The 117,487-nt window shown below is 42.2% G+C and overlaps 2 protein-coding genes across 11 annotated transcripts; both read right to left on the bottom strand.

Moving 5' to 3' along the window:
- Positions 1-1,226: 1,226 nt before the first annotated feature.
- On the bottom strand, positions 1,227-39,890 carry LOC145359193 (ataxin-7-like protein 3). Of its 5 annotated transcripts, none has more exons than XM_080213655.1 (14): positions 37,500-37,607; positions 35,825-36,701; positions 35,441-35,639; positions 33,723-33,855; positions 31,730-31,901; positions 29,185-29,282; positions 28,903-28,925; positions 28,741-28,786; positions 24,249-24,280; positions 17,004-17,072; positions 16,704-16,747; positions 13,011-13,082; positions 11,949-12,082; positions 1,227-5,960 (listed from the first exon to the last, which is right to left on the bottom strand). In XM_080213655.1, the coding sequence occupies exons 3-14, from the start codon at positions 35,579-35,581 to the stop codon at positions 5,815-5,817; spliced, it is 1,110 nt and encodes a 369-aa protein (XP_080069781.1). In that variant the 5' UTR covers positions 35,582-35,639; positions 35,825-36,701; positions 37,500-37,607; the 3' UTR covers positions 1,227-5,814. The 5 variants fall into 5 exon arrangements, 4 of the variants coding, with proteins under 4 accessions (XP_080069781.1, XP_080069782.1, XP_080069783.1 ...); XM_080213656.1 differs by having other exon boundaries at positions 35,825-36,251; positions 37,500-37,516; XR_013889556.1 differs by lacking the exon at positions 35,825-36,701 and adding an exon at positions 6,933-7,026 and having other exon boundaries at positions 5,873-5,960; positions 37,500-37,613.
- Positions 39,891-46,691: 6,801 nt separating this feature from the next.
- On the bottom strand, positions 46,692-112,553 carry LOC145359228 (nucleolar transcription factor 1-like). 6 transcript variants are annotated; one of them, XM_080213717.1, is made up of 21 exons: positions 111,479-112,553; positions 109,212-109,306; positions 99,416-99,588; positions 97,622-97,705; positions 89,609-89,764; positions 89,386-89,450; positions 85,629-85,749; positions 82,678-82,792; positions 81,259-81,388; positions 76,125-76,266; positions 75,751-75,792; positions 75,451-75,582; positions 70,502-70,657; positions 66,980-67,153; positions 64,063-64,173; positions 61,270-61,352; positions 60,441-60,630; positions 57,410-57,457; positions 56,820-56,894; positions 54,020-54,163; positions 46,692-49,130 (listed from the first exon to the last, which is right to left on the bottom strand). In XM_080213717.1, the coding sequence occupies exons 2-21, from the start codon at positions 109,264-109,266 to the stop codon at positions 49,026-49,028; spliced, it is 2,301 nt and encodes a 766-aa protein (XP_080069843.1). In that variant the 5' UTR covers positions 109,267-109,306; positions 111,479-112,553; the 3' UTR covers positions 46,692-49,025. The 6 variants fall into 6 exon arrangements, with proteins under 6 accessions (XP_080069843.1, XP_080069842.1, XP_080069845.1 ...); XM_080213716.1 differs by lacking the exon at positions 111,479-112,553 and adding an exon at positions 110,589-110,959; XM_080213719.1 differs by lacking the exons at positions 54,020-54,163; positions 111,479-112,553 and adding an exon at positions 110,589-110,963.
- Between the last annotated feature and the right edge of the window lie 4,934 nt (positions 112,554-117,487).

Genomic DNA, 117,487 nt, shown 5'->3' with positions numbered 1-117,487 from the left:
CAGACATTTAGAAATATTTAACATTCCAATAGCAATAGCTGGACTAAATTTGGTGGAACATGCTCTTAACTCATAGCCTGTGTACACCACTGGGCTCTGCAAATATGGATGTTATCAGGCAGATTGTAATCAAATTCAGTACAAAGTGTCAGCAGGATGTTCAAAGTGCAACACTGCTGCCACTGAATTTGCTCCACATCTTATTGGAAGTATAAATCTTCAACATGCACAGTGGCTAAAGTTTTTGCCTGCCCTAAATAATTTCTTAGATTAGCTTTTATCCCACTGCTACTAGATACCCCTTTGAGAATGGGAGGTTTTTTTTAAGAAAGGTGATGTGACAAGTGACCATTCCAGCACAGCAGAATCTTCTCACTTTAAAGATATTATCCCTTACTTCCCAATGACAAACCTGTTGCCTGTACAGAACTAGTAATGTGACTGATAGAAAGAATGAGGAAAGGCAGTGTAAGGGATACAGTTCTCAAAGGGGGCTGGAGGTATCAGTGTACATATCATTGTGACAAGTCGAGAGAGCAGTTGTTATGCAAGATTCTGGGTTTTATAAATGCAGGCATATAACACAGAACATTGATAAACCTGTCTACAACACTTATGGCACCATTGGGATTGTAGTATTCAGTTCTGCACACCACACTTTAGATGATACAAAGTTAATGGGGGTGCAGAAAAGGTTCTTCAAAATGGTTCTAGAATTGAGCAGCTGTGATGACATGGATAGACTGGGGAAACTGGAGTTTTTTCTTTGGAGATGAGATTTGATAGAATATTCAGTAGACAAACCAAACACATCAATTGAAGATTGGCAAAATAAGTGAGTGGTTATGATCTGGAACACACTGCCTGTGTGAGAGATGGAGGCAGATTCAACTGAAGTCTTCAAAACAGAACTGCACACATCAGGCCCTCCCATTTGCTCATCTTTGGACTATGGAAGGAAACTGGAGCACCGGGAGAAAATCCACAGACAGGGAGAACCTACAAACTCAGGACAATTATTTGAACAGAAAAAATTTGCAGGAGGGAGTAGGACTAGGTGAATTGGCTCTTGCAGAGCCACACAACAGATCTAATGGCAGCCTCCTATGTGGTAAACATTTTATAATTATGTGGAATAGTGATGAGAATAAATTGAAATTCATTTGGCAGGTCATAAACTAACTGCTATTGAGAACCAGATAGACAGCAAATCAAAATATTCAGAGTTCAACTGTACACCTTTATTTACACTGAAGCAGCATGTAGTCACTATGGGTTACAGAAATATACAGTGAACCAGCATTCTGTTTGGGGATATGTATGACAAATTAAAACTTACAGGACCCTAAATTTATTAACAGATATAACTGCATGCATATTTCAATGTCACTGCACAAGTCACAAAAAAAACTGTGAGCCAAATGTTATATACACAGCTTGTTTCTCTCTTCAACCCCCCCCCCCATCCCAAAAACTTGTGATTATACACATTATCTTGCTCAAACCTGCATCCAAATAATAAATAAAACTTGCGTTTCCAGTTTCACAGCCAAAGACAAAAATAACCAATTGGCGTCATGAGGCTTTCAGTGCTATACAGTCGACCAGAGCGATCTCTGCTTCCAATGTAATGCTGATACTAAGGGTGCTTATTTTCACAAAGGAATTTTAAAGTTGCATTGAACACAGAGGGGATTTTTAGCTGTCTGTGGAAATTACAGGTGTACTTGTTCACATTCAGTAAGTCTTGTTTAGATTCTCTATCCCACACAGCAAAGTATGCATAGCTAACTGTAATCCTCACCTATAAATAGCAAGTTTACAAGATTACTCTGTGCCTCTAAGCTCTCACTCATTGGGTCTGCAGGGTCACTGCCTCCTGCCCACACACACAATGCAAGAATTCAGGTTTCACTCCATCTACAGAAGCACGGTTGACTTTAATAATGAAACTTGCCAAATTCACACAGTATTCACTAAAATAAAAACGAGCAACAGGTATGTCTGTCAGTGCCCAGTATAAACATATCTACCAATTTAATGCAAATGTAGACATACCATTGCTGTTACAGGAAATTAGACAAACCAGCTGTACTGAGACATGCCTGGCAGTGTCACTATATTCAACAGTACCAAAAATACAGTAAAGCCAGTGCCAATACCTTAAAATATTGATTGAGCATTCCAACATCACCAGCTCCATTAGTAAGCCTTTAGTACCAATAGGAACTTTATCACTGCAACTAAAATATGCTGCAAGACAGTAGGGTTGCTGGCATAATGAATACTACTCTAGTGCCAAATGTCTGCACTTTTCCATAAGTGAGCTTGTGTTCAAGTGGAAGATTTGCATGAGGTTCCCACCTCAGCATGGTGACAGAGGGGGTCACTATATGTTTAAAAACAATCACAAGGATGCATGAATGTTTTTACTTATCTAGGCACAGTATAGCTTTTCTAACATCAAAAATAAGAAGCCAGACGACTTATCAAATATTATTAAAAGGAGAACATTTTATGTTGAGGTAACAATTCCATTTTCAAGCACAGTATGTTTACAGGTGTGGATATATACAACCCTATGAACTGCATCAGCCATATGACTCCTTTCGGAAGTAAATATAGACTCTGACATCAAGACACAAGTCTGTTAGTAAAAATATTTTAAACAACCAACTGTTGTGAATGTTGCAGTAGTACCCTCGTTAAGTGGATTCTGAGAGAAACCATTCCATCCAAGATGTTTAATCACACTCAGCAACCCATTATCTACCCTGACCAGCTATCTATCCAGCCCCTCTGTGCAGGCAGAAAATTGGCTTGGGTCACAGACTTCATCCTGATGCTTAAAGACTGCTTTTTCCTCTGAAGATAAATAGCTTGCATTCAAGGCTGAGCACTCTCTTATCATTTCAATTTCTACCTGGAAATTGATCAGGCTCGCTGGCAACAGACCCGCCACTGCAACACATAACACTTCTGATCAATGTCTAATTATTGCACTAGAAAGGCACAACAATCACCTGGTGCATAAACTATTGAACTATTAAGTGGAAAACAGGAGCAAATATTTTTGTTATGAACTAGCACACACAAGGTATACAGCTATAACCCCAACTGACAATACAATGGATGGCTACTGACCTCTCTGACCAGCAGGTGGTACTCCAGCCCTAACTCACAATACAAATACACAGAAAAGACAAATTATTACTTATAGAACTAAAAGGGATCTTAATCCTGGTCTGATGAGCATTCGCTTCCTATAGGAAGACCAGGTTACCCAAGAACTAAAGAGTTATTTCTTGCACCCTAAATCCACCCTTCTGACTGGTTCGAGCACCCTGATTTCCCAAGCCTGAGAAGGGGATACAAGGGAGTTGCAAATTGCATTAGAAATCAAAGGGAAAAATATATGGATTCAGTAATAAAAGCATCAAACATTATCCGGTTAATTGAAATACATTTAAAATTTCTGCTTTAAAACAAAAGTTGCTAATATGAAAAGCAGTAACCACAGCTCTCATATTTGGCGGCTACAGTATTACTGAACATACCTCGTCTTACTCACACAGCACACAATTTTAAAGAAGCAAAACAATATGGCCAATATATTTTGTGGTCATTAAAGCCTGATCAAAGGCCATTTTTTTCCATGCTCTGCAAGGGCCCAGAATGGATTATATTTGTCCACCAAAAATAGACTGCAGCATCTCTGCATAGCAAGGATTCATTCCATTGCCATTATTCCTTGATTTATATAGTTTATAGTCAAGATGCAACAAAACTGGAAGCACAAGTTTTAGTTCATGTTACATAATAATTCAAAAAGGACATGCTCAATGTGTTACGCAGGTCAGCTGGCTACAACATAAAATACAAATGCAAGGCATTTGCTAAATTCATTCATGATTTTCTTTTTTTTGTTTTCTGTTCTTCAAAATCTTGTGACAAATCATTCAGTTTCATCTGCAAAGCATTTCACAACAGTTGTGTTGGTTCTTTTTTTTTCAGGGCCCTGAGAAAGGGCCATATCAAGTCCAGAAGAACCTTCTGAATCCAGCACACACACAATCAGACGTAAAGTGCAATGGTTTTTTTTTAGTGTTGGGCAACATCAAGCTGCCTGGCAGGAAGCAACACAGACCACTTCTCCCAACGATTATAATGTCAAGAAGCAATCGAGACCCACCCATCTTAGGTTTGCTAATATATATACTTTGGAAAAAAAAACTAAATTTCCAGCTTCTCAGATGTAAACACAATGAAACGTCTACTCCAATTTGGTCCCACACACAAAAAGACACGTGTTTTGAAGTGGTGACAATGTCTCTTTCGCCAAGTACCCCTCATTCAAAACCTGGCTACCCATCTTGGGACGAACAGTGTTGTGATATCTTTACAAATGGGGAGAAAGGCAGTTTCACAAGAATTTGCCGACAAAGGCTTTCCAGTGTGAGGGGCACACATGTGCAGTGAACATAATCCATCCATTAGCAAATATATTCCAGACCATGGTGTCAAGCTCTGTCACGGTGATCACTACATTAACAAACAGGCTGCAATGAGTTGCTGTCATGACCACTTGGAAGTATCTGGTGTTAAGCAAAAGGGACTTCAAGGTTTGCTGCCGTCCATCCATCTGCTTTGCTGCTTTACTCCAAACTGACAAAAGACAGCAGCCCACAGGCCTCAATTCCAACTGATGGCTGCTGAAAGAAACTGACACTGGTGCTGCCAGACTGCATTTCAAACCCACAACTGATCACAATCAGTACAAAGGCCTCCAAGATGTTGGGCTTCATTAAGAAATCAATCTCTGTCCTTCAGGTCCACATCATTATTATATTTGCTCATCTGCCATTATTCACATAGTGAAATGCTGGGCCACGGCTCAGAGTGGTCAATCCTTGCAAATCATGAACAATAGACATCCTGGGAGTTGTTGCAAGATCAGAAATACCCTGCAGTATTTACACGCACATTTCAATTAATCCTGTGGAAAGTTTGGAGTAGGCTGGAGCTTCAAAGAAAAACAAAGGTGCATTGGACAAACTGAGATATTTCTGAAATACAGTCCAGATAAACCAGCAAGAAGTTCCTGTTTCCGATGCTAACATTTGTTTACTGGAATGGTCAGATCAAATTCATCTATGAGAAAGTGATTTTTTTTTTCAAAACTTACTCAACTTCTGAATTCTATATGCTGCACTTATCCTGACTGCTGCCCTGCTCACCACAGCTTTTATGAAGAACATTACAATCAGAAACCCTAACCTCCGATAAATACACAGTAACTCCACAAAGTTACACAGTGAATACCTGTCCCTGCTGAAAAGGCAAAGCTCCCACGCTTGGTACAACAAATATTAATACCAGCACTGTGAGGCATCACAAAATGTTGCACTCTGCACAATGAAAAATAAAATCGTTGTAAACTTATGGCCAGATTTGGCAAACAAGGGATACGGGTTGATCTGAACGAAAGTCTGAAATGAGTGGCAGCTTCAGGCATGAATATTCATCATGGAGACCCAGATGCAATTAATGCAATCCAATAGCAATATTTCATCAGCTTTGTACACCCAGCAAAATCCCTCATTCTTTGAATAATAAATAGGAAAAGACAATGTCAACCATCATGGAATGAAGCCTTCAGCACAACAGGCATCCGAGGGTCAGGTACAATCTCGAAGCCAATCCACTCTTCTTCGCAAGTGGGTGGTTCAATGTCCATCTCTTCACAGTAACCGCCAATGTGAAACTTGTTGAGACAGAACAGGAGCGAAAAAAAGAAAAGTAGCACCACTTCTTTCAATTGATGTCATCGTATAGGCTAGGGGTGGGCGGAGCTGGCGCTTTCAGTTTCTTCTTTTTACTGGAGCTCATGCCAGGAGCACTGGGGAGGCCGAGGTGAGGCTTCTTCTTTTTGCTCTTCTTTGAGTCAGAATTGTTGGTACCTTCACATGGAACAAAAAAAAAACTCTGTTAACAACAGGTTCCACCATACCAAAGGACATTTTGCACATTTCCAGAGATCAAACATGCAAACGATTTTCTGTGCTTCAGGGTATAGTCAGCTGGGCATCAACTGCGACAGCAGGCAAAGGAAACCTAATGCCAACCACGCTAAGGGTTCGCCGCTAGAAATTCTTTCTTACTGACTTTAGTTGTTAGCTAGCCAGGATAACATAAATATTCCAGGCATCCTAATCACACCATGAAACTATCACTGGTTTTCAATAGTGATGTCAGATTGCATGAAAAGTCCATCAGTTGTCATCAGAAGTATCAAACTTCTGTAGTACTTGCTAATTTTTGGTAATACACAAGCCCTTTCAATTTTTTTTGCACAGCTGGGCACATATGGTAACTTAAAGGGACCAACTTGTGCACGCACCCAATCAGGAAGTTCTGGGTTGCTGTGCAGCTTAGGGGAAGTGGGGGAATACTGTTCCACTGCCAAGATACGAGGCACACAGAAGACAAGCATGCACTTTCAATGGAAGCATTCTTTCAAAGTTTGAAATGCAAATATGGGCAGGATAAGGCTCAAATGTCAAGGGGCAGCACGGTAGCACAGTGGTTCGCACTGCTGCTTCATAGCTCCAGGGACCCGGGTTCGATTCCCGCCTTGGGTCACTGTCTGTGTGGAGTTTGCACATTCTCCTCATGTCTGCGTGGGTTTCCTTCGGGTACTCCAGTTTCCTCCCACAGTCCAAAGAGTGCGGATTGGGTTGATTGGCCATGCTAAAATTGCCCTCAGTGTCCTGAGATTCGCAGGTTAGAGGGATTAGTGGGTAAATATGTAGGGATTTGGGGGTAGGACCTTGGGTGGGATTGTGGTCAGTGCAAACTCAACGGGCCAAATGGCCTCTTTCCATACTGTAGGGTTTCTATTCTATTATATTCTATGTGCTACCAACACTCACTGTTCAGGTTCTCAGGTCAAAAATGAACATTTAAGCAAGATACCAGAGGGGCAGTCAGCATATGAACTCATATCCAACAGCGTGGATCAGAATCCTAGTGTAATGGGAGAAAACGGGGGAAAAAAATGTTAATTTATCTTCCCTCAAAGCAGCAAGACTACAAATCAAAGTGGCACTGCTAATATCCAATATACTAAAGCAAACACCAATAAAGCATATTTCAGTAAAGTTAAAATGGAAGTATAACTGTTTCCCAGTCTGGTTGGCTCTTGTTTCATTTAGGGAAGGCGATGGATGGTAATGCCATTGAACTAGTCATCCAGTTCCCTAAGCTAATGCTCTGGGGACGTAGATTCAAATTCCACAATGGCAGGTGGTGGAATTTAAAATTTATTTACAGATCTGGAACTGAAATGGTGCTCTCAATAGTGCCCATGAAATCATTGTTGATTTGTCATTAAAATTCATCTGGTTCACTAATGCCCTTTAGGGAAGAAAATCTGCTGTCCTTATTTCATCTGGCCTACACATGAATCCTGACCCATTCACATGCCACTCTATTGTATCACTCCGTTACAGCAGATCACCAGCATTGCCCCAGACACCAGAAACAACAATGGCAAACACAGCACTGTCAGTCCTGAAAAGTCCTAAGTGGAGACCTGGGAGCTTGTCCCAAAACTGGGAGACCTCTCCCACAGACAGCTGGTTAAACTACAGCCCGATATGGTTATACCTTCTAGACAATATCCCAAACAGCACTATCACCATTCGCAGAGGAGTTGTCAAGGTGATACATATTCAGGAGGGAATTGGCTTGGGAGCTCTCAACATCAACTCCGGACCCAACCAAAATTCATGGCATCAGACCAACAGGGACAAGGAAACCTCCTGGTGATTAGCATGTACTGTCCACCCACATCCCTACCACCCTGCCAACTCCTCTCTTCCCCACCCACTAACCCTTCCCCCGCCTTCGCTGATGAATCATTGAAGCATTCGCAACTCTCTTCACCCAGAAGTGTCAAGTGGATGATCCTCCAGCATCACAGATGCCAGTCTTCAGACGATGCAATTCACTCCACATCAAGAAACAGCTGAAGGCACTGGATACTGCAAAGACAAGAAACTCAAAGCCATCCAGAACAAAAGCAGCCCGTTTGGTTGCTACCCTTCCACAAACATTCAATCCCTCCACTACCAATGAGTATTGGTAGTCATGTGAATCAAGATGCAATGCAAGAACTCATCAAGGTTGCTTAGGCAGCTACTTCCAAACCCAAGACTACTACCATCTACAAGGACAAGGGTAGCAGATAGCTGGAGGTCTCCCTAAACTTCTTGACTTGGAAATGTTGCCATTCCTTCACCGTCACTGGGTCAAAATCACAAAATTCCCTCCCTAACAGCACTGTAGTGATACCTAACCTCAGAAACTGCAGCAGTTCTCAAGGCAATTAGGGATGGGCAATAAATAAATTCAGGCCTAGCAGGGATGCCCAACTCCTGCAAATGAATTTAAAAAAGCAGTAATAGAATCACAGAATCCCTAAAATGCTGAACGAAACCATTCAGCCTACTGAGTCTGCACTGACTCTTGCCAGAGCATCTTTCCCAGAACCACCCCTGTTCCCTTAAAATCACATGCATTTGCCCCGCTAATCTCACTAACCTGCACATCTTGGAACACTAAGAGGCAATTTAGCACGACCAATCCACCTAAGCTGTACATCTATGGACTGTGGTAGGAAACCGGAGCACCTGGGAAAACCCATGCAGACACTAGGAGAACATGCAAACTCCACACTGTTACCCAAGGCTGGAACTGAACCAGGGCCTCTGGCACTCTGAGGCAGCAGTGCTAACTATATGCCAGTAATGCTCCACGTCGAACACCTTGAGAGTGTCAAGGGCATAGGATGTACTCTTGGTAGGAGACTTCAATCACTTTCACCAAGAGTGGCTTGGCAGCACCCTATGGCCTGAACTGGCTAAGTCCTGAAGACAGTAAAAAGTCTGACAACACCAGGTTTTAGTCCAACCTATTTATTTGATAATATTCTCACAAGCTTTCGAGGGGACAGCCTCTTCGTCAGGTGAATGGAGAGTTCTGGCCTCAGACAGAGCATATAAAGCACAGACAGTTTAGAGATTACTGATTAAAATGCGAATCCTTACACCTAACCTGCTGTTCAAGACCTGAAGTGGCTGACAATGTCCTGAAGGACATAACTGCAAGACCAAGTATACAGCAGGTGGTGAGAGAACCAACAAGGGGCAAAAATCTACTTGACCATGACCTCACCAATCTACCTGTTGCAGACTAATCTGATGCTAGATACAGATCTAGCAACTCAAAAACAGGTACTGCTGTGTGCCATCAGTAGCCACAGAATTGTACTCAACTACAATCTATAATGGCCCAACTTAACCCCGCTCTACCATTACCAACAAACAGGGGTTTAAACTTGGCTCATTGAAAAGTGCAAGACGGCATGTCAGGAGCAGCATCAGCCATAACTAAAAAATTGGGTGTCAACTTGGTAAAGCTACACCACAGGGGTACTTGCATGCCAAGCAGCGAAAGCAGCATGCGACAGATAAAAGCTAAGCAATATCACAAACAAAGGATCAGGTCTATGCTCTGCAGTCCTGAATAATGATGGATAATTAAACTAACAGGAAGACAAGGCTCCACAAATATCCAAACCCTTAGTGGGGGAGCCCTGCACATCAATGCAGAAGATGACACTCAAGTATTTGTAATAATCTTCAGCCAGAAGGGCTAAGTGGAAGATCCATCTCGGTCTCCTCCTGAGATCCTCAGCATCACAGAAACTAGTCTTCTGACAATTTGATTCATTCCACATGATATCAAGAAACAACTAAAGGCACTAGATACTGTAAAGGCTGTGGAGCCTGACAATATTCCAGCAATAGCACTGAAGACACGTTCCAGGACGAGCTAAGCCCTTATCCAAGTTGCTCCAGTACAATGACAAGAGTGATATTTACCAGGCAATATGAAAAATCACCCAGGTACCTCTTGGACACTAGAAAAACAAATCCAACCCACCCCGTCAGTCTGTTCTTGATCAGCAAGATTGAAGGGGCTGACGGCAGTGCTGTTAAGTGGCACTTAAGAACATAAGAAATAGGAGCAGGAGTAGGCCAATTAGCCCTTCGAGCCTGCCCCGCCATTCAATAAGATCATGGCTGATCTGTCGTGGCTCAGTTCCACATTCCCGCCCTCTCCCCATAACCCTTAATCCCCTCTCTCATCAAAAACCCATCAACCCGCGTCTTAAAAATATTTAGCGAGGTAGCCTCCACCACTTCAACGGGCAGAGAATTCCAGAGATTCACCACCCTTTGAGTGAAGAAGTTCCTCCTCAACTCCGTTCTAAACCGCCCCCCCTTTATCTTGAGGCTATGCCCCCTAGTCCTACTATCCTTTCTGAGCGGGAAGAGTCTCTCCACCTCTATCCTATCCATCCCATTCATCATCTTATACGTCTCAATGAGATCTCCCCTCATTCTTCTAAACTCTAACGAGTACAAGCCTAATCTATTCAGCCTCTCCTCATAGGTCAAACCCCTCAACTCTGGCATCAGCCTAGTAAACCTCCTCTACACTCCCTCCAAAGCTAAAATATCCTTGCGTAAGTACGGCGCCCAAAACTGCACACAGTACTCCAGCTGCGGCCTCACCAATGCCCTATACAGCCGCAGCAAGACCTCCCTACTTTTGTCAGAAATAACCTGCTCACTGATGTTCAAGTTGGGTTCACTGGGGCCACTCAGCTGCAAAACTCATTACAGCCTTAGACTAAACATGGAAAAAAGAGCTCAACGTCAAAGGTGAGAGGAGAATGAACCTTTGCAAAACTGGAGTCAATGGAATGGAAATCAGGGGGAAAGCTCTCTCTCTGGTTGAAATCATACCTAGCAGAAAGGAAGAGGATTGTGATTGCTGGGAGGTCAATCATCTCATTCCTAGGACATTGCTGCAGGAGTTCCTCAGGTGTGTATCCGAAGCCCAACCATCTTCAGCTGTTGCATTAATGACCTTCCCTCCAGTGGGGATGCTCGCTGATGATTGAACAATGGTCTGCACCATATCCAAACAACATTCAGGCTTGGGCTGATAAGTGGCAAGTAATATATGTTACATAAGTGCCAGGCATCTCCAACAAGAGAGAATCCAATCCCATGACATTCAATGGCATTACTATCACTGAACCCACTTACTATTGACCAGAAACCAAACTGGTTTAGCCACATAAATACTGTGGCTACATCATCCAGAACAAAGCAGCCTACTTTACAGGCACAACATAGAATCTCTACAGTGGAGAATAGGCCATTCAGCCCATCACGTGCGCACCTATTCTCTGAAAGAGCTCTACCTAGACCCAATACCTTGCACTAACCCCACGCATTGATCATGGCCAATTCACCAAATCCAGCTCATCTTTGGACTGTGGGAGGAAACTGGAGCACCCAGAGAAAATCTACACAGACATGGTCAGAATGTGAAAATTCCACGCTGATACACCCACCACCTTTAACATACACTCCCATCTCCACCATCGCACAATGGCAACAGTATGTGCCATCTACAAGATGCACTGCAGAAACTCACCAAACCTCCTTTTACAAAATCTCTTAAACCTGCAACCTGTACTACCTAGAAGGACAAGGGTAACAGATACATGGAAACACCACCGCTGCAAGAAATTCCCTCCAAGCCACATACCATCCCAACTTAGAACTATACTTCACAGTTCCTTCACGGTTGTTGGGTCAAAACCCTATAACTCCCCCATCCCTAACAGCACAGTGAGCGTATCTACACCACATGGACTTCAGCGGTTCAAGATGGCTCATGACTGTCTTCACAAGGCAATTAGGGATGGCAGTAAAAATGATGGCCCGGCCAGCACCACCCATGAAGATTTTTAAAAAATAAGATTAGTCCAGAATCATCAACCATTAAGACAAAAAGGCACTCACTTGCTTTGGAAGATGCTGAGTCAGAAGGCGAAATGTCTGATGTGCCATCCCATTGCAATCGGCTCATAAAACCCTGGCTCTCTGAGGGATCATAACTCTCATTTTCCACACTGACTTCAGATTCTGGAAGGGATCTGAAATGATTCAAAAGGCAGCCTGAGCAACCTCAGCATTCTGTAATCATATTGCAATCATTATCTTACCCCTTAGGTTAATTCATAAGTGGTGATGGAGAAGAGATTAAAGCAGAAAGGGATGAGACAGATGGCTGCAATGAATTTAATTTTCTTTGAACTGCAGGGCTGATGGGATTAACTTGCTTTGCTTCCTTCCGTGCTGATGTTTAGAGGTCAGGGCATTTTAACTTTTTGATCTTGGGCAAGGCTGGAAGCCACGGTAAACAAATATGCTAATGAATAAAAAACCCACCAAGGCCAGTCTATCCTTTTAATACATGCATTCCATTCCATCAAATCCCTCAATCTCCTCTCGCTCTCCCGGAATAAATACGCCTTTCAAAGTCATTTTTATTGTCTGCCTCAATGGCTTTTCAATTTGAATAGCAACATATTTCACAAACCCATTATGCTGATTTACTGTTTTAAATTCCAGTGCTCTTATTCACTTCAAAGGACATGGTTCAGACAGAAAGAGAAAACTACTTAGTGTTACAGGACAATTTTTATAAATTGTCCATGTGTACAAACATGTTGGATAGTTCAACATAACGGTCAATATTTCACAGCAGGTTTATGACAGTGATGAACTATATACGGACAACCAACTTTAACTTTGTTTTTACTAGTTTCATGTGTGGGTAGGAGAAGAAAGATGATATTATGCGCTAATTTAGGACACTGTAATGATAGATCTGAGGAGCAAGTGGATGTTAGGTTTGATGCACATTAAACAGTTCAGAGTAGGACAACAACACTTGTGCTGAAAATGCAGTTTTAATTCCAGCCATTAAAATATCTCTGCATGTGATTCTACACATTCAAAGAAAGAGCCCCTTTGCAAACTTGCTGGATCAAATTAACTTCCTCACTTAATGGAACTTACACTGAAGATCCTAGGAGATAGACCCGTACAGATCGCCGCTGATCATCTGTGTGTTGAGGGCACCGCAATGATCTGAAAGACAAGTTGTGGTTAAACAGAAACATACCACCTAGTGCTACATACAGTGTAGGGTTTGCCTGCATTTAGAATGAGAGTTAGTACTGTGAGTAACAGCTGCCTTGGCTGGTACCACTCCTTTTTCCAATCAGACTATACAGTACAGAAACAGCCCAACATGCCCACGCTGCTATTTATACTCCACACAAACAAATTCTACTGTAATTGAGCTACAAGCTCTAATAATCCTCCTGTGGCTTTTAAAATGCCTTATTGGGTTTTCCTACATGCGTGGCTATCAACATTGTGCCGGGAGTAATTTTCATAAATCACCTTGCCCCACCAGCTGCTGTTTATTACGCAAAGTTTCAAATAAGACTTCCAACCCCCAGTCTCAAATATTTTCAAATACATAATCGATCTGACTACACTACCCAACACTCATATTTACAGTATTGCACCTGCCCTGAGGTGGGTGAAAGTGGTGATTTCTTGGGGGTCTCATAATAGTTCCACTAATGAAAAAAAACCCACAATGATACAGCATTGGGTGCATTATGCCTATTCTTTCCCCCACCGCCCAGCATCTTTCCCGATATCCCTGTAATATCTTTTCCCTGCATTTATCCATTTCGCTTTGGAAACTTACTAATTAATCTGCTTCAACCATCTTTTGAGATAGAGCATTCCTGATCACAACAATTCATTACTAATTTTTTCCATTTCTGATAAATCCAAACGCACAACAAGTGGTCTAATCACATTAACACTCTATTACTTCATCAAATAACTCAATCAAATTAGTTAAACATGATTTGCTTTCAACAAATTTGTGCAGACTTTCATTTATAAGTGCACACTTTTCCAAGTGTCAATTAATTTTCTGCTGGAGTATTCTCTAAGTTTCTCCACTATCAATATTAGGCTGACTGGCACATAATTACCAGATTTATTCCTTTCCCCTTTTTAAAAGGGATGTAGCATTTGCAATCCTCGAGTCCTTGGGTATATCCAAGGAAGAATGGAAGGTTGCGGCCTGAGGTTCAACATTTTCCACCCTTATTTCTTTTGGTAATTTTGGATGCATTATATTCAGACTAGGTGACTTATCTCCTTTTAAATAACGCCAACCTTTTAAGTGCCTCCTCTTTGTGTTATGTAATATCACTACTACCTCCTCCTTTGCTGTGACAGTGGAAGCTTTCTTTTCTAATGAAAATAGTTGCAAAGAATAATCTAGCTTCTGCTTCCAAAAGACCTCTATTTTGACTCTAAATTGATTTCACCTTTCCAGTGACACATCCTTCTGCTATTTGTTAGCTTATAAAAGATTTTGGGTTCCGTTTTATGTTAGATGCTAACTGATTCACATACTCTGCCCCTTTTTTAAAGATTTCCCCTGTACTTTCGGCATTCAACTTAGTTCTCTATCACATTAAAATCTGTCACAAGCCTCTTTTCCTATTTCATTTTGGTTCCAAGGGGAACACTTTCATTCACATTTAGTTAACTTAGTCTAATGAAGAACACAATGGGCCACACAGGTGACTGTCCCCAGGAAGTCTGCATATCACTGCTCAATCTAACGTTCTCTCCCAAAATCCAAGTCATCTAACGCTAGCTTCTTTCCTCCCTCTTGTGAAAGTGTCTACTCTGTACCCACACCATTTCTTCTTTGAAGGACTCTCTTTGTTTACTTACCATTTTGCCAACCAACTTTTAATCCTAATCCACCTGCACCAGATCTCTTTTATACTCACCAAGGTTAGGCATTCTGATACTTGATTGTTCCTTGTTGCTGGAACGACTCAATTCAATATTACGGTCATTGATCTTAAAATGCTCTGGCCATCCCCACAGATCCTGTCTGCCTGGTCCTGTTACCACACAGCCAACTTACCCACTCTCCGGAGGTGGCCCCCCCCACCGGTGACATAGCCTTAGTAATGGTTGAATAGCAGCCATCTCACTGGCCACCACCAGCAAAAAGCCTTCCCTGGTACTGCTGCCAGCAAAGGCGGTGGCAGTGGTCACCTCCTACTTTGGCTCTAGCATGGATACTTCCGCTTTCTGCACAAAATGTAACCCATTATTTTTACACAGCGAGTGGTTCAAATTTGGAATGAATCACCTCCTAGGTCATGAATACATGTTCAATGGTACCCTACTGAAGGAAACTGGATAAATAAATGGGACCAAATTGCAAAAATATGGGGAAAGAGCAGGGAAGTGGGCCTAACTGGATTGCTTCTCATAAAAGCCATCACAGACTCAATGGCTTGAATAGTCTCCTCCAGATTTATACTATCCTATGAACATACTCAATGAAAGGCTTGAAGGAGCAAATGAATGGTTGACACAGCTTTTATCATCTTACATAATCTCTTTTCAGTACTATTATAGTTTATTTGATTGTTACTGTCCCCTCTCTTATCTTAACCTTCCCTATCTTTCCTGAATAACATGCAGCCAGGAATATTAAGTTTTGAATCTCTCTCTTCTTTAAACCAGGTCTCTGCTATTGCCATTGTACCCTAATCGCAACGTAGCGACTTGTACTGCAGCCCACTAACTTTATGCACCATGCTCCGTGCATTTAGCTACACGCACTCCAAAATCCATTTAATTCCGTTTCATACAATCCCCTGCATAATCCCTTCTATTTCTGAATCATCCTTTGCTATTTTCTCTCATATCCTTTGTGCAACTTGTTTCTGGTTCTCTGGACAAAGTGGCCCATCCCTATATACATCATTATCAATTCAGCACATTGTCGCTGATTCAAGCTTTATTGAAAGTAGGCCATTCGGCCCTTCAAACCTGCTCCACCATTCATTTTGATCATGGCTAATTATCAAATTCAATTTCCTGACTCCCGTTCCTCTCCATACCCACCGATCTTTTTAGCCAAGAGCAAATTAGCAAATGCTAATTTGTTTTTGACATCAGACAACGTTTTGGCTTCAACAACATTCTGTGGTGGTGAATTCCACACATTCACCACCCTCTTGGTGAAGAAATTTCTCCTCACCTCAGTTCCAAAAGGTTTACCCTTTATCCCCAAACTACGACCCCTAGTTTTGGACACCCCCACCATTAGGAACATTCTTTCTGAATCTACCCTGTCTAACCCTGTTAGGATGTTATAAGTTTCTATGTGATCCCTTCTCACTCTTCTAAACTCCAGTGAATATAATCTTAACTGATTTAGTATCTCCTCAAATGACAGACTGGTAAACTTTTGCTGTGCTCCCTCTATAGCAAGGACATCCTTCCTCAGATAAGGACACCAAAACTGCACACTATACCCCAGGTGTGACCTCACCAACATCCTATTCAACTGCAGCAAAACCTTCCTATACTCAAATCCTCTTGCCATGAAGGCCAATGTACCATTTGCCTTTTTTACTGCCTGCTGTACCTGTGCGCCCATTTTCAGCGACTGATGTACGAGGGCACCAAGGTCTTGCTGAGTATCCACTTCTCTTGGCTTACATCCATGAATTTAACAACCTCTCTTAAGGGATTTACTCAAGAGACAGGTTAAAATACATTATAGGCAGTGGTTACTGTATCACTGTAGAAACTCCACTGGACTGCCTTGTCTCTTGGCCCAGGTATTTGTTGGGTCCTTACCTTGTGCACATTTTCTTGGTATGTTCTGAGATGACTCCACATTGCTGAAAAAGAGGAGGCAGATTTATTGAGAACATCCCATGGAATCTGGGCTTGACTATTCACATAAAACTGAACATGAAGCATGGGGGAACTGGTAGGGAGGAATGAGGAGAATCAACTTAAGGAACATTTACACAAGTGAACGGATGCGACAATTCACAAGGTAAGTGCAGACATTGGAATTGTCTTCACTGTACTTCAAAGCTATCCACTTTTCCAAGATCATTTGTGCCTACCACAATCTGGATTAACACTCACCGTTGTAAGCAATGAACGCAACTCTTCAGGACCCAGGCTTTCATAGTTGATGCCAGAATTATTATTGTACTGCATCAGAAGAACATAAACAAATATTACTATCGAGTCCAAAATGTATTTCAGCCTTTTCCTGGACTAATTGCCAATTTTACTGTCCAATGCAACTAGGAAATGCTCTGCTCCTCAGCTGAGTCTGTGTCTCATTGTATTGTCCATGAATTTCTGCTGGGGGCTGGTGATAGAAGAGAGGATTGTTTGCATTTCTTGCTGTTGCAAGCTAAGGGCAGGCTGCCAGAGAAGTGGTAAAAGACACCACTGGTCCTTCTGCCACATTGTCCATCCCAAAACCAAAAGGGCGTTCACTTTGAGAGGATTGCTAGAAGCTGGCCTTAGAAAGGGGTCCAGTGAAGGCCCTCACAGGAATGGAAAGACCAGAAGACCAAAAACAGTCAAATCCCTATTCTACAGTTACAGGCCAGGGATCAGCAAGTAGAGGCTGACTTTGTGAAGTTGCAGCAAAAGAAAACCTCATAGCCCATGGCCATTATCATTGCTGCAGGTTTCTCAGAACTGTGACAATAGTTTCATTTCAATTCTATTTTCAATTTGTGCAGGTCAGGTGAAGCACACTTTCTAAGTCTCACCAATTAGTGTCCAGGGACAGGGTAGGTGACACAGTGGTGCAAAGGCAGGAAAACAACGATGCTAGTCAGGAGCCTGACATTCTGGACAACAATTTGCTGCGACCAGATATTTTGTGTTCTATAGTAAAAACATCTTCGAATTCAGATTTTACTAATTTCCAGGTAAATTTGGAAACAGTAAATCATTCCCGATAATAGATTATCTGTGGCATTGCATCTGGGGTCAGGACCTTAGCTATTCACTTGCCTATCCCTTTAAAGTCACTGTTCTATATGTGCAGCCACAGTGCTTAAGAACAGAACTGCTGAGGGCAGAGGTCAGTTGTCTACCGATTTTTTTTTAAAGATTCCTCTGCGCCAGTTTTGAAAGGTGACATTTTGACTGGTAGGAGCCGTTTTCTTCAGGTGTTTCTCACAGCCAGAGATAGCATTGTTGCACAGAAAAGTGGATACACATCTCCAATGACAGAACCTAGAAAATAACTTGTAAGAGTCTTACGGACAGTGTGAGGCAAGTTTTGTTTTGATAAAGAGTTTTTTTGTTTGTGCTTTCTCTACCTGGTACAGTTATGTAACTACCACAGTTACATAAGTCTTTATAGGTATAATTCTTTTGAAATTTTCAGTATTAAAAGATAGACAAGGAATTACCCTCCTCTGTCTCAGATAATATTTTTTTCTAAAGCAAAGGGGTTCATGTACACACTGCACATTCAATCACCACCCTCCTGTTAGGGTGCCAGATCAGAAACCTCAAGGTATGTTAGGAAGCCAGACTAGACTGCAACAAACGTTTTTGTTTTGACATAAATGCGAGGAAAGGATGCTTCGCTTCAGGAGTGACTCCACAGACAAATTAGGTATCTTTCTTTTATCAAACCAAGCTTTATTCAAATAAAATGAAACAGTTTAACTCTTGACCGTTGAACAATCTTTAAACATGAAAAGAAACAAACTCTTATTTAACTTATTACAATTCAGTTCCAATTAGCAATATTTTTCTTGCAGATCATAGAACGCTACAGTGCGGAAAGAGGCCCAGCAAGTCTGCACTGAACACAATCCCATCCAGATCCTACCCCCATATTCCTACATATTATACCCACTAATCCCTCTAACCTACACATCCCTGGATACTAAGGGGCAATTTCTTAGCATGATCAATCAACCTAACCCGCACACCTTTGGACTTGAACGCCACTTTCAAAAATAGTTAGCCAACACAGATATACTTGCTCTGACATGGGTAACAGCCCTGGAGCTGTCAGAAAGCTTTTAGAGAGACAGCCTTTTTGTTTTAAACGAGCTCCAGGCAGAAACTGCTCTTTTTTAAAAATGAAAAAAAAACTTCTTTTCTGCTGTAAGCATAGCTCCTCCCATTTCTAATATCACATAACTCTGTATATCTAACTCACCTTATTACTTCAATCAAAAAAACACTCCATTAAGCCCTCTGCTAAATAAACACTTACATAGTTAAATCGAGCAATCATCCTGCTTTCTCAGCATCTGCTGCATTCCTACCAGACAAACCGATTGTTTGTGGCAAAACACTGCCTCTGAAAATAGTCTCCCCTTTTATATGGAATACAAAATAGCACACTATCATCACACAACCCCCACCAAACAGACATCCTCTTCTAAATCTACTCATACATTGATCCAAATTTGTAGGCTTAGTCACTGATAACAATAAACAAATGATTCTGTTCTTACTGGACAATTAGAGAAATCTAGGTCACTGACCACCACTCATGCCCCCTAATGAATTTTTCACCAAGAGTGCTCAAAGCAGTCACTTCAACAATAATTTCTATATATGTAACTTAACATAATTAATGGTCTCAAGTCTATTTTTTCCTTTAATTTAGCAACTGACTAAAAATTACTGAGAAGTTTATTCCAGCATTAGACAGGAGTATGCAAGCTCACTGATAGAAGCTGCAGCTAGTTAATTAGGTAGCTTGCTTGAACTGACTCGTGTTTTTCAGGAAATATAAAAACAGAGGTTCCTCGCTGTTACTTTGAGTATTGAGTGTGTCAAGCTAGGAGTTTGCAGAAGAAGGGAACTATAATTAGTTAAGATATAAAAAACACAGTTAACACAGATATGTGTCTTGGCTGGGGCATGAGAGCTCTGAATGCCACTGTAATCCATAGCAACCATGTCTCCAGCGTCTGCAGTTTGAGCAGCCTTGGCTCAGAGCTAAAGAACTGGAGGCTAAGATGCAGTCATTGCAGCTCATCAGGCAGAGTGCAAGTTACCTGGACATTTTGTTCCAGAAGGCAGTCACAAGCCTTAGGGTGGCCTCATTTGATTAGGTCAGTGGTCAGGAACAGCAGGATTTGACTGTGAAACAGGCAGGTAAGGGGCTCGAGAAGCTCTGAGCACACGAGCCTCAGTCCTTCCAAAGTAAAATACAAAGGAGAAGATCCATCATCTATGGTTAACTAAGAATTTTAAATTTATTGTCAAACTTAAAGAAAGGCCATATAATTGCACAAGATGGGTGGTAGGACAGACAATTAGAACTGCAAAGAATTACAAAAAAATGAGGAGGGAAAAATTAGAGTACAGGTAAAAGCTAGTTAGAAATATAAAAACAGGTAGTCAGAGTTTCTACGTTATTTGAAAAAAGAAAAGTTAGCAAACTGAGTCTTGGTCCTAGAGAGAGTAAGTCTGGGGAATTAATAATGGAAAATAAGGAAATGGCAGATGAATTCAATGGGTATTTTGCAAGGGTCTTCATTAATACAGAGGATACAAGTAACACCTCAGTAATTGCTGTAAGTCAGGAAATGGAAGGGCGGGGAGGAACTCAATAAAACTACCATCACTAGGGAATTGATACTGAAAAAATTGTTGGAACAGGAGGCTGACAAGTTCCCAGGTTCTGATGGACTTCATCCTCAGGTCTTTAAAAAGTGGCAAATCAGATAGTTGATGCATTGGTTTGAATTTTCCAAAGTTCCCTAGGTTCAGCAAAGGTTCCATAGCAAATGTAAGGGAGAAAGGCAGCAGGTAACTATAGTCCAATTAGCTTAACAGCTGTCGTAGAGGAAATGCTAGAAGCCATTATTCAAAATGTCATGGCAGGACACAAAAAAATTAAAGAGAATCAAGCAGGGCTAACATGATTTTGTGAAAATGAAAATTTAGCACGGCCAATGCACCTAACTAGCAAGTCTTTCGGATTGTGGGAGAAACCGGAGCACCTGAGGGAAACCCAAGCACCTGAAGGAAACCCACGCAGACACAGAGAGAACATGCAGACTTTACACAGACAGTGGCCCAAACTGGGAATCAAACCCTAATCAATCTATTGGGGTTTTTTTAAGGAAGTAAAGGGAAAGTTAAGTATTAATAAAGGGAACATAGTGGATAAATAAAGGGAAAATAGTGGATGCCCTGTAGACATTTGGTGCCACATCAAAAGGTTATCACGGAATAAAAACTCATTTAGGGGACAACATATTGGCATGGATAGATCGGTTCGACAACAGGAAACATTAGTAGGCATAAATGAACATAGAAAAGCTACAGCATAACCAGGCCCTTCGGCCCACAAGTTGTGCTGATCATATCCCTACCAACTAGGCTTACCTATAACCCTCAATCCTACTGACTCCCATGTACTCATCCAGAAGTCGCTTAAAAGACTCTATCGCATTTGCCTCCACCACCACTGACGGCAGCCGATTCCACTCAACCACCACCTTCAGTGAAAAACTTACCCCTGACATCTCGTCTGTACCTAATCCCCAGCACCTTAAACCTGCGTCCTCTCGTGGCAACCATTTCAGCCCTGGGAAAAAACCTCTGAGAATCCACCCGATCTAAATGGTTTGTTTTCTGTTTGGCATGATGTAACAAATGGTGTGCCTTAGGAATCAGTGCTAGGGAATCAACATTTTACAAATTTATATATCATGTCTTCTGGAAATGTAAGTACAGGACATCCACTGTTTTCCCTTTATCCACAGCACATGTTACTTCCTCAAAGAACTCCCAACAGATTGGTTAAACATAATTTCACTTTCACAAAATCATGCTAACTCTGCCTTATGTTGGATGAAAAGACTGAAGGAGTGTTCGCTAAAGTTGCTGATGGCACAAAGATAGATAAGAAAATAAGTTGTGAAGAGGATATAAGGAGGCTACAAAAGAGATATAGATGGGTTAAGCGAGTGGGCAAAATCTGACAAATGGAGTATACTGTGGAAAATGTGAAATTGTCTATTTTGGCAGGAGGAATAAAAAGTAGCATTTTATCTAAATTGTGAGAAATTGCAGAGCTCAGATGCAGATGGATCTGGTTGTCCTCGTGCATGAACTGCAGAAGGTCAATATGCAGGTACAGCAAATAATTAGGAAAAGTTAATAAAATATTATTGTTTATTGCAAGCAGAAATGAATATGGGCAGGTTATGTCTCCGTTATACAGGACATTGGTAAGGCTGCATCTGGAGTACTGTACTCAAGGATGAATGAGTGGGCGGGTTTGTCTTACAAGGAAGGTTGGACAACCTAGGCTTATAATCATTGGAGTTGAGAAGGGTAAGAGGCAACTGGATTGAAACCTTTAAGATTTCTCAAAAGGCAGTGGAAGCAGAGTCTGAATATTTTTGAGGCAAACGTAGATAGATTTTTGATAAGAGGGTGAAAGGGTAATTAGGTTAGGCAGGAAGATGGAGTTGACATCACAGCCAGATCAGCATTATCCTATTAAATACCAGAGCAGGCTTGAGGGGTGGAGAGGCTTAACCATACTCCCAATTCGTATGTTTGAGCCAATGCAAGTCAATCGGAAGGGGACTGGTTGCGGTAACAGGACTTACCATGAGTAAAAATACAGGCTGCAGTGTTTGCAATGGCCTGAAGTTTACCGTGGTCAGTGAAAAGTGTGCTGAAATAGTCAAATCTAGAGGTCATAACAGCACTAACAAGAAGATGAGCTGAGGCAGAAGCAGAATTGAGCAATATTATGAAGGTACAAAAATGCAGGTTTAAAAAGGCTGCTCTTCGTGATAGTTCAAACAGTCAGAAACTCATTCTGAAGTTGCGAACATTCTGGATTAGCCTCACGTAGAAAAAGGTGTTTGTAGCTCAAAAGGTAGAAAGTTAGAAAAAGGAGTCTGAAGCCCAACAGAATTAAAACTGATCTAGAAAATTCCAATTCCTCATCTTAGTAGAACATAGAAAATGGTTTGCAGCATAAGTCTCCTAGGAACAGATCTAGATAGCAATTACACATCTGAAAGCTCTTACAACGAGCTAGCCCAGGCACAATAGGATGCATGGCCTCCTATGACTACGACTGAATTCCTCCCTGCTGTAGAATTCAATACTTCAATCTCATTCTTGGACTTTCCAACTCTTAATATGCCATACCCTCAGTTACTGAGGGCATCTTATATACCCTATATCCCCATCTTAAGTTAGACAAAAACATGTCACTGCAAAAGATCATGATTTCATTTCTGGTACAAGCCAACACTGTGGCAAGTACCAGCGCATAACTACAGCCGAACTATGAAGAAAATAATGTTTTATGAACTACAAACAGAATTTCCCAGCTTCATTTAGGACAATGGAGATTTGGCCAATTGTCAGGCTTGAGAGTGAGCCTCTACAAACACATTCATTTCATGAGCTAAGTTGCAAAATTCTTTCTGAATTGAAACAATTTTGGATTGAGTAAGCATATCAAAAGTTTCATGGATTTCTAATTACCACCTCGATGTGGACTATGATGAAAGAAAACATTCAGAAAAAAATATTTTAAACAGTCTTGGTAGCATCCTGTATCATGCAGGCTTTTAAAGAATTTCTCTCCGCATGACAAACTCCGCACTTGCTGCTTGTCTTCTTAGCTGTAGGTAAATACGGAAAAGTTCCCATTCAGGATCAAATTCCAGTTCCTTCAAAGTCACTTCCATGAAGCCATGGAAAAAGAAACTTCAAAAACAGATGGCCCTTAATAGGCACAAAAGGTACACACAGATTGGAACTGGTCTAGCAACTCAAGGATTTGTTACTTAAACAGACTTGCCAATAATATTGATAAGCGGAGACTTACCAAAGATAATCAATATCACTGCTAAACAGAGATCCTTCAGCAACAACTTATATTTAACTAGCACCTTTAAACATAATAAAATCGCTACAAAAGCACCTCATAGGAGAATTATAAAACAAAGTGTGACACTGAGCCACATGAGATATTATGGTCAGATGACCAAAAGCTTGGTTAAGGAAGTAGGTTTTTAAGGAGTATCATGAAAGAAGAAAGTGAGATAATGAAGCGAAGAGGTGTAGAGAGGCAAAAATCAGGTGTTTCAAGAGGACAGAATTAGAAGAACAGCACCCATGACCTACTCAAACACTTAAGTTTTATACAAACTAAAACGAAGGACTGCATAAATATTTTGATGATACAGAAACCAAAATCAGTGACAAATTCTAAACCAGAGAATACAGCATTTCTGTTAGGTTAGCTTATGGGGCATTTCCCAGAATAATGCCTCATTTTTAAATCAAATAATTACAGTGAAACGTGAGTCATATCCAAATAAACAAAGCAGAAGTGAGAATTATTACCTTATATGGATCAGAGTTTCCACTGAGTTCACCTGCAAAAAGATGACAAATAATTTGATAAAAGCTCATTCATCTACTTCAAGGTCTTACTTAAAAGATCAAGGAATGTTTCGTTCTGATTGGAACATGATGGCCTAGTGGTATTATTGCTAGACTATAAATCCAGAAACTCAGCTAATGTTCTGGGGATCCAGGTTCGAATCCAGCCACGGCAGATGGTGGAATTTGAATTCAAAAATATCTGGAATTAAGAATCTACTGATGACCATGAAACCATTGCTGATTGTCAGAAAAACCCATCTGGTTCACTAATGTCCTTTAGGGAAGGAAATCTGCCATTCTTACTTAGTCTGACCGACCTACACATGACTCCAAAGCCACAGCAATGTGGTTGACACTCAACTGTCCTCAGACAACAAGAGATGGGCAATAAATGTTCATCAGCCTGCAAGACCCATGTCCCACAGATGAATTTAAAAAGTTTCACAAGGCATTTCAAAACATGAGTCTTTCACATCTTTCTCCTCTCCCTCACAATTTCTACAAGTGTTAGGAGCTGTACGGTGCATTTCCTGTGTAGCCACTCATCATGGATGAACCTACAGGGCGAATGAGAAGAGCATCTATACGTGTGGCATAAATAGATCTTGCTATCCTCCCCAATATCCATACACAGGCACATCCACCAGGGAGAATCTCAAAATGGCAGTCAGGAACAGAAGTCATGGCTAAGTTCTGGCATCTAGCCCACTGACACGTAACCCCCACCAGTCACTCTATTGAGATCAAGCAAGTCAATATCAAACATAAAGCCTATGACTTCATGCCATGCTCCGGTAAATTTGCTTAACCCTTGATTCCTTTACCAATTAAAAATCTGGCTACCTCAACCTTGAACATAATTAACCCAGCCACTACAGTGCTCTGCGGTAAAGAATGTCACAGATTCACTGCTCAGAGCAGAAATTCCTCCTCATCCATCTTAAATGGATGACCACATAATCTGAGATCATTCTGTCTGGTCTTAGGCATTCCCCCAAGGTGAAACAACCCTCAGAGAATCCTATATGTGTCAAGAAGGTCAGCTCTCTGTCTAAGCTGCAATGAGAACAGACTAACATAGTCAACCTCTCCTCATAAGGAAGTCCCTCCATGCCCAGGATTAACTTAGCGAGTCTTCTCTGGACTGTCTCCAATGACAGGATATCTTTCCTTAGATAAGTAGGCCAAACTGTTCACAGTATTCCACATGTGGCCTTGTATAGTTTTAATAAGACTTTCCTATTTTTATATCAATTCCATTTGGCTTCCCAATTATCTGTTGAACTTGCAAGGTAGCATTTTAAGATTTATGCATGAGGATCTTCAAATCCCTCTGTTTTGCAGCTTTCTGCATAATTTTTCCATTTAAATATTATTTAGGTTCTTTATTCTTCCTCAAAGTGCACAACTTCGCATTTTCTTACATTATATTCCATCTGCCAAGTTTTGACACTTAACCTGTCTTTATCCCTCTGCAGATTCATTATGCTGTCCTCACCACTTGCCTTCCCACCTATTCTGCTACCATTTCCAAACTTGACAATCGTACATTCAGTTCCCTTGTTCCCCACCCAATGCTGACACTATAGTTACCAACTGCTCTACTTTCTCAGAAGACTAAGAAATTTGGCATGTCAACTACGCCTCTCACCAACTTTTACAGATGCACCAGAGAAAGCATTCTATCTGGTTGTATCATAGCTTGGTATGGCTCCTGCTCTGACCAAGGCCACAAGGAACTACAAAAGATTGTGAATGTAACTCAATCCATCATGCGATCCAGCCTCCCATCCATTGACTTTGTCTATACTTCCTGCTGTCTCGGCAACGCAGCCAGCATAATTAAGGACTCCACGCACCCCGGACATTCTCCCTTCAGGAAAAAGATACAAAAGTCTGAGGTCGTGTACCAACCAACTCAAGAACAGCTTCTTCCCTGCTACTGTCAGACTTTTGAATGGACTTATCTTGCATTAAGTTGATCTTTCTCTACACCCTAGCTATGACTAACACTACATTCTGCACTCTCTCGTTTTCTTCTCTATGAACAGTACGTTTTGTCAGTATAGTGCGCAAGAAACAATACTTGTTAAACAATGTTAATATATGGGACAATAATAAAATCATAAAATGATCTTTCTGTTGGTTTTTAGAACTTTCCAATCCTCTGGCTTATCTTTAATTTATCAGATTATACGTTTTTTATTTAAGTTTAACACCATCCTTAACTTCCTTGGGTAACTATGGTTCCTTTATCCCCTTCCTAGAACCCTCTTCCACACTAGGATATACCTGTTGAGTCATGAACTATTTTCATAAACATCTGCCATTGCTGATCAATTATCTTTTCTGTTTAAAAAAAACTCCTTTCCCACACCAATCAACTCTGCCTCATTCCTTTGTAACTAACTTTATTTAAGTTTACCAAAGTTCTTTCCGACCCAAGTTCTTCATTCTCAGAATAAATGTTAAATTCTGTGCTATGGTCACCACCCGAGTATCCTTTTACTCAGATTGTTTATTAAACCTGCCTAATTACACATTATCAGATCCAAAAAGCCTGATCAGATCCACAACATATTGGTCTAGGAAACTGTCCTAAATACACTCCATAAATTCTTCTTCATGGCTACCTCTGCCAATCTGATTTTCCCAACCTAGACGAAGATGAAAATCACCCATGATTAATGTGCCTTTTTTACATGCTCTAATAATCTCCTGACTTATTTTCCATTCTAAAGTATCGCAACTATTCGGCTTCTATAGACTACTCCCACCAGTGTCTTCCCTTGTTATTTCTTAACTAAACCTTATATCTTCTTGATATTACTACCAAACTTTTTCCATCTTTTACTGACAAAGCTAACCCATCAACCTTTCCTCCTGTCTGTCCTTCCAAAGTCGCATGCCCTTGAATATTTAGTTCCTAGTCTCGATCTCCTCGCAACCACGCCTCTAAGGTGATTTCCATTTACCTGAATTTGTGCCATTAATTCAATTTTATGCTAAATATTCTGTGCATTTAAGTAAAAAAACTATTAATTTTGCCTTTTTGCCAATTCTTCCCCCCATTGATCTTACTTGCTGCTTTTCAAAAAAATGTTTGTACTGTCTCTTCCTGTCATATTCTGGGTATCATCACAGAATAGCTGCCTTATGCTTTTGCTTTGTAAGCCTAATGATCCCCTCTCCTGAAACACCACCCCCCCAACCACTACCACCATTTAGTTTGAAGCCTTCTGTAGGCCATAAGACAAACGAGCAGAATTAGGCCACTCGGCCATCAAGTCTGTTCCACCATTCAATCATGGGTGATATTTTTCTCATCCCCATTCTCCTACCTTTTCCCCATAACACCTGATTAATCAAGAACTTATCTCTGTCTTAAAGACACTCAACGATCTGGAATCCACAGCCTTCTGCTTCTACTTCCCTACTTATGCAGCTTGCAAGAACACTAGTCGCAACACGGTTCAGATACAAGCCGCCCCAACGGCACAGCCACTACTTTTCCTAATACAGATACCAGTGTCTGACAAACCAAGACCCACTTATCCCACATCAGTCTTTGAACCACATATTTATCTTATGCCAATTTGCACATGGCTCTGGCAATAATCCAGCGATTAATAATCCAGAGATCCTATCCTAAGGGATGTTACCGCCTCCTGAAACAAAGCGTCCCGTAATACTCCGTCCCTGATATGCCGCTGTGTCCACAGCTCAATGACTCTAAGCTGAAGTTCCTAAAGCCGTAAACACTTACGGCAGCTGTCTGTGTCCTAGATCACAATGTTATCCAGAAGCTTCTACATGCTGCAATCTTGACACATCATGTTTGACAGCATTTAACTGCTTCTGCTGACTAGTTTTTAAAATGTGTGTTCATTGTTAAACTTTGAGCTCAGCAAGTAGGATTGGCTGCCCTGTGAAGTGATATACTATTTCAACTGTTGCATCCTGCGACAAAAATTGAAAGCATGCCCAGTTATCACTTGCATTAATTAAACCTAAAATGACAAAACTTCAAGGAGAAACACAGTTTATAAAATGGGTGTTTGAACAATGCTCACCTGAAAGGGTGTTCTTCACAAAGTTTGCACAGGAGGAAAAGAGTGCTTTGATGAATGGTTTGCATTTTCCTGCTAATGTATGTGGATAAGGTTTTGTGCTCTATTGTTCCTGATTCTAGTGTTTCATTATTTAGACAGTAAATAAATATGAAGTAACCTTAATTGCTTTTCTTTCTTTCTCATCCAACTACTTGACAAAATTAGAAATAAAACAAGGAATATTCCCAACCCAAACGTGCTTGGTGCACTATCTTAAGCTGCTGATTCACTGGGAGAGTTACATCTAACCAAGGGCTGTAAAGTGCAAAATAAAAGGTACCAGGTTTGCGATTGTGTATTTGTTAAAAAACAGAAACAGTTCTGTAAAACAAGCTCACCATTTTTATGTTTGAGAGATTTGGATCTCCGCGGCGAATTGGGATTCTGAAAGACAGAAGCAGCTCTTTAAGCAGCAGCAGCAGTGGTTGTTCGGACCACCGGGGCCACAAATAGGAGCCTTCTCTCTCCTGAAATGCAAATAACTCAAGGCAAGTACGTACCTTATCAGATTTTCTTTTCTTTGCTGGGTGAAGCAAAAGAAAAAGGAAATGTTAGCTGACGCAGATCTCAAAAGTAATGATCTGAAGAGAGTATGAATGATCATGCTTTTGGCAACTAAGAACCTACTTCTAGGTACACTGAGTGAGACATTAGCAATAGCATACAAACTAGCAGATATAAACTGAAAAAGGCCAACCAGGAAACTTAAAGCAACAGACAGCATATATTCAATGACATATTTGGAACTAAAACCCAAGGCTAATAAGTAGCAATAAATATACCTTTTTTCTCAGATCCATATGACCAGTCATTATCATTGATGTCATCATTATCCTCTTGGTCGCTTTCAGATTTGCTGAGGTTGTTGCTACTGGCTATTCTACAATGTAAAACAAAACACAAATCACCAAAGGCGTTATTAATGTCAAAGGCTGTTGCATCATTATGTCCATTAACAAGTTTTGTTCAATATCTAATAAAATGATAAATTTACAGAAGAAATTGATAAACAAACAATTCCACGCATTTCTTGGAGCAATGACACTTAGCAACCATTACCAAAGATGACGTAATCAGAAAATTTGAGATAGCTGCATTTGTTGCCAGAGTCTTGCATATGCATGAAGTTCTAGTGCTTTAACGCCACTGCGAGCAGAGTAGGATAGTCAGAATATGTTTAGTATACACGAATCCAGAAATTATTGTAATACATGGACCACTCCCTGCATTTCTTCTTTACTTTTGCAACATTCATTATCACTTTCTTTGTAACCACACAATTATAACCTAAAGGGTTTGAATCATCTTTATAAAACCATTTTATTTGTCAGACACTTGGTGATGAAACTGCTTTAGAATTCAGCCCCATCAGGAGTCAGGGAGAAAAAGTACAGTACCTTTATTAATAATATCAGCTTAATTATGGTTTGGTACAAGACTTGGAGTAGTCCCCACTCAGCCCCAATCCTAATCCCCAGCAAAGGAAAATGGATTTTTATCAGATAATATCAGTGCAGACCACATCACCTGTTCCATAACATGTAACATTCTACAGCCTAATCTGGCTAAAAAGGTAAAAGGGAAAGTCATTGTTTGATAAACAGAATGCAGATCATAAGCCAATCACTTACAGAGAGACACCCATTACTTCAGCTGCTGCATCCTAACTCAAAGTCACTTAATTCAAGATAACAACAATTCAAAATGCTGGCTTCAATTTACATTGCTGAATTCACATTACCCAAGCATTCACATTTTAGCACAAATGGTTATAGCTTTGGCAGGTTGGGCGTAGTAGAGCAATGTCATTGGGGTTCAGTGGAAATGGGTATCACTGATCAGCCTGCATAGCCATTTTACATTGGCAGGAGACACAGTGGTTTGAGAAAGCATTTACTAAATGCTTCCACGTATTGGATTCCATTGAAATTGTTAATTATATTCAAGTGGCCGACATTAACTGGTGATTCATTGATGTTCCTAATATATGAGGAGACTGCAGCAGTGGTTGTCGGGTTTGGGGCTGCACGCTTGTAACCCATGTCCCTATAAATAAAAGCTTTGAAGTGTTTAGAGGTCAGGCTTGCATTCTACCCTGCACCAACTAGCTATCTGGAGTAGAACAGAGATCACTGAAAAGATTAAAGAAAAGTCTGGAAGTCCAAATACTTGCAAGTATCCTGTATCACATACTTTTGCATTGGTTCAGCATGAGCTGAAATCCAAAGATACTTTGTTGTTTAGTAAGTCAGGCAACTGGAAATGATTGTATTCCTACATCACCAACCGCAATCTACTGTAGGACTCAGATGTACTGTTTGTAGGTCAGACCCCTAATATCACTTATCCCAACCATAACTTGAGAATCACCACACAGTTTACAGTGTGACCAGATGGGTGTTTTTGGGGTTTTATAGCAGTGGAAAATAATTTATCACCATCTATACTAAAGTGATGATAACAAGATTAAAGTAATAAAAACTTACGTGTTAGAAAAAAAATTGTATTTTTCCAAAAACCCCACTACAAATATTTGTTAAAGCAAAGCTCAATGTATTTTTAAAAGAAAATCAAGTAAACGATTGAAAAAGAGAAATAGTATGGGGTATGGAAAATAAACCGGAAGTTGGGACTAGATTATACCCAGCGGTTTAAAATGGCCCATTTCTATTTTGTATCAAAGTGGATTAAGCAAGTTAGCCAAAACGTGACAAATCAAGGAGACCGAAGAAATTAGCCCACAAAAATGTACAAACTTCTTCAATTTCACACTGTACACGTTAATCATACAGGCCAGAACTACACTGGATGGTAGGCTTCAGCACAGATCAAATTAAACATGATTCGAAAAGCTAAACTAAACACTGGAACTAGTTCAGACAATGAACTTCGAGAGATTCAAATTAGTCGGAGTCCTGCAAAGCACGAGGATAAGTTAAGAACCAGAACAGAAAATACATTGTTCTGAGAGCAGCACAGTGGCTAACACTGCTGCCACACAGTGCTAGGGACCCGGTTCCAATCACTCTGTGGGGAGTCTGCATGTTCTCCCCATGTTGGTGTGGGTTTCCTATGGGTGTTCCGGTTTCTTCCCACGGTCCGAAAGACGTGCTGGTTAGGTGCATTGGCCATGCTAAATTCTCCCTCGAGGTGGAGTGTGGCGACTAGGGGATTTTCACAGTAACTTCACTGCAGTGTTAATGTAAGCCTACTTATAAAACTAATAACTAAACTTATAAGCTTAGCAAGTTTATATTTTAGATTGCAGTTGTCTTTTAGATTCACCGCTCAAACCCAAGATAATCTTAGTTCAAGCAGTTAGCTAACCTCCTGTTTGCAATCCGACTGCTATTGCGACCCATTCCCAAACACTTTTCCAGGTGAGGAGCAAAGCGGGAGGCAGCAATACTACGACTACAATTTGGACATTCACATTCCTTGTTCTTCCACTGGTTGTAGACTTGACCAAAAATGTCCACACCCGGCTGGTCCACAATTTCTGAAACACATAAGCAAACATCACCAACTAGTGGATTGAAAGATATAGCCAACCCTCTCTCTACTGCAGTTCGCAACAAGCTCAAAACCTGTGTTGTATTCTTGTGTCAACAGTAAATCTTCAGCTGCAATCCCAACAACAATCAAGTCCCAACATGCAAGAGCTCTCTCTCAGTCCCCCAATCCCTACCTTCAAATCCTTGGAAACGTTTGGTTCCTTTACTCTCAAAGACAATTTCTAACCGTCCTATCCAGTCTGCTAAGTCTCCAGACACTAATTGAGGCCAAAGGAGATCTGTGCCATTTACCTTTCAGGTAGGCTTCACATTCCCCATACGTGATGCATTGACTGTGATTTCTTAAGCATTTCTATAGCAACAAAAAGATTTTAAAATCTATACAATCCACTATCAAATAAATGGTAGATGGATTAAATACAGTCTCCCCTGGGATAGACAAAATGAATCTTGGATTTTGTCCAAGAATCGTCAAGCACATAGATATGTTTTCTCCTCTTATGAGATGATATGCTGGAACAGCTCTGGCTCAAAAAGGGAGCCTAGGGAAAATCTCTTGGGTTTCTGAGGTATCCTTGACATGCCTTCATATAGTATTATACCTAGAATTCATCTGGAAATTACTGAAAGGCTGTATCACAGTTCCAGATAACCTGTGAATGGAATGCATTCTTCGTTCAAGGAAGCCCTGAAATTCCAAAAAAGTTCCACCCACTAATTTTCACCTACTCTTCTGAAAACACCAAATCATGCTCATAGTCCCAGGGGCACTCAACTATGAGATCCTCATCAAGGCAGAATCGGTGACAATTCCAGCAAGAGGGTTTCATTCTGTATGCAATGCGTAAGAAAAACAAACTTATGAAGTAGTGCTCAGAGGAAGCAAGGATTTTCTGACCAAACTGTTATATCTATGGACTAGTGGGCAACTTTTTGCAACATTGCAGATCAGAGGCTGCACCTTAGATTATGATCTTGGTTGGATGCAGAGACAGACCACCAACCCTTTCATAGGCCCCTAAACAAAATTAACATTATAATTTTTACAAATGAAACTATGATGATGAAATATACAGTTCAAGGAGGAGCAGGCACACTTGATAGGGCCAGAGTTCTTGCAAATCTCTCCTTATTGATAATATATGATTAACATATTGCATAAGGAGAATAATTGAATAAAGGACATAAAATTATCTTGATTTAAGACACTGCAGCTATTGAGAAAAATTGTAAGATAATACCTGTACTGAATGCTGGATTAAACATCAATTATTGCTCAGTTAAAACAGCAAACATTATAAGGAACCGCAGAACAAGATGAGCAGAACGTAGTCTTTGCTCAATGATTCTCTGAAATACTTTGAACAATTCCACCTGCCAAGTTTGCTCCCTTCTTCTGAAAGTAACCACTGGCGAGCTCTCAGCCACCTTTTATGTGTAGGTTTTGTTAGAGTGGTAGCCTACCATTGGATTTTAGCTCAACACCTAAATAATTTCTTCTGGCATGTGGGAATTTTTGTTCATTTTCCTTCCTCGTACTCTCAGAGCTCTGCAGTCAATTATGCTATCCCATCTGCCACCTAGAGCAAGATGAACTAACTCAGCATTGAGCAAGACTTGAACCTGGGATGCTCTTTTCTTGAATTGCTCAGCACCACAGCATATAGTTTCTTTGTTCACTAAACCCATCTATAAACGATTCTACATCCCTGCTCCCAATTCTTGTCAGAGAACTGTGAACACAAAATAATTCCTCGTTAATTATTCAAGGCAAGCATCCATTCAGTCATACCAAACACACTTACCAAAATCCTTCATGCTGTCTGGGTCCGTTTCATCCAAAAAGAAATAACCACACTTTACAGCTCGGTGCACCTCAAAACAAAGTCCCAGACACGCATCATCTACGAGATCAGAATAGATCTCATGAGCTACGGCCTGAAACACAAAGCTCACAGGTAAATGGAAAGAGATTCACAAGGAAAACACTTATTAGGGAGGCTAACATATGCTGCCTCAAACAGGCCAAAAGAAGCCTACCAGCCTCTCTTCACATGTTTCCTTACTGAGGAAGCTGGTTCCTAATCAGTTCCTAAATTTTTATCAATAGTCATCACAAAACGAGAAGCAACTTTCAGAAACATAACAAGTTGTTTAAAATCAAAAGATTTCTAGTTTTCAGTCCTTGTGTAATAGTCTCCAGTGAAGCACTGGAATGCTGATTTCCTACCAGTAGAGTACACCACACCAACAGCCTTTAGTGGGGTACTCCTGGACATTTAATCACTTGCACATTGTGCTTAGCTTTTAATCCCAAAATAAATTGGTCCAACCGTCACACTACTGGCATCTACTGGATCCAGCACCAAGTTGCAGCATGTTCCAATGAGTCTTCTGCAGAAAAGAGCAGGAAACCACAAGCTGGACACAGAAATATTGCCATAATGTCACACAAGCATACACAATGAGCTGAAAGTTGATGGCACACAGGAAATACAGGTTTACCATTTTTCTATTGAAGTTGCTACTATGTCAGCATAACAATGGATGACAGTCAGGCTACTTGCTTGCACAACTAAAGGGCTCAAACAATCTGCCAGTCATCCTTCTGTTTAAACTCTATAGATCATGATTACACCATTTTGAAGCCCTGTCAATAGCATCTCAACACTCCAGCTCATGCTTTTAAATGCCTGGATGACATCAGCCACTTCTTACCCACCACCTTTCCCATTTCAACGATAAAGTCAAGTAAATGGGGAAACAGAACAGAGTAACTTTCTGTGAAACAAACTGTGGTTTATTTCTCATTATTCAGCAGAACAATTTTAAGACCGCATGGAAATGCCACAAGCAGAGGCAATGCACAATAAACACAGGCAATGCCCGTGCAGGACACATGGTGAGTATCAAGTTCACAACATCTGGAAGATAGTAGCCACAACTGCGAAGGAAAAATATATGAAATAGGAGAGGGCTATATGTCCCTCGAGCCTGCACCACCTTGACGAAACCATGGCTGGACTTCTACATCAAGTCCACTTTTGTGGCATATCCCCATATCCCTTGATTCCCTTAATGCCCTAGAAGCTATCGATCTCAGTCTGGAATAGACTCAATGACTGAGGATCCACAGCCATCTAGAGTGGAGAATTCAAAAGATTCGCAGCCAACTAAGTGAAGAAATTTCACCCTATTTCAGTCCTAAAAGGCCGACGCCTTAACCTGAGACTATGTCCCCCAGTAACAATGGTGGCCATGCCTCTAAGAGGGACTAGTCTTGTCTTGTGGCAGTCTCTCAGTGAATAATCAGGAATTATTGTTTAAAATAAAACTGCAAAAGATGAAGCAACAGAATACACAGATATCCAATGTTGAAGACAGAACCTTTATTCATTCAATGAACCAAAAGTGCATCCTCAACATAAAGAAGCGTGTGATAAACATCAAAAGAATTCAATGCTGGAACAATGAGCAATGAAATGCACGGATAGAGAACAGAAGAGGGTGTTGTGGTACTGGCCTGCTCTGCAGAACTTTCAGGGGTAGCGTCAAACTCCATGGCCTGGTCACTGTGCTCTCTGCTCATCTGCCTCTGATCTCGTTTCAGCTGCCGCCAGTATTTCTGCTTCTTCTCCGAAGATACCCGCTTCAGCTTGGGCATGGCTGCAGAGTTCGCACACAAGGACCTTCTTAAGAACTGACTTCTCGCGTCATCTGTTCTGTTAGGTTAGAGAACAGAAATTTAGGCCAAGCTAAGTTATGCCAAGAAGCTGAGCAAAATTATTCCAAGCTTAGTCAGTGCGGATGGTCAACCCGGGCAGATTCAATTCCCAGTGACTGGCACACACTTTAGAAAGACTGACTAAAAGTAAAAGTAAGAGATGTAATCAGTTAGCGTACTCACCAGCCAATCTGGAGCCACTCTATTCATTTTCCATATCTGAGGAGCAGTCAGGTCTCCGGATCTTTGTGGCAAAAGAAAAATCTCCTTCAAAGTTCAAGATTTGCTCAAAGTTTTCTTTCCTCTGACCCCAGAATGCTCTAAAATGTAAAAGAAGGCGCTGTCCCATTGATCATCCGCCAGGGGATTGTCAGAGCGACAAGGTGACTTTGAAATTATCCATCATCATTGGAGACCATATTCAACTCGCAGATCAAGAATCTGTACACTCAGTTACAGAGAACAGCAGACATCTGTGAACGAGCTTCACAGCAGAATACCAAATGCCTGGGACTGAACAAAGATGACTGGCCAGGTAAGGGAGTTCAATGTATCCCCTCAATTAATTGCAGGAAATGGCATCATTGCACGATTAAGTCTTTGGTCAAATCTGTGGTTGAGTTTTCATGCATAGAACGTTACTAGTAAATCGGAAAAATGAATTCGCATTGCATCTCGCAGACCAAATCCAAACCGGTATCCTTGCCTGTATCTCAGAATACCAAAGCTTAAAAGGTGAGTAAAAAGGGCTCCATAAACAAGGTAAGTGGACACCCTGCTGGTTTCTATTCCACATCATGGCAGTCACAGTATCAATGCAAGTCTTACTTTTGGCAGTATGGGTCAGAAGTGAAAAGCAACAGGCAAAGACCATAGCAAATAAAGGATCTCCCACATGAAGAAGCTAGTGTCAAGATTGGGGAATAAGAAGAAACTCAAGAGGAATATCCAAGAGCTGGTCTGTCACGAGGATGAATATGAACGAAGTGCATTCCCGCTGTATGTTCCACATCAGGTACCAGAATTACAGCGTTAACATATTCAGAGATTAAAATTGATTCTGTAGTAGGAGAAAATAGTTATTTCATTGTAGTAGTTGACCAACAGCAAGAACACCAAGTTTATAGGTGCCAGCGGAACCTGTAAAATTGGTGCCCTGGTGAAGCTCAGCTTCCCAGCAGATAGTTCAGCTACATCTGCCTGTACCATTTCATCTATTGCCTCAAACACAAAACCAGTACCTTAAACAAATCCTTTTAGAACGTGGTCCAGGTAAAGGAAGGTCATCTATGAGTGCAGGACAAGCACAGGGAGAAAATGGGGTCAGAGTGGCAGACCGACTCACACCGAGAAAAATATAGACAGACGGGAAGAAGAGATGGCTGGAAGTGTGTTCAGACTGTAATGAAACTAAGGGATATTGAAGAGGTCATCAACGACAAGAAGTTGGGAGAAGTTTACAGTCATAAGAAAAGCTTGAAACACACCCCAAACCACAACAGGAATAAAACACATCCACACACACATGGAAACTGGTAAACTATCAAACTCAATTCCATAGGTGATGCAAACCCATGGTTATGGCTTAAGGGATCCTGAAGTAACTCACACATTCAGTGTTTTGAATTTAGTACTGTTTGACCACACACAAACACACATCACATCTTTCCCCACATGAAGCAAACTTGTGCACCCTTTCATAGCATCCAACCCAAGCAAATGCAAATTCCTTCATTCAACACAGGCGTCACCATTCTCTGCATATAAACGTCCAAGTATTCATTAAAGCAAGCATGCGCAATAATGTAACAACATATTCACTGAGATAAGGCCAACTCCCAAGTCTTCTGCTCCTTACCTCAGATTTGCTGTTCTCCGGACCAGATATCGACATTTCCTCCATTTTCATTGGCACTTGGTACTCTGTACTATTTTCTTTCTACATAGTAACAGGGTGGTCACGGAGAATACTAGAAAAGGGAAAGATAATCTGTTAAAAACGAACAAAGACATTTGAAAGCTACACTAAAACCACTTGGGGTGGGGTTTATGTTCCACTCTACATAGTGTACCACAGTAAAATAGCAAATGCAGGAAGTCAACATATTTGCTGCCCTCAAAGACATTGTTATTAACCTCATTGGCCCTCTGTTGTTATTACTTATATCTACACAATACATTGTTGCAGCGTGTTCACAACGTAACAGAGGCTGACAAAATTTGTCTCTAAGTATATTGAAACGTCTGCAATCTATAAAGGAACAAATCATGACTGGGCCAATCTGGGACATCTGTAAGTCTTAACTTGGCAGACTTTCCATTAGATGAGTGTTCTGTACGTTGCATTGATCTGCAAGATGTGCTTGTGATGACACATTAATCACGAGAGAACTGAATTACAATTAAGCATAATACCTAGCAATATTGCTTTGTGGGGGAAAAAAAAATGACAAACCTCTGTTGTAAATCTGGACAACAATCAGGCCATTTGTTTACAATGTAAAGAAACAAAAAGAGCCTTCTTGTCCAGGACATTCCTCCAATCATTTATATCGTACCATTCATAAAAAAATTCTTTAAGAAGGATCAGTCATGCCTTGCTTACTGTGCTTAGGTGGAGATGCCTTTTCATTGATTCAGAGATTTTCGCTCAGGATTGATGGTTTCTCCTCCCACTCAATAACTACAACATGCCCCTTCCCAAGCAGAAGCTATTCCACAATCTGCAGCCTCCTTCCTTTAAGCAGGGCAAGCAGATTCATTTTCCAAACTTATCCTGCTTTCCCAGATTCCAGACACAGCGTTCCTCAGGCCATGTACGTTCAAAGATGTCTCCTCAAACAGTAGTCCTCCAGATATTCTCCTGCAGCAGACTAGGGCTGTACCAGTGGTTCTGTTAGCCCAGGCTCGGCCTGGCAGTCATTCCCCCCCCCAAAGCGTCCATCTGAACGTTTCCCACCTCACACCACCCAACAGGCTTGTCTGGAGGATGTTCTCCCCTTACCCAGGGGGAGTGTCTGGAGCATTCCCCTCCCCTTACCCAGGGGCAGTGTCTAGAGGGTCCTTACCTTACCCAGGGGCTGTGTTTGGAGGGTGTCCCCCCACCACTCCCTACCCAGAAGCTGTATCTGGAACGTTCCCCCCTTTAACCAAAGGGCTGCGGCTGGAGGGCTTCTTGCCCCCCCCCCCCCCTAACCCAGGGGCAGTATCTGGAGAGCTTCCCCCCCCTTACCCAGGGGGCAGTGTCTGGAGGGCTTCCCCCCCCCCTTACCCAGGGGGCAGTGTCTGGAGGGCTTCCCCCCCCCTTACCCAGGGGGCAGTGTCTGGAGGGCTCCCCTGCCACCCTTACCCAGGGGCACTGTCTGGAGGGCTCCCCTGCCACCCTTACCCAGGGGCACTGTCTGGAGGGCTCCCCTGCCACCCTTACCCAGGGGCACTGTCTGGAAGACTCCTCCCCTACCCTTACCCAGGGGCACTGTCTGGAAGACTCCTCCCCTACCCTTACCCAGGGGCACTGTCTGGAGGGCTCCCCTGCCACCCTTACCCAGGGGCACTGTCTGGAAGACTCCTCCCCTACCCTTACCCAGGGGCACTTTCTGGAGGGCTCCCCCCCTACCCTTACCCAGGGGCAGGGGCAGTGTCTGGAGGGTCCGCCTATCTAGGGACTATGACTGGAGGAACTATTCCCCCTCCCCCATCCCGTTCCAGGTTGTGTCTGGAAATCCCCTCCTCGCTGCCTGGCTCAGTCAGGGGGTCCCTCTGCGCCTCTCTCTCTTTGGTCCAAAACCCCCCACTCCCTCTCGGTGCCAGGCCTCCCCTCGGAGCTCTTACCTGCGGATGGCCTCTCTAGCGCCGCTCCTTCCGGACCGTTCAGCCGCGGAGGGTGCAGCTCTGCAGGCCGGCAGCGCCCCCGAGCCCAGGGCCGTGCTGCATCTCGCTCCGTGCCCGCACTGAGTGGCTCCCGGCGCGGCTCCCTCAGTACCTCCGGCCGCAATGGCACCTCAGAACCCGGCTGCCATTTTGCAGAGCGGCGGCGGCGACGGCGGCTCCCCTTCCCCCACACCGAGCCCTCACGGTGCTGGAGGCGTCGCGATGGCGGCAGCCGCTCGGGTTCTGGTTCGTCTTCCCCTCGGCCTTCCGTCCCTCTCACCCTCTTTCTCCTGCCCCGGGCCGAGTCTAGCCAGGGGCCGCTCTCTCTCTCTCTCTCTCCCTCTCTTGCCGCCGATGCCGCTTCTCTTGCTCGGCCCCAGGCCGCGTGCAGCCAAACCTGAAAGCGGAAGTACGTCACTGTCCCCGCCTCCACTCTCTGATTGACAGCGATGTTCACCAATAGCGGGCCGTCTCTCTGTCCGGTCAGCCAATCAGCTGGAGAAAGAGCGGTGCACCGGTGCAGGGCCAAGAGAGCTCAGTTCAAGTTTGGATGCAGAGCGCCAGGTTGGGAAACCACTACCACCCCCACCCGGCGGGGGAAAGGGGGCAAATCCCACTGCACCCCCACCCAGGGGAAAGGGGGCAAATCCCACTGCACCCCCACCCGGCGGGGGAAAGGGGGCAAATCCCACTGCACCCCCACCCAGGGGAAAGGGGGCAAATTCCACTGCACCCCCACCCAGGGGAAAGGGGGCAAATCCCACTGCACCCCCACCTAGGAGAAAGGGGGCAAATCCCAATGCTCCACCCAGGCAGGGGAATAGGGGCAAACCCCACTGATCCCCTTCCCCCCCTACGGAACAGGGGCAAACCCCACTGTTCCCCTCCCCCCCAGGGAACAGGGGCAAACCCCACTGTTTCTCCCCCCCAGGGATAGGGGCAAACCTCCCTGTTTGCCCCCCCCAGCAGAAAGGGGGCAAACCCGCTGCCCCCACCAGGTAGGGGAATGGGGGCAAACCCTACTGCCCCTCCCCTGCACAGGAAAGGGGAAAAATCCTACTACTTCCGCAGGAGAATGAGGGTAAACCCCACTGCCCCCCCCCCCCACGGGAATGGGGGCAAATCCCACTATCTTCCCCAGGCAGGGAAATGGGGGCAAATCCCACTGACGCCCAGGCAGGAGAATTAGGGCAAATCCCACTGTCCCCACAGGGGTATGGGGGTAAATCCCACTGTCCCCAGGCAGGGGAGTGGGGACAAATCCCACTAGCCGCCCCCCCCCCGAGATTGAGTAGCAAATCCAACTGCCTCCCCGAGGGTAGTAGAAGAAATTCCTACTGCTTATAACCCCCGGCTATCCCAGAGATCTGAATCCAAGCATTCCCTGGGCTCCATCAGGCTCTATAAACCCTCACTAAATTCTTTTGAGCCACAAGATTGGATTAGCGTCCAAATCCCAGAGTCAGACCCACTGCACCATCCTGATCGCTGAGTTGTTTCAACTAAATAGCCTCTCACTCAAATGGGACTACCTCTCATTTGGTGCACAGCGACCTCCCTGGCCAGACAGGAACAGAAGGGAAAGAGGTCGTAATAAGTTTATTTAGCATCTGAACACAGGGGAAGAGAACAGAACCATCAGTGCCGGAAGGGAAGTGAAATATTCTGGTCGTGTGATTCAATATGCAACTCTTGGCATTTATGACAGTGACTGCTGTACAACGTAACTTCGCTCTTTGCATTTAAACTTACTGGTGCAAGTAAAATGCATTTTTTAAATCCAAAAATGATGATCGTACAAAACATTTTATTCAGCTCTCCCAAATGTAAAATTGTACATAAGTATGTCAAATGAACCTGGAATCTGAAGCTGGATTTCTTGCTGAAGGAATGCCAGAAAGTACGGCACAAATAATCCCTTAGTTAAATTTAGCAGAGAAATTTTTTAAAAAGCGTCAAGAACAGTGATTACTGCGCAGGACAGTTGGATACAAAGTCGGAAATCCCTGCACATTTGGAAAAAACAAAATATCACGCCTGATCTTTTAAGGGAGATTTCATCAGTTATCAGCAACTGACCCTTACTGTATGGAAACGCAGTGAAACAGACCAAAATAAAAACAAATTACTGCGGATGCCGGAATCTGAATTATCAGAAACTGATGGGAAATCTCGATAGGTCTGACAGTATCTGTGGAGAGAGGGTAGAGCCAACATTTCGAGTCAGGCTGACCCTTAGTCAGCATTTTGTTTGTATGTCGCGTATGAGATAGGGCACATTCTGTGTGGAGATTAGTCGAAAGCGAGCGTGGTGTAGGGATGCCCGCGTTAGACTGGGGTGAGCACAGTAAGAAGTTTCACAGGTTAAAGTCCAACAGAGGAGCTTGTGGAAAGATACCGAGAGCAAAGTTTGTAACTGCACACCTGTTGAAAAATCCAAGATCCTGTGAATTGGTGCTAAGAGAAGTTTATTCAGATGATCCCTCACTAAGAGCTGAGAAACGTGACGTGATGATTCAATATGCCATATCTTATGGCCTGCACAATGGTTATGATTCTATTCCAGTACGGTTATAGAGCAAAAAAATCTAGTGGGGTTCTAGCCGTCACAAATGCAATTTTTATTGTATCTGCGTAAGGAGTTACTCATTCACCAATGCCCAGTGCAGGAGGCCCATCGAGTCTTCAAGAAAACCTAAATGCAGAAGGAGGCGATTTGGCTCATCGAGTTTGAATGGACAACAACCCCACCCAGGCCCCATCCCCGTAATCTCACAGTTACCTTGCTAATCCCACTAACCTATGCATCCCAAGACATCAAGGGGCAACTTTTCATGGACAATTCACCTAACCTGCACATCTTTGGACTGTGGGAGGAAACTGGAGCACTTGGCGGAAACCCATGCAGACATAGGGAGAATGTGCAAACTCCACACAGTGACCCAAGCCTGGAGTTGAACCCAGGTCCCTTGAGCTGTGAGGCATCAGTCTTAACTAATGTGCCACCAACTCTGCATCAAATCTCCTGACAGCATTTCACCCAGGCCCCCTCCCCCCACCCTATCCCTGTAAACTGTGCATCTACCATAGCTAATCCACATAACCTGCATGTTGGACAGTGGGAGAAAATTGGAGCATCCAGAGGAATCCTACATAGACAAGGGAAGAATGTGCAAACTCCATGCAGTCACCCAAGGAACTGAACCCAGGTCCCTGGCACTTTGAGGCAACAATGCTAACCACTATGCCAAACTATCCATTCATTTGCTGACGTGCAACTTGAACCAGATATAAACCAATAAAGTCAAATTTAGAGGACCCCATTGCTTAAATCACAAAACTATTTACATACTCGTCAGATTGAGACTGGATTCATATCTTGTGCATCAATCACTTGCTAAAAATATTTTCAATAACCGTTTTAATGCACATCATTGTTAGATTTTTCTTTTTGATGTCATTGCCCTCCATAGGATGGTTGCCTCAACTGAAAGATGATGAGGACGGCACAGTAGCAGTGGTTAACACTGCTGCTTCACAGCTTCAGGGACCTGGGTTTGATTGCCGGCTTGGGTCACTGTCTGTGTAGTCTGCACATTCTTCTTGTGTCTGTGTGGGTTTCCTGCAGATGCTCTGGTTTCCTCCCACAATCCAAAGATGCGTGGGTTAGATTGATTGGCCATGGTAAAATTGCCCCTTAGTGTTCTGAGATGTATAGGTTAGAAGGATTATTGGATAAGTATGTAGGGATATGGGGGTAGGGAATGGGTGGGATTGTGATTGGCACAGACTGGATGGACCAAATGGCCTCCTTCTGCATTGTAGGGTTTCTATGACTTCCTATGTTGCCTGATTATCTCAGGTGTAAAGAAAGCCAAATCAAAAATCAATGTTAAGGCATGATAATCATGTGCAGAAAGCTCATTGCTTGGATCCAGATTATGCTATAATAAAAGGGAATGTGGCTAGAAAAATGGGAAGCATTTAGCAAAATCATTTTTAAAAGGAAAAATAATTATATTCATCTTGCATTAGATCATTCAAATGTCTCAAAAACATTTGAGATTGTGTTGAGTTTACTGACTGCTTTAACATATTGCTTTACGATCTGGTCCACTGGTCTAATATTGTGGACTACTTGGCAAGTTGCAGAAAACATCCAGCTCTGCCTCCCTCAACAAGTACAATCTGGTTAAAGGAACTGGAGCAATACTAACCTACCCCACCATTCAATTAAATAGTGGATAATACATCTCCAGTTCATAAACCCACTTCCCCTTCATAATTCTATCAAAATTATCCAATTAAAGTCTCAGTTTTGAAAGCTCTGATTGTTGTAACATCCTCAAGCTTATTTTTGAGAAGAGGATCCAGGTTTCTACTATCCTTTATGTATGCAAGCCTACTTGTGATTTCCCTTCTAAATACCATGGCTTTATTGTCCCCTCATTATTGATTCTCCCTTCCAGAGCAAAGTTTCTCTTTCAACTAGTGCAAATTACATTGCCCCTTTAAATGATTTTATACTCAAGGTGACAAGCCAAGTTTATCAACACATCCTCAACTTAATCCTCTGGCCCATTGTGGAACATTTAAACTGAATAACAACCTCCTCTAAGCTGCAGTCAAACTTATGGAATATTACAGATGTGATCCAAGCGTCAAACTCTGATAGTGAAAGATCAACTCTTTATTGCTTCAGATTCCACATGTGTATGATGACATACAGTATGGTAGATAAATCCAAATTGGGAGTAATATTTCCACCTCCAGCGTTGTTATGGGTTTGCAACCCACTGCAAAATCTCTGAGCGTTGTGTACACTGGCCTCCAAATATTGGGGTGACAGGAAAAAGGGTACTTACTTGCATCTGATAAGCGTGATGGGGTTTAAGTGGTGACAAACCTCCATCATGTGTAGTCTAGTCATCCCAGTGGGAAGTTCAAAAACAAGCTAATGCTCTGCTCATTATAATTCACAACACAATCTGCTAGATACAATAAAGACAGGGGGTTTCATGACAAGGAAAGCCACATGGCTGCTGCAAATCTATGCACAGCAATCAAATTACAATCAGAAAAACAATAGGGGTGGCATAATGATTAGAATCTAGGTAAGACACTCTTTTGGAGAGTTTGTGCAACCTCAATGGGCCGCATAGCTGCCTTCTACACTGTAGGGATTCTATGGAATAGGGAGGCTGGAGGAAATAGTCCAATAAATTATTACAGCACAGTAATAATGCTCATTTGAAGTTGGGGCAAGATAATTTTGCTTTACATCAAATTATGTTGTGCTAGGGTGTCAGTTTAATGTTGATAACTGTTTCACTTCTATTAACTATTCTTCACATTGCTATGCACAAAATATTAAGATAATTGCCTGATTTTCTAAATTGCTTGTGGTGACACAATCTCTGATTCTGCAACCAGATCCAAAAGGAGGCCAAAACACATGTTGAAGCTTCTAACTTAAGAATACAGCTCAAGATTGCTGATTTCCAGCTTTCTGAATTAGGGGGAAATTTCCTATGCTGTCTTTTAGGGTGGCACAGTGGTTAGCACTGCTGCCTCACAGTGCCAAGGACCCAGGTTTGATTCTGGGTGACTGTGTAGTTTGCACATTCTCCCCCCAGTCTACATGGGTTTCGTCTGGATGCCTCCCACAGTCCAAAGATGTGCGTATTGGTGGGTTGACCATAAGAACATAAGAAATAGGAAATAATAAAATAATAAAAATAAAAAAAAAATAAGAAATGCTTAATTGCCCCTTCACGTCCAAAAATGTGTAGGTTAGGATTAGCTATAGTGAATGCACCGGGTTGTGGGCCTGGGTAAGATGCTGTTTGAAATTTCGATGCAGGCCTGATGGGCCAAATGGCCTCTTTCTCATTGTAGGGGTTCTATTTCTCAATTCTTCTAGAGTGCATAATTGTACACCTATCATGCTCTTCTATGACCAGGTTTCATTCTCTCCCTCTTTGTCTCACCTCCAATGGTAATTACAGATTCACCATGACTCGAATTCCAATCGTAGATCCATTCACTCTGCAGTGCAACTGGCATTGATATAGATTTCTTTCTGGGAGAAAAACAGGTTTGACATACTTAGATCCTTGATGTTCTTTCTTTGCTGTCTGAATTATTAATAAGGATGGAGTCCCTGCTTTCTCACAGCAGGTTGTAAAGAGGTCAGCATATTCTAATTTAAACAACAGCAGCACAGTGGATAGCACTTTAATATATAATGAACAACCAGATGGCAGCCCCAGCACTTAAGTAGCATTCTCATCTCAGAGTCAGAGGTCAGGATTGAAGTTCCACTCAACGTTGGATTATTCAGGCTTTACTGACACTCGTCTTTCAAATGAGATGTTAAGGTTTCAATTGCTCTCTTGGCCAGACAACTTAAAGAGCAGGGGAGTTCAATTTCCTAACCAATATCTGTGTCTCAGCATTGTGTTTAAAAGCGATCTGATTATTTACCTCACTTTGTGGGACCTTGCTTTATACAAAGTAGCTGCCATATTTTCTTACATATGAAATGTAGTCACCATTGCGAAGTAATTCTTTGGCTGCACGTGGTTTTGAGATGTTCTGAGATCAGGAGAAGTGCTATACAAATGCAGTTTCCTTTGATGAACGACAATCATCCTTCAAGATGCTAGTGTTTAGCCATACTGCATGCTTTGCAAGATGCAGCAGCAGCATTGTCTCAGAAACAAAATTGTGGATGTACACTTAGCATTTACAAGATGTCTGATCCAGCCTTCATAAAAAGTACATATTCCAAATACCAATCCCCTAACAGTGGATTTAGGTTTTGTATTCTTAAAAATACTCAGCAAGGAGAACGATACAACATTTTGAGAGAATTGGAACACGGGCTTCCATTTGTGTGGTCTTACTCCCAGAGTGAATAACGAGGCGGCTCGAAATTAAGCATTTGTTTGCATTTTACCACTGTAATCTACTACCATGATCCCAATCACTAATCCATCTGCATAGCAGCTGCCACCAATGCACGTTTTTCTCCACGTGAAGAATGATTTGACATATTTAGATCATATTTTGATGTTTGTTCTTTGCTGTCTGAATTATTAACAAGGATAGACTTCCTTCTTGATCAAATATCCTGTGTAACCAGGGTCATCTTAAATAATTGCATTCACCCTGCAACCACAATTTTTGTTTTTTTTTAATGGTTGCTTATAACCACTTGAACAAAAGGAACGCTTTCCCTATAAAATGTTTCAGAAGTTCCAACATCAAATTACAAGAATCAGCAAATACAAATTCAGTGAGGCATTCTCTCTACAAAACAATCTTTAAATATTAGAAAAATTCCCAGAAGATCACAGAAGCTAAAAGTAACATGGTACGTATGGGTTACTAGCACAGTTTCACGTTGAGTGCAAAAATGCACTCATTTCACCTCTTACAGTACACACGCTCAGTGCTCCTGACCTTACTGTAAGAACCAGAAAATAAAAATGGAAAGTAAAGCTGCAAAATACAAACGACATTATATACAGATACCATACATCCTCATTCAAACCCAACACAAGTACAACAAAGTGCCTCTTTCAGTACCCTTTAAAAAGACATCCACCCTGCTCTGAAACTGGGCACAAGCTGATAAGGTATTCAATCATGATCCGGAGTTTAAGCAAAGCTGCAGTCAGAAAAAGGCTCAGTTGCAAAGGGTTTCCCTCCCTCCCCCCGCCATTTTTACACTGATCTCTCACAGGTTAACAATGATGAAGAAATAAAGGAGAGCATGGTTTGGCTGTAGAGACTTTAAAAAAAATCTGATTCTGCCTCTCTCTTATTAGAACTGGGACTTGGACATTAATTCACGTTGCTTCCTGTTCGAGGAAGAGATAGATTCCTTTTCAATCCCTGAATGTGTAATTACTCCTTAATTCTGGTGTGCAAAGAAACTACAAACGGAACACAGACTCGTTACAAGTTATGCAAAGGAAAGTGCTGGACTTGTATGTGAGTGAGAGAATGAGAGAGAGACAGAGAGAGAGAGAGAGATACTGCAGTACTGTAGTGTTCCAAACTCAAGGTGGCTATGTACAGGACTCAACCTCAGCAGCTCCAGGCAGTCTCTTTTTTTAAAAAAAGGACTCCAGCAGTACAACCTTTAAACTCCACAGTTCAAAGGCTGAACCTGTCCATTAAAACCTTCTCACAATATGCTTTTCATTTGGTATGACAACCAGAGAGCTAATGTACATTCCATTCAGAAGTGACAAAACAGAATTTGAAAGTACAAAAAAGCTATTTGCAGTCTCTGCCGCGAGCGTTAAACTGCATCTAGAACATCAAGATCAACTCCCACCAATATAGTAACTCTTCAATCAAATTCAATTGACAGACTAAAATAATACAAAATACTCAGGCCTCTCTGCAGTAATGCAGTCACATCCTCCATTCGTAAACACAGTAAGGAAAGACCACACATGCAGAAAAAGTAAAGTTTTAAGTAACCAGAAAGAAGTGGGTTGTAAAGACAGATTCCTTTGCAATCTTGGAAGGGCCCTGGGCAACAGGAGCTTATTTCTTCTGCCATTAAAATGAACAAGCACTTGCTTTGGTGCAGACCTCTCAATGATTTTGTTCACATTACTAAGGAGAGATTTAATTCACGAAATACTGAATCCGAAACCTCTCTCAGAAACATCCCTTAGTATTTACAAGCTTCAATGTCACAAAATACTCTTTATTGAATCAGACCAGACACAGGCACTGGTCTTTCCCAGAGTCAAGGCCAAACCTTTGCCCATAGAAAGCTCCTCCAAGTAAAAGACCAGGACACCCCGCTTATGGGAATACTAAAGAATGGATGGCTTCAATACTTGCTATCTAACCACCTTGATCTTTCGATTCTGCTTAAACATGAAACAAATTGGACATAGGACCAGAACGAGGCAGGATCCAACTTCAGAGACCATATTTTTGTTAAAAAAATTAAAAATTCAAAGCTTTGCAATGCAAGTATGAATGACCTGATAACCCCAAACACCACCTTTAAATATGGCGAGTGACTTCACACTCAACGCGCGCGCACGCACACACACACACACACAAATAATTGAATCGTGTGCGCCTGTCCTTCTGATTACGTAAGATGTACTCCAAGCCATAAGAGAATTTGTACGTCAGGTTTTTTGAAAACTTGAGCCCTGAAAGTCACTCATTAGCACATGGAGGGAGTGTAATTTCAGATTGATTGTAACTGGGATTGTTCTACAGAAAAAAACCGCCTACAAATTATCCATTTGGTCCATTCTTACTTGCATCACTAGTGGTTTTCAGTGAGCTGAAAGCAACTCAGGAAAGCCCAGTTAATTTGTTCCATGGAACCGACTGGAGAATGATGGCTGGATCAAGTCAGATTTTAAGTGTGTCTGCTTCTGCCAATTGTCTCAAACAGTTCTGGTAGTGGGCATAAGGGCTCTTTAGAATGATAGTTTCAGTACTGCCTGGAAGATCTCGGAGCACTTCAGTCAGAGTCTGAGTCAGAAGACTCTTCTGATGAAGAACTACTGCTGCTATCAGATTGATTTTCATCTTCCTCTTCGCCATCGTCATCATCATCTTCTGCATTCTGGGAAGAAAAACAACAGCAATCATCATACAGCGCCACATTTGGTTCATTTTTAATAAAAGGGAGAAATCTGCCTGCAAGATAAAGGGGTCCAGAAGGTCATAAGATATGGAGCAGGATTAGCACATTTTTGGCCCATCAGGCCTACTCCACCATTCAATAATGGCTAATAAGCTTCAAAACCCCACTTTCCTGCTTTTTCCCTACAATCCTTGATCCCTTTACCAATCAAGAACCTATCAATCTCAGTCTAAAATGCACTCAATGACCTGGACTCTACAGCCATCTGTGGCAATGAATTCCACAGATTCACCACCCTCCGGCTGAAGAAATTCCTCATCTCAGTTCTAAAGGGTCATCCCTTTACTTTGAGGCTGTATCCTCCTACTAATGGAAATACCTTCCTCACGTCCACTCTGTCCAGACCTTACATTATTCTGCAAGTTTTGGTGAGATTCCACACCCCATCCCCCGCATCGTTTTATATTCCATCGAGTACAGGCCCAGAGTCCTCAGACGCTCCTCAAACATCAGGCTTTTCATTCACAGGATCATTCTCATGAACCTTCTCTGGACTCTCTCCGAGGCCAACACATTCTTCTTTAGATATGGGGCCCAAAATTGCTTGCAGTATTCTAAATGTGGTCTCACCAGAGCTTTATAAAAGGTTCAAACTGGAAACAGGTTACTGCAGTTATAAGTAAAATCTAGATCAAACAAAGCTTTTGTGTATTTAAGACAGTGATCAATAGGTTCTTGAATGGTAAAGGGATCAAAGATTATGGGGAAAAGTTTGGGAGCTTTTTAATTATCCCAGGCAGAAATTCCTACGTAAAAAAAGTCAAGATGGCAAATTATATAAGCCAGATCAAGGTTTGTTTGTAAGTTAGAATTGAATCAAGACATTAACTGAGAATGTATCGATCACAATCTGAAATGTAACAGCCAACTTTTTTATTTATTTGTTCAAGGGATGTTTATTGTCAATTGCTAATTGCCCTCGAAAAAGACGGCAGTGAGCTGCTGATAGGGAGGGAGCTCCAGGATTCTGAGCCTGCAGCAGTGAAAGAATGGTGATACATTTCCAAATCTTCCAAGGCTTGGAAGGGAAATCATAGGTGATGGTGTTCCCATGTATCTGTTGCCCCAGTCCTTCGAGGCGGCAGAGGTTGCTTGTTTGGAAGGTCCAGGTGAATGAGTTTTGGTGAGTTACTGCAGTGTATTTTGTGAATGGTATACACACGGCTGCCACTGTGCCTGGGTGATGGAGGAAGTGCATGTTTAAGATTGTGGATGGAGTTCCAATCAAGCAGGCTACTTTGTCCTAGATGGCGTCGAGCTTTTTGAGTGCTGCTGAAACTGCACTCAATCGAGTAAGTGCAAAGTATTCCATCACACTCCTGACTTGTAGATGGTGGACAGGCTCTGAGGAGTTACTCTCTGCAGAATTCCCAGCCTCTAACCTGCTCTTACAGCTGCACTATTTATACCAAAGGGTAGAGACAAGACAGGAGAGCAAAATAAGAAATGAGGGCCACAGAATGGCAGGAAGGGACAGAGACAAAAAAAGCTATGAATTCACGAACAATCAAGATTATTTGCGGCAAAGATAACAATAAAAAACTAAAGACTCTGTACTGGAACGTGCATAGTATTCATAAAATAAATGAACTGATAACGCACATTGAAGTAAATAAATGATTTGATAGCCATTACAGAGATGTGGTTGCCAGTATTTAAGAGGGGATGGAGGCAGTAAATGAGAAACTATAGACCAGTTAGCTTGACATTTGTTGCAGGGAAGCTATTACAATCAATCGTTAAAGAAGCTATTAGCGGAGCACTTAAAAAATACAGTAATCTGGAAGAGTAAGAATAGTTTTGTGAAAAGAAAATTTATGTGTAACGAATTTATTAGGAGTCCTTTGAAAGAGCAATATTGCTGTGGGTACAAGAGATGTACTGTACTTGGATTTCCAGAATGTATTTAAGATGCCACATCAAAGGCTATTGTAGAAAATAAAAGCTGTGTGTGTGTGTATACGCGCACGCGTACATGTGGGGTGTGGGGGCAGAACACACAAAATGGGTGTTTGTCTGATTGGCAGGATGTGCCAAGTGGAGTCCCACAGGGGCCCCCACATTGGGGCTTCAATTCAATTGTTTACAATTTACATGAATGACTTTGGTTTAGTTTAAAGTTTATACATTGTCACTTTAATCTAAAACGCAACCCTGTTAAGCTTATTTATTTGTGTCACGAGTAGGCTTACATTAACACTGCAATGAAGTTACTGCGAAAATTAGTCGCCACACTCCGCTGCCTCTTCAGCTACACGGGGCGAAAATTTAGCATGGCCAATGTATCTTACCAACATGTCTTCTGGACTGAGAGAGGAAACCTACAGAGATATGGGAAGAACATGCAGATTCTGCACAGACAGTGACCCTGGCTGCAGTAGTATTTTGTGGATGGTACACTGTACCACACACACTGTACTATCATGCCGCCCTAAGTGAGCATAGCAAAGAAAAGCATGGTAGCTAAATTTGCAGATGACACAAAGATAGGTAGGCAAGTATGCTGTGAAGATGATACAAGGAGTTTGCAGATAGAAGTTGAGTGAGTGGGCAAAAGATCAGGCAGATGGAGTATAGTATGGGAAAACCACAAGTTGTTCACTTTGGCAGGAAAAAGTTTGGAACTTGCTGTCTCAGAAGGTGGTGCAAGTGGGGTCATCCAATATTTTTAAGGCAGAGGCAGAAACATTCTTGTTCAGTGAGGGAATCAAAAAATCATTGGGGTAGATGGGAATGTGGAACTCAATAACAAACAGATCAGCCATGATCTTATTGAATTGCAGAGCAGGTTCGAGTGGACAAATGGCCTGCTCCTGTTTTGCATGTTTATATGATACAAAGCAAGGCGGGAATGCAAGATGCGAGGAGGACACAAAGAGGCTGCAAAAAGGTACAGACAGGTTATGGGAGTGGGCAACAAGATGGTTAAAGGAGCACACTGTGGGGCAGTCAGTTTGGTGGAAAGGACATAAAGCAGCACCCCAGCTTGGGGATACAGCCTCATGGTAAAGGTACAATCATTTCTGAAGTTTGAGTGAAGAGATTTCTCCTAATGAGGGCTGTGAATTTGGAATTCTCTGCTCAAGGGTTTGTGGATGCTCCATCACTGAATATACTTAAAGCTGAGAGAGATAGGTTTTGGGTGTCACAAAGAATCAAGGGATACAGTGAGCAAGTGGATTTGAAGCTAAAGATCAGCCGCCATTGTATTAAGTAGTTGGTCAGGCTAGAAAGGCTGCGTGGTCTATTCCAGCTCTTACTTCTTATATTGATTATTCCATAATTAGCAAATCACTAGTGAAAGAACATAAGAACATAAGAAATAGGAGCAGGAGTAGGCCATTTAGCCCTTCAAGCCTGCCCCGCCATTCAATAAGATCATGGCTGATCTGTCGTGGCTCAGTTCCACATTCCCGCCCTCTCCCCATAACCCTTAATCCCCAGTCTTATCAAAAACCCATCAACCCGCGCCTTGAAAATATTTGGCGAGGTAGCCTCCACCACTGCAACGGGCAGAGAATTCCAGAGATTCACCACCCTTTGAGTGAAGAAGTTCCTCCTCAACTCCGTTCTAAATCGCCCCCCCCCCCCCCCCCCCCTATCTTGAGGCTGTGCCCCCTAGTCCTATTGTCCTTTCTGAGCGGGAAGAGTCTCTCCACCTCTATCCTATCCATCCCATTCATCATCTTATATGTCTCAATGAGATCTCCCCTCATTCTTCTAAACTCTAACTAGTACAAGCCTAGTTTATTCAGCCTCTCCTCATAGCTCAACCCCCTCAACTCCGGTATCAGCCTAGTAAACCTCCTCTGCACTCCCTCCAAGGCCAAAATATCCTTGCGTAAGTACGGCGCCCAAAACTGCACACAGTACTTCAGCTGCGGCCTCACCAATGCCCTGTACAGCCGCAGGGACTGTTTTATTTAGGTTGAGATATTAGACAAAGCAGTGTAGTGCTGCACACAGTTTTGTGCTCATCTATGGACAGCACATTGGCTAGGACTCACAGCTCCAGGAACCTGGGTTCAACTCCCAGCTTGGATCACTGTGTGTCTGGAGTTTGCACATTCTCCCAGTGTCTGTGTGGGTTTCCTCTGGGTGCTGCAGTTTCCTCCCACAATCCAAAGATTTGCAGGTTAGGTGGATTGGCCATGCTCAGTTGCCCCTTAAGTGTCCCGGAATGCATAGGTTAGATGGATTAGATGGGTAAAAAACGTGGGATTGTTGTTGGTGCTGACTCAATAGGCTGAATGGCCTCTTTCAGCACTGTAGGGTTTTTATGACTAATTCAACTTGAAAATTCTTGATGTCACTTTTGGGTCAAAATAGCTTCAAATGAAACCATCCTCCACATTTTACAGAGGCCACAAATTGGTGAATAAGCACAATGTTACATATTCAAGAAGTTTTGAATTGTGACTGTGTGTTGCCAGGGTAATTCTCCTATTCGTTCTATGTGAAAAAAGTGGCTCCGCTTGATACAAGATGAAAATCAAACCATCATTTAACATACCATTAACTGTAATCTTTGGGAAAGAGTCTAAGGGAAGGAAGCATTATTAGCCAACCTCTTGTTTCAGAGTTCAGTAACTATTTTATGCTGATTTCTGGACATTATTTTTATTCTCTAGGAACCGGGTTTAGATTTCATGCAAGATGACCCATAAAGCCACGAAAGGGAAGTTTCATACTGTTGAAGGCTGGATTCAAAAACAAGTTCATGAGATGGAGGGAGCAGTGAGGCAGAAGACTAGCATTCTTGAAACTACTCGATTCTCTCAACACTTCATGTCAAAAGAAAATTTTACCTCATCTGCATCATCCTCTTCCTCACTTTCTTCATCACTGTCCGAACCTGAGGAATCGTCAGAATCTGAGGAATTGGCCTTTTCTTCATCATCGTCATCATCGTCGTCATCATCATCATCGTCTTCATCCGACTCCTCAGATTCCTGCAGCATTCAGTAAGAACTCTGAATACTTGAAGCCCTAACTAATTTCTCCTTTAACAACATTCGGTGCATAAAACCCCATTTGAAGATTAAAGAACAGACATTTGAATATGAAATAATGTTAATTTAATGATTTCCCTATTGTTCAGACCATCACAGTTTTTGTTTCAACTCCAAAGAATTCCATTCTCAGAAAGGATCACTCCATTAGAGACAACTACAAGCACAAAATCATTGCTGCTGACTCTGAACTGGAATAAATCAACTTAACTAAATCATAAATCTGGACGGCACAGTGGTTTGATTCCCAGCTCGGATCACTGCGTAGAGTTTGCACACACTCACTGTGTCTGTGTGGGTTTCCTTTGGTTGCTCCGGTTTCCTCCCACAGTCCAAAGACTGTGGGGGTTAGATCGTTTGGACATACTAAATTGACCCTAGTTTTTTTGGGGGGGGGGGAAAATCAGCAGGATAAATATGTGGGGTTACAGGGATAGGGTGGGATTGTTGTCAGTGAAGCTTGATGGGCTGAATGACATCGTTCTGTACTGTGGGGATTCTACAATTCTGTCAACAGGTTAACAGCCACTGGTCCAACTTAGGAGGCAGGTACGGATAGACAGGTGGAGTTGAGGCCAAGATGAGATCATGATCGTATTAAGCAGCAGAGCAGGCTCAAGAGGCTGCATTGCCTGCTCCTGCTCCCAGTTCTTACGAAACCAAATTATCGGCATGGTCAATTTTGCTTTAGCAGATAGTACTGAAGAATGGGGATGCTGGCAGATTTTTACGATCTATGGCCCAGTCCAATGATGCTATAGGGCCCTTTCTGCTATTTCAATTAATTACTTGGTGACAAACAACTAAATGCGAGACTTTTCTTGTCCAATTCATACACTCCCATTGTAGCTGGGGCATTTAACCGTCGAGGCAAGGAGCACAATTGTTGAATTTTGTCAAAATTTCCTACAGTCAGTTTTACGGAGCAGGATCAATATAGACCTAGGGACGTGGAGAAAGTTTAAAGCATACAACAGCTACTCTGCACTGGGATGAATCTCCCCAGTGTCACTCAGTAACTGCCAGAATGTGATTCATGGCGTTCCCCAGGGATCTCGACCAGCGGCTCAACTTTGCAACATACATATCAATGACTTAGATACTGAAGTTTTAGTCTCCCCAAGTTTACAGCTAACACTAAATTAGGATGCACGCAAGTTATAAAAAAAGGATTAAAATGAATGAATGAATGGGGCGGCACAGTGGTTAGCACTGCTGCCTCAGAGCTACAGGGACCTGGATTCGATTCTCAGCTTGGGTCACTGTATGTGGAGTTTGCACATTCTCCCTATGTCTGCATGGGTTTCCGGCAAGTGCTCTGGTTTCCACCCACAGTCCAAAGATGTGCAGATTAGGTCAACTGGCCATATAAAATTGTTCCTTAGTGTCCCAGGATGTGTAGATTAGAGGGATTAGAGGAGTAAATGTGCAATGTTGTGGGGATTAGGGCCTTGGGCAGGATTATTGTCGATGCAGACTTGATGGGCTGAATGGCCTCCTTCTGCACTGCAAGGTTTCTATGACCAAAATTCTAACAGTTGGAGTTCAATGTGGGGAGTGTGAAGTCATTCACTTTAGATGCAAGAAAGGTAAATCAGAGACTGGAAACGGAGAAGGAAGAAAGGATTGAAGTGTGCAGGTGCTATCCCAGATTCTGGGAGAACTCCAGATGAACCTCATGTGGTGTCGCTTGTTCAAACTGCTGCTTGCGTTTTGGCAATGGCATTGTGGTATTATCACTAGACTATTAAATCCAGAAACTCGGCTAATGCTCTGGGGACCCAAGTTCGAATCCTGTCACAGCAGATGGTGGAACTTGAATTCAATTTTTAGAAAAAAACCTGGAATTAAGAATCTACTGACGACTGTGAAACCATTGTCGACTGTCGGAAAAACCCATCTGGTTCACTAATGTCACTGGTTCACTTAGGGAAGAAAATCTGACATTCTTATTTGGTCTGGCCGATATGTGACTCCGTAGGCACAGCAATGTAGTTGACTCTCAACTGCCCTCAAGCAAGTAAGAATGGGCAATAAACATTGGCCAGCCAACGACACCCATGTCTCACAAACGAATAAAAAAAGAGTAGCATAGCACCTATTCCACATTGTGTCATTTGTAACACCTACAGTAGCTGACTGAAGCTAGTGCACCCGAGCGTGGCTGGCAACATTCTAACTATCAAGGATAATACATGCTGATGGGAACAGGAGTGTGCAGCAATGCAAGTAAGCCTTCAGCAGGTACAGCTATAATGACCTCTTCACATAGTAATCCTCATCAAGTTTCTATCAACAGTAAACTCAAATCAAGTTGAACGCTGATGAACAGGCAGACAGATACAAGGAAAATTACAACATGCTCAATGCCTTTTGTTCAAGATGATAAACCCCCTCCCCAATAGTCACGGCCAACTCTGCTGCACAAAGTGAACCTTTTTGTCAGCAGAACATTGTGCACACCCACTGCGCAACCTCCCCCAATTTACAACTTGTTGCTCCAACCAATCAGTTCAGCCTTAAGAAGATTTGCAGGGTCTTTTTCAGACATAAAGCTGGAGCAAAGCAAGAGACTTAGAACTCTAGAGATACTTACACTTGCACTCTTTGTTGGTAATGTAATCTTCATTTTGGGATTTGGGCTGGCTGCCTTTGCAGTAGTCTTGCGTTTCTGTCAATGACATTATAGCAAGTTCAGATTATCAAAATGAAAAAAGTCTGCAATTATCATCATTAGTGTTCACCCACCAATTAAACTTCAAGAATACACATTTCCATATTCCCCCAAGGTTGCCCCTGTCTCTCCCCACTCCCCAACCTCCAAATTTATTAATAGAAACAGACTTTGGGCCAAGTATTTAATGTCAACAATTTAACCAAGATTCAAACGAGGTGATAGTTCGCAAGCCAGAAGGCGGTGTGCTTAATAGCCAGTCAACAAAAAACAATAATTCAGTAGGCACCCAGTCTAAGGGTGGGATTTTCCAGCCACCCTCGCCCCAAGACCAGAAAACCCCACCTGACATCAATGGACCTTCGCGTGGTTTCCCATCCCCACCCCACCTGCCTGTGACGATTCCAAGGGTAGACAAACGTAAAAATTCTGCCCAAGATATCACCAGCTCACAAAACTAAATTACTAAGTTTTGAACACAAAATTTGTCAAAATATGGCCAGTTGACTTACATTTGAAGTGTATTCTTTGTACAAGTTTCTCTCTTGGGGAGACAAGCTCTAAGGAAACAGAAGTAACACTTATGAATATAGCATTTTACCCAACTCAAAAATAATGACTCCAAAACTATTACAATCACAAGGCTGTGAATAATTAGGACTCTACAGTTACTATTGACACACTGTCCCTGTTAAGCAACATGCTTAGTACTAATACTAGATAATGATCAGCAAGTCCACTCAGAGGCGACTGGACTTTCAAGTGAAGTTAAAAGGGAACCAGCAGAACTACTCCGCTTCCACTTGCCAGTCTGTGAAAGTAAAAGAACTAGAACAAAACACTTGCATTCTGGAGAGGCAAGTTCCATATGAAAGACTAGCTAAAAACCCACAAGAATCAGGGTAGAATTGGAGAAGTGGATTGAACAACAGGACACTTGAAAGCTCAGAGATACTGGGTTTAAATTTAAATATCAGTGTCACAAGTAGGCTTACATTAATACTGCAATGAAGTGACTGTGAAAATCCCCTCGTTGTCAAACTGTGGCACCTGTTTGGGTACACTGAGGGACTATTTAGCATGGCCACTGGACCTAACCAACATGTGTTTCGGTCTGTGGGAGGAAACTGGAGCACCTAGAGGAAACCTAAACCGACACGGGGAGAATGTATAGACTCTGCACAGGCAGTGACCCAAGCCAGGAATCAAACTTGGGTCCCTGGCGCTATGAGGCAGCAGTGCCACTGTGCTACTTGGCAGAGTGCTGAGTAGGTCATCACAGGGGATCCGTGATTAAATTCTTATTTATAAAAAGAAATGTACACCATTGTTGAGATTTTGCAGAAAGATTCAGATTTCATGATTATCTATCCAATTGCATAACCAGAGGTCAGCGGTGAGAAATGTAAAATACTGCATAGTGAAAGAACGAACATGGTACAGATCTGAAAATTAATGAAGGTGATGGGATTTGTTACTTTTCAATGTGGAGAGAGTACAAAGAAGCAATTAAAAGCAAACATCTGGATATTTAATAAAACAGTAGAACATCAAACTTGATGACACACTGGTCACCCCATGGGAATATGGTCAAATATTGGTCCCTGAGCCGCAGATCTGTGTGAATGCTTTGGAAGAGGCAACACACTGACAGTAATGTCATGGGACAAAGACATTGCAGTATATTTATTTTTTGATATGTAGATATCCTCGTGGTTAATTTCTAAAATTTAAAAACCTGAACAAAGACCTTTTAAACTGGCTGAATGTCTGTGTCACCCTCTGAACAAAAGGACCTACCATAGGAGTATGGTAGAGAACTGAATGTATTATTTTCGAATCTGCAGATGACACAAAGTTGGCTGGGAAGGTGAGCTGCGAGGAGGATGCAGAGATGCTTCGGCATGATTTGGGATGGCTGAGTTTGTGGACATCTGCATGGTAGATGCGGTATAACGTAGATACATGTAAGGTTATCCACTTTGGTAGCAATAATAGGAAGACAGATTACTACTTGAATGGGTGTAAACTGAAAGATGGATACTCAGTGAGACCTTGGAGCCCTCGTGCATCAGTCTTTGAAAATAAACACGCAGGTACAACAGGCTGTGAGGCCACAGCTGAGTATCATGTGCAGTTTTGGTGTCCTTTGGTGTAGGAAGGATGTTGTTGCTATATAGAGGAAGTACAGCAAAGGTTTTTACCAAGTTGATTCCTGGTAAAGGCTGATTCCTGGAAAGAGGGATCAGGATACTGAATTCGATGATCAGCCCTGAAGGGCCAAATGGCCTGCTCCTGCTTCTAGTCGATATTGCAGATATTGAACCTCTATCTCTGAAGAGACTCTTACACCCCCTGTGGTCTGCAGAGACCAAATTCCTTTCAGATCTTAAGAACATTTAAACAAGTCAAGAACACACTTGGAACACACATGTCCTTTGTTAAAGGCACAGTGAGCAGGTAAGAATCACATGACATTAAATCCTTTAGTTTTTGTAATCAAATCTTAAACCTGCCGTTTTGCCATCCACAAGCAGCAGCACCGTAAAGGGGCTCTGTCCAGATTGAGTACCTGGCCCCATCTACACTGCTTCTACCGGAACTTCTGTGCCATAATCTTCAATACAGATTCATCTCTGCATGCCCATCACCTCATATGATGTCAACTGCACTGGGATGAATTATACAGTACCAGTTTTCAGTTTGCGGATTCTGAGAAGTAGCACCTTATTGGACTTAAGATTTTGGACAAATGTGAAACATTAATTCTTTTCTGTGGTCTTTATCCTGTCAGTCTTTTACCTAACCCTTTCACATTTCTAGTTATGGATGAGCAGAGGGACAAAATTGGGGCTGTTTAAATTATCTCTTTTCTATAACTGGAAGGATTGCTCAAGTGAGAAAAAGACAAAAAGGAGCACAGGGAGAAGTTGGTTGAGGGGTAACGTTACTGGGTTAATAAGGCCTGTGGAAGAGGAAGACAACTGGAGCCAAATGGCAATGACCATCACTGCCTGAGATCATGGTGGAGGCAAGTTCAATCCAAGCATTCAAAAGGGTACGAGACTGCTACCCGAAAAGGAAGAATGTGCAGTGTTACAGGGAGAAGATAGAAGCGAACAGCCCCTGCTAACAACTGGTGCAGACATATTGGGCTGAATCACCTCCCTCTGGTCTGTAATAATGTGTTTCTGTGAATAACTCGAGCTATGTCTATGAAGACTGTCAAGTGAGGGACCAGTTGAATGTATTGTTATTCTTCTGAAAATGGAAACTACCACCATCCTTTCCCTCCCTAGTGGCCATATACCCTCAACTCCATGAGGCTAAATGTACCGTCATTGCTCCTCCCCATCATCCAACCCAAGAATCACTTTATTTAAAGATCACAGTAAGTGATTAAGTGTAGCAGCCATTTGAACTCAGTTAGAGGCCCATTCATCGAGTGGGGGAAAGAAACACCCTCAACTGGTAGCGCAAAATGTATCCAGACTAGCCAACTACAATGCTCTCCTGCTCGCAATTACTGTGCAGACTCTCTACCTTAAGCCAGGCTTCTAGATTGATTTTGTATTGGCTTTGCTGTTCTTCTGCCATCTTCTTGTAACGGTCCTTCTGAGCCTGGGTGACTTTTCGCCATCTTTTCCCAATCTCCACCATCCGGTCCTTCAGATTCAGATGGTTCAGCTCACCACCTGTGAGAAGCTCCTGGGAAAATTTCTGGTAACCATTCCTGAAAAGGCAGTCATCATAAACATTCGTCAGCTCAACGGGCCAGTAAATATATATACATATAAATAAATTGCCATTAGGATGAAAATTTTAGGTTAATTTTAGAACTGTGTAACACTGTATAAACTCCTCCTGAATATTTGTTCCTTCAAACAACGATAAACCAGCAACATTGTACAGCTTATTAGAGTTATCACATACACAACAGCCTCTTTACAGCACGTTTTGTGTGTTTTTTTTTCCCTGAGACTTTATTCAACACTTAGAACAGGACTGGCAGAAATGGCCAATGAATTTTTACAGCAGAAAGGACTCCCAAGTTAATGATGGAAATGAAAAATACCAAATCACACTATCCACCAATAAATCTCTGCAGTAATGCCCTTGCTCTCTGCTCCCTCTAATTTTGACCTTCATAACAAAGCACAACCATCCCAAGTCACTTTTTCCCGTCTTTACCTTTCCATTCTCTCCATAACTGCCAAATCTCCAACACAATCAGTAATTATGAAAAAATAATCCAACACAAAATTTATAATGTGTCACGGTAGTCGAGATAATTACAGGAATCTACCATAAAGGCCATCAATTATTTGAGGGTCAAATCCGGTGCTTATTTTGATAAATTAGAAGTACGTACATTGGTGGCTTTTTCGGTTCCCCTTCAAATTTCATTTTTTTGTTTGTGTTGGTTGCTGGTGCTCGGATTTCACTTAATTCTTTCTGAAATGCAAAATAATATTTGTAAAACAAAAGGCACCCACAACAATTGAATACAGTTACTAATGCAGTAAACAGCAGGACTCAGTGACTGGTTTTCGTCCTGAGGCCATTCTCTTATGTTCCTATCCCACGATATCTGGGCACAGCGAAAGCAACGACAGAAAAGCAATAACAAAGTTATTGTTGCTGAGGCAACTTTGTAGGAGTGGGGAAGAATAGGATAGATGGGAAGTATGATTTAAGGGTTTCTACTCCCTATGGTTATCTAATGGTTACCTATGGAAGTGTGTATCTGAATGCTGGGTCCAAACAGGAAATCAGGCTAAGATGCGATGGGTTCCTACAGCCAAAGGGACCGTTCGAATATCTTGTCAAACTCCATGGGCAAATGATGGTACATCAATAGTGCTTCTACCATGGAGCTTCTTGTGAGGCCGATCCTGCTCTGATCCAATTTTACACATCAAGGACAGGCTCCTGGACAACTCTCAGGAAAAGGAATCCAGGCTACCCTCCTCACCATTACCCAAAATGAGAACTAAAGCTAATTCTAATACCCAACTCCTGCCCAGAATAAGATTGGCTAATTAAAGAATAAGGGCAGGGATCAAACATGCTTTGCTCTGCACTTCTGGGTGCAGTAGTTTAGTGTGTGAAGCTTAAATGCTAGGAGTTAGCCAAAAATATATTTTGGTCAATTGTAATCTCCAAAAAGCGGAGGAATCCCAGAGTTGGGGATGGAAGGAATTTCCAGTTGATGCCATTAAGAAGTGCAGAGCAAAGCTCCCTCTACTCTGTTGAGTCTTAAGCGCAAGCACTCCCTTAATGCACTTGTGCGGTACATCAGTTTACTGCACCAGCCAATCTTGTTACCCAAGTGGAAAAGACAACCATCTGTCATTGCAGATCCTGCTCCTATCACTGTTTTGGTGTTGGAATATTATGAGTGACGGAAAAATGCAGAAAGCAGTTACTAGAATGTTTATTTGTATCCCAAAGACCGCAGCCATTTTTGACACTTCATGACCCATCCGTTATGTCGTTTTGGATGGACCTCACCCACTTGGGCACATCTCCAACACCACCTCCAGGTCAGGAACGCTCTCCATCATTGGACTTGCTGCAACATGTCACCAGCCTTGGGTGGCACTAATACTATTAAAACCTTACAAGATGATCGCAAGGGAGGAAAAACGCATACTTCAGATTGATTACAGTACTGAAATGTTGTAAAAGTAGAGAAACGTGCTTTCTCTTCAAAGCACACAGGGATTGATAATCACTGAAATTTAATATCGGGTGAGTCCAATAAACAGTTCATTTGCCCAGCTGTCAGCTGGTCTGAGATCACTGAGTCAAGCATTTGAGTTTCATGGTATCAGTTTTTTTTTAAATGGGCAACGAGAATACAACTTGAGACAGGTTATTGGTAATTCAACCACAAGATATGTTCAATGAAAGCTCCCTTTACAGCATGCTGCCCATCGCCATATCTATCACACAGCAGCAGGTTACTCTGACAAAAGCCAACTACAATATCTCCCCGCGATCTCAGTCCTGTGGGTTAACACAGGGTTACTGAATTCTCCTTTAGCTGGCAAAAGACTTGTTGGAACCCAGTACTGGCCTGGGATGAAAGCAAAGCGGTAAAATATGACCGTACTCCCGGTGTATCATTTGATATTTTCTCTCTACTCCCCTTTTCCCCACTGGATCACAAACGTACAGACAAGAACTGGACAAATGATGTTTGAGATAAGCAAACAAAATGCAAAAACCTTGATCATCATGAAAGGATTTGGTTAGTTGAAAGACAAAAAATACAACTTCATGAGCCAAACTGTTGAAATGGTCATTTTTACAAGCCCTTGAATATAAAGGGCACCTCTTCTTCTGCCAATAACCCATTCAGGACAACGTGACTAGTCTTGCAAGTTAGTCACTTTGAAGGTCCTCAGATAGACAGGCCCTTTACTCAGTAGCACGTTTCAATATAACAACTTTTCTGATGATTATTTCGACACCTTCCACCTGTCTTGACATCAATAACTTACAGAACTTGACAACAACCATATTTTCGCCCCCTATTTATACAGGTAACAGAACCGAAACTCTTTCCAATTTCTCGCATACACAATGAAAATTTTCACTTAAGCTCTTTTGGCAAAACTGCGTTACCAGGACATCCTGAACTTTTCATCACTACAGCCTGCATCGAGTATTCAAGTCAAGCACAGCGTCAGTTGGCTGCAGAGTAAAAAAATCTCTGCCCCAAATAATTCAAGCTTCCATTAGCACTGTGTACATAAATTGCCAGCCAACCATGTGGTTGGAAACGGAGGCAAATGGTGTTGAGTCTAAGCCCATAGGGAGCTGGACGCTTGACTCTTCCATCTGATTTCACACAGGTCACTTAGAGCTTACCAAAAGGGTTAAACTTCCAGCCTAGGGAGCAGCTTTTTATTTAAAAAATCCATTCAAGGTGAAGAGATAGTGCGAGGCCATTCAGATGCCTTAGAGCAGCGACACTTCATACTTGCTTCAGAATTTGTTGCATAATGAGACTAACATACTCATGAGCAAAAGTATAGCAGTTAGATACTTGCTATGAAACTGGTTGGTGGAGAGCAAAATGTTCAACTCTTAGGTCAGTCAAGAGCAAGTATCCTTGGTACTGAACTTGCTGTAAGAGGAACAGAGAGGGGAGTACCTCGTATCGCTTTTGATCCTCTGCTGCTTTTTTAATCCACATTAATTTCTCCTTTTTCTCCATTGCACTCCAAGTAGCCTCCATCGCTTTGAATGCCTTAGTGCGATCATTCTAAAAAAGACAAAAGACACACCGTGAAGCCCAGTATTTTGTTTTTGCAACATCAAGACGCGGTTCAGATTACAATCAATCTGACAGCATGCGCTACTACATAAGTGTGCAATGCTTCACCTCCATTCCAAACTCTCTGGAGTACAGGTTAAACAAATCCCAAAAGATTTTATTGGGCATAACTGGTGTGTCTATCAAGAAACGAGGCTGAGACTTTCACCCTTGAGAGCATTGGCCAAAGCTGGAAGGGGTTGCACACACACTACGCCAGGCAAAGCGTGGAGAAGGCAGTACTGTAGACTGCACTGAACGCCAAGTGGATTGCACACAAGGGAGGTGCGATCAAGCACACATGAATAGCATCCAATTTCCTGGTCCGCAGACTGATTAGCTCCAATTGTAAGAAAAGCTCTAGAGCATAGCGAAATCAGACTTAAGTGTCTGATGCACTAATAAAGAAAGCAAATGTTTCGCCGCTTCACCCCATGTTTGCGGTGAACAATATTTACGGAGCACACGGCCTCGTTCGCAAGCAAGAATGCGCCACAAACAAGCAGCTAAAAGCACCTGTCAGATCGAGCAGTTCGTCCGAATCAAAAATTGATTTGAGAAATGAAACATGGCAGCTGCCAAGCAATATGTCAGTTAAGGAAAGCTGACAAGAATGCTAGCTGGTCATCATGGCAGTACGTGGAACTTTGTATCAAAAGGTCTTCTGCAGACTGGACGGCGATTCTCAATCTCTGAATATCCAAGACAATCTGGATAGAGGGCGGAAATTTATATGGAAACATTAGAGTTACACTTACTGTCCTTACCTCAGCATAGTACAGAAAAGTAGGCAGTGTTTATTTGTTACAATTTGCTTTAGGACCAATATCCTTCTCTGAAGGAAGGACCCAAATCCAATTTATATCAAAGTAATGGCACTTGCTTTGTGTATAAATTCTACAATGGGACTTTAACAATGCAGCAAAGTTGTTTCAGATATGCATAGGTGGGTCTTGACCACACCAAAGTCACCCATGCAGCAAAATGTAATCTGCAACCCATTCAGAATTAGGCTTCCTTAAAGTTCTGTAAACGTGGACATCAATCATACTGCTTACTCTACAAGCAGCTTAAAAGGTCAAAGGTGAAAAGAGAGCTGTATTTCAAAAGAAATTGAATCCCTAGGGAGGTGGTGTTCAGATCACCTCAGGGAGGAATTTCATTAAGGTCTCAAGAATAAAACAGGAGGCTACCTGAAGGACAGGATACTTAACAGCTTAGTAAAAAAAAAATCAGCGTGCCAAAGCTAGCAGCAGAAATAAATGCACTAATTCCCAAGAACGAACTTTGGGAAGACATTAACAAGGAAAGTAATGAAGGTATACAAATGACAGGAAAATGTACTGTGTTCATCTGAAGAGATATGCTCCAGTATAATAAATACTGGTTTCAATTCACCGAAAAACATTGCATTAGCCGTTCAGCTCGCTAGACGTACAGTTTAAGGCAGAGAATCAAGTTCCCAAACAAATTGAAAGAGAGCACTATTTATAAGACCATGGTGCCTCTTAGGTACCTCTACCAACTTCATCCTGGATCAGCCCTGAGGAGTGTTTTTAAATCAAAGGTAAAACCGTAAATTGGTTCCAAGTTATCTGTGGATCAATTCACAGCAGAACACGAACACAGGATAGACTGTTCTAAGCAGCTTTTTAACCAGAAAGCTGTGGTGGGTTATTTGGGTCAGAGGTGCATTTTGGACAGACATAGAATTGGGTCCATTGGTGCTGGCTTCCAGGGTCATTCCAGACCAAGATGGCACTCTTCAACAACCAAGATTAAAGTCACTTTACATTGATTCAAGGAAAGCCATTGTGGCCTTGATGCCCATCGGGCAAATTAGTCAATCATTAGTGTTGACATTTGGTGAAAAATCTGTTGAAACCTTTTGCAGAAAATATTATGCAAGATCGAACACAAGTTCAACCCTGGTCCAGAATAATTGAAAAATCTTTTCCTGCATACTAAATCCAATCACTGGAACTACTGCAGATTACAGAAGCAAAAGAAAGGTAGGAGTGTTTTCTCCATGATAATTGTCAAGTGGAGCAGGAATGAGGACAACCACTTATTATTCTGGTACGGCAAAGTCAGAAATCTTAATGAGTGCCGACAAAGTGTCCTCTACCTCCTTTTAATGGTAGAGAACTTATGCATGTGAAAGTTGAACAAGGTAGTATCAAAAACTCAATAACTTTGCTTACTAACAGCCAGACCTTTAAAAAAAGGCAACTGCCTTTCCCAGAAAAAAGTAGCATATTATTATTAATCCAAGGGCACAAACCACAAAGTTGCTACAGTACTTGTTACCCATTTCTATATTGTAAGTTAAACAAGAGAAATCAGTTTTTAACAAAAAAGGGTGAATGATACTAAAGCTCTAGGGGTAACTCTGCATCAAATGCGGTGCTTGATCCAAGGATGAGGAGCAAAAAGAGGAAGCATATGATAGAGCTCACTGTCGTGGATAGGTCTTCTCTGGGACACAGAAGGCGTACGGAGCAGATAAAACAAAACTAATGTAGCATAATATTTCAAGCTGGTTCTCCCAACAGCAAGAAATTCTTACAAGTTGGAAAACAGATATGCAGCAAAAACTGAAATATTTTAAGTGGTGAATCTCTCATGCTGCAGACAACCTCCCAACAGTAAGTGCAATCCTGTCCATTCGCAGGTTGCCTAATCTCTTAGCCAATCCCCATTTCTTCCACTCCAAATGGTCACTTCTTCTCTTTTGACTATCCCCAGTGCATACCCTGTACTTGGCCAGATAATCTCCAATCACATTCTGCTGCCAGATCTCTTCTGCAGTCTTGGGTGGCTCAGGCAGCTTCCCTCGGACAGCAGAGCCTTTTCCATCTTTTCCAAAGCCCTGCTTTTTCTGCTCCGACTCGGCCTTTGCCGCAGCCTCCATGCGCCGATACTTCTCCTGTTGCAGCAAAAACATCATTTTAGATCTTTCAAAATACAATTTCTTCCACTAAACATAACCAGGCCACTGAGTGCAACGCAGTTCTGCTATTTGCTACTCACTAATGTGCCGGGCGGTTAAATTATTGACTGCAATGCTGATCCTCCTATTTCTTCAAATAATGGTTAACCTTCACAAATTGCGATCGGATGGATAGTCTTTCTAATGGAGAACACCATGGGGCATTCACCTTTCAAAATCCAACATTCCTACAATCACCAAGGGAATCGTGTCATTCCGTTATTCAAAAGGACAGTCTATAAAAGCTTGAATCCGATACTGTACCAACTCTTTTGAGAATGCACAAATTAAGCTTCAGATCCAAACAGCCAAAAGATGGGCACTTTGAACATGTCCTCCAATGGGTAAGGATGGTCATTATCGTAAGGGTTAGTTCATATTCTTTGCTCGATAAAGAAATTTTATGATTCAACCTGGCCTCCAGTCAAAGGTATGACTGGAGGCTAGGCTGAATCATAAAACTCCTGAAATCATGTCAGCTTCATTCACCAGATCAAAAACAGCCATACATGGTCATAGGTTTTAGTATCTCCAGTGAAGGCAGCATTGAGAATTCCTACCAGGCCATAACAGGTATTTCTTGATCAGATAAAACAAGAGGGGAACATTCAGAACGAAAGCATCAAGCATAAAAGCATCCAACCATCTAGAGTGGTCAGGTCAAACTAAACTTGCTATGCTGCAGATGGGGCCAAAAAAAAATTTTGCATGTCAGTCTGTGTAATCATATCACAAATGCAAAGAAGTCTCCCAAGTGAGCTGGAGATTAGAAGCCACTCAAATACATCCTTTAACCAACACGCCAAACACTTGTTCACTCATTACCAGTCAGAAAGCCACACGAGCATCAGCAACATCTTTCAAACCGTCCCCTCTACCATCTAGAAGGGCAAAGGCAGCACAGGTGCATGGGAATACCATCATCTGCAAGTTTCCCTCAAAGTCTCACACCATCCTGACATGAAATTCTCACTCTGTTACTTCATTATTGCTGGGTCAAAACCCACCTAACAGCACTATTGAATTACCTACACCACATGGAGCGCAAGCTCACCACCAGGAAGGGAAGAAAAAGAGAAAGTGGGATAGTGGTGGAGGGACAGAAAGAGGGAAGGAAGGGGAAGAGGAAGGGGAAGAGAAAAAGAGATGGCAATGGAGGGACAGAGGGGTGGGGGTGGGAAGAGAGAGGAAGAGAGAATGAAAGACATACACCATGACATAAACATAGCCTGCTTTGATAAGAAGTGAAACTTGTACAGCATCTTGTTTGCATTTGATTTTTCTCCTGACAAGTACTTAAAATGCCATATTCAAATCTCAAGCAGTTATAGCTGACTTGAATGCTTTTCTATTCCAGACAATTTTTATGAAGCTGGGTGATGTACTCCAGTTAATGGTTTGCTGCGACTATGGCAGCTTCTTCAATCCTGCCAGAAAGGATTACAAATAAATGGAGGAGGCTGAATACTGCACTCAACAGGGGGTCTGTCTACGCATTACCCTCATATCAAACAGCAAATCTTTCATTTTCACCATCATCTCGGTGAAGGGCAGCAAGTCATACTGGGATATCATAGAATCCTCGCAATGCAGAAGGAGGGGCAATTCAGCCATTGAGTCTGCACCAACCACAATGCCCCCAGGCCCTATTCCCACCTATTTACACTACTAATCCCCTAGGGTCAATTTACCATGGCCAATCAACCTAACCCGCATATCTTTGGACTGTGGGAGGAAACCCATGCAGATATGGGTCCCTGGTGCTGTGAAGCAGCAGTGCTAACTGTGCTGCCCCACGGGGGTATAACTCTATTAAGTTCCTCACGTACGTCTCCCAAAAGCCATAGATATTGCCTATTAGACACTCTATTGTGTCATTCACAGCTAAAACAAGGTCCTATCACACAGATGTGAGCAGTGCATAGAAGGGATGACTAGAGAGGTATCAGAAACCAAACTCTAGATCAATTTCCTGCTCCTTGCTGCAGTGACACTGATACCCCATCTATTATGGAAATGAAGCAAACATTGGCTGACTGACTGCAGGAACCCAGCACTATAAGCTGCAGGATGGAGGATTCCTGCAATGCTGCCTCCTCTGGTATTGGCTGAGCTCAGCCAGGTTGTCCACAGTAGGAATGATATAAAAATTAAACATCTCACACCAATAAAAGAACCATCAAACAAACATTTGGATGTCCATCCATCCTTCATCAACTGCAACATTTTCTAAAGTACAAACTAAACCCAATACAGAACTCATAACCAGCAACAAGACTCAATACCAAAGGTTTGTGCAAATTTGAGCAATAGGATTGAAAAAAAAGGTAATGAGGCGACTAGATTGTTATTGAGGGAGGAACATACAATTTCCATGCCCATACATGAAGGCTCCTCACTGAAGGCTGAACACAAATAGAAATATAAGCCTGTATAGGTGCCACTTTGTGAAGAGAGACACATATAAAGTGCTCAGGGAAACTTTTGCCTTGAACGAAAGGACATGGAAGTCAGCTGCATGGAGGAAATGTTTTGTTGCGATGCCCCACTGACGTCCTTATAGACCCCTATGCATCATCAGCTCAGTGTCGCAGTTCTAATCACAGGTAACTCTGGGACCAAGAACTTGTGTGCAGTACTTTAAGACAAAACACTGAAATATACAGGAATATCCTCTAGGAAGAACTTATAAAGCTGGCTAGAAAGAGTGGAACGTAGAAGATGCAATAGAGACTGCACGGCCAAAATTCTGATTTTGTTTAAAATAGGGGAAAGGATGATTTTCACTTCAGCACTGGCTGTCACCTTGTTACTAGTTCCAGCCACTGGAGACAAGTTTATGATTATTACTGGTGCTGCAAATGTTAGTTTGGAGCTACAGCTCTCAATGTTAAGCTTCTTTTGGAAAGGGGTGGAGAGACTATGAGTTAACTAACACCATGAAATACAGGCAGAACTGTTCAATCACCTAGACAGCTTTAATTAAACTATGCCACTCCATCCATTCAAAACACCAGTGGATTCTGCCTTCCAAAAAGGCCACCTGCACCCATTGCTGTTCAAAACCAGGACCATGGAATTCAGGATCTAGAAATAGCAATTTGCACGAATGAAGAGAATGTCAACTCAAATAGTTTTTCTTCGTCCATTACTGCAGTAACTCAACCCTTTCACAATCCAAGTTCTCAGTGGCCTGGTGCTCCAGCCTATTAATGAATTCATTCTGCAGCCACCCCCTGCCTAGACCCTTGTATGGTATCTATCAGCCGCTCAAATAATTTTTACCTTTTTCTTCTCGGACAGTTCAGTCCACATCCTGGCCAATTTTCTCGTCAGTTCACTCTCCGACAGCTCCGGCTCCTCCTCCTGCAACTTCTTGCGCTTCTCTTCCGAGAAAATGAACATGGCAGAGATCGGACGCTTTGGTTTGTCAGAAGTAGTCTGATAACAAATGTGAGAAGAGACCCTTTAACCATTTGCTTATTCTGGCAGCTGGTCTTCCACTTCCTTTACCATTCTACCTTCAAGCTGCCAGGTCTCTCAATCCTTGCCCTTGAAACCCCTTTCTCTGCAAAGAGTCTCAAGTGCTTACCTCTATTTCTGATGCGTGCAAAATATATACTAGGACCCTCCTGGAATACTTAAAAGCGTTTTGCAGGTGCAGCTTCAAGATTTCTTCTAATCACTTGTCCCCTTGCCAATTCCACCCATTCAGCTAACTGCAGAAGGGTCAACTGCTAGTCCAAGCCATTTTCACTCACTCCCCTGGTCGTCTTGTGCCCCTTTCAACTATTACTGAAGCAGACAAGGTGTACAAAATGGCAAACTCTCATCAGGCAACATCGTAGGTGGCCATTCTGGACCAGAAGATGAATATTTTAAAGTTAGCTCAAAGATCCTTACCTAACATGGAAGCAAATTAGAAGCATTAACTGTTAGAACCAATATTATACAACCATGATACACTCAAGGCTCTCTTCACTGAATTCCATGAACATCCAACTAGTTAAGTGGGGTCACATGGATATATACCTTCCAAAGACCTTGGTCCATGACAAGCAAACGTTCATAAGTATGGGTGGTTTGCAAGTGACTGATTAACAAGCTGAACTTACCACTCGTCAAAATCTCTGCTGTGACTAAACTTTAGACATCTAGAGGAACGCCCTGGAAAAATGAGGGACACTGGGCTAAGATAGTCCTATCTGAATCCTATAAAGCTGAACAAAGCAGCCAATAGGCAAACCCATCATCATACCTGTGGACACCACACTAAACTGCCACACATCTACACTGTGACCAGTGAACATTCAATTCTGGCTATGAAATTATTATTGCATACAGATTTCTCACTTGAAAACCAATAGTATCCAACTAACCTTTCAGCAGCTGGCAATGCAGCATCTCGAACTATTGGGGCAAGGTCACTCAGGAAAAATAGAGATCACAACACCAAAATAAATCACACATTTACCAGATCAGTTGGGTATTTGTTTATTAAGGGTTTTCAAGATATTTATTCAGCTGAACATAGAACCATAATGAAAATTGAGAAGTGTTAAGAGATTGCTGTGGCAACCAGAGAAGTGCTGGGCCCATTCCAATCACTTGCAACCTCCCAGCCGTCTCAGTAGGTTTACACCTATTTTTCGAACTACCTGGCAATGAGGGTTTCCTCTTCAGCTTGGAAATTAGCTAATGGGAAAAATGGTTGTCTGAACTGCGATATGTCACAAAGCTGGAGGTAAAAATTACTGAAGGGAGGGAGGTCAAACAAAATAATTAACAGAAAAAAGAAATAGGAGGTTAAAGTGAGCAGCTTTCAGTAAGATATCAAAACCCATGAGAAAATTAACTTGGATGCTGTCTCACCCATAGGCCTTCTTACACAAACAGCAATGGGTGCAAGTCTATTTCATTCATCCACTGACATTTAGTTTGTACAGCCTTTATCAAGTTGCCAGACAAAGTGCAAAAACTTACTACCTGATCATCACTGCCTCATTCCTCCCATTACTAACCCACTTGTGTTTGACAGTCAAAAGAACATTGATGAGGATCAGACATGTACATATTGCATAATACCTACAACATAGTTTAACAGTGGAACTGGGAGATCTGTGAGCAGTTTGCAACACACACTGGGATTGAAGCGATATATGCAGGTTACACCACACAGCCTGTGATTCTTCATAAATGCACACTTCAGAAAGCAGTACATCCAGATAAAAACCACCCTTTTTATAGCAAATCTGCAGCTGTAACAAACCCTTTGAAGTTATTTTTCAAAGCACCTGAGGATTACATGACCAAAGTTACCGAACTGCGAGGTACAGGTTCCAGGTGAGTGCCCCAATACTCAATGCAACCTATGAATAGATTTTCTTATCAAATATCTTTGAAAGAACTGGCAAAATTGGAATTCTTGTAATTCCCTGAATAAGGAGCAGGAGTTGTTCAAAGGTCCCAGGTCAAATGCACATAGTTCCTAGAAGAACTCTGCATCGGTAAATAGATATCAAAGGTCCCACTGACAATCTGAGAGAGTCCCTACACACTTCAAGATGAAGACATCATTTCTAAACTGAAGCAACCAACACCCCAGCAATATTACACGATAACCTCAAACTTCACAGTCCCATAAGGCTCCTAGTCTCCATAGTAATGGCAATGCTGCTCCTAAGTATTGTGTGGTTCTCTGCAAAGAAAGCTAAAACAGATGTATTAGAGTCGCATCTCCAGTGAGGAGAAAAAACATGCCAACATCAAAAAAGGAAGCCTCTGTATTCAAAACTGGATTGCAGACAAGCATTTTCTTTTGTTCTAGGCTCAACGTTGATGAACTCAACTGCATGTCCTCAGGCATTGCTGATTTATAACTGAAATTGATGTGGAGATGCTGGCGTCGACTGGGGTAAATAAACACAGCAAGACGTCTCACAACACCAGGTTAAAGTCCAACAAATTCATTTGATAGTAAACCTACAAGCTTTCAGGGTTTTCCCCTTCGTCCGGTCTCACCTGATGAAGGGGCAAACCCCGAAAGCTAGTGGGTTTACTATCAAATAAACTTGTTGGACTTTAACCTGGTGTTGTGAGGCTTCTTACTGTAATTGAAATTGCCAATTCATGCCTTTCCCTGAAACTGCACTGACTGGAAAGTCTCTCCCCTTCTGTTGACTGTATATTAATGACATATGCACAGATTAGAGTTTGAGCTTGAAGGGTCATTGCTTGAAATGTTGCTTAAAGGCTGCAAAGAGTAAACTGACGATCAAATACAAACGTGCACAGTTCCAAAGGTCAGGCTAAAAACAAAAGAGAAGCTAAAAGCAGATATTCAAATATCAGAACTTGAGTTATGTGCAGGAGCAGGGCAATGATCTTACAGCAGTGACAATGAGCAGGTTATGACAAACCAGCAGAAACATCAAAGTAAGCGATCAACAATGCTACAAAGAGGAGCTTATGAAGGTAAAATCAATGAGAAAATCAGCTCCCTCCAGCCAACGCTCAGATTTGAGAATCTGGAAGTACCATCATGCCAAATGCAGAGGACCTGAAAAGGAAGTTTGTTGTATACATGCTGTTCAATGCACATGTTTCTAACACCAAAAAGAAACATCAAAATGGGTATAAAGACAGATTTTCAAATCAGCAAATGAAACCAAGCATCAGGTACAGACATGATTGATTGGAGCAACATTTTCTCATCTTAAAACTCTTCAGGAAACGTGGGTGTCTGATAGTTAGAAATACACTAAGCGATCCCCAGTGCGTAGGCAGGGGATGGAGGTCAGTCTTTGAACTACGATAAACATAAAATCACAACCTATCCAGCTATAACAATTCCTTTATCAAGACGCACGTTCCTGCCACAAGCACCTTCCAGTGTACACAGCTGAACAAGCTTGCCCTCCAGTTTAAAACCATTGTTTCCTTGTTGAGTCACTGCACTCAGTGCAGCATTGCCTAAAATGCAAGGAGCAGTCTGTGGCTTTCCAGCATCAATGGGTGCCATTTTTAGACAACTCCCAAACAAGACTAAAGCCATTGAAAACATCCCAAATACTGTCAGATATCTAGTCAAAGAATATAACGTGACAAAAAAAAATTTAGTGAGAGATTTCTCATACTAAGTAACCTTGAGCAGGACAAGCGTTCCACAGAAAGCAACTTACTGCCCGAGAAAAGCAACAAAAATCCATAATATGAGCATTTTCAAATCCAACGCATTAAACTCTGCAGGAAAAAAAAACTGTAAAAGCAACTGATTCTCTCCCCCTCTCCTCACCCCCAAACCCCAGCCCACTGCTGCACTCCTGGTACGACCAGCAGCATTAAGTGACAATTCCATACCACATACAAGCCCCAGTGACGCAGAAGCCAGTGTGTGAAATTCGCCCACGGACCACGATTGAAAACAAATCAGCAGAAGCAACTAGATCGAACAGACCAGCAATACCTACAATGAAAGCAGACCCGTGAACAAATCGAGCTACGTGGCATTTAAACGCTGATGACAAAACAGAAAAACTGCACAAGATCCAGGCAGTTGTCTCCACAACAATGCTAAAAACCACACATCCAATGCAATTCCAGCCTCAATTAAAAACAAACGAGAGTATCATGACTGATCAAATCTTAAGATAAGCGTCCACAATGTGCGAAGGCACTGGAACAGCCCACTGGCTCTGTAAAATACCTGTATCACCAATGGTGTGGGAACCATGCAAGTGAGATCCAAGACCGTTCCAGATTCAATCCGATTAATATCAGCTGTGGTACAAATGGAGCACTGCTGAGCTTTGTAGAATGTGTACGAACAGGTTGAATAACGTATTTGGATATGTCCATCCCCTCACACCAGATGACACTTAATATTTTAGGAGCGAAAGGGCTGTTAGGGTTATTCGTGTCTTGGAGCAGGATGGGTGGAATGATTGACTCAGTGCTCTCAGGACTGTACTGGCACTCAAAACGCCAGTGAATTTTACCCTGGCATCAATGGAAAGAAATACAAAAAGATTTTACCTCATCATAACCAAGTTTAGCCTTTCCTTTAGAATCTCCGAACTTAAGCATTCCATACACAAAAGAGTGCACGCACATTGTTCATCTGTAGATTGATCCACTGTTGTGTGCAAGTCTGTGTGCATCTCTTTGGAAAAATTAACACATGCCAACTCAAATACAAGCCAAGTTGCTAAAAAGAGAAACTAAGGAACACGCACCTTAGTGGCATCTAAAGGTGACGTTGGGATGCCTTTAACTCCACCCTGTTTCAAATTGCTTGCAGCTCTCTTGTTGATTCCAATCATCTTCTCTTCAGAGAGGACTCTTTGTTGCTCATGCTCTGGGAGGCTCTGCCACAGGATAAGATAAAATGATTTGTTTTTACAAAAAGAGAGAATCAGGGCAATACAGAACAGATGCAAGCCAGCCATCTTCACCCACATTGAAGGAGAATGCATTAAGATCTACATCTATTCTTGGTACCTCGCAATGACTGGGAATCATAGAATAGCACCTACCATCAAGAAACGATGAAGGTTAATTTCATACTCCTTCTTTTTCTAAAGGAAGGAAACAAAATAAGAAACAAGTCAACTATGCTTTCAACTGTTACTAATTTATTAGGATTAAAAGTTACGGTCACTTCAAACACCCCATTTTGAAACAAGCCATTCCTCCAATAGCTCGCATCCTCAATTAACTCTCTCAATATCATGGGGAGATCCTGGAGACTCATCCCATTATTTCCTTTTCATTCACAAGAAACAGAAATACATTTTCAAAGAAAAGTCTCTCAACACTGACTCAAAAGATCACAACATTTTAGTAAAAGCATTTTTGTAAAACAGCTCTCTCATCCGACTCCCATTTCTCGAGTTGCCAAAATTCTTACTTGTTCACATCGTTTCTGGTATGCATCCTTCTCTTTCTGAGACAACATCTTCCACTGCTTACTGCACAGCACCATACGCTCCGTGCTGGGAATGTCTTTCATGTTGGACATTAGTTCAGCGCAATACAGAGAATAGCCATTTCTAAAACAGAATGGAGAAAAGCTGGTGAGGTACAGCACAGAGGTTTGGAATACCTCCTCTCAAAATAGTACCTGGGATTTGACCTGCAGGTTCAACCTCTTTGGATCCAAGGTAACATGCTGGAGAATGGGAGCTTGCAACCAAATCAATTCCATGAATTAGTCACTCCCACGAGTACTTGAGGGCATTGTCGCTGAAGACTGGTTCATTGGAGGGATGGATCAGTTACTAGAACCATTGAACAGGGACAGGTCCTTCGGCCGATGATGTTGTGTCAAACATTGTCACATTAAATTAATCCCTTCTGCCTGCTCTTAGTCCATATCCCTTGCATAGAAGTCCCTTAAATGCCCTTATCGTATGTGCAGGTAGGACACAGGATCCTTCTTGGAGCTGATCAGAGATAGTCAACATTAATTTGTTGATCAGCGGATCAAAAATAATTTTGTTTTGAGGAAATAACTGGAGCAACATTCTGTGGAAAAGCAGAATACTGCGGGGTTGGGGGAAATCCAATAAAGAGAGAAAGTACTCAGCACTGAAATAAAAAATTGCATTGAAATTGGTTTGAGCAAGGGTAGGGGCGGGGTCATCTGGGAGACAAGGATGAAAGGAAGGTCTATGATTGGGTGAGTCTGAATGAAAGAACAGTTAGCCTCCTGGAGCCAAAAGGAATGGTGATGGGGCAGAAAAAGAAACACTAAGATGTGCCTTGAGCAGGGGTGCTGCTAGCTAACTGAAAGCATAAAAACGAGAAGGAAAACCAACAACAAGCAGAGAAAAGGAAACAAAATGGGGCAGAGATTATGGTCTGAAATGATTGAACCCATTGTGAAGTCCAGAAGGCTGAAAGCTGCCTAATTGAAATATGAGGTGCTGTCTTTCAAGCTCATGTCGGGATTCACTGGAACTGTGCAGGAGGTTGGGGACAAAGGGGGCAGCGTGAGGGCAGTGATGGGTGACCGGAAGTTCAGGGGCATGCTTGCAGACTGGACAAAAAGGTGCTCTACAGAACGGTCACCCTATTCGTTTTTGGTAGAGGAGATTGCACTGTGAACACGAATGCGGTCGACTATTTTGAAAGTACATACAAATCAGCGCTCCACCTGGGAAAGGACATTTGGGGCCTCTGACACTGAGAACAGAGGAGTCATAGAGAAGGTAAAAGAACAGATGTTACATCCCCTGTGTTTGCTTGAAAAGATTCCGTGGGAGGGTGTTGTGGTAACTGAGGAGTGGACCTGGGGTATTGCTAGAGGGGGCATTAAAGACGGCCCCTTCGAAGTGTTTACGGGGTGGGGGTGGAAGGGGAAGATGTGTTTAATGGTAGCATCACACGCAAGATGGCAGAGATTGAATCACTGATTTCAGAGGTTGATGGGGTGGAAGGCAAGGACCGATCGTGGCGCTGGAAGGATGGACAAGGGATGACAGAAAAAGTGCAGAAAATGTAGTAAACACACCAATCAGGATGAGATTCTTGGTTGTGATAAGGGGAGGGTATAGCAAAAAGAAACCACGCTCTATGGATATTTATATGAACTTCAGGTTTTTGTTAAGATTCCTTGTAAAACTGAAGTTCATGAAATTGAAGACAAATTGTCAGATTGGTTAGGCAGCAGAAAACACAAAAGGTATAGTAACTGGATTGGAACAAAGTGACTAGCGATGCCCCACAAAGGTGTTTTAGGGTCTACTGAGTATACTGATTAACAACATGAAAACGACAGAGAGCCATGTATCCGAGCTTGCCTAGGCCACAAATATTGGTTACATAGTAAATAATGCAGGCAGGAGCATCAAATTACATAAGAGACAGATTTGAGTGAGTGAATACAACTGTGGCAGATGGATTTCAATGCAGGGTGGTCCAACATGGACATGTTCACAAAAGGACAGTTCTAAATGTTTAATTTGATGCAAAGGTTGGGAAGAGTAGAGGTCCAACAACCAATGGATTTTTTTTTGGGAAGCGGGGGGTGCTCCCTCTACACAGATCTGGAAAACATCTTCAGGTACAAAAAAGGCTTGCAGGATGTTTGTTGTTATAATCAGAGCATTGAAATATAAAGACATCAAAGCTTTCTACAGTGATTATCAATCCCTGATTAGACCACTTCTGGAGGGCAGTGTACAGTTCTGGGCACCACACCTTTAAAAGGTTGTACTGGACTTGGGAACTGTGCAATACAGATTCACCTGAATGTCACCAGCGCACTAAGAGTTGATTAACAAAGAAGACCTGCATTTCATACAGCACCTCTCATGATCACCAGAGTCGAAGTGTTTTACAGCAAACACAAGTGCTTTTGGAGTGTAGTTACTATTACTGTAGTAATTAGAAAACATGGTAGGCAATTTTCACATAGCACGATTCCACAAACAGCCATGTGATTACGACCCAATGGTCTGTCTGAATGACATACAATGACACTAGGAGACATTGACCTAGTGTCTCCACTAGGAGTCATCCCTAGTGGAGACACTAGGGATGACTCCACTTCTATTCATTAAAATCGCACTACAGGACCTTTTACGTCCACAGCATGTGGACTGCAGCGATTCACGAAGGCAGGTCTCCACCACCTTAAGGGCAACTGGGGATGGGCAATAAATTCTGGCCAGCCAGCAATGCCCACATCCCCCTAATGAATAAAATAAAACTGAGGAAGTGCAGCAGAGTATCAGTGTTGAATTTTGTGTACAAGTTCTGGGGTAGGACTTTACCTTAAAGCAAACAACTGAGCCATAGCTGACACTGGAGTTTACATAAAATGGGAGAGATGGGAAGGAATCTAGAACAAGAGAACATAACCTTCAAATCTGATTGAAGCTATTCAGAGGTTAGGAAATGATTCTTGACATTTTTTAAAATCCAGTTATGGGATGTGGTTATCACTGGCTGGGCCATCATTCACTGCCTATCTTCAATTGTCCTTGACAAGGTGGTGGTGAGCTGCCTTTTTCAACCGCTTCAGTCCATGTGATGTAGAAACACCTACAGTGCTGTTAAGGAGAGAGTTCCAGGGTTTTGACCCAGTGACAGTAATACATTTCCAAGTCAGGATGATGAGTGGCTTGGAGGAGAAGCTTCAGGTGCTTGTCCCAGGTATCTGCTGCTCTTGCCCTTCCAGATGGTAGTGGTTGTCTATTAGCCTGGTTGAGTTCCTGCAGTGTATCTTGTAGTGGTACACACAGTAGCTACTGTGTGTCAGTGCTGGAAGGAAAGAATATTTGTGGATGGGGTGCTAGTCAAGCGGACAGCTTTACCCTGGATGATGTCAAGTTCCATAATTATTTTTGGAGCAGCATTCATCAAGGCAAGTGGAGAATATCCATTATGCTCCTGACTTGTATCTTGTAGACAGTGGACAGATTTTGAGTCAGGAGGTGTGAGTTACTTGCCACAGTATTGTTAGTGACTGGTTCTGGTTGCCACAGTATGTATACAGCTAGTGTAGTTTGGTTTCTGGTCAACGGATGTTGATAGTGGGGAATTCAGTGATGGTGATGCCACTGAATGTCCAGGGGTGATGGTTAGGTTGTCTCTTCCTGGAGATGGTCACTGCCTGACACTTGAATGGCACGAATGCTAATTGCCTCATCTGCCCAAGTCTGGATATTATCCAGGTATTGCTGCATTTGGACATGGATTGCTTCAGTGTCTGAGTCGCAAATGGTGCTGAACATTATGCAGTCATCAGCAAACATTCCTATTTCTGATCTTAAGATGGGAGGAAGTTCATTGAAGAAGCAACTGAAGACGGTTAGGTCAAGGACACTATCCTAAGGAACTCCTGCAGTGACATCCTGGAATTGGGATGTTGACCTCCAACAACCACAACCATCTTCTTCTGTGTTGGGTACGCCTCCATCTAGTAGACAGTTTTCCCCAAGAGCCACTGATTGCAGCTTTGCTAGGGGTCCCTGATGCCACACTTGGTTGAATGCTACCATGTTGTGGTCTGCGAGCTTAATCTTGACCAATTTGTATTTAAACTTTCTGTCTTTGAGCATTTCCATTATGGCCTTATAGTCGTGTGTATACACGGAAACTCTCTATAGGCGGATGTAGTTTTTTTTCAGGAACCCAAAGAATTTCTAAGCATGTCAAGACATCTGGCTGGCCAAAATACAGCATATTTCTGCCTCCCTTTCAGTGAATCAAGTCCATTCTATTTTTGTGTGTTATAAGAAATGGTGACTAAAATGTAGAAAAAAATTAGAATATTACAGAAACAACTCTATTTCCAGAGCAGCGTGCTGGACTAACAGCCACAGGACAACGTAGGCCTCCCATCTCTGCTTAAGATGTGACTCCAGCAAAGGCTCCAAACAAAACATTCCTAAACACCTAAATTTGGATCTCACGATCCATACCTAAATCAACTGCCTGAGTAAAGGTTAAGCAGAATAGCGTGACAAGCAATAAGGCATGGGAAGACTTCAGGAGCTGACTGTAGGATGGGTACAGGAGGTTGGGGGCCACTTGTTCCTCAAGTGCTTGGATTAATGGGGTCAAACAAGTGGCCGACATGGGCTATTCACCAGCTTCTAGAAATAAAGTCTAAGAACAGATGCTTGAGAGAGAAGTCTTTGCACTCTTGGGATGGAATATGATCCGGAGAAGAGTGACATAACATTTTGGTAATCTCAAGGCGACAAGAACAATAAAGTCTGCCACCTTCAGCTGCAGAGATCAGCTTCATTCATTTGCCCAATTTAGGGGCAGGAGGCCATGCTAAAGTGACTGCTACCTCCAGCCACTGAAATATCCCTGTCCGTTCATCTGATCCAGGCCCACTAAACCGCTCATCTATTATGGGCCATATGCCTTTTCTGCTCATTTAGTTTGTGTATCATGTCTAAACCATTACTGCTTAATAAAATCAAACACGACTTTTGACCCCTTTTTCGCACAATCTGCACCTCCTGGACTAAGTCTTTGAGATCAAAATGCTGCCATCAGACAGACGTAGGGTGGACACTTACGGTGGAGGCTTTGTGGGTCGACCATCAAACTTGTCCTTGAGCTGTCGCTCGGCTTTAGTCAATGTATTTTTGGTCAGATCATCCAGATTGATGCTTTGCTCTGGGTGACGTACAACATAGTCTCTCATTGCTTCCTGCAAGTAGAAGATGGCCATGTTAAAAATGATTTGGTAATTACAAATGCCCCTCCTTCCCCATTACAATGCATCTAAAACAAAACTGGTGACACTCTTTACAAAACAGATTTCCATCTATTTTAAAGATTCATTACACTCCAAATTTTCTTCTATTAAGGCATAAGCTGCTGTACTATGCCCAAGTGGCTATTCATTATGTGTTTGCTGAGATAATGAGGATTTTCATTCTACTGGCATCAGGCAACCAAACAGTATAGAGGCTTTTGCCAATTCTCTTAAGGGTGATAATCTAGCCCACTTTCCCCACAGAGCTGCAAACTTTTCCTCGTCAAATGGAGGTCTAATTTCCTGAATTACTACTGAATCTGCCTCCGCCATCCCTTCAGATAATTCGTCAAGTGAAGAAAAAAAAACCTTCATCCCTCAGTTTTCCTGTCAATTATTTCACATCTACAGCCTCTGATTACTGACCCTCCTCCCACTACAGTTTTCTCCATCTATTCTATCTAATCAAGTCATAACTCTCAAATTCCTTGTATCTTTATTAAATATCCATTAACCTTCTATAACCCAAGGAGAACAATCGCTATTTCCCCAAGGAGATTTTCACGCTTATCAAAGACCTGAGAGTTCCCTTTTGTTACCCTTTTTTTTGTCCTCATGTATTCTCTTTGCCGCTCTTATTCCTCTACTCTTGTTTGATTTTGTTCTTTCCTCTGACCTTAGCAAAGAAGTCAGAAATAAAAGGTAATCTATTTCTAAAAGGAATGTTAGTTTGTATTCAATGCATGAAGACTATCCAATGTAAACTGGGCTTCTGACATTCCTGTGAGTTTTCACAAAGCAACTGGATAAATAAGCTTGATACCCAGTTTGGCTCATAGCACTTAGGTCACTCGACAACTTAAAGGAAAAATCAACCTGGTAACCTATTGATGGGCTTCTAACCATAAAAGTGCGCAACAGCGGCCCACAGCTATTCATTTGCTGTTTACGCTTCCCAAAATACTGTGCCAAAACTTGGCATCATACCCAAGGCCAACACTGTAGATTCTTAAGGATTCTTAGGAAACAAAGCAGTGTCGTCATACACTATATTGGCATAACATATCTGGGTGTTCTGAGAACTCACCCATCATTGCACTCTTACCCAAGACTCTTATCAAAAAAGGACAAGGCTTATCCACCAAAACAAGCCTTTGCTGAAAATCTTGAGGGGATAAGTTGGCTTATCCTCTTCACAATACTTGACATAATCAAGCTTTTGATTTTATGATGCAACTTGCCTCATACAGCTCGCGCTGCTCCAAGCTTTTGCCAATCCACTTGAGTCGTTTCTTGTCAGACAGCTGGGACCACTGCTTTCCCAGTGCATCTTTAACATCCTTCATTGTTGCCTGGGCAAAAAAAAACAATTCTTACTGATACATGGTGTCTACTCTTATGTGATGGTTACATCATTTGATTACCAGTCACAACAGCACAACTTCTCTCTTCTGGCAACCACAGACCTGAATTCGTCAACAACTGCAACAAAAATAACTAATGCAACGTTGAAGCCACAAGGTATTGTATTCCCGCAGTAAGTCAAGAGTTGAGGAAATGATTTAAGCCTCTTCATCCACTGTATGGCCATTTGTCAAGTGTTTGTTTAAAGAAAGGTCACTGATCTGGCCAAAGTAAAGGAACCATTAGTTAAGTATTCGGAAACATCTGTTTTTCTCTTTGAAAATCGGGAAACAAATATAAAAGGGAAAGCAGTGGCAGAGTGGTATTGTCACTGGACTGGTAATCCAGAGGCCGAGGGTAATGCACTGGGGATCCAAGTTTGACGCCCACCATGGCAGACAGCGGACTTTGAACTCAATATAGAAGTAAAAAGAAAATCTGTAAATAAAAGTCCAATGATGATCATGAAACCATTGTCGGTTGCTGTAAAAACCCATCTGATTCACTAATGTCCTTTAGGGAAGGGAATCTGTTGTCCTGGCTGACATGTGACTCCAGACCTAACAGCAATGCAACTGATTCTTAACTTCCGTCCAAGATGCTACTTTCATCTAAAATGCCACTCGGCCTATGAATGCTAGTCTAGCCAGTGACAGCAACATCCTGTCAGGAATACAAAAAGGGCTTTCTGATGAAAAGTCGATGATCCAAAGCATTAATGTCATTTTCACCATTACGTGTTGCCTGACCCAAGTGCTTCCAGGATTTTCTGTTCCTTTATGAGAAGATACAAGTTGGCATAAACCTACATTGTTATTGATGTGGACGGCCCTATCATGCTGACAGGTGCCAAAGCTGCGAAAATCATTTTAAAGAGTCTTGTCAATACCCATCTGCAGTCAAAGCCAATTACACAGACCACACTGGTTGAGCTAATTCATCACGGCATAATGAAAGATCCTCAATTAGTGCCAACATTACTCAAACCTCTCATGGGAAGGTATGAAAACTCAGGATGTTGCCCAACAATGGCCCAAGGAAACATCTGACCAAGTCAATTAAGTGGATAGAGCAGATTAATTTGACTGTCGAATGCCAAATGAGAAATCAGTCAGAGTTGCCACGTCAGCAAAATACCTAACCAAAAAACAAGTTCACACTAGCTCAAATCAGAAGCTACTTCAGCTTGGCTGGTATTATAGGTCACCTGCAAAGCTGAGCACCAGGCTACCTTATCTTAAGCCCACAGGACAGATACAGGACTTTCATCACCATCGTACATTAATGAGCACCATCAACATCATCCTCAGAATGACCTGGAGCAATTCTAAGTGTGAAAGCATTTCAAGTGCTTTAATCAGATACACACTGGAAGATCAAAAACATTTTTAAACTATCAGCTGAGTAGTAATGAGAGCTGAAGAAAAAATGCAAACCAGCAACGTTTGAGGAATTGGTTTCTGAATATGGAGGACCTCTACATTAATAAAATGGAAGGAAGTTCAACTGGGAACCTACATACAGCACTGGATGGAAAATCACCTACTGTACGGGGAAATGGTCTGCCAGGGACAGTGTTCTTAAGGAGCTACAGGAACAGAGGTACCTTGGTGTACATGCACACAAGTCAAAGATGATAATGGGGCATGCTGAGAGCAGCTAATAAAGCATATAGCATCTTTATTAATAGGGACATCAAGAGTGAGGAAGTCATGGTGAACTTGTAAAAGACACTGGTTAGGTCCCATCTGGAGGGCAATATCTAGTTCTGAGCGCCATACTGAGGAAAGATGTGAAGTCATTAGAAATAGTAGAGGAAATCCACAAGAGAGTTCCCAGGGATGAAGAATTATAGCCAGAAGGTAGGTTGGGACTGTTTTCTTTGGTGGCCAAGAGGTGGCTTGATAGGGGTAATCAGGATCCTGCAGGGTATGGACAGGGTAAATGTTCCCATTCAAGACAGCAGCATGAACTAGAGGGCACAGATTCAAAATTACGGGCAAAAGGGGTAAAAGTGATGCGAAGAAAAGATTTTTCACCAAGGATGGTTGGAGTCTGAAACAAACTTCCTGAGAGGGTGGTGGAAGCAGGTTCGATCAGGAATTGGATTATTATTTAAAGAATGTGCAAGGTTACGGGGCCAAGGCAGAGTAACGGGACCGGGTATAATGTTCTGTCAGAGAGCCTGTGCACACTCAATCAGCCAAAGGGCCTCCTTTTAAGATTCAGGGATTTCACAAAACAGATGACACCATATTTAAACAGTGAAGTAGTATTGCAAACAATACAAGCACAAAGAAAGTCCACAGTTGTTTCTAATACCGGACAACATTCACAGTGGGACACAAAGGTTTGGGTGTGTGAGGGGGATTATTAGCAAACCAACTATTTACATTGCATTAAATCAGATAATCTGCCTATTATAATACCTCATTTCTTCCATTTCAAATACAAGGTAGCCATAGTTTTTTTGGTGGAGCATCCTGCTAAATAAGGGATTTCTACACGTTAGAACCCCCAAAGATCCTAAATGAATGAAGTTGTGTTGTGATCTTTATGGAAACTAGTCGCACAAGCAGCTAGGAGAGGAACTTGACAAAACTGGCTCTGCATTTACATAGCAGAACTGAATTGACAGCAATTTACAATGGCAGAGGGAAAGCATGACCAAAAACAGTAACCACAGAAAGCAGGACCTTTGGATAGGAAGTCCACATCTCAAAGAAAATGTGCAATTATTAATGAAACAGCCAATTATGTGGCTAATAATGTAAGAACTATTACTTGTGGATGCAGCTTCATGAAGGCCTTCTTCTCATGAAGGTACCAGAGTTGCTGGGGTGTTTTAGGTTTCTCTGGAATATCTGTTCTCTTTACACTCTCCAACAGTTCTGGATGGTCCTCTCTATGGGAGAAAAAAGAAACAAATTGTAATCAGCCAACATTGCTAGCATTACATCTTGCCCTTGCAAGGTAATTTGAATCACTAAAATTAAACAAATGCACACCTCACTAGTTCAAATCTCAGGAGGGCAAATAGTGAATTAATTTTGATTAAACTGTTCCAGGATCAGGAATCATCACTTAATCCCAAGTGCAGCACTGCTGCCTCAGCGCCAATGACCTTGGTTCGATTCCCAGCTATGTGAAGTTGCAAGTTCTCTGTGTCTGCACGAGTTTCCTTGCACAGTCTGAAAGACGTGCTGGTTAGGTGCATGGGCCACGCTAAATTCTCCCTCAGTTTACCCAAACAGGAGCCGTAATGTGACGACTAGGGGATTTTCATGGTAATTTCATTGCAGTGTTAATGCAAGCCTACTTGTGACACTAATAAATAAACTTTATAGAACAATATCGTTATCAAAAAGGAAATTAAATGGCTCACTTCAGCCTCTATCCTGTTCCTTGCCCACCTTCACCATTCCCCAATCAATATCCATCTTATAAGCATAGAATTTTAATGAGGGTAGAAGTGCAGGTTAATGATGAGGACTTTCAACTAGTTAAAGGATCAGAGAGTTCAGGAGGGGTTAGTGAAGTTTCCAGACCACTTAACAGAACCGAGAGTATAGAAGGCGGCAGACATCTAACCTCAGGCATACAGAAAAGGTGATAGGTATAAGAGAAGTGGTCAATACAGGACTGAGGGTGTTGTACTTAAAATGCACGCAGTACATGAAACTAGGTAAATGAGCTTGCTGCGCACATTGAAACTGGCCTGTACGATGTTGCAGACATCACGGAGACATGGTGCAAGGGGATCAGGGCTGGGATCTAAATATCCAAGGACGTGTGTCCTATCAAAAGGACAGGCAGATGAGCAAAGGAGGCAGGATTGCATTGTTAGTAAGGAATGAAATTAAATCGATAGCAAGAAGCAACATAGGATCAGAAGGCATAGAATCTCTGTGGATAGAGTTGAGGAATCACAAAGGTAAAAAAAATCCGGATGGAAGTTGTGTACAGGCCCCCTAGTGGTAATCAGGGTGTGGGACAGAAAATAAACCAGGGATATAAAAAAGGCAATACTACAATAATCATGGGGGACTTCAATACGCAGGGGGACTGGGAAAATCAGGTGGGTAGTAGATCCCATGAAAAGGAATTGTGGAATGTCAAAGTGATGTTTTTTTGGAGCAGTTTTTGGAGAACAGGCAATTCTGGATTTGGTGATGTGCAATGAGGCAGACTTGATTAAACTACTAAGGTGAAGGAACCCTTAGGGAGCAGTGACCACAATATGATCGAATTTACCCTGCAGTCTGACGGGCAGAAGCTGGAATGAGATGTAACAGTGTTACAATTAAATAAAGGTAACTACAAAGGCACGAGGGAGGAGCTGGTCAGAGTTGATTGGAAAGGGAGCCTAGCAGGGAACGCAGCAATGGCAGGAGATTTTGAGAGTTATTCAAGAAACACAACTGAAATTCATCCTAAGGAGGAGGAAACATGCTGAGGGAAGGATGAGGCATCCATGGCGGACGAGGGAAGTCAGGGACAACATAAAAGCCAAAGAAAAAGCACACAAAGTGACGAGGATTAGTGGGAAGCCAGAGGATTGGGAAGCCTTTAAAAGCGAGCAGTGGACAACCAAAAACACAATAAGGGGGAGAAGATGAAATAGGAGTGTAAGCTAGGTAATAACAGAAAAGACAGGAAGTTTTTTCAATATATAAAAGGTAAGAGGCAAAAACAGACATTGGACTACAGAAAACAAGGCTGGAGAAGTAATAATAGGAATCAAAGAAATGACAGAGAAACTGAATAGTTACTTGGCACCAGTCTTCACGGCAGAAAACACCAGTGGGATGCCAGAGCTCCAGGGGAATCGGGGGCACAGCTGCGTGAAGTGGCCATCGCTAAGGAAAAGGTTCTGAGGAAACTGAAAAGTCTGAAGCTGGATAAATCGCCTGGACCGGATAGACTGCAGCCCAGAGTTCTAAAAGAGATAGCTGAGGAAATTGTGGTGGCATTGGTGGTGATCTTTCAGGAATCACTGAAGGCAGGGAGGGTCCCAGAAGACTGGAAAGTAGCGAATGTAACACCACTGTTTAAAGGAGAGAGGCAGCAGATGGGAAATTATAGGCCGGTTAGCTTGACTCCGGTCATTTGCAAGATTTGAGTCCATTACTAAAGATGAGATCACAGAGTACTTGGAAGTGCTTGATAAAATAGGAGTGAGTCAGCACGGCTTGGACAAGAGAAGGTCATGTCTGACAAATCAGTTCTTTGAGGAGGTAACAAGGAAGTTAGATAAAGGAGAACCAGCAGATGTGATTCATTTCGATTTCCAGAAGGCCCTTGACAAGGTGCCGCATAGGAGACTGTTAAATAAGTGCCCATTGTGTTAAGGCTAAGATCCTGACATGGAAAGAGGATTGGCTGACTGGCAGAAGACAGAGAGTGAGGAAAAAGGGGTCTTTCTCAGGATGGCAGGTGTGCCTCAAGGGTCGGTGCTGGGACCACAACTTTTCACAATATACATTAACAATTTGGAAGAAGGAACTGAAGGCACTGTTGATAAGTTTGCAGATGATGCAAAGATATGTAGAGGGCCAGGTAGTTTGAGGAAGCGGAGGGCTGCAGAAGGATTTGGACATGTTAGGAGAGTGGGCAAAGAAGTGGCAGATGGAATACAATGTGGAAAAAATGTGAGAGGTTGTACACTTTGGAAGAGGAATGGAGGCATACACTATTTTCTAAATGGGAAAATGCTTATGAAATCAGAAACACAAAAGGACTTGGGAGTCATTGTTCAAGATTCTCGTAAGGTTAACGTGCAGGTTCAGTCGACAGTTAGGAAGGCAAATGCACTGTTAGCATTCATGTCGAGAAAGCTAGAATACAAGAGCAGGGATGTACTTCTGAGGCTGTATAAGACTCTGGTCAGACCCCATTTGGAGTATTGTGAGCAGTTTTGGACCCCATATCCAAGGAAGGGTGTGCTGGCCTTGGAAAGGGTCCAGAGGAGGTTCACAAGAATGATCCCTGGAATGCAGTGCGGTTGAGGAGTCTGGGTCTGTACTCGTTGCGAGTTTAGAAGGATATGGGGGGGATCTTACTGAAACTTACAGGATACTGACAGGCCTGGATAGAGGATGTTTCCACTTCTAGGAGAGGATGTTTCCACTTATAGGAAAAACTAGAACCAGAGGGCACAACCTCAGGCTAAAAAGGGACGATCCTTTAAAACAGAGATGAGGAGGAATTTCTTTAGCCAGAGAGTGGTGAATCTATGGAATCTTTGCAGCAGAAGGCTGTAGAGGCCAGGTCATCGAGTTTCTTTAAGACAGAGATATATAGGTTCTTGATTAATATGGGGATCAGGAGTTACAGGGAAAAGACAGGAGAATGGGGATGAGAAAAGTATCAGCCATAATTGAATGGCAGAGCAGACTCGATGGATCAAGTGGCCTAATTCTGCTCCTATGTATTATGGTCTTATGTCTTGACCTTTTCTCATCTCAATATAATCACCTTTAAAACACAGGTTTAAATCAGCCCATTGTTTACAGAACTTTATCTATTATTTCAAAGTTACCTGAATCTAACCATATTACGCTCAAAGTCTTCTTTCTCCTTGTGAAATTCCTGAATATATTTCGTCTGCAGCAACAAAGGAAACAAAAATAAGCATTCGACCTGGGAGTTAATCTCTGGTTATTGATTATTTTTTGGTTTACACTCCTATTCTTAATATCAACATGGTTGAAGTTCCTCTGCAATTTAAGTGCCAGCATTGGTAGAGACACGCATGCACTAACCTTCTTCTTTTCTGGCAGCTCCTTATATTTCTTGGAGAGGATTTTAGTCAGATCCAAGTTGCTCATTTCAGGATGAAGCTTTGCATATTTTGCTCTTTTCTCCATAAAGAATCGAAAATAAGGTGTGAGGGGTTTCTTGGGGAAATCAGGATGTTTCTGTAAAAAGAGACAGTCCTTTTATACCTGCACTGCAGAATTAAATTTTCAAAGTAACTTCACAAATGTCAAAACAGTATAGCTGGGAGAAAATGGTGGCAAAATGGCAATGTCACTGGACCAATAATCCAGAGGGCCAGGCTAATGCTTCTGCCCCAAATCACTTCATTCATTTGTTCGGGAACCAAATCTGCCAGCCTTACCTGGCCTACATGCAACTCTAGACTTTCAGCAACATAGTTGACTCTTAAACGCCCTCTAAAATGGTCAAATCACTCAGATGCACCAACTCACTAGAGACTGCAGTAGTTTAATGTGATGACTTTCCACCACCTTCAAGGGCAATTAAGAGGTGGGCAACAAATGCTAGTCTTGCCAGCCATGCCCTTGCTCCATGAAAGAATAAAAAACCAATCAGCAGTACAACGTTCTTAAGTTCATTTGATTTTGATTCGATTTATTATTGCCACATGTATTAACACAGTGAAAAGTATTGTTTCTTGCGCTATACAGACAAAGCATACCATTCATAAAGGAAAGGAGACAGTGCAGAGTGTACAATCATAGCCAGGGTGTAGAGAAAGATCAACTTGATTCAAGATAGGTCCATTCAAAAGTTTGACAGCAGCAGGAAGAAGCCGTTCTTGAGTCAGTTGCTACGCGACCTCAGACTTCTGTATCTTTTTCCCAATGGAAGAAGGTGGAAGAGAGAATGGCCAGGGTGCATTAAAGCATTGTTAGAGACTTTGAGAGAGTTAGAATAATGTTTTACAAGCATAGAAGAAGAGTAAAAGATAGAATTAGAAGGTGTGCTCCAGCACCACCTTGAGATGAATGTCACAAAAGTTGAAACAGAAGGTGGTTTGACTAATACACATTTCAAAGCTCCTATATATTTTTGATTTGAAGTCTTTTGTGCACAATAAGTTGCAAGTTTGCTGCTGCTAACCAAAGGGTTATAATCATGGTCTTTTGGCCCACTGGGTCACTGCCAGCTCTTTGCAAGGGTAATCAATAAACTAACCCTGCTTACTAGCATTTTTCTCTGCTTGAAGTATCTAATAACTTTCCCTGAAAAAAAATACAATTGTCTCAACCACTCTCCAAAGTAGCCTATGTTTTTGCAACTCCCCTAAGTCAGTGATTAACTTATTGCTCAAGTATTTCATGCTCCTATTTGTAACACAAATTCTGCAGAGCTTTTTCACTTTACCCACCAACACACTAATTTTTAAGAAATTAGAAGTTTTGAACCTGCGTGTGCCTCTGTTCACCTACACTCATTCCACTGGCTGTGCATGTCTCTAGCTTGCTTTATGTTGCCAGGGAATATGGAGGTAAAGGGATTGTATTTTTTAGGTTCCATGAAGGTTTGGAATTCAACCAACTGATAGAATCTGCAAATAATCCTTTTTTTGGGTTGTATAGCAATTGCAAACTTGGAGGAAAAAAACTCAATTTTGGTTTTATTTGGCAGGAGTGGAGGAAAAGTTCACTGCCAACTCTGCACTAAGCTCTGAAGTCTGAACAAAAAAGTGCTGAAAGTACTTCCAGCTCAGATTTAGCACGTACATGCAGGATAAAGCTTGCACTTAAGCTATTCCTAAGTATTTTTGTGAACCACACACCACCCCACAACTGCATACACCAGTTGCACCAATGCAACTCCTCTTCATCATATCCTAATCCCCATACCCACTATCATATTACTTTCTCAAATGAAATGGCCTTTCATGAACGTGTCAGCAGGTAAAAGCCAGCATCATTTAAAAAGGTATTTCACACATATATAAAATAAAAATCTGATCTATTAAAAGCACATGAACTCTTTCCATGGACAGCAGAGTGGCACTGCTGCCTCACAGGATCAGGGACCCAGATTTGATTCCTGGTTTGGACCACTGTCTACACAGAATTTGCATGTTCTCCTTGTACCTGTGTGGGTTTCCTCCAGGTGCTCTGGTTTCTACCCAGTCTGAAAGACGTGCTGGAAAGGTTCATTGGCCATGCTAAATTCTCCCTCAGCGTAACTGAACAGGCGCTGGGGTGTTCAGACTGAGGCATTTTCACAGTAACTTAATTGCAGTGTTAATGTAAGCCTACTTGTGACACCAATAAAACTTTAAACATGTCATGGCTAGGCAATACTTCTTTGAACAAGATATTGGAATTCACCACTGATTCAGCAGTTGGTATATATATCTATCTTACTCCTTCAATTTATGAAGGTAATTATTTAAATTTTGTTTAGCAAAATCAGATGAGGGAGAGAATGTACAAAGAATTTAAAAATTTGGCACCCGTACATAAGAGAGTAGCCACAGCTGGTATTTTACACAGAACACATGTGAATCTCATTCTCATTACAATTTAGTTTTTGAAGCACTTCAACACTTGGATAGCTTAGATCAAAATCAGTTTCTCTGTTGCAATTTGTGGTGACACTACAAAAAGATTCTCTCAATTACTTGAAGCAGATTGATCGGAATCTCAGTGCTTTTTGAGGTGAAAATGTTGCGATTTATATCTAGTCCCAGTTGGTACACCAGCTACTGAACATCCAGTTTTGGTGATCTCAGTAAAAAGGAGTGGGGGGTACATTTCCAGACCGTTGATAGTATCATTATGAATCTGTAGCACGGCAAAAGTTAAAACCACTAGAAACATAACATAAAATGTTACAAACTGTACCCGTCCCCCCAACCACACCCAAAATTCTTTGTTCCCACGAATGAAGATACTTCCAGACCAAGCTAATCTCCTGATATGTTCACATTCAATTCACTTGTGTAACTGAATTCATTCAAAAGATCACCATTTGAGGTACAAATGACTTATTCACTTGTTCATCCTTTTCCAATCTTTTATGCGAATATCCAGAGCCTGGGCTCATAAGTGACAGGCAACATTTATGCCACGCAATGATTATGTCTTATCAAAGACAATGTTCCAGCCAGCTAACGAGGAAATTCCACGCATCCCTATTACCAAACTCAATTCCCCAGCAACTGTAGTCCAGCTGTGCTAATAATGTGGACAGAGGTTTAATATTCCGTGAACCAGTTCCGCGCCAGCGAACTCTGAAACCCTTTCAGCATGAGGTTGGGGGTGTTAAGATCAGGAATGTGATAAAATACCAACTTTGTTACCCAGAAGAAAGGTGTGGCCCCGACACAGGCTGCTGTGTGCTGGGTAGTAAGACCAGCAGCATCAGACTGAGCATTCATTCTTTCTGCCACTCTAACAATCCTGGCTATAGGATATACGGCAGCAGCTTAAGCTTACTTCAGCAGTGGCACGTAGTTGTGTGTCCACTACCAGCAAGTTTAGTGGGAGAATCGTGGGAGCTCAATGAAGTCAGAAGAAACAGAGGAATATACATTTTGCCAAGGATTAAAGAACATGTTTTATCCTGAGGAATGCTTCCAACTACAAAAGAAAATCAACAGTACTCTTGTAACACTGCCAAAGACTCATTTATTAACCATATATGCAAGCATATTTGCAAGTTTAATTTTATTGCAACAAAAAAATTCTATTTTTATAAACTTGCACTCTGTATTGCTAGAAATGGTGCATAGAGAGTTTAACACTAAATGTCTCTTTTCCCTTATTATTAAGAGCAAAACTGAACAGCAGCTTCTGGTGTTCACACGTTTTAACACAGCCTAAGTTGCCCAGCTCCTCCAAAAGCTGTGTTATACCAGTATCTTGTCAAGGGACTCCACATTCACATACATCCAACTGCACCAAGCTGAAATACACATTCAATAAAATAAACCCCCTAGAAAAGGCTAGGTCTTGTCCATTCAAGCATGAATGAGCTTTAAATAGTTACATTTTAATTACCATCAAACAACTTCTCTGGCACTGAAAATTAACAAGTGTGGAATTCCATTCCTCCAGATTCCAAATTATTGTTGGAAATTTAAGAAATGTAATTTTTTTTAAACCACCATCCCATCTCATCTCCCCCATGATCGCACCTTTCCTTTTCTCTACATTAATTTACAATTACATATATTCTAACTGACACTGGCCCCCAGTACCCTAAACTGCCTGTCAAAATGGATTCCAGCCAAGTCAGGGTCAGATTGGCATACCCCACTAAGGATTCTTGAGTCTAATAGATTCATGAGATGGTTCAGCGTTCTTTCCAAGTACGAACTGATGTTATTGAGACCAATGAAAAGACTAAGTTATCAACTGATTTTATTTGTCACGTTCAATGACCAGCATCTCTGAGATGATCTATATTCAATATACTGGTGATTACGTACAATGGAGATGCTTAATATGAATGTCAAGGGTTGCCTTCCATGGGGCTGAGATTTTGATTGAGAGTGTTAAAAAACAATGAACAACATCATAACTTGGCTGGAATCCATTTTGACAGGCAGTTTCGGGTACTGGGAGCCAGGCTACTGCCAAATTGAATTAGGATAATGAATCTTACAGCTACGTTTCAAAAGCAACATTTAGAACAAAGACGGTCTTCAGGTGGCTGAGCTAGATTTCAGTCGCCAGTACTACAGGACAAGAAATGAGGTCTCTGTACACTTCAGAAAAGAGCAAATGGGTTCTTTGTTATTTTAAAGGATTAGAGAAACGTATACACTATATAATACACCCACCAGACTAAAGTAAAACCATTTGTAGTTTCAGGTGTCTATGGTCTTGGCATGGTATAGTAATTAGTCTGCTTTTAAAGATAACACAAACCATATGGCGGCACATTGACATGCATAGGGAAAGGGTTCTGTTCATGATTCCAGTCATTTACCTAGTTGTTGCATCATAAAGGATGCACATTAGGATGACCAGGGATGTAGACAGCATTTACAGGAAAGTCTAGCAGGAGAAAATCCAGTTCATAGACCTAAATATGTGCCAGCCACGGTGCTTTTTTTTAAATTCACCGGATGTGGGCATCACTGGCGTAAGCATTTAATGCCCATCTCAAAATGCTCAACCATAATCTGTCACCACCTTGAACCACTTAAATCTGTGTGGCAGAGATACACCTACAGTGCCGTTCGTTAGGGGATTCCAGGATTTTGACACAGCAACGACAAGGAATGGTAACATATTTCCAAGTCAGGATGACATGCAACTTGTAGAATCTGCATGTGGTGGTGCTCCCACGTGCCTGTTATTCTTATCCTTTTAGGAAGTAGCGGTAGAACTGCCAGAAATTGCTACAATACTTTACAATTGCCTAGAGAAATTAAGCAAATTCTATGAAAAGGAAATGGTTTAGTCATTGCATGGGCAATTAAATTCATATGTAATCATTTGCATTTTTCCATGGAGCCAGAGATCATATAAAAAGGGACGTGATTTAAAATTTTTCCTTCTCTTTATTACTGGCTATGAGACTCAGGCTTACCATGTTAGAGAATAAAGCTCAGGAACTCTGGATTCTGACAAACCTCCACTGTTCTCCACACGAACAGACGAGGAGCAGGCTGCACATGCACAGTTCTGCCTTTTTAAGTTCTTTGGGCCAGGGACAGGTCCACTGTGACTGTGCAGAGATAGAAAACAGTGCAAAAATCGAGGTCACGGGACCAGGAGCAGGGTGCCGATGAGGATAGGACTCCCAGCCATGGAAAAGGGAAAGGTCTCAAAAGAAGGGACTGAGATGTCCCGGTTAAGTTAGAATGTACGTAAATGGTTGCAGTTGGCAAACATTATGGGAAATAAGCTCAGCAGAAGCCCTGGCAATTGCAGTGGGCTGAAAAGCTTTGTTAGATTCAAGGAGGCAGCCAAACGTTTGTGACTCCATGCTGTGCCATGCTTGGGCAAAGATACCCTTTGGAGCAATAGTGTTCTGCTTAGCATGGCCAAAGAGCTGCAGTTGTGCCTGTGAGTTGGTAAATGAGTGCAATCACTGGAGACACTGCAAGCAGGGCCTTCATCAGTGCAATGAGAGAAATTCCAGTTAAGATTAATTGGCCCATGGTCGTTACAGATATCAGTGCTGTTGAGAAATCCATGGACTCTGGCTTGGTCACATCTTCAATTTATTGTATAGTGTTCAAACACAGTGTTTGTTAATTCACATGTACCTCATACTCTTAATATTCAGCACAGATATTGTAAATTGTTCCATCTTTCTGACCTCGTACAGCAAGGTTTACTTTTGTTTGTTCAAAACCAATGGATTCTTGTGGCTTTATTCACTGAGCAAGTTTCCTGAATCACAAACTTTTAGCAGACTTCAAACAAAGCTTATTGGACCGTGACCGAATGGGGGTTCTGGACAACCAGAGCATGTTTCAGATATTTTTAATCTGTTTCTTACAACCCTCACTGGTGCGTTCATACTCCCTGCATTCAGTAGCCTGGATATTTAATAAACTACCAGTGAATGATGGATCCATTTCATTCTTAATTCCAAAGCTCTGAAACAACAGTTGTGCAAATGACCAGTGGTGATAAGAAAACGTTCTTTTGTCTGACAGTAGCAGTTATGTTTTATTAGCATAAATATCAAAAAAAAGTACATACACTTAACTATTCAGTCATCGGCTACAATTAAACCTAAAGCAAATCTTAAGAATCCTCTATGTGCTAACAAAATAAGACAACTTTTAAATTTCTGTCCACATAACCTGAAGCAAACTGCACAGCACATTTGCGGTTGAATTAGTTTGTTTGCTTCCTCCAGGTTAACTGCTGAACTACAAGAGTGAGAGTGCAGCAAGCAGCACGATAGATAAATAGTCTTGTTACAGAATATGCGAAGCTCTAACTCAATAGCCTCTGCAATTAGAGGCACAGATCTCGAGGCAATACCCTGGAATGGCAAACCTGTATGCAAAAACCAAAGCTAAGGAGGAAGTAGCTTCGCATGAAATGTAATTACGTGGGCATACTTTACAGCAGCTGAGTTAGTGGGTACCATCGGGGAAACCAAAGACCCTTAGAAATTCTATCCATGAACCATGATGCAATAAGAACTTCTGGAACAGGCAAGTATAAGGTTTCACAAAAATGGATATCAATGCAATTTCTTAGAAACCAAAGCAAATGGAAAATCTTCAGCATTCTCACAATAACCCATCATCTTTTAGATCCAGAGAGAGAATGCAACCGTGATTGAGAACGGTACATAAAGAGGCATTCCAACCTGATTCTACATCCCCAAAACAAGAACTTCACGATGGCATGTCTTCTGCATCATTACAAATCATCAGTCAACTACCCTAAATTAACAACGGTTCCTTAATTCTTTTCAGATGTTTAGTTATTTAAACTTCATCATCCGACTGCTCCCATTTCCTCGCATTTGTGTGTTTTTTTTTAAAAAAAGGGAAGTTATGAGCATCTTACCTTTGTAGACCTCAAGGCCAGAGCACAGGAAACAATGATACACTTAGGTGCATCAAAATTGCTTTCGTTTACTCATCACTAAAGCTATTTCACCTCTCCCCCTACAAATGGTGGAAAAACTTGTTCTTTTAAAAAAGTGCCCAATGAGTAGCCTCTTGGCAATTTAAAGTAGAAGACAAAAGGGCAGTCCAAGTTCAGCTTAGTGCTAGCAGTTGAAATATATTCAATTATAATATCCAAATATATTACATGGTAGAAGTTGCACACAAATAAATTGCTCAGTGCAAAGGAAAAGTCAATGAATTTTCTATATTTCATGGCTGCAACACTTCTAATTTCACAATAAATACATTTTACTCACCTCCTCCGTCCGAACTATTTTGGTTATAAACAGAATTTAAAATGGCTGTTTGAAAAGCAAATTTTATTGGCAGCTCACATTCTCTTCTTACCTCACGAACAGTAAAAATCATAATGACAGCAAGAATTCAGGTTTGTTTCTTCAGATCAAATGCTTACCTTGAGTTTTTTGCCTTTATAGGGGTTCCGGACATGTTCCTTTGCATCCACGATGAGTTCCGATAAAGTGCGGAACTTTCTCACCTAAATATAAAGTGAAGAGTTGAATGGGGAGGGGGCATGGAAATCTCAAAAGGCTGTGTCTTCGAACACTGTTCAAAGGCCGTACTCAGACAAGCAAATGGGAGACAACGCTGGCAACTTGCCCACTTTAGAGTTAACAGCTCGATAGCCAACTAGTCACGTGTTTTCTCTCAGCCATTAAGGTGCAAGGTCTCATTCTGGAACTGCATCACAGTTATTTTTGGGAGGAAGCCAAAGGGACTCAGTTAGTGCAATGAAATTAAAAAGGGGAAACATATAGAGAAAACACATCAAGGTCACCCAGTCTAACAGACACTGTAATCTTAGTGTCCCATACATTACAATAAGCAATTCCTTCTCATGAAGGACACAAGATAATTATTTTGCAAAGGAAAGTGCAAAATAGACTTAATGAAGGTTTATAAGATGATGAGAGGGATTGATAGTGGACGAGCAGACACTATTTCCTCGGGTGGATGTAGCTGTTAATAGGGGGCATGACTGTAAGGTTCATGGTGGGAGATATAGGAGGGATGTCCAAGGTAGATTCTTCACTCAGAGTAGTTGGCGTGTGGAATAGACTGCCTGCTGAGATAGTGGAGTCGGACACTTCAGCAACTTTCAAGTGGTTATTGGATAGGAACATGGAGCACACAGAATTATAGGGAGTGGGATAGCTTGATCTTGGAATTGGACATAGCTTGTCACAACATTGAGGACTGAAGGGCCTGTACTGTGCTGTAATGTTCTGTTTTATGAAAGTGTAGTTGCTCACCTAGGGACAAACTAAACAATCCACAATATCTTCTGCAACATTCCCCCATTTCAGAACTACAACAACTTTCCTTCGTATCTGGAAATGTATATTTAAAACGGCAACTATTCTGCCGAATACATGTTGCATCTAATCCAATTCCACCCTTAGATTTTAGAGAATTCCTATCATTTGAAAAATATTTAAACCTCAAATCATACCTCTCCAAACACACGTTTCAAAAGTAAATCACCCAACTATCCAAGAATATCCTCAAAAGTTAAAGCTCTCAAGACCTGGTTTCATCTGCCGTCCTCATCTCCTAACTAAAAAATGAATACAATGCCCCATGCATGGGTTGTGTGCAAGTATATTTTTTGTTATTCAATTTCTATATAACCTGAAACTGTCATTTGCTTTATACTGTAGCAAAAGACCTCCAGTTATCTACCACTGACATCAAACCATCAGCACTATTATTACCTCAGTAGCTAAAATCAAACTGCTAAGTGATTTTTGTCTAAATGTTAGATATCAAAGAAGTAAATTTCCTGCTTTTGATAATATGCTGAAAACACATTGTGCTGTTTCCCAATCTTGGGGCCCCAAATCTGGGCAGAATATAAAGACCTAGCATTGTAGAATGTGTTTCTACGTACCAAGAGCACACAAATGAATCATTTATCATTGGATAGCAGCTCCGACTCATTAAGCAGTAAATTGAACCGTCACTCCAATGAGGATTTATTTTGTCGATAAACTTGCACATTCTGCCGATTTGGACAACTGCACGTGGCATTTTAGCAAATGAATAAAACGTTATCCAACCAATAGTCTGGTCTAAAGTTGAAGTACGATCTATTGGAATATTGGGGAATCATTACAAAAGAGTTCACTTTTATAACATCAGTTTAAAGTTTCATTAGGCCGCCAAACACTCAGAAGTTCGCACTTACTTCATGTGAGATCTCTGACCACTTTTGTTTGCACATCTCTGCTGTATAATGGGCGAAGGTCACCTTGTTCCAGTCCATGTGCGACTCTGTTGTTTTGAACTTCAACACATCATTAGAAGGGACAATGCTCCTCATGCTGTCCAGCAGGCCCAAGAGGTCCTCTTTTGGCCAATCTGCAGAGCAATAAAATAAGCAGTGAAGTGTTACTGCTACTGTACAAAGCATTAGTGAAACCACGCTTAAAATATTAAGCCAAGTTTTGGTCTGGAGGAAGGATGTAGTTGTATTGGAGGCCATTCAGAGGAGGTTCACTTGATTGATGAGGGGTTTGTCTTATGAAGAGAGATTGAGCAGGTTAGGCCTATACTTTAGAAGAATGAAAGGAGATCTTATTGGGGTGTACAAAATTATAAGGGGGATTGACAAAGTAGACGTGGAAAGGATGTTTCCCCTTGTGGGGCAACCTAGAACAAGAGGTCATAGTCTTAAGATAAGGGGTGACAGATTTACAACAGAGCAGAGAAGAAATTATTTCTCTCAAAAGGGTGGTGAGTCTATGGAATTCGCTATCCCAAAGTGTGATGGATGTCTGGATATGCAGAAAACTTAAGAGGTGGACAGATTTTTAATTAGTAAGGATTTGAAGGGCTATGGTGAACAAGCAGGAAAGTAGGATCGAGGCTGAGATGAGATCAGCCACGATCATACTAAAAATGGCAGAGCAGGCTCGAGGGGCTGAATTGCCTACTCCCGCTTTTAGTTCTTATGAAATCAATTGTACTGCGGTGAACACTATCAGGAATATTAGTCATAGAAGTTTACAGCATGGAAAGAAGCCTTTCGGCCCAACTTGTCCAAGCTGCCCCCTTTTTCAAACCCCAAAGCTAATCCTAATTGCCTGCATTTGGCCCATATCCCTCTATACCCATGTAACTCTCTAAATGCTTTTTAAAAGATAAAATTGTACCCACCTCTACTACTACCTTTGGCAGCTTGTTCCAAACACTCACCACCCTCTGTGTGAAAAAATTGCCCCTCTGGACATTCTTGTATCTCTCCCCTCTCACCTTAAACCTATGCCCTCTAGTTTTAGACTCCCCTATCTTTGGGAAAAGATATTGACTGTCTACCTTGTCAATGCCCTTTATTATTTTATAAGCCTCTAAAAGACCATGAGTTTTTTTTAATTCCTTAGCCTCCTACGTTCCAGAGAAAAAAGTCCCAGTCTATTCAGCCTCTCCTTATAAGTCCCGGTAGCATCCTAGTAAATCTTTTCTGCTCTCTTTCTAGTTTAATAATATCCTTTCTATAATAGGGTGACCAGAATTGCACAGTATTTAAGTGTGGCCTTACCAATGTCTTGTACAACTTCAGTGTTCTGATCAACGAAACCAACCATGCCAAATGCTTTCTTCACCGCTCTGTCCATCTGTGACTCCAGTTTCAAGGAGCTATGAACATGTACCCCTAGATTGCTCTGTTCTGTAATTCTCCCCAACGCCCTACCATTAACTGAATAAGTCCTGCTCTGGTTCAATCTACCAAAATGCTTCACCTCGCATTTGTCTAAATTAAACTCCATTTGTTATTCATCAGCCCACTGGCCCAATTGATCAAGACCCCACTGAAATTGGAGACAACCTTCCTCACTGTCCACATGCCACAAATCTTGGTGTCATCTGCAAACTTACTAACCATGCCTCCTACATTCTCATCCAAATTATTAATATGAATGACATAACAATGGACCCAGCACTGATCTCTGAGGCACACTGCTGGTCACAGGCTTCCAGTTTGAAAAACAACCCTCTTCTGTCAAGAAGCCAATTTTGTATCCATTTAGATACCTCACACTGGATCCCGTGAGATTTAACCTTATGCAATAACCTACCAAGCGGCACCTTGTCAAAGGCCTTGCTAAAGTCCATGTAGACAACATCAATTGCACTGCCCTCATCCACCTTCTTGGTTACCCCTTCAAAAAACTCAACCAAATTTGTGAGACATGATTTTCTACTCAAAGCATGCTGACTCTCTCTAATTAGTCCTTGCATCTTTAAATGCCTGTAGATCTTGTCTCTCAAAACACCTTCCAACAACTTACCCACCAGACGCAAGACTCACTAGCCTGTAGTTCACAGGCTTTTCCCTGCAGCCCTTTTTAAACAAAGGCACAACATTTGCCACTCTCCAATCTTCAGGCATCTAACCCGTGACTATCAATGATTCAAATATCTCAGCTAGGTGACTCGCAATTTCCTAACTTCCCACGTTTTAGGATACACTTCACCAGGTCCCGGGGATTTACCTACCTTGATGCGCTTTAAGACTTCCAGCACCTCCTTCTCTGTACTATGTACACTCCTCAAGACGTCACTATTTATTTCCCCAAGTTCCCCAACATCCTTGCTTTTCTCAACAGTAAATACTGATGAGAAATATTCATTTATGATCTTACCCATCTCTTGTGGATCCGCACATAGATGACCTGGTTGATCCTTAAGAGGCCCTACTCTCTCCCTTGTGCTTTTATGTATTTGTAGAAGCTCTTTGGATTCTCCTTTGCCTTATCTGCCTAAACAATTTCATGTCCCCTTTTTGCCCTCCTGATTTCTCTCTTAACTCTACTCCTACACCCCTTATACTCTCAATCAATTGTGGCAAAGCATTTTGTAAGCCAACAATTTTCCACTTAAATTGAATTCTCCCAACATCACTTTGTCCTCATTAATGGAATTAAATTGACCGATTCTCCAACCAGAATGATTTTTCTAACCACTCTGATCAAACTCATTATTAAATGTTTTATCAAACTTTATCTACAACAGTGCAAGTAATCCCAGTAGCTCCATAAGCACCCTGTAATTATAGCTTCCCACCTCTTATTTGGTTAAATTTTTGTCCTGCTGGGGTTTTTGTAACCTTTCTGTAAAGGGTGCATTATAGAGGAAACAAAATTTGCTTTTCCATTTTGCCCTATTACAAAACCCAAATTATTCACTATTTTAATTTGATTTATCTACCCCACTAAGAAATTAAACATTTGAAGATTCTGATCACTCCCTTTACCTAGATCTTTTAGTTTCTTTCCATTAAGCAGGTGCTGCTTTCTTCTTTTTTCCCCCAAATTGTTGTCTCGCATTGATCCACATTAAAGTGCCATCTTCTAACTGTCCACTCTGCTAGCCAGTTTACGTCTTCATAAGCATAATTTACAGCTCTTCTTGCCAATTGTCGAACTGCTTACTTTGTCATCAGCAAATTTTAAGATCATCTTCCCTGTAGTGTATATATTCAAAGTCTATTTACCTAAAATAAAAATGGTCCCAGCACTGACCCTAGGGTAGACCATTGCTAGCCATTCTGTGACCACCAACCATTTACTCTAACTTTGGTTCGTGTCTACATGCTTGAACTTTCTAAAGAAAAACACCTCAAGACACTAGCAAATTACTTCTATAAATGCCATATACATTATGTATGGCACACTGATTTTATCTATCTACCTAACTGCACCTCTCCCAACATAATTTATTAATTCACACTGGTACCCAATTCTGGATGCTTATTCAAGTAACCAAATTGATTTTGGGTCCATGATTACTCATTGTATTCTTCTCTTCCTGCTTGAAGGCGGCCATGGCATGCCAGTCCTGCACGATTTATATATCTACAGAGTTCTGAAAAACAAGAGCCTCAGCTATCTCCATTCTTGACCTTCTTTATATCCACACTAATGGTCTGGGGTCAATGTCAGAACCAAGAGATTTATCAAACTCAACTCTGTTCTTGTTCAGAACTTATTCAATTTCTGCACTTAGCTCTATTAATGTTTCATATCCACCTCCAGCTCACTTGCATCCTCAATTCCATCATAATTTGTAAAAACCAAAATAATCAAAACCTCCACCACACTTCTTCAATCTGCTTCGCTGCTTATCCCAGTGGGCCAAGACACTTAACTATTTTACAAAGGGTTTACTTTCACATCAGCTAATCATAATCTCTTCTAGCCCTGCCAATCTCCAATTTCAGCTTGATGCATTTTCTTTTAGTCATCTTAAATGAGCTATTCGCATGCTCTGTTTAACTTGGCCCATCATCCTATGATGGGCCTCCTTTCTCATCTAATACAACTATATTTTGTACTCTTGCACATCAAGATTTCCTACTACTTCTCATTAACCCCTTGGCTAACAATCCTGTTGAATAATTTGAACCAAACCCCTATTGTGGTGTTGAACATCACCTTTTTCCAGTTCGTCTTTTAACTCTTTTGCACTAGTCACTATTTTCCCATCGTTCCACTCTCCTCCCAGCATTTATTTATCCAACTCACTTCCCAGAAATGAATTTAAAATGCCTCTTCCGTTATTGGGCCAGGAAATAACCAATCTAGATAATGTTCTAGAAGTTTTCCCCACTTTGATCTCATGGATTACATTTATCACAATCCATCCTCAATAAGTTCACCCATTACCATTACCCTGTTCTTTTGAATATTTTCAGTTCTCCACATACATCACAACTTTGCTATGTGACAACCTGTAAATGCCCAATCAGATTATTTCCCTTCCTACCCCTTTCTGATTTAGAATGTCCTAATCTTCCTTTAATCTACATTACATTAGAAAGCAAACATTTTTCCTCATTCTTTCAGAGGATGTGGGCATTTGTTGTTCATCCCTAACTGTCCTTGAGCTGATGTTGGGGAGTCACTTTGTTGAACCACTGCTGCAGTCCATCTAATGCAGGTATGCTCACAGTACTGCCATAATCCATCTTAGGATAAAGACTCCTGTCCCATGCCAGTTACTCCCTGGAACTTATAACCCAACACACGGGGGCCTTGATTCAGAGAGAATTAATCTTCCCTCTTTCACTCACCTGGGGAACACTGACAATCATGTTTGTTGAATGTTGAACTCCCTGCCTAATGCTCCAAATGATTGATGGATTTTACATTATTGCCAGAAGAACTTTGTTTCTTCCCATTACAAAGCTAATGGATCGTATATGCAGTGAAGAAACTCTCTTGCGTGACTGCCACGCGCCCTGAGCAAGATTCCCCATGAAGAAAATGCAAATCATTTGGACGTCATTGTTAAGCAAGATCTCCTGCCCTAGAAGCAGCATCCCACACAGTGACGTCTACAGTGTGCATATCCCCACACAGCGATGTCAAGAGTATGCACATCCCCACATAGTGATGTCAAGAGTGTGTATATAAGCATGCCTGATGGTATCAAGAGACCACATGATAACGGTCCAGATTTTGTCACTTGGCACCAGTTATCATAGATTTCTAAGATTTTCCATGGGCTGTGTGGTGATTAGAAATCCAAACGTGAAGATCCAGGATCTCTGCAAATAATGTAAGCAACTTTACATCCCTATCTCAGTCAGATTGAACATTTCCGAGGCACGCAATCTGAGCTAGAAGTGCCAAGTTTGAATACTGAACTCAATGCTCATCCCTCCACAGAAATGAAAAAAAAGGGATCAAAGTCAAAGTAAAAAGGCATTTTTTATTTTTAAAATCTCCAACTTCTAACATCTGCTGAAATGGGACACAAAGTTAATTTTCAGAGCTAGAGAGGTCGTTGAGCAGTAATTGAGACTTACCAGATAGTTAAGTAATCCACTGTGTCTCTGGCAATATTTGATATTTTTTCTTGGTGGCACCTGGCCCAATAGGATTGCTGCATATAAGCAGTGTTGGTATGTAGTGTGTCAATATGGCAACTTCACACATCTTGTCTTTTCATTGGAAAATCTCTGAGTGGGAAAGATGCAACGAGAGAAGACTCCTGGAGGAACAATGAAACCTAGGCAGCACCATGGCACAGCGGTTAGCACTGCTGCCTCATAGTGCCAGGGACCTAGGTTTGATTCTTGGCTTGGGTCATTGTGCCAACTCCACACAGACATTCTCCCCATATCTGCATGGATTTCCTCCCACAGTCCAAAGTTGTGTGGATTAGGTGGATTGATCATGTTAAATTGCCCCTTAGTGTCAGGGGACTAGCTAGGGTAAGTGCATGGGGATAGGATGGGATTGCAGTCGGTGCAGACTCAATGGGCTAAATGGTCTCCTTTTGCAGCTGTAGATTCTATGAACTTCCTGATAGCAAGATATACATTGTGGCAATTATCAGTTGCTGTCCAATTAGCTCTTTATTAATGGTGAGTACTGATAATCTTGATTGTTACTTTTATGGCAAAATTTGGGCTGTTAATGTTTTGTGAACAAACTTAAACCATTATGGTGCGACCACACAACCTTTTATTTTCTTCCCCAGAGATTTCTGATGCCCTGCCCTGGATTGAGGGTTTTCTATACACCAGCAGTACATGAAATAACATTACTTCACCTTTTGTAGATTCAGCTGAAGGAACTACCTCAATGGCTAAAGTGATTGCACCCTAGCCAAGGCCAACAAGGAGTGAAAAATATCCTCTCGGGCTTGGTACAGTCCAAAATAGTAATAATGGAACCTAGGTACAATGAGTACTTTAAAGCTCCAAAGATCCAAAAATACCAACTTAAAATTTCAAAGACATCCAAACTTTCACAACAAGTAGCAGGTTTGGTTGTAGTTCCACACCTAACTGCTGGGATGATTGGTTGATGTTATGTGGAGGTGATCCTTTCCATGATCAGGAAAATATTAGTGAACTTGATACAATTGGTACCATGCTTACCGTGAGGAATCCTTGACATCTACAGCCCTCCTATCTGGGACTCAAACCTAATAGTGTCAAATTACCAACTTGTGATTTTCCTCCTAAAGAGTGCACAGTTGAAAAGATAGAAGAGGAATAGCAAATCTTCTTAGGGATCAACATACCTGCAGGAGCCATGTTTGCCACCAGAAGCTTGGAATCGGTGCAATACTGCAGGTCAATGGTTTAACAAGCTGAATTAACTGGGCAAACATCAGAAAGCTTACCAGTACTCTGATACACTGAGGTTTTAGCTGGTTAGTAACATTACATAGTTGTTGCACTTGATTTGTGAAAATCTCTAGAGGTTTACTGTGTACCAACAGAGAGTGGGATCCATTTCAGACAAATAGGAAGCCTGCTTATTATAAACTTCTCTATCACATGGCTTGAGACACAAGGGCAAAAGTGGTTTTCTTTCCATGTTGGACACTTAAGGGGACCAAAATAGAATTCCCTCAGCCTCATCTATTAATATAGAGCATGGCTTGAAATGTGCTTGGTACTTGGTCCATTCCAGAAACAAGTAACGATTTATATCTCTGATTCCCTGCTTAACCCTGTGCAATGAGGACTTGGGATGCAAATACTTGAGAGGTGATGTCTCAAAACATCGCCCCCCCCCCCCAATCTTCAGTATCTGCTACGACTAGCATAGAGGTTAGCACATCTGCCTCCCAGCTTGGGTCACTGTCTGTGTGGAGTCTGTACATCCTCCCAGTGTCTGCATGGGTTTCCTCCAGGTGCTCCAGTTTCCTCCCATGGTCTGAAAGATGTGGTCAGGTGCAATGGCCATGCTAAATTCTCCCTCAGAGAACCTGAACAGGCACCGGAGCATGGTGATTTTCACAGCAACTTCACTGCAGCGTTAACGTAAGCCTATTGTGAAACTAAGCGTATGAAGTGCGGAAACTAGGGGATTTTCACAGTAACTTCTTTGGCAGTGTTTTTTCCTGAAAAAAACGTAGTGCATTTTGTAATTGACTTGTGTACAAAGAAAAATAGAAGTTAAAAGAAGAAAGATGATCATCAATAACTGGAATCCTCCAATTGCAAACCAGGCTTTTTGAGGTTAGATGTGAGCAATGGGCAAAATAGAGAATGGTGAAACTGGAGGTGGTTTGACCAATAGAAGCCCAAAGTCATAGTCCAAAAAAAATCCCCCAAAAACTCAAAGCAGAAGCTGATAAGGGAGCTTTTTTTTTTAAAATTAATAACTATAAAACCCCAAAGGAATTCTTACAAGGGTAAGCAGTTAGGACTTGGATAAGCAACAATAAGAATAGAAAATACTGTAAATACTCAGATCAGACAGCATCTGTGGAGAGAGACAGAATTAACTCTTCAGGTCAGTGAACTTTCATCAGAAATGCTGGCATTTTCTGTTTCTGATTTCCAGCATCCGCAGTATTTTTGTCTTTGAATCGCTAGTGTGATTTAAGCATGAAATAACCAAATGAGATTGCACAGAACAAGGTATTAGTAATATGATGACTAGCAATTTAAAAAAAAGCTGGAATATAAACTTTTATTGTGCTTGATATGATTTCCAATTATTGAGCAGAGTACAAAATGATAAACATATTCCTTCCAACCCTTTGGCATACAAATAATCTCAGCCCTTACTTTCGTTATTCATTCACTCACAGGATATGGACAATCGCCATCTCGGCCAGCATTTATTGCACATCCCTAATTATCATGGACTGCAGCAGTTCAAGAAAGTCAATGTGGTGTAGGTACACCCATAATGGTGTCAGTGAGTTCTAGGATTTCAACTCAAGTGTTAGTGAAGGAATGGTGATATAGTTCCAAGTCAGCATGTAGCTTGGATGGGAACTTGCAGATGGTGGCGTCCCCATGTATCTGCTGCCCCTGTCCTTCTAGATAAAAGAAGTGGGGAGTACCTCATTTCACTCCTGATTTCTGTCTTGTAGATACTGGACCAGCTTTGGGGAGTCAGAAGGTGAATTAATCTTTAGGATTCCCAGCCGCTGGCTAAATGTGGCTATCCTGTTCCAGGTGTTGTCAACACTTACTTTCACGAACACAGTTATTGATACCTGGTCAAAAGTGATTTGGAGTGCAATACAAAAGGCAAATTTCACAATTGTTGCCTATATACTGCCCTCTGTATATAGAATTCATTAAGGCAGTGGAAAATCCCAGTTCAATTGAATGCTTGTGCTAACTAAATATTTATTCTGTACAAATGTTGTTCAAGATCTTTGGAGTTCACACAAATGTTGCTCTAGGGGGTGAACTACAACTCACGGAGGGTAGTGAATTTGTGGAACTCGCTGTCCCATTGTGCGGTGCAGTCCAAATCATTGAATGATTTCAAGAAAGAGACGGATACATTTCTGATTAAAAAATAGGGTAAGGGGAACAGGTGGGAAGGCGGATTTATTTTTTATTCATTTGTGGGACATAGGCTTCGCTGGCTGGCCAGCATTTATTGCCCATCCCCAGTTGCCTCCCGAGGAGGTGATGGTGGTGGTGAGCTGTCTTGAATCACTGCAGTCCACGTCCTGTGTGTGATAGTGTACAAATGAAGCAGTGGCCTGATGGGAAAAATGGTCAAGTATTTAGTACAAAGTAAAGGACAGCAGACCAAGCCATTTCAAAATGCCAGACCCCTGTAAAGCTGACTGACTCTGAACAAAGAGACCCACAATGCTGTTCAGAAGGGAATTCCAGGATTTTGAGACCAGGGAGAGATCAATAGTGATCTGACTGAATGGCAGAGCTGAACTTGTCTACTGCTGCTCCTAGTTCCGATGTTCCAAAAATCCTACATAGAGAATTTTAACAGTAACTTCCTTGCAGTGGTACTGTAATAATGCGGACATGCCAGAGTTGGACTGGGGTGGGCACAGTAATAAGTCACTCACCTGAAGGAACGGTGATCCAAAAGCTTGTGATTCCAAATAAACCTGTTAGACTTTAACTTGGTGTTGTGAGATTCTTGCATTGGTAATGTAAGCCTACTTGCGACACTAATAAATAAATGTTTTTGGAGGAATACTAAAGATCCCCAGAGTCTTTTTTTCCCCAAATACATACTCACCTTCTTTTACATCGCTCAACTCAACAGTAGCAGACATGGTCGTCTCTCCGTTCATGCTGCTCCACTCAAGAGATTCACAGATCCAAGACAACTACCTGAATGGGGAGGAGTAAAGGAGCAGATGATTAGACTGGAGAAGTAGGGTTGCAGCAGCCATTTCCCTGTGTTAGGTGTATGTGTTGTGTATGAGCATGTGTCTGGCATGTCACTCTTAAGTCAAACCCCCAGCGTTTACGCTCTGCCCTCCCTCTTTTCTTCTCCACCCCCTTTTCCCTCCAGCCTCAGCGAGAGAAGCAGCTCGGAGCGGGGAAGGGAAGAAGGGAGGGGGGTGGAGAGACGTGCCCAAGTCACACGGCTTGAGAGTGCAGGGGCTGCCCAGGAGGGAGGGCTGCGTTAGCGGACAAAAGAGAGAGAGAGAGAGGGGGGGCAACGTGGTGGCGATACCCTGGGGGGGGGGGGAAGAGAGACAGAGGGGCAAGAGTTAGAAAGAGCGGAGCTTCCTCTAAATAGGAGAAAAGGGGGAATAAAAAAGGGGGCAGACGCTAACCAAAAAAGGGAGAGAAGGGTATCAAAGCTCCCAGCGTGTCGTCCTCCCTCTAGCCGCCCCAGCCTAGCTCTTAACCCTCGCGCCCCCCCCCCCCCCGCCCCCTTCCCGGTGCCTCCGTTACCAAAGAAAAATAGCATTAACCTTCCCTCCCCGCTCCAATGCACCAAACACCCGAAGCTCCACAAGGTCAGCGGTCTCCCCCTCCCTTCCCCAGCCCAGCGGGAGGGAGATAGAGAGGGGGGGGTGGGGGCTCCAATGCCCGGCGGACGGACAAGGGCAGGGCTGCTCCGCACCGACGCGTCTTTGCAGCCTGTCCCCGACATGGCGCCTCAGTTCCGGCTGCATTGGGCTCGGCACGGCCATGTTACAGAGAGAAAGAGACTCCCCGCTGTCCCCCCCGCAAAAAAAATTACCACCTCCCCTCCCCCTCCAAAAAAAATACACGGGGATAAAAAGACATCGAGGAAAAAATAATTTTTTTCTAAAAAAATTCATTTTTTTTGGGAAAAAATGTATCTTTTTTTCCCAGGGAATTGTAACAATTTTTTTGGTGTAGCGAAGCGAGGAAAATGTATCGAGTTTAGTCCCGATCGTCTCCCTCCCTGGCCACACAGACGGGCGAGGGGCTGGAAGGCAGCGCAGCTCGGGCTGGGATCCGCCATGTGAGCGCCGCAGCTCGGCTTCAAGCGTGGCACTAGCCCCGCCACGAAAACCCAGCGCAAACCCCAACAAAAGCAGCAAAGCCAACCCCCCCTACCTTCCCTCCACGTAAAATATATATATTTTGTTTAAAAAAATTGATACAAAGCAACAAAAAAAATTTTACTCACCACCTTTTTTTCCCCCAAAAAAATTAAAATCAAAAAACGAGAAAAAAAATCTTTGGGCGAGCCGAGGGAGCGACTGCAACGAAAAGATCCGCAGAGAAAGAAGAAGGAGGAGGAGGAGGAAGGGAGGAGGGAAAAAAAACAGGACAGAGTCAACGCCGATCTCTTCCCAGCGAGCGGCCGCCGTTGAGTGAGGGCTGCCCGGCGAGGCTGGCACTCTGCTCGGGGAGACAAGAGAGAGAGAGGAGGAGAGAGACAAGAGAGGGGAGGGGGGGCGGTGGAAAATAGGATGCGAGCGAGGCAGCAGCCAGAGACAAAAGGGGCCGGAACCGAGAGAGAGAGAGAGAGTGAATCCGAGACAACTTGCCCTGGCGCGGCCGCTCGAACCAACCAGCTTCCTGCTGCTGGCGACAAGAGGCGGCTCCACGGCGCGACCGTGTCGGCACAGCCCAGCGCCGATCCCCCGCTCCCTCTCCCTACCTCCCTCCCTCTCTCTCTCACACTCACTCTCCCCCTCTCTCTCGGGCAGCACCTCACGCGCTCCCCTTTCCCTCTCTTTTAGCACAGGAAAAAACCCTTTCCCCCCTCCCAAAGAATTATTTTCCATTAAAAACAGTTTTGCAAACATTTTAAGAGCTCCTTTCTCCCCTTCCAAGTAATTATTTTCCATTAAAAGGAGGAAAACATTTTAAAAACCCTTTCCCTCTCCCAAATTATTTTCCAGAAGAAAATGTTTTAAAGCCCTTTCCCCCTTCCCAAATTTTCCATTTTTTTAACAAATGGAAAACATTTTTCTCTCCCGATACATTATTTTCCTTTTTCAAAAAAAATATTGTTTTTGCAAAAGGAGGATTTAAAAACATACACACAAAAATGTACCCAGCCCTCCTTACCTTTTCCGCCCCCCTCCCGCTTCGGCGTCTTGCAAAACAACACAAGGGGAGCTGGGGCTGAACCTTCGCCAGATCCACAGCGCTGGCCCCGGGCGTGGACGCTTTCTAGTCCCCGTTGAGAGCCGGCATGCTTCGCGATACTTCCGACCTCTCCAATCCCCTTTTTCCGGATCAGCTCCTTCCCCCATCCCCCTGTGCTCTCTCTCCTCCGACTCGCTCTCTGCTCTTGCCAGCCGCCTTTGCATTCAGCCCGTCTCTTCTCTGTCTCTCTCTTCCAGCAGAAAGATGTCCTTGCCGGTGTAAAGCAAATTTTTGACCAGGCAATTGTGCAGAGAGGAAAAAAAAATTACAATCAGAGAGAATTAAGAGAAAATATCCTCCCTTCTTTCTCAAAAAAGGCAACAAAATATCTTCCAAGCAGACTTCCAAGTTTTTCTTGCGGTAGAGGGGTGAGAAGAAGTTTTGGTATTCTTTAGGGAGTGGGGAAGTTGCAGTTGAAATAGCCGGCCCCCGGAGCGGTAGAGAGAGAGTGCTTGCTGTCCCCGGACTAATTGCTAGTGTTGAATAGTTAGTTAGTTGCAGTGAAGTGCGGCTCTTGCACATATAACATTGAGCCTGAGCCTTTCTTTGCTACATTTTTATTTAATTTCCAACTCCACCTTTGTTGTCCTGCACGTCATCCTCTGTCCAGCCAATCGAGATTTAAAAAAAATTGCCTGAAATAAATTAATGAATTTCTATAGTATGGGGAGGGAATTTTTCTTTTGGGGGGTGGCTTTCTAGAGAGCGTAGTTTTCAAAGTGGTGGTCACCCCCATTCTCTTTTGAGCCGTAAACACAAAAAAAATGCACCAGGGTAATAGCAGTCCATGGATTTAAAAAAAAAGGGGAAAGGAATCTCTAAGCAGTGTCCTTAAGACTTGGGAGTGAAAACTTGCCAGCCTGGCTCGGTTACGATAAGCCCGCCCAACCACCAGCAGACTTGGCGGCGATGGAACGGGTAAATTATCCCAGTCGAGTTTGGAAGCGACCCCGGCGAGATCTGGTTTTTTTTGTTGCTTCAGCCTAAGTTGGGCAGTCGTCAGGCGGAGTCTAGTGCACTGAATGGCTGTGTGTGTGTGTGTGTCACAATGTAACCACATCGACATTAACAAGTTGTGTCGCAAGAGAGTGTGCAAGAGGGCGAGAGCACACCGGGGGAAACATGAAAGAAGCCTGGGCTCGGGAACGGAGGAGTTACCACGCACCTGTCCATCACAGTCTCGCTGCCTCCTGCTGTTGTGATGAAGATGTTGTTGAGGATAGAGCTTTTCCACTCAGTCCTACCTCCCTTTATAAGCTCTTACCGTATACATCTGACACAAAAATGCCCCCTTTTAAAAAAAGAACAATAACCAAGTTTCACTCCTTGAGTTAGAAATCCAGCCGCTTTTCCTGGCGCTCGGAATGAAAACCGACTTTATTATTAATTGATAACTGCGCACCCTCCACGTCGGCAGCAATTTCCGCCTGCGATTTTCCGCCCCATTGAATGATTGCGGTTAGTGTGGATTCAGAGATCAGCAAACCGGGAGACAACCAAAAGAGAAATGGAGCAGTGTGGGGTTTTGAATGGTTACAATTTTATTTCGGCATGAAGTGAATAACGACAACAAATGATCCAGTGTCAATAGGGTGGGAAAACATACATAACCTCAGCATATTCCCCCTTCCCATTCTACCTCCAGCCTCCCCATTCTACCTCCCCGCGGACGCAACTTGTTCCTGCCTTGCTACCAGCTGCAGAAGAACCCAGTGCAGACTAACTCGGGCTGTACCTCCCGTTAACCATTCGGTCGGTCGAAGTTCTTCTGCAACGCAAGCACTAACCCCCTCCTCCCGCAACCAAAAAAAAACACACCCCACACCTTGGCTCCTCTCCAACGAAAACAAATTGCATTCTTCCAGTCCCTTTCAATTCGATCCAATGGGCCATCCTTCTTGCAGTTCTCAGCACGGGATTCAGTTAGGCTGGGCTGAGGCAGGAAGCCCAGCAGGGTGGAGTACTGGAACGCACAGAATGATGAGCAAGGCAGTGTTAACGAGCTTTCTGAATGCAATGATTTCTTCACCGAGATAGATTTCTGCTTCCACTCTACCCCTCTGGCACAGCACTGGAAAGGACAACCTATCTTGAGAGTTATCTACACATTTCTATCTGGAAGTGATCCACCCCCACTGTCTATGCTTCACCACGTGTCCATTGCTGACATCATTTGGATATTTGTCTTAACTGTACCCTCCTATCGCAGCACGTTGATATTGTCACTGGGCATACTATATGGCGACTCCTGCTAACGTGCACGTATCTTTTAACAAGCTTTTAAATACTGTGAATATCGAATTTACACTTGGCATAGTTACTACAATCAAATATTGGAAGGATTGAAGTCATTGTTTTCAGGCCCCACACCAAACTTCCTTCCTTCCCAAATGACTAAACCACTCTCCTTGGTAACCACTCTGCTTACTGTTTGTCAACCTTGATATTTGATCCAGAGGTAAGCTAGGTGACAGTGGTTAGCACTGCTGCCCCATAGCACCAGGGATCTAGGTTTAATTCCCAGTTTGGGACACTGTGCAGATTCTGCACATTCTCCCTGTGTCTGCATGGGTTTCCTCCAGGCAATCTGGTTTTCTCCCACAGTCCAAAAGGTATGCTGGTTGGATGTATTGGCCTTGCTAAATTCATAAAAGCCTTACAGAGCAGAAGGAAGCCATTGAGTCTGTACCAACCACAATCCCACCCAGGCCCTATTCCCATAATCCACATATTTATTCTGTTAGCCCCCCTCACACTAAGGGGCAATTTAGCATGGCCAATCAACCTAACCCACATATCTTTGATCTGTGGGAGGAAACCCACAGAAATCCTCAGTGTACCCAAACTGGCACTGGAATGTGGCAACAAGGGGATTTTACAGTAAAATCATTGCAGTGTTAATGTAAGCCTACATGAGACTAACAAATAAACTTCAAAAAACTTCCAATCTCATCACACCATGACTAAGGCTACCAATTTCCACCTCTAACATTAGCCTACTTTACTCCTGCTTAGCTCACCAGTCACTATCCTTTATGCTATCTCTATACTATTGTGCTCTCCTGGCTGGTCTCCTACATGCTATCTGGAAACATAAAAACTCTTGGCAGTGTTTAAATTCACACCTAATACCATTCAGCCGTTATTTTTTGTGCTGGCTAATCTATACCAGCATTGTCTTAAAAATAAAATTCAAATTCCTCTTGCGCATCCCTATCTCAACAATCACCTCCATTCCCCAGTCCTCCAAAACCCCACAATCCCTTATTTCTGGCCTCTTGACCATCTCCAATTTTAATTGCCCCATCATTGATGACTGTGCCTTTGGTACCTCAGACTCAAGCTAACAAACACTTGTCTACTTCCCTATTTCATGTTCCTCCTCTAAGACAGTCAATCATTTAGTAGTGAAAAAAATGCTATCTTGCAAGAAATGACCAACTATAAGTGGGGAATGACAATTTATACTGCATGGGAGGTGAGTGCTGATTGGTTGGCAAGTGAAAATCTGATTGGTGGAGACATTGCCATGGAGAATACAACATGGAACAGCTAAGTGACCAATGCCCTGACCAATCAGAACCAGATTTGGAGAAGGGTCAGTTAGACCCTAAACTTAGCTCTGTTTCTCTCTCCACAGATGTTGCCAGACATGCTGAGTTTATCCAGCATTTTCTGTTTTTTCAGATTTACAGCATCTCGAGTTGCTTTTATTTAAATTTGAACAAAGTTATGCCTACATTCTCCATGGCAACACCTCCACCAATCAAAGTCCACTTGCCAACCAATCAGCTCTGTTGTTATGCCGTATCAATTGTTGTTTCCTCTCCTTCCGTAATTTCTTGTGAGCTAACTGGAAGAGTGCAAGTTGAAAAGCTTTGACAGCATGTTTTCTCTTTCAGTAATATTTTTAAGACAAAAACATTTTTAAAGACAATCCTTAAAGCTAACCTTATTGACCAAATGTTTGATCCCTTGTCCTAATTTCTTTGTGTGGCTAAGTGCCATATTTTGTTTTATGATGCCCCTGCGAAATGTTTTGGGATGTTTTATTGCCTCATAAGTTTACAGGCAGTTGTACTTACTGGAGTTCACCTCTTCAAACCAGAGTGTCTGCAGGGATTGCCTGAGCAATGGTTTTGAAAGAACCAGCCAGGAAGCACTACATTATGTGTGGTGAAAGGTAATCCAGAATTTTGATGGTACACGAGTATTATCACGTGTGACTAGGAGGGGAATTTGTAGGTAGTGGTGCTCCAAAGTGAATACAAACTTCGCCCTTCTAGGTGGTAGAGGTTTGGAGGATGCTGTCTAAGAGGCCTTGAATGTGCATCTTGTAGATGACGTGCAGCCGCAATATGTCATTGATAGTGTGAGTGAAAAGATAAGATACTGGATGTGGTGCTAATCAATCAGCTGCTTTATCCTGGATGAGGCTGAGCTTCTTGAGTGTTGTCAGAGCCACGCTTTTCTAAACAACAAAGAAAATTACAGCACAGGAACAGACCCTTTAGCCCTCCAACCTTGCACTGACCATGCTGCCCGACTGCATTAAAACCCACTAACCTTCCGGGGACCATATCCTGCTATTCCCATCCTATTCATGTATTTGTCAAGATGCCCCTTAAAAGTCACTATCATTCCACTACCTCACCTGGCAGTGGATTGTAGGCACCCACCACCCCCTGTGTAAAAAAAAAACTTGCCTTGTACATCTCCTTTAAACCTTGCCCTCGCGCCTTGAACCTCTAAAAATTGACCCTTCCAACCTGGGAAAAAGGTCCTGACTATCCATTCTGTCCATGCCTTCATAATCTTGTAGACTTCTATCAGGTTGCGCCTCAATCTCCATTGTTCCAGTGAGAACAAACCAAGTTTCTCCAATCTCTCCTCATAGCTAATGCCCTCCATACCAGGCAACATACTTGTAAATCTTCTCTGTACCCTCTCCAAAGCATCCACATCCTTCTGGTAGTGTGGCAACCAGAATTGAACACTATATTCCAAGTGTGGCCTAACTAATGTTGTATAAAACTGCAACATGACTTGCCAATTTTTAAACTCAGTGCCCTGGCCGATGAAGGCAAGCATGCCGTACACCTTCCTGACTAACTTCTCCACCTGCATTGTCACTTTCAGTGACCTGTGTACCTGTACATCCCAATGGAGAGTATACCAACACACTCCTGACTTTTTTTTGCAGATGCTGAACAAGTTTTGAGAAGATGGGTCACTTCATTCGAGAATACCCTGACTGTTCTTGCGGACACAGTATTTATGTGGCTAGCCCAGTTAAGTTTCTGGTCAGTGGTAACCTCCTGGCTATTGATACTTTGGGAATTTGGTGATGGATGTCAAAGGAAAATAGTTGGATTCATTTTTATGAAGATGGTCGTTGCTTGGCAATTGTGTGCCACCCATCAGCCCAAGCCTGAATGTTGTGTTGTTGCATATTGGTCCGTTATCCGAGGAGTCATGAATGGTGCTGAACTTTCTGAATTCATCAGCAAATAGCCCCACTTTTGACCTTGTGATGGAAGGCAGATCATTAATGAAGCAACTGAAGATGCTTCTCATAGCTGTACTGGAACCAACTTGGCTTGAGACACAACTAGTTCTAGGGCACAAATCTTTGGCCATACTACCAGAGGCTTGATAGTCTTTGCTGGATTCAGTGAGCTTACCCATTTATTGATGTTCCACGGAATAAATCAAATTGGCTGAAGACTGGTATTTGTGATGTGGAAACCTCAAGAGAAGACCGAGACCTGTCATCTCCTTGGCACATCTGGGTGAAGTAGTTGCAAATATTTTAGCAGTGTTTTGCACTTACATGCTACAATCCACCATAGTTGAAGCTTAGGATGTTCATGGAGATTCTTCCTCCTCCCTTTAGTTGTTTATTATTCCAGCACTTTTCATGACAGG

The sequence above is a fragment of the Carcharhinus amblyrhynchos genome, chromosome 27 (assembly GCF_965287045.1).
Source record: "Carcharhinus amblyrhynchos chromosome 27, sCarAmb.v2.hapA, whole genome shotgun sequence".
Taxonomy (NCBI): Eukaryota; Metazoa; Chordata; class Chondrichthyes; order Carcharhiniformes; family Carcharhinidae; genus Carcharhinus; species Carcharhinus amblyrhynchos.
The sequence above is the reverse complement of the archived record's forward strand: the minus strand, read 5'-3'. Positions and strand labels throughout refer to the sequence as shown.

Excerpts from the sequence above, each read along its gene's own strand:
- LOC145359193 (XM_080213654.1), bottom strand. The coding sequence starts at position 35,581 with ATGCCCAAGCTGAAGCGGGTATCTTCGGAGAAGAAGCAGAAATACTGG. Across the intron at positions 29,283-31,729 it reads AGTCGGATTGCAAACAGGAG|AATAGCCAGTAGCAACAACC; the intron begins GTTAGCTAACTG and ends TTTACATTGTAG. Across the intron at positions 17,073-24,248 it reads GAAACTCTGATCCATATAAG|TACAATAATAATTCTGGCAT; the intron begins GTAATAATTCTC and ends CTTCTGATGCAG.
- LOC145359228 (XM_080213717.1), bottom strand. The coding sequence starts at position 109,266 with ATGAACGGAGAGACGACCATGTCTGCTACTGTTGAGTTGAGCGATGTA. Across the intron at positions 97,706-99,415 it reads GGTCAGAGATCTCACATGAA|GTGAGAAAGTTCCGCACTTT; the intron begins GTAAGTGCGAAC and ends CTTTATATTTAG. Across the intron at positions 67,154-70,501 it reads AACTGTCCGAGAAGAAAAAG|GAGAAGTATCGGCGCATGGA; the intron begins GTAAAAATTATT and ends TTGCTGCAACAG.